The following is a 143818-nucleotide window of genomic DNA, read 5'->3' as shown; positions in this document are numbered from 1 at the left end:
TACAGTCAGATATTTTAAAGTTTGTAGAGGGGCAAGGCAAGACTCAAGAATGATTGAAGAATATATTTTTATGTAATCTTTGCAATAACAACAGCACCAAAAATACCCCTTTTTCATCAGTTGCTGCACAGACAGAAATATATATATATATATATATATATATATATATATATACACACATTTTACTAAGCTGGATGATGACTGACAGTCCTTAAACTAATCTGGTGAACATGGTAATTTTGATAAATGAGCCAAGGCACAAAATGAACTGTAGGTAAAAAAATTAATAAAAAACTGCACAAGTTATAAAAACCAGCAGGTGGTTACAGAGATGAATATACAAATATATATTGTTATAACCCTCCTATTTTGAAGCGCTCCATCAGAAGAAGACACCACCACTTTCTAATGAAAGGCATGTCCATCTGAAAGATGTGTGACATTGACAGATACTATATTAGCATATACTTGGCAAAACAAAAACAACAAACAACAACAAAAAAACACTGAGACTTTATCCCGCAGTCATTTCCACAGTTATGGCGTGGCAATCCCTAAAAGCAAAAAACAAAGGTAACACGTCAAAAGCCATTGCCATCTCGGTTACATTATGAAATTTACATGATATGCAGAATGGAATATAATAATATTTATTTGGAGAGGCTAAATATGCATTTATTAATCACTGCAATGTTATGCCCAGTCTTTTCAGTCTAGCTCCAAGGATTACAAAAAAACATTTGTGCAAGATTCATACAGAAAAATTATTTTAAAAAAATTAAAGGATTAATTTTCAACTTTTTAATCCTTCACAGCAAAAATATATCAGTACAGGCTATAAGAACGTAGCCAAAGTATAAATGGCTGAACTTGCCAAACATTATGCATCATAGACAGACTAATATTGTAGTGCAACCAGGCAGTCAGCGCAGTTATGCAAGAATATTTTATTCTTAACTATGGTAAAACAATGAGTATTCAGCAAGTCTTCCCTCTAATACAGTAGCTACAGGTAATCGTACACACCCTTAACAACATGCTTTTGTCATCTTTTTAAGTTTAATTAATGTGCTGGCAGCTGGCTAGATGCATTATAGTCAATAAAAATCAAAAAGGATTTAATAAATCTCAGCCACACCACGATCAAGAACATCCTAGTAGCCTAATTAATAAAACTAGCACACAAATTCTTAATTCGTGTGAATTAATTCTTAATTCATAGCAGCTCACTTACGTACATTTTGTTTCATGTAAAAGTTATAAAATAAAACTTGATTGAATATCAGTACTCACAGTCTGATCGGTGTCCATTGTCCATCTTAAATTAGTGTTTTGGTGATTCAATTCGGTAGGTGGTGCTGTCACAAAAAACTAGGGTCCTAGAACTGGGGTCTTAGAACTGGGGTCCTGAAACTGCAGCCTCCGGTTGTGCAGGAATACCCTTCTCGATCCCTGACAATTACATGAATAGACTGTGTACATTTTACTTAAGATATATAGTTCCAACTTAAACTTAATTTTACAATGTAATAATTACATGAATTAATGTAATAGATTTTACCATACCACAAAGTTATTTTTTTCAGTGTATCCTTTCAGTCTTTTTATACTTCTCAGAAATATACGTAAAATTACACAAGTATACTTGACTTATACTGACAGAAAAGTATATTTGACCTATAGTTGTACTCAATCTTTTAATCAAGATATACTTAAAAGTATAATGAAGTATGTTACGGCTTCTTTTCCTCTTTAGTCATTTCCGTGAGGGAAATTATCTTTGACGCTACAAACCAGTTTAAGCTTGACTTGTAATTTTTATTGTAACAGAATGTGAAATGTAAAGACAAAACCATGTAAACCCCATGTAAACAGTGTGGTAAAATGAAGGTAAAAAAAAAAAACTGTCTCCCCTTCCCTCTGCCATTGCCACATAACTTCCTGTTTAAAGGGTTACTTCAGCCATTAGCATATGGCCTTGTATCATTAGAAACCTTGGAGTATATTCAAATGATTGTGCTTTCCCCCCTCATATCCCCCTGAGACAAGAGATTTATGCATTTTATTTCTGGAAAAATTCCTCCTATGATGAAAATTGACGATGTTTGCATCATAGGAGGAATGTTTGGCCAAAGGCTAAAGACTACAGCCAGCAGAGGGAGCCATTTCCGCATGTTTTGAACCCGCGCATGGGGGATGGGAGATAACACTCAGAGCTCAAATGGCAGCTACAGGCACTCATTGAAACGGAGCTATGGTGAGAAATGTAACTTCTTTTCAAGCAATGTAAATGTCTTTTAACTTCTCAAATTAATTTCTATGAAAGTTAAGCTTGCAAAGGCATGAACTGAAACGCACCAGACTGAACTTGCGTTGTGAATGTATGCCGCGAGTGTAGTCGCGATTACCTCAGCTCTCATCACGAGACCTCATCTGCTCATTTATCTGACTCCTGCAGTCAGTGCTTAGTGCTGTGATACCCGCGCAGTGACTCACTCATTTTATTGAACAGACACGTTCAGTTTTTAATTGTAGTGTCTTCTCTAACTCAGTCACAGTAATCCAGTAGGTGGCTTTGGGAATGGCCTCACAGGGCAGCGAAGCATTCTGGGAATTGTAGTCTTTTATCCCCATTCTACAAAAATACATTTTCTGTCTTTTCTCAGTCTAAAAGGCACCAAATTCAAAAAATATTTTCACATTTCTACTACATTGATGACCCAGTTTAAATACAGATTCATCTTCTCAGCGCTGAAGTACCCCTTTAAGATGGCTACCTGCTGGAAATCCTTAAAAAAATGAACACAGTGGGAAAGTGATCCATGCTGCGTTCCAGTTCGTTTTTATCATGCCCTTAACTCGCAAACTTCCCTCCATCTCGTTCACTCGAATGTGCGTCATTGCTTACGTTGCATGAGTGCCCACTACTGGTGGAAACTTTGCAATGGACTGAACTGGAACGCCCTAAGCCCTTGATCACTTGGAATCCACTACGGAGTTGATTTATTATTTATTTGTATCCTTTACGAAATTGTTTAATGCAGCATTCTATATGTATATGGATTTGTTTGGGTTGTTTTAAATGTTTTTAAAAATATAGAGTTGTTTGTGGTGGGGTAAATTAAACGTGATATGTGGTGACGTCACAATCGTGTTGCATTGTGGTATATGAAGCTGCCTGAAGTGTACATATGAAGTAAACTCGCTCACTCGTTCAAAATCGAGGGAGCAAGGGTCTGTCCATATAAACTTCCCTTGTCCACTTCATGAAGTGGAACGCACTTCAAAATGGCGGCAGGGATACACCCGCACCTGAGACGGGACAACTCCAGTCACAAGACACTGCAGTGGTACCGATGATGAGACAGGTTCTTGCGGTGAGTATAAGATGGATAGTTCCACAACTGAGTGATCTACAACAGATATCATCAAAATGTAAATCTGTTATAGTGAACGTGACCCATTGAGGTGCTGATGAGATTTAACTCCAGATTTACCTGTTACGATCACCCTGCTGCCGCTGCCGCTGCCGCTAATAGTCATTGAGTTGAAATGGCCAAAGCAATAGTACAAACCTGAATCGTTCAGTGTTAGTTTTGTAATAGTAAGAACGCAAGTTTTATCATCATGAGGATTATGAGACTCAAACCTTGCCGTTGTGAGTTTACCAGTCCGTAGGTTTAGTTTTTGCCATGATGCAGTATTATAGCAGTAATGAACTTTCTGCTCAAATGTACATCTTAATTGTACAGTGCCACCCACTGAGACGTGTATGAGTTCTGGTGACTGATCTAGGAGGAATGAGCAATTCGCTGCAAACGAGAGAATAAAATAAGTTTACAACGAATATTTAACATGATGAAATATTAATGTTTTGAGAGAAATTTGATGACATACTTAACTTGCATAAAGACTTACTTTGTAAAGTTGAAATGCAAAAACATAAAATCCAACAGCACATCCAAGTAGTCATGTTAACGGTTTCAAGTCTATGACACACCTTTTAATGTCACTTAACAGTCACGATCTTATTGCCAAAAGATACCAGTACACAAGAGTTCAATGGGTGGTCCAGTGGGTGGACCTTCCAAGCACTTTGAAATCACTCTTGCAAAGCTTACACTGAAATGGTAGATATTTTTGTGATACAAATTACACTCATATAACTTATCAGAGGCTCTAAGTTAAGGTATCTTACTATGCAGGTAATAATGCTTTAAGCATAGAAGTATTGCACCGTGCTGCAGGCACACAGTATATTTTAAATTTATCATCTAATTTTTGGATTAGTTCGTTTCTCCTTGTAGCTATCAATGCAAGCTGAGAAGATGCTTTTGTAACTCTACTCTTTTTGACAGACTGCAGTTATTTTGGATGCTGTCACTTGTTTTTTTTATCTAACTACATGGTGTGAGATGAAAAGAGCAGCATGGTGTAAGAAGGGCCAATGCTTAACGCCCACATTTTTTTCTCACAAACGAACAAAATACTGTTTCTCCCCGATTGGGTTGGATAGCTACATATGTGGAATTTTCAAGTCTAGTAAATGTGATTTAAATGCGTGTTAAATGGGGTGGTTGCATGCGATTTCACCTTTTTAACTTTAGTTCGTGTGTAATGTTGCTGCTTGAGCATAAACAGTATCTGGAAAGTTACAGCGCTGAAAGTTCAATGCAAATGGAGATATAGTCTTTTAAAGTTTTGGCAGTTTATTGCCTACAAAAATGGCCAGTTTGGACTAAAACGAGCTTCTTCCTGGGTTGGTGACATCAACAACCCCTGCTAGTCACCGCAGATGAGACTTCTGCCCGTAATGGTAAGGGCCGTGGCATTTCCGGACAACCTGTGCTTAAAACTTCAGCCAATAAAAATACATGAAACTACATTTGGCGATCTAACCAATCTAAGACCATTGCGTTTTTTGGAGGGGTGGGCTTCACAGAAGCAGGAAGCAAATGAGCCGTTCAAAGGACAGTGGAGACAGCGGTGTGGAATAAAGGTAAAATATAAGAAAAATGCTGTGTTTTAAAAATAAGAATTATTAAGACAAGTTATACGGCGCCCCATAAATACAACCAAGCCTAGAAAAAAAAAACACAGAACCACCCCTTTAAAATAGTTACACAAATATGACAAAATCTTGCATGACTTTCTTTCTTTCATATCAGCCTGATCTCATGAAAAATGTGTATCTACAGCACAAATTGTATTTATCGTGCAATGTATATGCCAAAATGAGTTTTTACATGCATATGTTACGCAGTTTTCGCATATACGCACTTTATAACGTGTTATATGCACTTACCCCACACCACTAAACCTGCCCAATGGGTTGACAATGTGTATCATATGTACGTAAAAACTAATGTTGGCCTAAATTGCACGATAAATCCGTGCTATATACACATTTCATGAGAACGTGTTGCTCATAGACAATTTTTTAAATGTATATTCTTTACAATGTCTTCTTTTTTGTTCCACAGAAGAAAGATAGCTACAGGTTTGGAAAGGCATGAGATAGATAGTAAATCATGTCAGAATTTTCATTTTTGGTATCCAATTATTCCATATTTGGTATTATAAAACAAAGGAATCTGATGAGAATATTCAAACTTTTGCTCTAATTCAACTCTAAACTTATCATTAATTGTTTATTATATTCTAAAATATATTTTTAGAGTGCCCTAATACAGATTTGCATATGTATTTCATATCACCCTTAATGTGGTTACTTAGGTCATGTGGGGATGACAATGAGAAATATATCAACACAAAGTTATAAGGTCCAAAATAAAACAAGGCTTAAGTAATGCAAGTGGATTTGCTGCAAAAATGGACAATAAAAGCAGGTGTGCATTTTTGAGCTCCTCATCTAACATCCTGTTATGCAGCTTATGTCTAACCACAAGCATTTAAACCAGAGTAAGGTTAAAACAAGAGACCATACATTGTCTTGTACCTGCACTGTGGTTCCAAGTCCAAGAACATTTTACATTTATAATCATATTTTATTGGTCAAAAACCACAGAATATAGAAAAAGGAGTAGCAATTATATAGTGAGGACAAGACTTTATAAAGTTTTGAATCTACTATTTAAATCCAAAGCCACACGGCAACAATGGCCAATGGCTGGGCTTCCAAAGATAGCAACTTTCTCAGTCTCTCAAAATGATTTTATGTTACTGTTTAATGGAATATTTTGCTGCCTTATGCCCCATTCCAAATCCAACAAGTTATACTTTCATAGCATTGTACATTCATAACATTGTACATTTAATTTGAATATGCATAAATATTCAAATTAAAACAAGTCCACCAACCATTTTTACTGCTTGTTTTGAGACACAAGATGAGTTATTTCAACACTCAAAAATATTATTCAGTTTAATTAAAAAAGCTACAGTAACATGATTTGTTAAAATTCATTAATTCATTAAACTTAATTTTAATCGTGTTCAATCAACCTAATGTATTTGAAACTGATGTTTACCTATTAATTTCTGTTAGAATTACATGAATCATTTTTTGTTGACATGATGGGCAGTAGATCTGTACTAGCATGCTTTACAAGGGACTGCATTAGGTGAGTAAATTTAGGGATTAAAGCGTTATAATATGGGTTTCAGTAAAGTGAAATATGATGTTAATGTGTTGGTCAGTTATGTTGTACCTTTAGAGGAGTTTCTGTAATATTTTTGAAATATGGTTACCATTATGCTGAAGAGTGGCGCCTGTGTTTAAGCTGTGGGAAGATCTAAATAACCAATCTTTTCCTATTTTTTTCTTTTAGCATTGTGTAAATTGATGAATTCTAACAGCATATAATTGATTTTCCAATTAAATGTTTAATTTAAGTTTGACAAGCTTGAAAGATTATTTTATAAATGTATCAATTGCATTTAAACTGTATTTGATCAAATTGAGTTGGACCAACTGAATTATATTTAATTGCCCTGCCCTCAATTAAATTGAGTTTGTCCAATTAGTTATTTGTGTGTGTGTGTGTGTGTGTGTGTGTGTGTGTGTGTGTGTGTGTGTGTGTGTGTGTGTGTGTGTGTGTGTGTGTGTGTGTGTGTGTGTGTGTGTGTGTGTGTGTGTGTGTGTGTGTGTGTGTGTGTGTGTGTGTGTGAGCCTGTTTATGTGGTTTATGAGGACACAAATTTGTATAACTACATGTATTACACTGGTATTACACTATAAATGTGGTTTATGAGGACATATCAAATGTCCTCATAATTCAAATGGCCTTAAAAACATACTAAATGATGTTTTTTTTTTGAGAAAGTAAAAATGTTTCCTGTGATGGGTAGGTTTAGGGGCAGGGGCAGTGTAAGGGGATAGAAAATACGGTTTGTACTGTATGAAATCCATTATGCCTATGGAGAGTCCCTGTAAACCACATAGGTGTGTGTCCTTGTTTATATTACATTGTGGGGACCAAATGTCCCCATAAGGATATAAACCCTGAGATCACCTACGTTGATCTCTATCAGCCGGTCCCCAGAACTCCCCACTTTTCAAAAGGCTTATAAATCATATAGGATGAGTTTCTTTGAGAAAGTAAAAATGCAGAATGTTTCCTGTGATGGGTAGGTTTAAGGGCAGCGTAGGGGGGATAGAATGTACAGTTTGTACGGTATAAAAAACATTAAGTCTATGGAGAGTCCCCACAAAGATACACTCAAAAAAATGATTCAGGCCCTTAGATAAGACACATTTAAATTAGGTTTACTTTACTTAATTAAATTAAGTTGTGTCGAAATGTGTTCAATCAGCCTAATATATTTAAAACTGAAGTTTACTTAATTAATTTGCGTTAAAACTACATGAAATATGTGTTCTGACATAACTAACTGAGTAGTGGATCTGTAGTTCCCAGCTTTGCAAGGGACTGCGTTAGGAGAGAAAATGTATGGAATGAAGTGTTATTTTATGTGTTTTTCAGTAAAGGGAAAGATGTTATTAGTTTATGTTAATGTTCAGTTATGTTGGACATTGACGAGTTTCTGTAAAATTGTTATTTGTAAAAATTGCTCAATATAGTTTTGTGCAACCACTGACCACATCTTTTTAAAGTAAATTCAACAAGTAATTTTTTTAGTGTAGTGAACCACGTGTGTGTGAGTGTGTCTGTGTGTGTTTGTGTGTGTGTGTGTGTGTGTGTGTGTGTGTGTGTGTGTGTGTGTGTGTGTGTAATACAAGAAATTTGCAAGCTGCCACGGTCAACCATCAAATATGTTTATTGGTCATCAGACATAAATGTTTAACTCTGCAATGCCACAATTATCAAAATCAAATGATCTAGAGAGCCATGTAATACAAAAGAGCATTTTTAAAGAATCTGCAGACAGCATTTTTCTATTCCACAACATTAGTGACCACATCTGTCAAGCTCCGATAAAACTTTCACCAATATAACACACACCCTACAACAATGTGAGATTTATATCAAACTTCAGTAACCAAATATAAGATCTTCTTTTCTGTTTAATGTTATCACAAGCCTTGTTCATTCATATGGTATAATACATATTTAGAGCTAGCTTATTATTTAATCATTCATCTCACTAGAATGACGTCTGCTAATAAAAAAAAGTTGCCATCTTTTTGGAAACAAACAAAACCCAAAAACAAACAGTTCTGGTAAATGTTCTAAATAGCATACATTAAATTACTTTGTAATAGCAAAATCTATTTTTTTTTTTTTTTTCAGAAGACCGTAAAAATTGTAGTGATTTATTTCAGTCTTCACAATTTTCTGTACCTTGTACCATAGGTAAACTCTCTTCTCTCAATGTGCTCTGTTTACCTGTTAAAGGGTGAATAGACACATGTGTTGCAGTTTTTTTCTCACATACTTTTCAGCTATTATTGCATAATATAATAGGCTACATTATACATAGTTTTAGGTTGGAAAGGTCATGTTACCATATGAAATTTTGCGGTGGGCGTCTTTTCTTGTGAGCCTAAAAATGAAAAACATTTTACGGTTAGCCTCAGTTGCTTTGATTATTTGTATAGTACTCTTTTGAAGTTCATTAGGTACAAGTTGAAATACTGACCCTCTGGATTTTTTGTTCACCGACATATCTGAGAATTGTAATAGAGAAATTTTTATTATTCAAAAATAAAAAAAGCCACTTCTGGTAATCAGCTAGACAATTTCACCTTTGTGTTTAAACTCAAAATTGTTGATCAAGTGCTAAAATTTATATTTAAATCATTTTGGTTCCACTTTTGTGCACTTTTATACATATTCCCTCCAGAATTACCCATGATTTTTTTTAAGAAAAATGTTACTAATGCGGAATTTCAGAAGACTTATGACCTGCTTGTTTCAATAAGATTTTCATACGTGTTAACATTTTCTCCTCATTAGTGTCATGTTAATCAATACATATATAAAGATTATATGTTAGATTGTTTGTCAGATAACTGATAACTCACTCATTATTAACTTCCAATCAAACAAACCTGACTAAAGCACAGCCAGCAAAACAAAACTCATTTTAGAGGCAATCAGTTTTGGAAATTCAAACCTTACTCACCGATTAGGAAACATACTATACGTTTCTTAGTAAACTATTTACAACAATAGACTAGAATCAGAAGCACTAAATTCTTACCACGGTATAATCCCACAGACATAATGACGGTTAAAAGTATGGTAAGGAGCGCTGCCACGCAGCCGGCGTACAGCAGAAGCCTGGAGTAGATTGGTCTGGTTTCTGAAATATAGCGATGACAATAGTAATTAGTTATCAGTTAATTAATAACTAAAAGTGCAATGCTTTAACATTGTATTCCAAGTTTTTCTACTTTTAAAAATGTTTTCATCATCATTTTATATTAACATTTTTGTTTCCGTTTATTTAATTTGTCAAAAGTTTTTAATTTCTACTTGAGTTCTTGAATTTTTCAGAGTTGCAGTGATAAGTTCTTAATTAAATTATAATTTTGAATTTGGACGATACGCACCATATAGATTCAGAGTTTTGGACACATTCTTGGCATCATATTCAGCAATGCATTGGATCTCATCAGCTTTTGTCCACTCCTCTGCAGGAATGGAGAGATGAGCTCGTGTGAATTCTGTGGCTGAATCAGTGGCGTCTGTCCAGGCGGATTCGGTCCATCCAACATGTGCTTGCTCTCCAATCCTCCAGAACACCCGCACCTGAGACGGGACAACTCCAGTCACAAGACACTGCAGTGGTACCGATGATGAGACAGGTTCTTGCGGTGAGTATAAGATGGATAGTTCCACAACTGAGTGATCTACAACAGATATCATCAAAATGTAAATCTGTTATAGTGAACGTGACCCATTGAGGTGCTGATGAGATTTAACTCCAGATTTACCTGTTACGATCACCCTGCTCCCACTGCCGATAATAGCCATTGTGCTTAAATGGCCAAAGCAATAGTACAAACCTGAATCGTTCAGTGTTAGTTTTGTAATAGTAAGAACGCAAGTTTTATCATCATGAGGATTATGAGACTCAAACCTTGCCGTTGTGAGTTTACCAGTCCGTAGGTTCAGTTTTTGCCATGATGCAGTATTATAGCAGTACTGAACTTTCTGCTCAAATGTACATCTTAATTGTACAGTGCCACCCACTGAGACGTGTATGAGTTCTGGTGACTGATCTAGGAGGAACGAGCAATTCACTGCAAACAAGAGAATAATAATAAAAAAAATATTTAAAAAAACGGTAAGATATTATGACATGAATATCAGATTAAATAGTTACTCTTTAAAATGAATGAGGTGAAATACTTGAGAACGAATGTTCTTAACTAAAAAAAAAAAAGTCAGATAACTTACTGTGTGAAGCAAACATACAACAACATAACAGTATCCAACAATGCGTCGAGGTGCTCATGTCTGCAGTTACAAAGTTCTGAAAGAATGTTAGATGTACCACTTTTGACTAGCCTATGGCAATCTTACCATCAAATGCCACCCAGTTTGGCCTTCAAGGAGAAACAAAATAAGAAAGAAAGAATCCCTTACTAGTCTACAGTGGGAGGATCTTTATTGCCTGTGTCACTTGTGCAAAAGCTATACCTTGTAGATGGAAAGACATGTGTAAGGAAAACCTTGAAAACCTTGAAAATTGATTCCTAACCACATAATATTGATATAAACTTGCAATTGTGATTTACAAAGTAAGAATTGTGAGGTATCTCTGACTTAGAGAGCAATATTTGGCATGATCACTCTTTCATTTCCTTCGTAAAATTGAAAATGTCCTAAAGTCCTGGAAAAAGTGGGAACCTTACAGTTTTCACAGTGATCTGCAGTCCTCAAAGGTGCTAGTTAGTCAACTTCTTAGTTATAGAGAAGCATGTTGCCAACATAAAATAACATGCTACTTACATTTACTTTGGCGTTGGGGCCATGGGACCATATCTTGAACAGAGCTTCTCATTTTGAGGACTCCCCCAATTATTGCCTATTGGATGTTTGGCTCATCAGACACACCCAATTAAAGTCTAATGAGCTGATGAGTTAAATTAGGTGCGGCGGATGAGAGAGATGTACAAAATGTGCACTGGTGGGGAGTCCTCAGGACAAGTTTGAGAAGCACTGTCCTAGAATGACCGCGTAATGCAGTTCTCTTTCACTTCATTAACTTAGAATTAAACTTCCAGTCAATGCGTCTGTCCTCAGAGGCCTGTCGCTGTTTGTTACTGATGTTTTAAGTGCCAAGGCATGAGCTTTATAAACTCAAAAGTCAAAATGGAAATTGTGCATGTGAGAGACTGGATTTCTCAGGTTTATATATTTCAGATATCATCCATAAAGTCACTATATTGCATACTGGTGTGGCTTTCTCTGTGTTTCTCTGTCTACAGATTTTTATCCCGAAAGGTCAATGCAGACTGAGCAGGTGCTCTTTTTGTCGGTTACTGTCTGCTGTTACTCTGGATGCTGTTACTTGTTTTGATCTAACCACACGGGTTTGAGATGAAAAGAGCAGCATGGTGAGAGAAGAACGGCCGATGCTGAACGCCCACACCTTCACTTGCAAATTGAGTCTGAAACATTTCCCCATGCACCCTGCACTTCAAATATATCTCATATGTGCAATGTCATGTTAAATTTCCATTCTATAAATTATTTTATTATTACAAACTCATTTTTTTAATCATTTAATTATATTGCCTGTGTCCTGAGTATTAAGAGTTTGTGATGGGATTTTTTTTTTGTCAGTGAATAACTTTATAAGCGATACACTAAAATATACTGATTTTTACAAACCAGATTGTAATTTAAATCTGAAAATAAGTAAATCAGCAAATAAAAATTTAGTTCTGTGACTGTGTCTATATTCATGGTCAAAATTGTTCACATCATAATGCCAGCAATTTGGCTATTTATGATCTAAGGGAATATGCATTAAAAGAGTTATGTCTGCTCCATTTTATATGTGTAAATATTTTGTTTCACTGAAATGTGTTATATCAATGTTGTTGTAATGCCTTTGGGTTGAATGGACAGTATGTGAAAGTAAGCAGTTTCATGAGACCCTCGATCATCTCCAACATCCTGCTGTGTATCGCACATCATCTTTACTTTGGTCTAACCACATGTGCTCAGATGACAGCAAAAAGGCTAGCAAAAAGGCCCACGCAATGTCTTGTTGGCATGCAGTGTGGTTTTTAATTATAGCCTATACATACTGACAAAATCTTCTGTGCAGATTTTCTTTTCCTCTTTTTTTTGTGCAAAATATGTGTGAAAAAATGAGTGAAATATATGTGTACGGATTTTTTTAGATTTTATAGACAAAGTTCATATTGTTGACTCATTGCTTCCGATAGTGCAGGCAGTATGATCATATCCTTCTGAGAAACAGGAAAAAAAAAGTTGTGTGATTGTTTAGCAATAGCATGTAAGCAGATGGAAACTAGCATTAGCTAATTCTGGAACAAAACATCTTTTTGTAAGATTAATACATTTTGTACATTGTCTTTGACAATAAATAAATAAATAAATAAATAAATAAATACAAATTGACCCTTGTCAACATAAAAAAACTGATTATGCAAAAAAAAATTTTTTTTTTAAATCACCAATCAATTTTTAGGTTACAGTATTTTTTATGCCAATAGTCGTAAAAAATATGATTCTCAATGTTATGAAAGATATAACAGAATGATTTGATATATCATTTTGCTTTTTGCAATATGTGTGTAAAAAGTGGGTTTCCCCAGTATCTTTGTATCTAATTTGCAAATTGAAGGCACAATATGTAAGATTTTTGGATCATCATAGCAGCTGTGGAGCAAACACATATAGTAACTTTATAGTATAATTTTCAACACACTCAAATGTATCTAATATGATAAAACACAGCTGCATTTCCCCACATCCGCTTGACCGGAAGAAGTGGAAGCGGCAACTGTGGCATCATAAAAGTTGTGCTGCTGTCAAGCCGTGTGTCGGCTCGGCTCGGCTCGGCTCGGCTCGGCTCGACAGCAACCGCTCCAGCAGCCTCGTTCAGCTCCCACAGCACTCAGCCCCGCTCCGCTCCATAATACAGAAACGTTAATAATCTCATCCATGAACATGATTTCAGCACACATCCCGTCCCCATTCTTTTCCACCAGCTGTGAGGTGAAGACAAAATCTCCCATGAATCCGCGCTCAATCTCGGCATCATCAAGCTACGTCTTTGTTTTGAATAGGCGACCTCTAGCAGCAAAAACTACATAGTGTGCTGTTAGGGGATAACAGTTTATGACCCAAGACCAGTAGTGAAAAAAGAGTAATGAATTAAAAGAAAAATGTACTTAAGAATAGTTTGCAGTTTCAGCAGATGAAACCAGCTTCAAGTCTCAAGGAGTTCATAGGCCACACTCCCTCTTTCACCGCCTAATCGCCCTGCCTAATGTACATACAATTGTCCCAACAGTTATACTGTTTTCAAGGTCTATCCACGTCATTACTGCAAGTTGGATGATTCTGACTGGCTCAGAAAAAAATGCACATGGTAAATTTCCACACATTGTCAGTTAATCAGATGCACGTCACTTGTTTACGCTTTCAACCCGGAATTAGGCCCGTAGTGACCTTCCAGGTCTGGAACAGGCGCAAGCTTGCCCAGAACAACAAGTCCACCCATCTCGTAGGGTGCCCATTGTACACCACCTCAACACTGATCTGTAACACATAATATTGTGCACATATACAGATACACAGTTTCTCCAAGGTTGGAGCTGATTAAGCTCCAGTTCTAACCCAAAACATACTGATAACATGTGCTCTCTCTCAGTGAGAGTTACAGACAGTAGTACAGGCAATATCCATCTTGACTGTAGCATCCAATCAATATTGAGAAGGCCAGAACTGATGGTTAAGTGAATTTTATTGCCGTCCTTGTCATTAACCAACGTAAGAGCTGAGTAAAAGCAAATAAACCATGCATTACCATCACATTTCGAACGTTACACAGCTCATTACACTAGTTTCAATCCGATAGCATTACAAAGTTATACATTTTACGATAAAGATTTCAAATAGCTCAAATATATTTCTTTACAAACCTTGTTCTCCAATTGACTGAAGCTAAACCTTGTAGTTTTAACTGTTTTTAACCGTGAACCTTTCCGACTTTCCTTTCGTCTTTTCGGCGCTCGCCAGGTACATTTCCGTTCTCATACTTCCGGTTTTTTGGTTATCAAAATAAAAGCCTGATACCGTAACAATAAAACCATATAATGTAGCTATGATCAAAATAATGCTTAACTACTCTGAAGGCCTTTACACTCCCACCAAATTATTTGCTGTTACACATATAAAAACACAAATAATTTCTTCAAGTTAAAGTTACATAACCGGAATGCAGAAATAACCTAAGAAACATGTTACAACTGTAACGTCATCATTTCAATACACTTAAGCATTACAAATGTACCTTTCACCATCTTCTAGTAGCAGAACTAACTTATGTACTGGACGTTCTACTACAGACATTTTGTTCACCCGTTGACCTCTTTTGTTAAGATTTCTGTCTGCAAAGCCTATTTTGACCTTTCTGACAAGTCCATCTGTATCTTTTACAGTGTCCAAGATTCGTCCAAGCTTCCACTGTGATCGTGGTTGCATTTCATCCTTGTCCATTACTATGTCGCCTATTTGCATGTTTCTTTTAGGCTTGTGCCATTTTTGTCTGACCATTATGTTCTGCAAGTACTCCCTTTTCCATCTGCTCCAGAATTGTTCAAGCAAGTACTGTACATGACGCCATCGTTTTTGTGCATATAAGTCCTCCTTAACGAACTGTCCTGGGGGGGGCAGAGGAGTTGATGTTTTCATTGTGACGAGATGATTTGGAGTTAGCGGCTCCAAGCTGTTTGGATCGTTGAGACTGTCTGTTGTAAGGGGGCGGCTGTTTACGATAGCAGCCGCTTCATATAAGAAGGTTCTGAGTGAGGAGTCGGTTAGTCGACCTGGTGTGAGAGCCAGTGTTGCATTAAGAACGTTTCTCACAGTCCGTATCTGCCGTTCCCATACTCCACCTGCGTGGCTAGCATGAGGTGTGTTTAGGACAAAATCACATTGGTTATCTGCAAGGAAGGTTGTCAGTTTGCTGATGTCAATTTCGCTTTGTGTTGCACTCAGTTCGTTTTTGGCACCAACAAAGTTAGTACCCTGATCACATTTTATTTGTCTGACAGAGCCTCTTAGAGCGATGAAGCATCTGAGTCCATTTATAAAGGTGTCCGTTGATAGGTCTTCTAACATTTCAACATGAATTGCACGTGAATAAAAGCACGTGAAGAGGAGGCCATACCTTTTATATTCTTTCCCTGCTTGTTTGGTCAGGAACGGTCCAAAAACGTCCATACCACAGTATGTGAAAGGCGGAGAGCGTTCAATTCTTTCTGATGGTAAGTCTCTCATTTTATGTCCTTCCACAGGTCTCCTTTGTTTCCGGCAAAACACACACTGGCGAATGTAAGATGCAACCGTTTGACTTAACTTTGGAATCCAATAGCCCGTGGATCGTATCTCATTCATTGTGTAGCCCTTTCCCTGATGATTGACCCTCTCATGGCAATGAGCAATTATCAGTTTTGTGACGTGATGTTCTCTGGGAATGATTGTTGGATGTTTAAATGAGCTGGGAAGAGATGAGTGATGGAGCCTTCCTCCCACCTTAAGCACATTGTCCCTGTCAAGGAAAACATCCAAGTTGTACATTTTGTTGCTCTTTGGAAGTGGTTTGCCTTTGTTTAATGTCTCGATTTCGTTTTGATATGCTTGTCTTTGTAAGTCTTTGATAATCACAGTTTCTGTATTTTGTCTTTCAGTTACAGTTGTGAGTGTCTTTGATTTGTCTTTGAGCAGGTATCGTCTGAGACGTGCGACTGCGCTGACTGCACGGGACCAGGATGAGAACCTTGTGAGTCGGTCACTAAGGCTTGTATGTTCAACGGTTTCAGTGCTTAGTGTATGTACCTTTCTCACCTCTGGGTCTCCTACTGTAAGTACAATGGTCTCTTTTGTTTGAAGCTGTATTTTCTTTTCCCACAGGAAGTGAGGGCCTGTGAACCAATTAGATGAAAGCAGTTCATTTACAGATGTGCCCCTGGATGCTATATCTGCTGGGTTTTCGCTGGTAGGCACATAAAACCATTGTTGCAGTGAGGTACTGTTGCGGATTTTTTGCACTCTATTAGCGGCAAACGTGTGAAACCGCCTCGCGTCGTTGTTTATGTATCCTAGAGTGACTTTTGAGTCTGTCCAGAAGAACTCTTCAATATTGTCATAGAGCAGTTCCTCTCTTAGCGTGTTACTTACAGCGACTGATACTGTGGCTGCGGTAAGCTCTAACCTTGGGATCCTGGTGATCTTTGTTGGAGAGACGCGTGCTTTGCCCATGATGAAGGTACAGTGGACCTCTTCCTTTTTGTTTATGAGTCTGAAATAAGAACACTGTCCATATCCTGTGGCACTTGCATCAGAAAAGTGGTGTATTTCTCTTTTTACCACTTCTCCAAAATCTGCAGGAACATAACATCTGCTGATTTGCACATTTTTTAGATTGTGTAGATCTCCTTTCCATAACTCCCACGGTGGCTTAAGCTGCTCAGGTAGCGGGTCGTCCCAGTCTGTTCCTTGACGACACATTTCTTGGAGAATCCTCTTTCCCTTGAGTACATAGGGAGCAATGAAGCCAAGGGGGTCGTATATTGCTGCGACTGTGGACAAGATGCCGCGCCTGGTTGGTGGTTGGTCCTTTAGCGTGATGTTAAAAGTAAAGCAATCCTTCTCCACATTCCAATAAATGCCAAGTGCTCTTTCAGTCTGTGTCTCATTAAAAGTCAAGTCCTTTGTTCTTGTATCTGTTGCATGCTCTGAAGCTGGAATGCTTTTTAAAACTTCAGAGTTGTTGGACACGAATTTGTGTAACCTTAGTCCACCCTTTGCGCACAGTTCACGTGCTTCCTTTGCCAGTCGTATAGCATCCTTTACTGTCTCTGCGCTGGTGACTCCGTCGTCTACATAGAAGTCTCTTGCTACGAACTGTGAGCCAACTGGATATGCGGAACTGTTCTCTTTGGCTAAATGTTTGAGTCCATAGTTCGCACAACCGGGTGATGAAACAGCACCAAAGAGGTGTACTGTCATCCTGTACGCTTGTGGCTGGCTGTTCATATCTTCATCTTTCCACCATACGAAGCGTAAGTAGTTGCGATCATTTTCTTTGACTTCGAACTGGTGAAACATTTTTTCGATGTCGCACATGAGAGCTACTTGGTGCTGTCTGAAGCGCACAAGCACACCAGTTAAGTTGTTGATCATATCTGGACCGTTCAGTAAATGCTCATTAAGACAGGTGCCTTTGTGTTTTGCGGAGCAGTCGAAGACCACGCGCAACCGATCAGGTTTCTTTGGATGATAGATGCCGTGGTGCGGTATGTACCATGTCTCTCCGGGCGGTCCATCCTCGTCAGTCTTTTCAGCGTCACCCCTTTTGATGATGTCACTCATATATTTCATGTATTCCCTTTTGTATTTTTCATCTTTCAGAAATTTGCGCTTGAGCTGATTTAGCCTGGTTTCGGCGAGTTGTCTGTTATCCGGCATTTGTGGTCTTTCTTTAAATGGTAATGGCATTTCAAAATGTCCATTTTCAGTCTGTGTTATGCCATGCTCGAGTTTCTGAAGGAATACTAAGTCCTCTTGTGACACCGTCTTTTCATTCCCGTCAGTCTCTTTGAAATCTCTCTCCAAAACACGTATTGCATCTGCTGGAGTTGAGGGAGGGATTTCTTTAACAATGATTCGGTGACAGAGACTGCTCACTGAATAGGTTTCGTGGTATGGTGTCGAGTTGCCAACTATGCTCCATCCCAAATCAGTGTGAATGGCATATGGCTCATTTTCTTTGCCTAAGATTACTTGTTTGGGTGCGAGAGCTCTAGGACAAGTATAGCCTATGAGAAGACTTACTTCACAACCGAGGAGTGGAGGGACCTCGTCTACAATCGGCAGCAAGTGACTCCATTGTTTGGCTGTTTCACATGTAGGTATGTGTTCTCTGTTAGCAGGTATGTAATCCTTTGTGTATGCAGTGGGGAGCTTAATGACTGTGGCTGAATTATAACCCCTCACTAAGAGATCAGACACCTTTCCACTGCTTACAACTGCATTTTTACCCATCATAGTTGTTAGTTTCAACTTTACTGGACAAACATCTGCCTGCAGCTCATGTGTGACATCCTGATCAATGAATACAGTGTCGCTCTGTGTGTCTAATAAGGCATAGACCAGCTTTTCCTTGAGTGGATTAGTGGTAGTGGACAGCCATACTGGAACTATCATTGAGGTGCTGACTGACTGTTCAGATCTGGCAACGTTGAGTGACATGGCTGTTGCTGTTTCAGATGAGCTACCTTGAGCTGCATGGTTTGTGCTCACACGTGTTTCTCTTTGCAGACCATTCCTGTAGTTTTCATCATGAAGACATGTCGGGTGTCGCTTTGTGCAAGTTTCACAAGTGAGGCGCCGTTTGCAGTCCTTAGCACTGTGTCCTGGTTTTAGACAGCCATAACAAAGTCTATTGTCTTTCACATGCTTCTTTCTGTTTTCTAGAGACATTTTCAAGAGGTCAGGGCACTTGTGAAGTTGATGGGTGCCTTGGCACATTGTGCATGGAGAGCCATTGAGTATTTTTGTTATTGTCCTTTTATCACTTTGTTCCGTGGTGTTTGTGTTATATACACTTGCCTTATTCCTTTTGATTTCCTTTGTGTTCCTTCTGTCACTGTTTGTTTCAGTGCAGCGAAGTGCATGAATGGAGGTGACTGGATTGCAGGCGACTTCAGCTTCTAATGAGAGGAAGGAGGCAAAGGCAATAAAACTTGGAAACTCACCGCCCTCCATTAAAGTCTTTGTTACCTGTCTGTTCCATCTCGCGTTTATCCAGTCTGGTAGTTTGTGCAACAATTTTTGGTTTTCTTCACTGTCATTGAGTATTTGTAGACCCTTTACATGTGGCATTGCAAGCATGCATGCATTTATGAAATCTGCAAATGCCCTTAGTCCATCAGCATCTCTAGACTGCACTTTAGGCCAATTTGATAGCCTTTCTCTAAATGCCTTCTGAATCACGAAAGGCTGGCCGTACCTTTGGTTTAGTTTGTGCCAAGCGTCGTTATATGCTTCCTCATCATTTCTAAAGAAAGTGCCTTCAAGGCATTTTCGCGCTGGGCCTGTTACGTATCTTTTCAAATAGTACAATTTGTCTGCTGCTGAGATGCCCTTTTGTTCAATCAGTGATAAGAAAGTGGATTTCCATTCAATGAAGCTTATAGGGTCGCCACTAAACACTGTTGGTTCTGGCGTGGGAAGTCTGTTCAGTTTAATGCTGTCCTGCACTGCTTGAGCTAGTTGACTGACACTAGGGGGAGCTGTTTGCACAGGAATGAAAGAGAGCGCTGGTGTGGGTGTGAAATATGGGCTCACCTGTTCACTTTTAATTGACTTTACATCATCCACCTGTGATAACTCTCTGTTATATGCTTCAAACCTGGCTCGAGCCGCTTTCACTTCCCTCTGTGCTTTCAAGCGTTCCAACTCTGATGTTTGAGCTGCCATTTGTTTCTTGTGCTCCTCCTCTAGAGCTTTTATCCTTTCCGGTTGTCTTTGTTCCTCTAGTACGATCTCATATTCAGCTTCCTTTGCAGCTAGCTCTGCTGCTGCGTCGGCTCGTTTTGCTGTGAGCTGTGAAGCTGAGGACCGTTGGCTGCGATTTGAACCTGCGGTTGAGCCATATATGGACTGGGCATACTCATGCTCTAAGAGTCCACGTAAACGAGTTCTTTCGCGCTCTGCATCAAAATCCTCATCAACACCACTTAATCTTTCCAGAATTATCTTTACGATGTCATGAGTTACTGCATCGCATGCATCAATCTTTCTCCTTATGTCAGATGATGGTGCCATTTGGTTTCTTATTTCTGAATATGACTTCAATACATCATCTCTCCTTTTCTCTATTATGTCTGCGAGTTCTGACATCTCCTTGTCTGTGATATCTACCTTTAACCTTTCTCTGGTTTCGCGTGCCTGTATTTTCCATTGTTCATAAAGAGTTGTTAGTCTTTTTTCCCTTTTACTCATTTCTTCCCTTTGGAATGTTATCATCCTTTCTGTTGGTACTTTAACTCTTTCAGAACGTCTTGGCAAACTTGACATGCTTTGAGCTTTGTCTTGAAACTCTGTTAAGATTCGTTCCTTGCACCTGATTGAATCTATAATGTTTGATCTATCCTCAATTTCGTCTTTAAGTGAGTCTTTTAAATCTTGAATTTCTTGTTGTAAGTTTGTGATCTGTTCATTTATGTCAATTTGACTTACTAAAGCAGCCTGTGATTCTTCCATTTTGAGCACCTTTCGTTGAACTGTTTTATTTTCTGACCAACTTCTGCCCTCTGCTGGACTTTGCGGGAATTGCCGATGGATCCTTTAGCCCCGTTGTGCAGCATGTGGCGGTGGTCAAGCTCTTACTGTAGCATCCAATCAATATTGAGAAGGCCAGAACTGATGGTTAAGCGAATTTTATTGCCGTCCTTGTCATTAACCAACGTAAGAGCTGAGTAAAAGCAAATAAACCATGCATTACCATCACATTTCGAACGTTACACAGCTCATTACACTAGTTTCAATCCGATAGCATTACAAAGTTATACATTTTACGATAAACATTTCAAATAGCTCAAATATATTTCTTTACAAACCTTGTTCTCCAATTGACTGAAGCTAAACCTTGTAGTTTTAACTGTTTTTAACCGTGAACCTTTCCGACTTTCCTTTCGTCTTTTCGGCGCTCGCCAGGTACATTTCCGTTCTCATACTTCCGTTTTTTTGGTTATCAAAATAAAAGCCTGATACCGTAATAATAAAACCATATAATGTAGCTATGATCAAAATAATGCTTAACTACTCTGATGGCCTTTACATTGACTCTTTAGTATTTTATTAAAAGGAAATATATTACATAATAAATTAAATGAAAGACAAATCCATATTTCATATCTGGAAGCAGGGCTAAGTGAGCAAACACTGTTGCTCCTGGCATGTTAGGAGTGTGTGATACCTCCAAAATCTAAACCCACAACACCTTGTTGCTATCAAGTGTTTAGTGACACATCACACATCTCTTAGAAAACAAACTTTAACTTTAGAAACTTAAACTTTAGAAAACAAGAGACAATCAGTGGTTCTCTTAAGCAAAATCATAATTAGAAAGAATCATTATAATAATATAGGAAGATAAATATTGATTAATACACAGTGAGTGATGTCCTTATCTTTTGTTTGACATTAAACAGAGTAAAGGTTACTGCCCCTTTAAGACCTAATGCAGGATATGCGTAGTCTTTCTCATAAAGTTCCCTTAAATGGTTACTTCAGCGATTAGCATATGGCTTTGTATCAGTAGAAACCCTGGAGTATATTCAAATGATTGTTACAGGGCTACAGGATTGTTTAAGTGTGAGAATACTAGACTAGAATACGTTTTTGCCCCAATATATATATATATATATATATTGACTAACCCTCCGCCCAAAAGAACACGCAAAATAATTAATTATTTCATTAATGGTCGTGGTCTTGTTGCTCCCACGTGAGAGGCGGCCGGGCAAAGTGCGCTAAGCTGCTGTCCAATCACAACATGGGAAGCGCTGGCCCAATCAGACCTCGTTACCTGTTTCTGAAGGAGGGACTTCATAGAACATTACACGATATGGTATAGAGATCATAAGAAACGCGCAGGAGATCACTTCCGCCGTTTGTATCCCATCGAGATACACATGTTAGTCTGACAAGCCAGACCCACATCAAGATGTTTGGTCTGGAATCTCACCATAGACAGGGCTCAATCCGAGGGGCGGGTTAAACGGTTGTCTTTCAAACTCCCTCTGCACGCAATTGGATACCGCTACAACCAACCAGAGCAAGAAAGGTCAAGCAGAGCTCGTTGACAGATTAAACTTTCGCCGTATCCGGTCAGCAAAACTCAGAACACATCTTCCCTTCTTAAGAATGACTACAGTGCCGTTATTTGTTCTTTTCTCAGAGAAAAGCTTAAAGGTCCCGTTCTTCGCGTGTTTTCGAAGCTTTGATTATGTTTACAATGTGCAATATAACATGAGTTCATATTTCGCGTGTAAAAAAACAGTAATTTTCACACAATTGACTTATCTGTACAGCGCCGTTTTCTCTGTCCTAAAAACGGCCTGATGATTTCCTTGTTCTATGAAGTCCCTCCTTCAGAAACACGTAATGAGTTCTGATTGGGCCAGCGCTTCCCATGTTGTGATTGGTCAGCAGCTTAGCGCACTTTGCCCGGAAAGGTCCCGCCTCTTACCATAACGGGGAGATGCAAAGGCTGAATGCGCTCTTCTCCATTTGGGAGAGCAACAAGACCACGCCCCCTATTTTGCGTGTTCTTGTGGGCGGAGGGTTAGTCAACAAACGGTTCTAGTGACTTTCATGCAAGGAAGTGCAGAGGTGTAGTCCAAGGCTGCTATATAGGGTGCGTCTAGATTTCTAGGGTACTGGCTATAAATGCAAAAAAATATTATTATTATTACTAGGCCTATTATTATTATTATTATTATTATTATTATTATTATTATTATTATTATTAGGCTATACAAGATAAACAATCTTTTATGAATTCAGCAGTTCCACCCTGTCAGAAATTGTATTTAAAAAAAATATTAAATAAGCTACATAATTGAGAAATTGATGAATGACACTTTTTTCTAACTAAATTTCTATTCACTAAACAGACCTTAGCCTATATGGCCTACTTTTGTAGCATTTCTGATCAAATCTGGAATCTTTCTGGTTTTCAAATAATTTTTAAAGAATGTTTTTATATGTTTTAATGTTTTAATCGCTATTTTATATTTTAATGTTTTTATTTAATATGTTCTAATTATATGTCAGAACGTTTAGCTGTTCGATTATCCCGAAGATCTGAGAGAGAGAGCATCACACGACACTGAAGAGGAATTAAGTTAAAATGATGTGGCCTCAATAAAGTTTTACTCAAAGACATATATTTCAGGCATTAATCCACATATAAAATCACTACACATTTCTACACGTTTGCGTTACACAGCAAGAAACCATTGGCGCCCAAAAGCCAGTTTTGAGGTCGGCGCTAAGCCCCAAATCTTCTTTGCTCATATTACTAATCTTAGCCTACTACCGCGCTGCCCTGTCGTGCTCGTTCCTGACCTATATCGGTAAAAGCCTGAAAAGAAATTATGTGGTTATTGAACATAGGCTTCTGAATAAATTGCTCACCAAGTGTTGTTTAAGCAGAATAGCTATAGCTACCATTCGGTACAGAATTTCAGAGCTGTAAAAGTAATAACATGGTTCTCAAGTGAATAATGAGATCTGCATTTAGGCTGCTTAAATCCACATTGGATGCACATACGGGAGAGGTGCGGTGACAGGACAACTCTCACCTTTTCAGGTGAGTTTTAGTGTTGCTCGGAGATAACACATGTGTCTAATGTTTTAGTAGGCCTATAGATGACCGCGAACGCTATTGTCCCTTTGATAAGCAAAAGAAAAACTGAGGTCAAGTGAATTTCGAACCGCGAATTTGTTGCCTCGAAAAAGTCAGGTAAGTGCATGATTTTATGTTTATAGGTAAAATATAGGCCTTTTTATGCCTATTTACAATTATTCATGTTGACTCTGATTTTACATGAATCATTGCACATCAACTAACGTGTTTCCCTATTCTGAGTTGCCGTTGGTTCTATAGGCTATTGCATTTTAGGCTAAGCATGTTTTGACAGCATATTGCACAATGCCTTAGGCAAGTATCCACACACAGTAAAGCCTTTGTAAACTAGCTTGTCACGTATAGGCTTTACTGGTTTGGCTAATACGTGACATATTCCTGATCGGAATGTTCAGAATATGGTGAAACCATATTCATAGTTGACATATGTCATAGTTGAGCCTATATTAAAAATGAACAGGTGACTCCTCACAACTGACTGAAAACCCCTCCCTCATGTTAATATAGGCTACTATTATATAATTATATAAAATATAATTAGATTTTTTTATTATTAAGGAACTGTAAGGGTTATACCGCTTAATAGTGTGTGGAGTTAAAAATAAAACTAGGATTAAGATTAATTTGACTGCTAATTGTTAGCCATAAAATTACATGTAGGAAAAAACAATGGGATTTTCCCCCTTCTCCAATCAATTTTCAGGTTTTGGTATTTTTTTAACCAAACTTTGTTTAAAGATGATTCTCAACTATTTTATGAAAGATATAACATATGTCTTTCCCCTTACTATTCACTTGTTGTGTCTCACAAAATTCCTGATAAACCTGCTTTAAGTCTTGGTGTCCTCTATTGAGGACAGTTTGAAAATGAGTCCGATTTAAATGATAATTACAAAATATGACAAATGTTGTCTATTATTTCTCTCTGCACTGAAATATTTGATTGCTCCTGCATTGAAATATTTCTCTCTGCATTGGCTACCACTCGCTGCCCGGATCAAATTCAAAGCTCTGACTCTTGCTTATGGATCTTCCACAAGCTCAGCAGCCGCATACTTCGACTCACTCCTACGAGTCTACACCCCCACCAGAAGACTTCGCTCAGCTAGTGAGCGAAGGCTTGTGGTACCATCACAGAGAGGCATGAAATCCCTCTCCAGAACTTTTTCTTTCATTGTTCCTGGTTGGTGGAACGATCGTTGGTAGAACGATCTTCCGTCCTCCATACACACGACAGAATCACTCGCTTCATTCAAAAGACAGGTAAAAACTCCTCTCTTCCATGAGCACTTAATCTTACATTTAAAAAAAAAACTCTCTCTCCCCTCTATTTCTCTTTTCTTCTTCCCTTTTTCTGGTTTTTGCTAGTGTACAAATCTTGGTATTTGGGGCACTTTTTGTGTTTCTTTGCCTCTTCTTGACGGGTCCCTTCCTGTACTCCTGAGTTGTAAGTCGCTTTGGATAAAAGCGTCTGCTAAGTGCATAAATGTAAATGTAAAATATTTTTAAAAATCCATAAGAGCGCTTAATTTGATCATTCAATCATTTTTAAAGACCAAGAAGAAGTTGTCCAGGTGAAACCTCAAAACAAATTGTGTCTCTGAAAGCCCTAAATGTGCTCTTTACAGGACATAAAACTGTAATTTCAGAAATTCACTAAAATATTGTCCTCATACAAGGACAGTGGGACAGAAGATGTTAAAAATGGTAAAGGTTATTTATGGGCATCTCTGGTTTCATGAAGAACTTTTAACATCCATGGAACCTTTCTACATGCAAACGGTTATACAAAAGATTCTTTATTGGCATATGTGGCGCACATATGAAAACTTTCTATTGCACAAATCGCTCTTTATAGTGAAAAAGGTGCTTTAGATGATTAAAATGTTCTCCACACTAGGAAAAATAATGGTTCTTTTAAGCAGGTTCTTCGGGGAACCCAAAATGATTCGTCTTTGGAATCCTTTTGCAATGTTTGCATTTTCTCTCCAACCTTTATTTTTAAGAGTTTCTTTCATTTTTAAAATCTTTCTTGTATTAAGAAACCACAAAATGGTTCTTCTAGCTATGGCATTCATGCGAAAGCCTTTTGTAGCCTTGATTTGTAAACTTATGTGTTGTGTTGTTATCCCGTGTCTCAAGGCCAGGTGGCGCCGTTGTATAATGTAGCGGTGTAGTGTCGTTGACTTGTATCTACTTCCCCGTGGGCAAAACGGCGTTTACTTATCAACAGCGTGGACACAATAGATAGGGAGAGACGAGCATTTGCACGAGAACAATCTACTTTAGAAAAAATAAGGCGAATTCTGTCACCAAACACAGACTTCAGATGCTTCAGATTTTAGATTACTTCGGGTAGTAGCTAACGTCAGTTTGGTGGGTTGTTCGTAATTCAGAAACAGTCATAAACACGGACTGGAGACTAATATCAACACCGGAGAGCAGGCTAAAAGACCACGGAGAAGCACATTTTGATGTGAGTATTACAACAGTTGAATCGTTGCAGAGCCGTATAAGTGAAATAAATGCAATATTTGACTATTGAAGGAAAAGGACACGGGCAAATCCCAACACTGTGGGTGATATATTGATGGTATAGTGAGCCTGAATCCAAATCATTGCAAATGTTGTTTTGAGTTGTACATTGTAAACTTTTGAGTTAATTCAAAATAATTGACTTGTTGTGTTGGGTTAATGAAGTAGCCCATGTTTAGTAACAGTGTAACTTTGCAAAAAAAAAAAAAAAAGATATATCGCTAGAGACCTAGAAAAGAAACACGTGCTTTTCACCCTGTATGTCTGTGTTTTACCAGGATGTGTTTTTGCCTGGTTGTTTTGGTTGTTCTGTTGTAACTTTGAACATTTCTGTGATTGCAAAGACTTGTATGAAGTGCTTTCTTTAACCGTTGTTCAGGTCTTAACAGGAGCCTACATCAGATATGCAACAGCACATGATCATGTTTGTTTTGAAAGGCATTCTGAATTCACGTTTCGTTTTTAGAACCCTGTATCAGCTGTTTGCGAACCCTAACGTTACTTCTGAATATCAGGCCGTGTTTTCGTTGGACCTGCAGTGAAGTGCAGTAATGCACACTTGTATACTAATTCAGTTCAATGTACAGTTTTAAACTACAGTATCTAACCTGTGAATGTTGGATTACCAGTTGTTGAAAGACAGTTCTTATAATTTGGATACAGAAGTTTACAAACAATGTATTGTAATATATATTATTATTATTATTATTATTATTATTATTATTATTATTATGTGAATATACCTGTTAGTGATCTGTCATCATTTACTCAAGGTCAATTAGTTCCAAACCTATGTAAATTTATTTATTCTGCTGAAAACAAAAGAAGATATTTTGGAAAATGTCTGTAACAGTGAACTATCCCTTAAAGCCACAATATGTAAGATTTTTTTCGATTAAAATATCCACAAAATAAACACTAGAGCAATATTTTTGACTTGTGTACTTACATTATCCCAAATGTTTCCGAGACTGTTTATATCCAGAGAAATAAGCAATTTTAACCAGGACATGGACTGTGTCTGTGCGTTGCCTATCAATGACTTTACTCCCGGCCCGCATTACCCTCGATTTCCATTTTATTTTGTAGAAAACATGGAAACAGTAAAGATGCTTTACTATATTATGTGTTTTATTAGACAGGTGAGCAACTGTTTGGATACATTCATCTACAGAAAACTAATCATTGTTATAGAGCTCAACACAGTTAGTATTATTGTTTAAATCTCATTTTCTTGATTTATTGTGAGTACCATTCTTTACCGTGCATATCAATCTATCTTACTGCACAGTGTGCAAGAAGTGTATTATAGTAGCCACCGAGCGAATGCACAGAGTAGCATTATAACACAACTTTCAGCACACCTAAATGTATCTAATATGATAAAACTGAGCTGCATTACCCCACATACTCATGACAGGAAGACACGAAAGGCTGTCTTCCGGTGTCATCAAGCTACGCCTTTGAATAAACAACCTTTAGTGTCAAAAAATTACATATTGTGGCTTTAAGACATTGTACTGTGCAGATTGTGATGGCATTTCTTATTTTTCCTCTCTTAGTTAGTACAAACCTTACATCACAGCCTGCATGTCATATTATCACCAGCTGTTTTTCCATTTGCTGGAATAATAAAATGTGTCATTCTCACACTGTTCCTTAACATGACAACTACCATTATACTATAGTGCATTCGCACACTGGCTCACACACCTCATAACTCCACTGCTGCCTGGTAATCACATCAGCTGTAGTCATGGCAACTGCACATGGGAATGAAAGCTTTCACAGGGAGAACAATTTTTTTTCTCCTTTACTGATTCATCTCTTTTCCTCCATTGACCAAAATGTGTTACCTGCTGGCATGCAAATGCTTCCATCGTTTTTCCTGGTATCACTTAATGCTCTTCTGGAGGCGGATTTTTACGCTTCCTCTTCACGTAAGGCTTATGCCGTTTCCCCTCTTCATACTGGTTTGCCTTTTTTTGTGCAATATAATACGAACATTTAACCTTAAAGGGGGGGTGAAATGCTGTTTCATGCATACTGATCTTTTTACACTGTTAAGCGTTAAGGCAACAGTGGATGTAATTTGCTTTTCCGGATCAGCAACTGAGTTGCGCGAATGTTTATATCTGTTCGCTGCATTTCGGTGCCGACTGTTTCATAAACAAGGCCCAGCTCGACGCCGGATTTTCCGATCGCCTAATGCTGAAGGATGGAGCAGTCCCAACGATAAAGGTCCCAACGTTAGAACCGCAGGCGGTGAGTGAGACTGCTTCAAATGTCTGTGTTTTTGCCTATGCTCATCAAGTAGCCCAAACATGATCACGTATAGTTAGTTGATCAATGGAGCATGCGATGTGTAGTGCGTGTACATTTGTTTAGCTGGCCACTATATGTGTAACTTTATGTTTGTGTAACTTTATGTTTGTGTATTGTAAAAGCACTCCAAACAACAATACACAAAGAGTGGGGAAATATGTTGAACTAAATAAGCACGCTTCTTCATTCAAATGCGCTACCATTCCGTGTCTTTCTATGTAAACACTAACTTAACCTACCGTGCAAAACCAGTCCGCTTACTAACGTCTACACAAACCACGCGTAAACACACACACACGTGCACAACTGCACTTCCCACATGTACACCTTCAAAGACAAAAATACGACGATATAATTCAAGTATAAATATGTAAATAACACAAGCCGCTAAGCATATTATATAGTTAGTGTATAACTTGTACCACATAGAGACGTCCTGCTCTAGTCGTTTTTGCTGCTGCTCCTGTTCAACTGCAGCCTCTGGGTCTGATTCCGGATCATAGATGTATGGCTGTATCTGATTAAAAGCCATATTTTTATTTTGAATAAAGTTTTTTCCCGCTGTTAGGGATGACGCAGCTTTACGACGCACTCGACTCAACACAATAGCAGCAGCGCGCACACGTCATTATTTAGCTCCGCTCACACGATACGACCCCACCCGCTCTGCTTTTTTCGGAAAGACTCGGAACAGCGCATCTTTCTTATATAATTATAAAAAAAATAAAGACTTTTTCAGAGATATGCAGGATGCAATGCTACTCTATAGGTACTCAAGATTGACATGACACTGACTGAAACTGAGTGTTTCACCCCCCCCCCCCCCCCCCCTTTAAATTTGTGTAAAATTGTAAATTGTCCTAAAAGTGTCACAGTGCAAACAAAGTCTGAAAAATAGGCTTCGGTTTCTTTATGTAAAATACGTTTTCTGTTTGATTTTGGAGGGAAATGGGATCCCAACATTTTCTTGATAGGCTTCATGAGATGCCTCCTAGATAGACATTTGGTAGGTCTGGCTTTGATTTGTTGATTAAAAGCTAACATTATATATATATATATATATATATATATATATATATATATATATATATATATATATATATATATATATATAATATATATATAATATATAAAACAAGTCAGAATTGTGGGATATAAACACTTTTTGAGGGGTCTTTTATTCCGTGACTTCTACAGATTGCTTTGGCAGAACTGTAATTTTCTGCAACCAGGTATGTGCCCACAAAAAATGTCATTGCAAACACAAAATAGGTCTGTAGTTTTTCTGTTTTACAAAGTCACATCACCAACTTCTTGGCTGGCAGCATAATAAAGCATTTGTAGTCTTTGCTGAGCCATGTGAATGAGAACATTTGTATTGTACTAAACGTTTTGACAATGTTGTGATCTGTATGCAAAAAGCTATGGAATTTTTTTTCAGTTTTTAGTACGTTGTTGCCATTTAAATGTACATGCCCTTAATGTATATATTTTAGGTCAGAGACAGAGACGTTTTGATACTAATCCCTAGGTTAGATGAGTGTTAAACCCTATGCCACCATTTATCCCTTTAAGCTTCATAGAGTTGTGTAAAACAGACACAGAATTTGCCAGGCAGAGAGATCATTTTATTTTCACCCCATTAGTGACGACCCACCCTCCCTTTGGTTTTCTTTTTCTCTCTTGCCTTTTATCTGTCTACGTGCGGCTGAGATTTAAGAACTCAGAAAAAAACCTTTTTGCCCCATGGGGCCATCAGTCAACTTCAAAAGTCTGTGCTTCATCGTGTTTGACACTGGACTTTAGTGTCCACTCTTTGCTCTTCTTTAAAAGGTCAAATTCTCCCTAATCCGGGACCTGCTTTGATCATTACTGGTTTTTGCCCTCAGGTATTTACCTGGATAAATTTCCACTGGAAAACGTCTCTGATTGGATCTCACATTATTGCAAGGATTCCTAATGCAGTCAGGAATAAGTCTAATAAGTCTATATTGATGTTTTTAGCATTGTTTGCTATAGCTAGACTGTAACACTTTGCAAGAATGTTTCATTAGTTAACTACTTTAGTTAACATGAAAATACAGTTGGTCATTCTTAATAAATTAATAGCATTGACCAAGATTAACAAACGTAATACTCATTGTTTGTTCATGTTAGTTAATACATTAATGTTAACAAATGAGACCTGTAAATTGTTACCACTTTTTTGTATTTGATATCACAGAATGCTCATGATAAGCAAGTTTACATTTTGCTTGTATTTATGAAAAAGGCTGTTTGTTTCTTTGGAGCAGAATTAAATGTAACAGAAAAATATCACATTAGATAGCCAATTATGTTGATTCATAAATATCAGTAGGTTTCAAAACTTGTCTTTAAAGGTACTACTTATGGGAAGTTCTTTAAGTTATGGGTGAGAGGCTGTACACTCCACATCTCCTTTTTTGAAACAACACCTACTGATGGCAAATGATCTTACAGTAAACTAGAAGAGGAACTCTCAGTTAAATGAACAGTTATCTTGAGACTATTTTTGAATGTAGTTTTCAGTATGACTCACATGCACACGCTGTCAGAAAAAAGCTACATTGCTGGTACAAAACTGAAAAGGTACCATTTAGGGGTGAGTAAGATACAAAGATACAGGGTCCCCACGGAGTCTTAAAAAGTCTTAAAAGTCTTAAATTTCAAAATCAAAATATAAGGCCTTAAAAAGTCTTACATTCGCGGAAGCATTGCGTTCTAGGTCCTAAATAATGTTAAACAGGTCTTAATTTTCCTACTTCCATGTAACGCTACCTCATTGAAATGCTCTCGCCTCCCGCAGCACGTGTTTGTGTGTGTGTTTTTTTCCGTGGTGTTTGTAGTTCTTTCTTTCGCTAGACCAGCTATTGTTCGCTCTATTACAACTACAAATTAGACAAGCATGCCACTTATATTGCAGCCAATCAGCTTTCGTGTTATCGGCACGAGCCTCTTTCTGATCGTAGGCCTACTCCACAGACGCGTAAAACGGATTTTATTCTTCAGCTGAGTCTGACGGTTCTTGCAGTTCCGCGATCGTGAAGGCGAATCTTTCTCACCATCTTGCTTAATGACCAAATAAAAGTATAATATACCCGATTGCACTAAAATAGTTAATAACAGTGATGTAAACTCCGAACTCAGATGTCAGGCTGCGTGTGTTTGCTGCTTGTCAGCGCTCGCGCAAGTGTATTGAATGTGTTATTTCTAGGCTCATTAGCCTAACGTTACTCTTAAACGATCAAATATACACTTTCTGCATATGTCTATATCCTGATTTGAGTTTAAACGTTTGGGACGTGTCAGTAAGCACTGGATCTGCGCATTAGTAATTTCTCAAAGTGAAAGCAAACTAATTAAGCTAAGCTAGCGTCGACCCTGCCAAACTAAAACAATGCATGCACTGAGACAAATGCATTTGCCCACATATCTAAATGTCTAAAGAAGTTGAATAAGCCCTATTTCTAAAAACGGGTGGGTGTTCCTCTTTGTAGATATGCATCTTTATGTTGTATTTATTTGTCCTATTGTCATTTGTTTATAAGTATACATTGTATTACTGACCGATTACTTGATTACGTAATAACTTGAAAACTTTTTACTTATATTAAGCAATTATTGCTGAGGTTTACTTTTAAGATGTTGGTCATATTTCCCACCCCAAGCGATCGTGTTATTAAAGATAGATAGCACACCAATGAACCAGCCTTTTTTTTTTTGGTAATACCAAACAAGATTCATGCATTTTGTCAGTTTTATTGCCATGTGTGACTATTGTGCATCTAACATAATAATATGGTTAATGTTGCATCCTAATTATATATAAAAAAAAAAAAAATGTTTGCAAATCTATGGAAGTAACCACCACGATAAAAACTAATTTTGGTCAAATTTATATATTTATATGCTAATCCTGGTGGGATTGAGCTATGAATAATAAGTTTACTAATACTTTGTTCAAATTAAATAAATTAAATAATATAAGTTTAAGTAGCGTAATTGAGTGATTCTGCATTTCCTATGCATGTTTTTTTTATTGCGTGATATAGGTCTTAAATTTTATTCATAATGGTCTTAAAAAGGTCTTAAGTCTTAATTTTAACTTGGTGAAACCTGCAGATACCCTGAGATAACGTTTTTCACTTTTGCACCTTAGGGTACCGCCCCAGTGATAGCACTGTACCTTTTTTTTCTGAGAGTGCAGGGCCACTGCAGTTTCTTGTCATTTAGAATAGGCTATAGTATGATAGACATGTCTCCTGATTGTTTATGGCTAGGTATGTAAAAGCCTGGCAGGTTGTTATGTAAGGTTTGTTGTGTTTATATCTGGCTTGCTTGACTACCTACACTAGAGGTGTCGCCTTTCAGACAGTCCTGACACGAACATTTTGACACAGGTTGTGAATTATTAACAAGTAGCTGAGGGCATTTTCTCTCATTGGCAGCTGTCTTTAATTCTCTAATGAATATGCATTTTATATTAGGATGACTGTACCTTCTGAATCAATGTTTCAGTCATAAGCCCTATTCGGATGGGATTAGATTAACATGGGGACATGGGGGTAAAGTCATTTTGCCTCAGGACGTCTGTAATATTAATGGCCAATTCGCACGGGATAAGACATCTCAGTAAAACTAGCAGAAGTGGGAGGAGTAACTCGCTTTACGCACCTCTTTGACGTCATGTGCGTATGACGTTACCGTTATAATGTGAGTAAACAACACACAACCTGAGCGCCAGTCTGAACTCCGTCTCCAATATATATGTGTTTTAATAAACAGTTAGGTCCAGTCTAACGATTCTGATTGGATTATGTTGGTAATAGACACTTTCCTAGAGCTAAAATGTGTTGTGCCTCTAATAAGTGCTTGATCTTCTTTTTGCTTTAAATGATATGCGGAAAATACCGGACATTTTCCACAGATTTGTCCCACCACCTACAACGCAACCGAATGCTTCAAGCGCCTCCAAGGTCGCAAAATGCGCTTTTTAAAAACTTTTAAACAGGAAATGACGGAATTCTACCTTACATTTTTACAGCGGGTCTATTCGAACGGGATTAGTATTACCCGAGGTCATTTTTCCAGACCTTTTTACAGAAGGTAAAAGTCTCGGTAATCTTTACTGACGTTGTCCGTAATGATTACCGAGATGGCACATTCGGACGGGACTAAAATCACAGAGAACCTCTGGTAATAATTACTTTACCCCCACGTCTCCATGTTAAACTAATCCAGTCCGAATAGGGCTAAAGTCTTATAAATAGTACCTAGAAAATACACTCACCTCAAGGTTTATTAGTAACACCTGTTCAATTTTTCATTAATGCAATTATCTTATCAATCAATCACATGGCAGTTGCTTCAATGCATTTAGGGGTGTGGTCCTGGTCAAAACAAACTCCTGAACTCCAAACAGAATGTCAGAATGAGAAAGAAAGGTGATTTAAGCAATTTTGAGCTGGCATGGTTGTTGGTGCTAGATGGGCCGATCTGAGTATTTCACAATCTGCTTAGTTACTGGGATTTCCAAGCACAACAATTTCTAGAATCAATGCCACATAGAATTAAGGCAGTTCTGAAGGCGAACGGGGGTCAAACATAGTGTTTCTAATAATCCTTTAGGTGAGTGTATATGGCCCAGTGAGCCTTTATCGGGCAGCAGAATAAAGTGTCAAATCTATATCGATGCCCTCAAAGATAAATTATTGGCAAATTTAGGGGCTAAAGTTGGGGAGTAAAGAACTTGTTATATCATAATAGCTGACATTGAAAAATGAAAACTGCTTGTAAGGACATTCCAACCATTTTGTTACCAGAAAAAATGCCACACAACTGTCCCTAATTTGACTGTGGTGTGGATATTTTTGTATCAGTTTGATCCCGCCCTAGGCTCAACAAACAATCTCTGTGTTAAAGAAATGAAACCCCGTTTTGGCACTGGTCGTTCACACTTAGGGTTGGTTATCGTTTAGGTTTTTTATGATTCCGGTGCCAAACCGGTACTTTTAAAACAGTACCTGTGCCTGAACCGATACTTTAAAAAAAAAATGTTTTAAATAAAGAGCCACAAAACAACGGTGGAGGGATGACATTAAAGATTGGCTTTTTATTGATTTTTTTATTCTTTAAATTGAACAATTTATTAAAAGTTTAAAGAATACTTAAATATATACATATATAGATTCAAAACACAATTTACTTAAAATCACAGTAAAAGCTAAAGCCACCTAAACCAACTACAATAGGCCTAATTTAACACTGAATAACAGCACTTATACTAGTGATATTACAGCACTAATAACAGCAAAGTAGTCTGTAGTCTTGGTCTGCTACAAACCATCTTCAGTTCAGCATTATTATTATTTTGCAATATGACCATATTCTCTGGCTTAGAACGCATCGCCTTATTGTTTCCATGGCAACACGTCGTGCTTCTCACATCACATGACACAGCAGCCGCAAAAGCGCTGTATGACAGCTCAGAGCTCAGCTGTATCGTTTTATTATGGTTTTTTTTTTAATTCAAAATATTCACAGACTTGTTACCTATGTCATGAGCTATCTGATATTTTGATTTTCAAATATGTGTAAGTGAATGTGGTTTGTCATAATGATCATGTTAGTTGATCTATAATGCGTGATGGGCATCGCTATAGTTTGCGCCTCAGAGAATCAGATCTGTTGGATTTAACTTGCATCACGTAAATTCATCTTTGTCAATACATGGAAGTAAATGACCGGTGAACTCTGAGAAGAATAGAGTAAACTATTTAGTAACTTATATAATGCGTGTCCGATATTAATAAAACAGTCAAATTATAACTGTCAGAAAGGATTGTTATTGCCACTTCCATAGACATCAGCATGTTTTTGCTGCTTTTTATGTGCATTTAAATGTCTGAAACCTAAAATAAACATGATGTGTTGAAAACACTGAACAGTTGTGATATGTGACGAGTGCTTAGCACGTCTGTCTCTGTCTCTGTCTCAGCGCCAGCCAAAGCACGAAAGTACGTTTGATGGCAAAGAAATGAGGAACCAAAATCTGCGTTCTGATTCGGCCCGGTACGCAATATTTTTTTTCCCAAGATGGTAGGGGAAGGTACCACCATTTTCATCTATGATTGGCTAGAAGAAGGGCTCTCCTCTGATTGGTTATACATCTCACGTTCATGGCAGGTTGTCAGCTAGTCTGTTTTGATCGTCTTTACAACCGAAGTAAACAAAGTCAATCCAACATAGCCTACTAAGAAAAGTGCGTGTCGTTCACAATTTCATAGCCTGTTTAGATCGTGTTTAGATTAGTCTTAGCTGTTTGGGGTAATTTTGTGATGAACATGTGAACTTAGGTAGCCTAGAAATCTAGACGCACCATAGCAGCAACAAATCTAATCTGCCACGAGTGTTGTCTAGAATCTCAATGCACTTCTGAGCTGTAAACGCTAAACTCTGGTCGGGCCGATCACATCGTGTATAGAGTTGGTGGGTGGGGCTTAACATAATGATGGCCGAGCTGCGCTTGCGTGCTTCTAGTAAACACAGAAGCTGGCGAACGGCGGTCTTTCGAATCAGCTCTGGAAGACTTGTAGTTCAGCTTTTCTCTGAGAAAAGAACAAAGAACGGCACTGAAGTCATTCTTAAAAAGGGAAGATGTGTTCAGAGTTTTGCCGACCGGATACCGCAAAAGTTTAATCTGTCAACTAACTCTGCTTCACCTTCGTTGCTCTGGTTGGTTGTATCCCGCCCACTCGGATTGAGCCCTGTCAATGGTGAGTTTCCAGACCAAACATCTTGATGTGGGTCTGGCTTGTCAGGCTAGAACTTGGGAGTACAAATCTAAATCTTTTTACTATATGTATCCATCATTGTACCCTTTATTTATTTATATATCTTAAGTATCAGTTAATAATTTACCTTCATTTATCTTATTTATTATCATTTATCCTATTTGTTTTATTCAATGTATGTTTTCTTGAGTTTTTTTGCATATTTAAAACCTTAACCTTAAACCTTATTGTCTATTGTCTATGTCTTAGCCTGTTCCGGTGTAAGTGTGACTTATACATCATATTTCCTCTTTCTGTTTTGCGGTTTTATTCTTGCTAAAGAGGAATTCATGCACAGATGCTTAAGGCCTGCCTTGGTAGAGATAGGGATCACTTTTTAAAAGGTATCAACCACAATTGTTCATCAATTTGTCTTGCACTTTGACATTGTGCACATTGTTCACCGTTGCTGACATTCACACGATGAACTTTAAAAGTCCCAATAATGGTTAAAATAAATTATATTTTTAAGGCAGTCTAGCCTAGTGTAATATGTTTACACTGCATAGATTTCCCATCCTATGGTGCACTAGGGGCCCTAATATAACAATCTGCAGAGTTTTGCTCTGAAAGTTTTAGTCACATGTGAGTTTGATGTGACTTTAATCATGGATTAAATCAATCTTTTTTGAATTTTTGGGTGAACTATCCCTTTAAGCCAGGGTTAATTGACTAAAACTTGACTAAACAAAAACAAATATCAACAAATATTTTTACTTAATGATAAAAACTAAAAAGTACATTTGACACAGGACTAACACTAAAATAGCTGACAAAATTAACTAGTTATTTTTCCCATCGCATCAAAAATCAGGATACTTTCTAACTGGTAGTGATGGACTTTGTGCAAGTTATATGATGCCGGAACTGTTGTCATGACTTAATTTCCTGTGTCTCTAAAATAATACATGAGATGTGTAATTTCAAATCCTTAGCCAGCCAAACAACTGTCATTGAGATGAATGGGAATGCTAGCAGATAACACTGTCCAGGTAATTTAAACCTCTAGAGCCCTTACTGTAATATCACACTCATCAGGAGATTGTGACGCACTCATCTGACCTGTTCTTACACATGAATTGCCATATGTTTTGGTCTACCACTATGCTTAATCAGATGTGAATGCCTCTGTTGTAATATATAGCGTTTGCTGTCACATGATGGAAGTCAAGATATGACTCAAAATTCCATTGCTTTGTCAAACAGCTGAGTGTCATATGTGGTGGATCAACACTGGAGTGTCCAGCACTTCTTTTAGTTTCAAATCTCCACATCCAAATGGAAAAGTATTGCATTGAAAATCTGATAGTTTACACAGCGTCAGGGTTTCAATTTACTATTAACTTAAAGAGGTTATTTTGCCTTGGATTGGATGTCTTATAGAAGAAGATTTTACAAAATGTATTTTTAAAAGGTGCGTGCGACAGCTGTTTTGGGGAAAATATGCATGAAAACAGTGCATGTGTTCCACCTCTTACTGTCTCATTTATAGACCTTATGTAGCCCCATCCCTTTTTAGAGCCGTGGTCATTGTGTTTTGCCTTCTGGTTTATATTTCCACATAATGAAGGTAAGATTTATGAATCAACCGCTCATTACGCTTTTGCCATGCCGTCCTCTTCAAACATTATGTTAACTCTACAATAAGTAAATCCACTTCACCAGCTAATTTGTCTTTGACAGCTATGCTGTAGAAATATACAGAGCTAACAGAAGTTAAAAAACAAAATTCTGATGCTGCGCTCTAGTTTGATCTAAGTTTGATAAGGTCTACTGATGGCTGTTACCTGCGTGTCTGGCTTCTGCTGTAAAAAAATGTTTTTTGCTGCAGGGCCCATTTTGGCGGCCTCATTGGTGCACACGAAGGTGTGTGTAAATTAGAAGTGTTACCTCCGGATGCTGCTGCCTTCATCAAGCAAAGTTTACAGATTGCCTCAAGGTTTGCAGGTTCACTATTAGCTTTGTGAAATTGTAGTGTCTGTTCTCTAACTGAATGAAATGATTTTACTATTAAAAAAAAATCAAAACAACGGTGGAAGCAGTGCCGCAGTGGGCAAGTGATGTAGTCATTTTGCGGCTGAACACCGCATAACACTGGCAACTGACTATCGCAGCAAGGCTAGTGCTAAATAAATACATTTGAATTGCATTGAAAAGGATGCAATTGCATTGAAAATTGTAATATTATGCGTAGTATTTCTCTCACAGTGTATAAATTGATAAATCAAAATATGTATATGTAGTTATTTTTTATGCTTTAGGGGTGGGTCTCCTACAAGGCTATCTTCATGTTTGGGTGTAAAAAGTCCTCTCTTATAGGGCTGTCACACTGTTTTCTTATTATCTGGTTCTGTGGCATGAATCATGTTGGAAGTGACTAACTGAAACTGCTTATACTGGTACTTCATCATTATCCTTTTAAGGAACTAACAATTGGGTAATTCTTATATGGTTGTTCCAGTTAATGCCACTGGCCAAGTATAATAGGACTGAATTTCTTATAAATCTCTTCTAATCACTCTTTCCAGAGTTCTGGAGGACCGCACAACAAATATTCATGTTCTATACTATATCTGAATCGGTTGCGTGCAGTGGTGTTTTAAAATAATGAGGCAAAGGTTTTATTTATTTTTTTTAATTTATTTTTTATGTAAATTAATTAATTAAATTCTATTTTGTATTTACACTATGTAATTATTGTGCTGTTTATTAAAACTAGGCATACATTTCATCAAGTTAGTGTTTTTAGTGTTTTTTTTTAAACAGTTATTCCAGAATAACTAAAGGCAGTAACAATTTAAACAATATTGTATTTGTGAACTGTTGTTCAGCTGTTCTTTTTAATAGTCAACTCAACAATCATCAAGCTCAGTAAACACTGGTCACATGAAATATGTACCTTTAATTTCACAACGCTGATTGCTCAGGGGAAAAACAAGCCCATAGTCATGATGTTTTCAGGCTATTTCAAGTTTCAGTGGGATGTGTCATAAAGCGGTGATACCTGGTGGAGTTGTTTACTTACTTTTTAACGATTCGTGAACGTGCACAAAGCCGAGACGGGATTTGTCGCACAAACCAATCATAATTCAAACATAGTGATTATATCCAATCATAGCACGATGGAGGCATTGCCTCCTCAATCGTTCCCATTTACCCTACTAAACCCACCGCACACTTTGGAGGGTCTGTTAAGACTCAATGGGCTCAGGGGAGGGGATAACTCCCGCTGTAACTTTACTTGCTAGTGTCACTGTTGAACAATGTTACTTAAGAAAAACATGTAATTCATACACTTTTTAAGAGTCATATTTTGTAATGCTTGTGCTGTTTGTAATATTGATTATTTTCTCAGCCAATTTCTTTGAGGAGACTCTGCCTCCCTTGCTTCCTCTGCCTCTGATCTGATTAAATGCAAGTACAAACTCCTGAAATTATGAATTAGTAATTTGGGTTTGTATATTGATGACCTGCGTGTGTACAGGAAATAAGGTTGACCTATGTTATTTAGGTGAAACAATTATCCTTTAAAACTTGTTGCTTGTACAGGGTTAAGTATGTGTATATTGTAAACCAATTTACTGTTTAGTAGTAACCCTCAGACTCAACTAAGACAAGCATCACGACTGCTGTGACTCATACTCTATTATTTTACCTTGTGTTAAACTTTTTAAACACAACATTTGTGCTATTGTAACACAAATTAATAATATATCTTAGATTGTGCTGCTGGTTTTGGAGAGGTTTGTAATTTATTAATAATTTATGTATTTAAGTGACTTGCATGTTACATGTACAGACTTTTAATTTTTATCAGGCAGAGGATAAAATAGAAATTAATACGATGTACCAAAGCTTTATGAAAAAATCGAAATAAATTTAGAAACCATAACAGCCCAACAACAACATAACTATACATGCTAAAAAACAACAACAACAACAGCATTAAAGTTAACTTGGCAACCACATAGCAACATACCTGCATCATTTTAGTGAGTTTTTCTTGAGTAAACCATTGGTTTTCTTCAGAATTAAAAAAAATATAATAAAATTTTATACAATCCTGTTACCTTTGAGGTTAAATCAAGGTATTTTTTACGTAAATCTGAAAACTGCTTTTCATTTGTATCTTTATTATAGGATTTTTTTTTTGTAAGTGTTTGTTCTTATTTTAGTCTTTTTTTGTAAATTCAGAGTTTGAAATCAGTCTTGTGCTATGTGTAAGCTATTTTGCAACAAATGCATTGTGTAATCAAACATTTAGGTGAGAGAATTATAATTTTTCTAAGAATAATAATAAATAAATAAAAATGCAAAAAACCAAAAGAGCCACTTAAGGGGGGAATTCCCCCCATTTTCCAAAACGAAATTCAGGCCCTGAAATAACATTTGTAAATTCCTGACGATGGCATCCATATAAATAATGCTAAATGATTAATTAATTCTTCCAATAGACCCCGTGATCAGTATCGGTCATCTTTATCGGTCAATACTGCTTCCTGATTGATTGGTATTTGTGATCTGTCACAAAAAGTCTTACTGGAGTTTTTTTCTGGAGTGTTTTGTAAATCCTGGTTGTCCAAGACACTAGTCACCATGTGTCTGTTTTTGGGTCACAGGGATATTCCCATCATACAATCACCAGACATGATTCAATGTGATTTATCTTTAAAAAAAAGTTTTCCATTTCTTGCTCCACACTCAGTGATGAGAGAAACCCCACTCCATGTTTGCGTCATAGAAAAACTTGTGCCTAGTTAAACCACAGTATAGTGTAATGTTTTATTTTTATTTTTGAATATTGTGGCCATCAAACCAACACTTCTTAGTGAGAAGCATATTACTCTGTTATCCACTCCACACTGCTGATAGGTGCGCGCACACACACGTTCTCCGGATGGTGGTTCACCAAATTATGAATGTAAAAAAGTTAATCACCCTCCCTTAATCACAGATAAAGATATCGTGCTGACGTATGTCAGCCTTTGACTGTTTCTTAAACTTATGCTAAATTCTGAAAGAGGAAGAGGTGGCTTCAGAGGAAGTGATGCTTAAAGAACTCGGTGTCTGATTTTTAACAAGTTCTTTTTTCTGAGCAGATGAGATGACGGCAGACTCTTTTGGCTGTTTGAAGTGGTGTCCTTGTGGGCTACTCAGTGCTGAAAGGACAAGCGCAGAACCCGACAGCGACAGATAGACCAACCTTTGGATTGAGCTCTTCTGTTGTGCTCCGTGGCCATCTGGTTTTCCAACAGGATGGTGCATTCAGCATTACTTTGTGCCTGTCTGTCTCTTCTGACTGTCCTCAGCTGTCATTCTCATGTCCTCCCCCGTCTCTCTTTTCCCATGGGTAAGTCTTATTTTTAAACTTTTCAAGATTTATAAACTGAATTTAGAGCAACAAGTTGTTTCAGCTTATAAGCAGAGTTCTTAGGGTAAATAGAAAAGCAGAAGGTGACTAAAGTTAAATTACATAATAGAGCACAGCAAGATTAAACTCTGTGCCACTTGAGTTAAACACTTAAACATACACTTGGAATATTGCACTATACTGTTGATATCATCAAATTGAATCTGTAAATATATTGTATAATAGTGTGAATATGAATGTCCCTCAAATCCATGTTTTTTTACTATTTTAGTATCTATTAGTGTTTTGATTAATTAATTTAAATTTTATTTTAAGGTTTATTATTGCCTTTTTATAGCCTTGTTTGTTTTTTATATTACTATTTAGCTTTATTTTATTTCACTTTTAGTAATTTTAGTATTTAAACTAAAATAAGAAAATTTCCCTTGGCAATAAGGATGCAATGATTATAGATTTTGTGGGTACGATTAAAGTCTGAGAAATAATCACGGTTTCACGATTATGCATTCATTCATTTCACAACAATGTATAAAATCACATGAACCCTTTCGATTTTAAAGTGTTTTTTTTTTGCCGCCTTTTAAACCAGAAATAACACTAACCAAATAACACAGCACAAATTAATAATAAAGACAAAGTCCATCTCTCTCTTTGGAATTAAAGAAAGATGACCTCTGCTCTGTAAACATCCATGTCAATGTGAGGGGAATAAACTACTGTCACCCATACATATTCATTTTAATTGTATTTTTAATAATTTATCTAATTTTACACGTGACCTGGGAAAGTCATGTCTATTTTTTTTGTTTTGGCTGTTTGTATCAGTGATAAAGTCACACATGCTTCTCTGCTTTGGCTGGCACTGAGCCAGAGACGACGTATTCAGAGCTTTTCATATAACACTATTCCACCACATAATGTTTATTTGAGGTTTCAGAGGTTGAAATAGATATTTAAATGAATTACTAGCCTATATTAAAAAGACATGTATAGTTTGTTAAATTTAAATTCTATACACTGATATTCATGAAAGCTGCAATAATAATGCTTTCAATGTGCATGAAACAAAGTTTGTTCTGCTCCCATGTTCACTGGCCACTTCAATGTATTCGGGGAAAATTGATGAATTTACGTGATGTAAACAGATCCTCTGAATTCCAAACTCATTGCACATTATATATATACACTCATATAATAATAATAATAAAGTTGTTTAAATGACAAAACGTGTTCACCTACACATATATGACAATCGAAATACACTACCATTTAAAAGTTTGGACACACTTTTCCATTCTCTTTGATGGGAAAGTGTGTCCAAACTTTTGACTGGTAGTGTATATCATAATTTGTGATATAGTTAACAAGTTTGTAAATATTTTGACTAAAAAGGAAAAACTATTGTGACTGCATGACCTGTGGCCATGAAAAAAATAATGCGTTCTAAAATAACTGTCGCTTTAAAAAAAAAAACTGTAGACTGCCAACTTCAGCCATTTCTTTGGTGGAAATAAATCGCAGCTGTTAGGTACCTCTTCCATAGTTAATCCAGTGTGTACAAGGGTTGGCTCCATATCTCTGAAAAGCACAGCACTTTAAGCTGGTGCATCACTAGTGTAAATTTGTTTTAGTTTTGTGCAAGTTGCAACAGTTCCGTTCAGTGCAAAAGAAACACTTGTTGTAGCAGAGCCTTTACAGTTAATTTACCGTGATGTTGTTAAGCGCGGTTAATTGAGAAATCAGTTAATAGCTGCATCCCTACTTGGCAACTTACTGAAATAAAATTTTGTTTGTTTTTCATGTAATTTTTTTATTTCAGATTTATTTCAAAAACTAAATTATATTTAGTTTTAGTAGTTAACAAAAACACTGCTTCAAATTGATTCATTTTTTTAAAAAATGGGCTTACTAAAAATAAACACTAATTTAACCCTTTGACACGTATGATCACACTAGTGTGATTTAAGTTCAGTGCATCATACAAACTTGTTTTATTCATTTATATCAGATACACATTGTGTAGGTATTATATAACTATAAAATGTATTGCATTATTTTCTCACTATACCGGCCACTTACTTTCATGAGAAGTGGAGGAAATTACATAATCCGACAGATATGATTCTCTGAATTGGGGTGCTACCATGGCGGCTCCTATCGTGCATTATAGGTCAGATATCATGATCATTATAAAGATTTAAAATTGTTGTGTGTGATTCGTAATATAAATATTTTCAAAACATGAAGCACTAAAAGAATTGGGAGTGCTATCATTTCTTAATACTCTCCAGTTGAATTATGATCATGATGGTCGGTGTTGCTGTTCATTAATAGTAATTAAGGGTGATCTTGTTTAAAATAAAAAAACAAGAAAAAAGAAATGGCCTGCACAGTAGCTGAATGACCTCGGTGCATTTGGTTGAGCTGTGCACTGCTGTGACTGGTACATGTACTTATTAAAAGACTTTGATTGGATGATGTTTAGCTGTGATTATGCCAAAGACCTGTAAGAATATGGCTTAATTTTTAAATTTTCATGTATATGCAATATGCAATTTATTTGCTTTGTTATATTTAAATATTTTTAGTAATATAATAATATTTTCACCCCGCTTACATCATTTTTTAAAAATGACCCATATCCGATATTTACATTTACACAATAAACTGGCAAAACAGCCCAAGACGTTCTGACCCGGGAAAGGAAGTAAAATGGCGTGATATGCGATGGATAGGGATGAAATGGTTATTCACTGTTTTGCTTTTCACACTTTCTTTAAAGGTCAGCAAAACATTGCTCTCGTAAGGCAGAGGAAAAAGAGGAGAGCACTTGTTGCATGTGATCGCAGTTCTTGTCCACCGTAGTTGATGTCATTTGCCTCTGTCCCTTTTTCAGTGATGTAAGACTCACATTTACTGGGGAATATCCGATTTGACCGCTTACATGGCAGACGCAATTTCACCTATCCCAGTCATCTGGAATAGAATCCCATCTATCCCTGAATCCCATCAGACGATATCGGAATTCATGTGTTTGTTGTTTTTTTTTCCTGCTATGCATACACATTTCTTATCCGATCTCTGCCACATGAGAGGGAAAAATCGGAACTGGGTCACTTGAACCATGCAGTGTAAATGGGGCCTCAGTCTGTACAAAATGTTTGTCTACTTTAAATCATTTGTGTATGTTTAAATGCTAGCAGTGCTAGAAATTGTAGGGGAAAGTCATTTTTACTAACAAGAAAAGATAACAAGCAGGAAGCATAAGAGCGATCATTACAACAAATATCTTTCCATGTAGATAATGTTTATTTCCCTGATTAGAAAGCATTGGATGTAAGAGGAATGAAAGATCCTGTCTGGATTCTCTTAAGAGGAAGCATCTGCAAACCTCCTATAATGGCTTATTGAGAGGTTTCTGAAACTTCTAAATTAGGTTTCATTTCTCCTATGACCTTTCCCAAACTTAAACTTCTCTCAGGTTCTTAAAATCTAGGGACTTGTACCCAACTGTTTTGCTATATAAAGCTGTCATTGATATGACACTTTTGAATAATATTGTTTTGTCTGTATTTCCACACATTACTGTTTTACATTTTAAACTTCAAATTCGTCATTGGCTTTTGTAGCCTGACAAGCCAAACCCACATCAAGATGTTTGGTCGGCAAACTCAAGATTGACAGGGCTCAATCCGAGGGGCGGGATAAACGCTTGTCTTTCAAACTCCCTCTAAACGCAATAGGATAGTGCTACAACCAACCAGAGCAACAAAGAAGGTGAAGCGGAGCTAGTTAATTAAACATTTCCCTTATCTGGTTGGCAAAACTCAGAACACATCTTCCTTTAAGAATAATTTCAGTGCTGTGCTTTTCTCAAAGAAAAGCTTAACTCCAAGCCAAAGCCGATTCGAAAGACATCGTTCGCCATGTTCGCCAGCTTCCTTGTTTTCAAGTAGCATGCGGAACCATCACAACTCTGCATTATGTTTAACCTCTTAACCCTCGCCCTGTGCTAAGAAATAAATAAAAAAATGACATACCCCAAATAAAAATGTCTGCAGCTCTTAAACCCTATGGTCTATATCCATAAATGTGGTCTTATTTTCAACTAGACACTTTAAATTATGTTACCCAAAAGTCATAATAACTCAAATAGTATAGGGACAGATTAAAACAAGGGGAAATATGCATGTAAGTGACTCACGTTTTTATTTTTTTTATTATTCCCTTATGGAAAAAAATATTAGATTTTAATTTTTATGCCCTGAAAATAACCTAAATATAAAACTGAATGTCTGATCATGCTTTGATTAAAATTTGAGGACAATTCTCTCAAAAATGTAGCTTCTGTAAGCTTTTATGTCAAAAAAGACTGGGCGTCCTTTCAATAAAGTCCAATTATATTAGAACATTTGTGTAATAGTAAAGAGTAGTTTTTATTCAAATAAATCTGCAATAAACTGCTAATTATAATGCATTTGCAGTCCCTGATAACTAAAACAACTATTTACAGAATTTACAAGTGTAAAAAAAACTCATTTAGTTGATAAAAACAGTCTCTAATTTAGTCTGCGCGTTGTGTGTAAGTATGTGTGCTTACACTGGCAGGCGCTGGATACGATGAATGAATACTGTGGAGACGACGCTAAGTAACAGCTAAGTAAGCATGAGGTATTCACCAATGCTTCTTACGACATCTCTTACAGAAACTACGCAAAATATTGTCTTTTGATTCGTTACTACATCCATCAATCAAATCTATGCTGGCTATGCATTGGCTAGGCATTGACTGGCTTATCCAACAAAGGGCCGGCGAGTTTGACTGACAGATGTATCACCCAGTGACACGCTCCCTTTCTATTTATGTGTCCTAGTCAGCTTTTGATTGAAGGAGAGAGACCTGGGAGGGTTTAATTTGACCGGAACAGTCCACAGTACAGGGGAGATTGTCAAAATAAGGCTTACAATCGCTATTTCATTGAAAATGGACATGATTGATTACTCTTAACACAAAACGCTTATGCAAACAACGGAGGATTTTTAGTTTTTTCCCCTTATTTTTTCGTTGTTTTGGATTAAAAGTGGGATGCATTTTGAAGAGTGGACTCTTACACAGACATGTATGCTGTTGTTTCGTGGATTCGTCCGATCTGATCTGAACGTCAGGAGATGAGAGATGAGTACCGCGTTCATTATGCTAATGTTTAAATAGCCACTGCTTTAGCATTTAATTTAACCCTTTCCTCTCTGGTGTATTTATTGCAAAAACGAGTTCAGAACATGAATCTTGAGTGTTTTAGCTTTCAAATGATGCATAGTTTGAGATAGTTGATTGAACAGTTTGTATAAAACAAAAGTAATTATAAGTAGAGACACGCCCACTTGCGTCAGACGCCCCGCCCACGATCCGGTGCGGATTAAGAAGTTAATCATTATGTTTAAGCCCACCCACCAACTCTATACACAATGTGATTTACCTGTCCAGAGTTTGTTTTTTCCAGTTCGCAAGCCAACTGTAGGCTATGGTTACAAAGCCAACTAGGATTTGTAGGCTATGGTTTTTGTGCAACATGCAACGTTGTCACAGTATCAGCTCAAAGATTTAGGCAAACAAAAACAACAACTGCAAAAACATGACTGATAAAAGAATATACCATTCAAATGTTTGGAGTCCGTATTCTCACTAGGGCTGAACGATATGGACATTTTTATATCGCGATTTTCATGCCAGATCGATACAATACGATATGACTACGCGTTCGGTAAAAACCAAGCATTTCTCAGAAAAATTAAAAGATTTAAGCCTACATTTTCAAAAATTTGCGTCAGAAAATGTATTGTTTTTAAGCCTTTCGCACGTACGATCACCCAGGTGTAATCAGTCTAGACTGGTCCCTGCGTATGATCAAGTGCATCACGATCAGACAGGCGCGCTCAGAGCTGTCATATACCACAACTTTTTAGTGTTTTCAACCATATACTGTTTATTTTAGGTTTCAAACATATAAAGTCACATAAGGACTAAAAAAAAAACTACATTTAGAGTTTGTAAAATACACACTTATGTCTATGGAAGAGGTATTAATAATCCTTTCCATTATAATTCGACATGTTTAATTCATATCAGATACATATATTGAATAAGTAGTTCATATAGGATTTAAAATGGAAATATTTTGTAACAGTATGTATTTACTGTCACTTTTGATCAATTAAATGCATCATTGCTGAATTACTACTTTTGAAAAATATTTGAATGTAAACTAAAACAATTTAAAATAAAATGCGATAGAATAAAATACACTCATCTCAAGGATTATTAGGAACATTGTTCAATTTCTTATTAATGCAATTATCTTATCAATCAATCACATGGCAGTTGCTTCAATGCATTTAGGGGTGTGGTTCTGGTCAAGACAATCTCCTGAACTCCAAAGTGAATGTCAGAATCTGCTTAGTTACTGTGATTTTCATGCACAACCATTTCTAGGGTTTACAAAGAATGTTGTGAAAAGGGAAAAACATCCAGTATGCAGCAGTTCTGTGGGCGAAAATGCCTTGTTGATGCTAGAGGTCAGAGGAGAATGGGCCGACTGATTCAAGCTGATAGAAGAGCAACTTTGACTGAAATAACCACTCGTTACAACCGAGGTATGCAGCAAAGCATTTGTGAAGCCACAACACGCACAACCTTGAGGTGGATGGGCTACAACAGCAGAAGACCCCACCGGGTACCACTCATCTCCATTACAAATAGGGAAAAGAGGCTATAACTGGCACAAGCTCACCAATATTGGACAGTTAAAGACTGGAAAAATGTTGCCTGGTCTTATGAGTGTCGATTTCTGTTGAGACATTCAGATGGTAGAGTCAGAATTTGGATGAGAACATGGATCTATCATGCCTTGTTATCACTGTGCAGGCTGGTGGTGGTGGTGGTGGTGTAATGGCGTGGGGGATGTTTTCTTGGCACACTTTTGGCCCCTTAGTGCCAATTGGGCATCGTTTAAATGCCACAGCCTACCTGAGCATTGTTTCTGACCATGTCCATCCCTTTATGACCACCATGTACCCATCCTCTGATGGCTACTTCCAGCAGGATAATGCACCATGTCACAGAGCTTGAATCATTTCAAATTGGTTTCTTGAACATGACAATGAGCTTACTGTACTAAAATGGCTCCCACAGTCACCAGATCTAAACCCAATAGAGCATCTTTGGGATGTGGTGGAACGTGAGCTTCGTGCCCTCGATGTGCATCCCACAAATCTCCATCAACTGCAAGATGCTATCCTATCAATATGGGCCAACATTTCTAAAGAACGCTTGCACCTTGTTGAATCAATGCCATGGTAAATGAAGGCAGTTCTAAAGGCGAAAGGGGGTCAAACACAGTATTAGTATGGTGTTCCTAATAATCCTTTAGTTGAGTGTATATTGATTTTGTATTGTTGTTGTGGTTGTTTTTGCTTACTTGGTACAAATAAATGTCTTTGTTAAAAAAATAAGAAGAATCAATTTGGGTCACAGACAAGGAAGTTAAAATGTCTACTGTTGAGAAAAAAAGAAAGCAAGCAGATAAATCTGCTGATGTTGTTGCAAGTGGTTATTTTGTTTCTTTTTTTTTATGAATAAGACCCTTGTTCTCTGAACCACAGTTATTTGATAAGAGGAGGCCAGTCCACGAGTTGGCAAAGCAGGGCAGAATCATGCTGACCTGGAAAATAGTCACATAAATCAGTTAAAAAGAAGCCTCTTCTTGTTTAAGAGACTGTACTAAAGAGGCTTAGATATGCAGATGCTTCACTTTTGTTGATTCAGGATCAGTCAAATGACTTGTGAATGATTGCTCATCCCCCTTGTAAATGACTAGACGTGAGTTGTGAAGATTACAGGGTGTAATTCAGACCCTGAGTCCCTGCTTCCCAGCAGTACCAATTACAGCTGATGCCAGAATGAGTCGGGTCACACTTATTCAGGTGTTTGAGTCTGATTTGATGATGACATCTGCAAACTTATAATTGCTTCTCATTGTTGTGGGTTGGGTAATATGACACTTGCGGCAGAAACATAAGAACAAGAGAAGACTTGATAAAATAATTAACATGTTGCATCAAGAAATGTTTCTTTGTTTTTTATTTTTGGAAGCAAAACAAAGGTACACTTTTGTTTGTTGTTGTTGAAAATTGACAAAATGTAAGTAATGAGTCAATACATAATCCTTCACCCTTCTTCCAAAATGTGTTTTTGTCTTACCGTTTTACTATGGTAAGCTAAGTGTTTATATTTTAGACCTGTCGGGATGTTTTTTTTTTGTGTACATACACCACCCGCCTGTGTTTGTCTTGTCTTATCTGTAAATGGAGATAAGTTGCTCTCGCTACTTTGACGCATGTATGGTTAAAGTCCTTTTAAGGTAATTTCACTCTGCGGCCATCTTTGAAATGCTTTGATGGAACACACCAAATCTCGAACCTCTGGGGAATCACTAATTTTCAAAAAAAGAGGGTCTGCTGTAGGGGTGTGCCATATCATACCGTCTACAATAATACCGGTATACATTTTTACATGATAAAAAAAGTGGCATATCGCGATATCAATGTTATAGCGACACAATGACGTATGGCGCATTTACTTTCCATAGCGCACATGACAACACCTGTCTGAGAGTACACGAAGAGCAGCATGTAAGCCTCCTGCCGATTTAGTAGGCTACCTAAAAAGCGAGCTACTTGGTTACAAGAGGTCAGCCCTCTTGACAACTGACATAACATTGACAACTTAAAGCTGTTATTCATGTTTGCAGTGCAATATTTGACTGAAAGGGTAACTAACATTGACCGTTATTTTCATCAGGCTTGTTAGATCCAGCATTCTTCCTCCTTTGAATCAGACACAGAGATAAAGTAGTTTATAAACTAAAGTAATATGTTTATTTGAATGAATGGATTATAGTAGCCTATTTATTTCAAGTAATTAGAGAGAGATAGAGGCAGATTCGTACATGCGTGTGCATGACTGTGTCTGTTCAGCATCTTTTTTTAACGATGAAAATGTGTGTTTATTACTTAAAAATAGGGATGTAACCCCATCATTGCAGAGAAATATAATGTAGAGATCCAGTAGCTTAGCTATTTTCTTGGTTAAAGTCGCGCGGCGGCGTTGATAACAAGTTTCTCTGCTCCTGAATCTGCAGCGCTATCACCGGGCTCTTTATGCGAGTGACGCATGCGTGCATGTGCGATTCATAATGAAAACAACGCATTAATATAGAACGATGATTCATCTGACTTGGAACTATCAGTGCATTCAACGATTTTATTGCACACCTTCCAGCCAATCAAAATTGAATATTCAGACAGACCATGGCATAAATTGCTTTAGTTATTGTAAACCAAAATGTTATGTTATAGTTTTACTTAAAATTTCCAGTGAAAACACTAATAACTTGTACCAAGGCTACTTCCTTATAATAATAGATTTACACTTTGAAATAAATATTCTTTCATCAATGACAGTAGCAAAATGGAAAAAGGATTGACAATGCCCTTCATTTTGTTTGCACTAATAAATGATAAATGCCTTCCAGCTGCAATCACCAACAGAACTTTGTTCCTTTTTTTTCTATATAGTCATAAATATATTAATGGGTAAAGCCACCGTGACTTTGTGAGCTAGTCAGCTTGAGGTCCTTTCATCTAAACTCGTTATGTCTCTTAAAGTTGTCATGAACTGATTTTTTATTTTTTTTATACTGTTGTCTGAGGTCAAGTAATGATGTTTGTGTGGTTTTTACATGCAAAAACATCATAACTAATAAGTAACAGGCTATTTTCTACACTGGTTTTGAGGCTCTCTCTAAAACGCTGGGTTTGTCCCTGACAAACGCATATTCAATAGGTTCAGTCGGTTACAACAAGCACAAACCAACAGACACAGACACAGACAGAAGTTATACACTAATTTGACAACCAGACAAAGTGTTTGTTGCCATTGTTCGGCGCTGTCTGCAGTGTGAATTGGCCTCAAAAATATCTTAACTTTACAGTCTTGAATAATCGTGCAATCGTGCAGTTTTTTGTTGTTTTTCTGTGTCTGGGGAAAATGTACTGTTACAATACATAAATTGTTCCACATGCTTCTATGTTAAACTGTCAAAAAAGGAGGTTTTAAACTTTTTGGTCTTTACAAATTACTGGAGTGCTTCTTTAGTTCCTGTACTGAGAGTATGTACCCTGGGGTTGCATAATTTCACAGCCGCGTGCTGACTGTCAGCTCCACATTCTTTACAGGCCTCACAGACAAGAGAGCAGCTCACACAAGGAATTATAGGACTTTAGTTCAGTGAAATGGTAATGAGGCCAAAACCACATTAAGTGCTGCTAATAAGCCAAGATTATGGAAATTCCTCTTTCTTCACCCTTTTTGCTAAACAAAATTTTCAAAAAGGTTATATGGCTGTTTTATGACCTTGTTTGATTGTTCTTTGCTTTTTTAGCAGATTTGCAGACATTTTCTGCATTTCCTTAATTTTGGTGAAAAACATTCTGTAGCTTTAAACATTAATTATATAATTTTGTTATCAAATGAACAAAAATATTTGACACCCATGGGCAGGCCGTGTGAATACTGTGGAAGTCTGCAGAAATTTCTATGAAGATCTGCTGGTGCACTTTGGGCTGTTTATTCCCGAGAAAAGCTATGATTACATAGAAGTTGTCATGTGAATGATATATAGTGGAAAAGGGTGCAGAAAGAGGAGGAGGAAGTAGTGCTGACGTTCTTCTCGCTCAGAGGGCTGCTGGGAGAAGACAGCTGGTATGCTGCGGCTCAGCTTTAGGATTAGCCTCCCCACAGAGCCGAATGTTTTCTTCCCAGGGTCATGACAGCTAACAGAGAAGTTGTTCACGTGTTCTCAGCAGAATAAGAACTGCAGTTAAGGCAAAAATCTGTTGATGTTAAGGTGACTTAGAAGTTAAGCTTTCTTTGTCTTAGCGCTTCCTCTATGACCTCACTATCCTTGCTGTCGGCGCTTTTCCAAACACACAGTGAAGGCCCAGATGTTTCTGCAAGCATTGGCAGGAGTTTTTCAGATCTGAAATGGTTGCGTAACACCACCTCACCCCTCTTTCTAGAGCCCTGCACGGGCCTCAAATCTAGGCCCTAGCCCCGCACCTGGCCCGAGACGCTGAGGCCCTAGTCCGGCTCGTGTCCGACAGCTTATCAAAATTCTCGGCCCGAGTCCGACTGGAGCCCATGTTTTTTTTTACATTGTTGCAGCCATTAAAATAGTTTTTAGTTTTGTTTTTAATGTCAAAGTAGTTATATCTTGTTTAGTTTCTTTATTAAGTTAATTTAGAAAAATGTGTAGAGCATTTTTTTGTTTGTTAAATTAGTTTTATTTTTTTTAAGTGACGACCTAGCGAACCGCGGCCGCCAGTGAGTTAACCGCATGTTTAATCAATTTAGCCTCTCAAATCAACTCTTGACTTGTCCTGCACGGGTCCATTTTTGGAGACCCGCCCCCGCCCGTACCCGCAAGGTTTAGAACCAGATGCGACCCGTGACCCATGAAAATATCAAAATTAAATCCGCACCCGCCCAGACCCGTTAATATTTGGCCCATTTCCCGACCCGTGCCCGCGATAAATCACACACGCTAAAACATTTAAATTAAAATGCTTTATTTTTTATCCTGCACCTCTCTCAACATCACAACAGCGTCATGAATGGGCTAATGAAACAGGCAAAAGTGCCTTTAAAGACTCTTTGTCAACAATTTCATATAGCTACTCCACTCACCAACTTCACTTTTACTTCATCCATTGCTACTCCTGCAACGTTCGCTCCATCTGCGCTACGAGAGGCATCAACAAAAGTTTCAATGTCGCAGTGGTGGTGACGTGATGGGTCAAATGGCATATCGTTGTTGCGTGTATGTGTAAAGGTAATTTGGACATAGAAATTGTAATAGCCTACAATATGTTCGATGGGGGAAGAAGGAGGCGGGAACCGGCGAACATTTAAAAGACTTTAACCAAACAAAACTAAAGTAACGTGAGCAGCCCCTCATGGACATCTGCCAAACGCACACACATAATAAAACGTAAACACAACTCAACGTCAAATCCAGGTCTGGTGATCGCTCGTCCTTATGTGCCTCCAAGCTCCCTCAGAGGAGTTCACTTTGCCACAGAAATATTGCACATATTTTTCATCCGCGCCACTACCCGCCTGCACAGAGTTAATTATCCGCCCGTATCCCCGCCCGTGAATTTTATAAATGTCACAATCCACCCGTTTTAGCCACTTTTATGCGGATACCCGCGGGTACCCGACCCGTTGCAGGACTCTGATATAATCCATAGATATAACACCAAGGATCACAATGTTAGTTAATTTAGCCTACTATTACCACCACAGTAGAAGGTATTTTTGACGAGCTGAGACAGGCTGATATTGCTTGTGGCTCTCGCAAACGAAATGAGCTAAACAATCTAAACAAATAAAAAGTAAAAAAAGAACATGCAGGTTGTCTTATACTATACACCTAAACAAAATTAATATAAATCTGATCTTCAATTCCCACGGTATATGCTCATTTAACGGAGTTCACATCAACGAAAGCAAAAGATTCAAGATGCATTTAATTCAGCAGCTCATTTCAAATTCAAAGACCGCAATACGAGAAAAAGCGACCTAAGCACTGGTGCGATCATTTAGTCTCATTCATTTGTATTGAAGATCATTGTGTGAGCATCTAAGACTTATTTTAAGTTTAATTTACGCCCATTTGCGTTGGCTTGCTTTACTCATTTGCGGCGATGCGTGTTGAAGTAGCACCATCATATCTATCTGACTACAACATATAGCCCATAACACGCTCTCAAACGTTTATTTTTTTAACTGTTTGCCAGTAATAAAATTTATACATGTGGTTTAAACAACCAGATACATTTACATTTGTCCGGTTTCGTCTGAAATGCTTTCATACCACCTTCTGAATTGGTTTGTTTAGTGATCGGAATTAAATAGGCTACGTCTCGAAAGAATCTCGGAAGGCGCTTAGGCCTACTCCTAGACATTTCGTAATCAGATAGCTACCTGGTCTGAGAAAACGGATGAAGGAACCAGTTGTAAAAAGGCCATAACTCTAGCAGCTGCTGCGTGGACTCTGAACACTGTGCGAGCCATCTTGACAGTCGCATAAGCTATAATGGTCTCATGTTGTTTCCACAAGCACAGAACATCTTATTGTTCCTTTCAATTAATAAAATCAATATAAAACAAAGGAGAAGACTAAAAAACAGCCCGAAGCTCAGCCCACGTTTTAGGTATGATGTGAAAATTGGGTGAAAAGGCAGGGCTTTACCTCTTTCCCTTCTTTCTGTAAAGAAGAATGTGAATGAAAGGAGTTTTGGATCCACACAGTTTTAAAAAATGTTCTTAAAATTTTTTGCCCTTAATGAGTGCCGACCTTTGTTCAACTAAGAAGGGTACACTAACTTTTCCGTCCTCTAGAGGGTGCCTATTCAAAACAAAGGCATAGTTTTATGACGCCAGGTTTTTTTACGCAGAGTTTTGGGACGTGGTCTTCACCTCAAGAGCAGCATGTTCATGGATGTGGTTATTAACGTTACTGTAGTATGAAGCAGAGCAGGGCATTGAGGGAGCTGAGCAAGGCCGCTGAAGCAATTGTTGCGCAACACACGGCTCACGAACAGCAGGGCTTTTATTTTGACGGCACACAGTCGCCGCCGCCATTTCCACTTTTCCGGTCATGAGTATGAGGTAACAGCTCTGTTTATCATATTAGATTAATTTAGGTGTGTTTAAAATTATGACGTTACTCTGTGCGTTTGTTTAGCGGCTGCTGTGACACTTGTTGCATATGGGTAACGCAGATATGAAGCAATTGACAGGCGACTCCCTCAGACTTTCCGGTTCCTTGGTTAAAATAGCAATTTTCTCACAAGTAAGAACTCAACTGGACAAAATATATAACACTGGCCTGGTGGTTACTGGATATTTTACTGCAAAAATACTACATAGTGCACCTTTAAGTAGTTTAAGAATTATTTAAATGAGCCAATTCCATTTATAAAAGTATGTAGAGTATAAGGAACATACTTTAATTATTTTAATAACTTTCAGGTAAAAGTTAATACATTTATTGCATTATAAAATATAAGTTCTGAAGTTATATTTTTAAAAAATATTGTGGAAAGTGGGGAAATATTTCAAGATCAGTGTTTTTTTTTTTTTTTTTTTCATTGTTATCTTATATATAAATGGGTAGGAATAAAATAAGTAGTCTAAAGTAGTTTCTGTTTTTCAAGTATGTGGTTTAATGTTCTCAGTTCAGGTATTGCCATGTTCAAATCTGACCTGAGCATGTTTCCTGTAAGAGCGGACATAGCTCCGGATGTAAACAGAGAAAGAGTCAGTATCATTTTTTCATGTGGCTGTTTTTGTAGATGCAGACAAATTTTACCCATAGATATGCTCTCAGAATAGGATTGGCTTATGATGCATCATTTTTAGACATGGTATTCATTGTATACTTTTCTATATCATCCACTTTTCTTGTGAATTACATAACACATCTGTTTATTTTGAGGCCTGTATATTCACAATCCATTGTGTTTTTGTTTGCTCTTCGACAACATAACAGTTTCTCTTGATTTAAATATTAACAGTTTCATGTGATGTGAAATGAAAGCAAACTGAGAGCTAGCGTTGCTGTTTTGCATTAAAAGCTAGTTAAACAAGAAATATTTAAAAAAAACTTAGCTGTGCAGTTTTAAATTTAGCAATAAGCCTTATATGGATACTGTACGTCAGGTAAAATATGGTACACTACCATTCTGTGTAGTGTTTTTAAAAAAAAATTAAGTGGTGATGAATTGAGAAATCAACTTTCCCTTGAGCTTTCGATATATAAAAGGTTGTGGTAATATAAGAATATCCTGTCAGTTTCAGAGTTGAAAACTTCCTTGTTAGTCAAAGGAAAACTTTTATTGACACCAGGCCCAGAAAACGATGGTGTGCTCCATCCTTACGTCATCGTGCAACGAAACACCGCCTCTGCAGAATACTAAGCACGTGTTACTAAGTAGCCCCGCCCACCGACTCATTGGATCACGCTAGCAAGCAGCAATAAACACATCGAAGAAGATGGCAAGATATTGTGGAAAAACACAGTCGCTGCATAAGCTTCCTTCAGATCATAATATTAAGGATGTGTGATACTTCATTTATTTTTAATGAAGTTCCAGCTCACGTGGGGAAGACAATTTACGTGTGTTCGCTTCTTTTCACTGCGGAATCGTTTGTAAACAAGTCTCAGGTTCTGGATTTGCAAACACAATGTTGTGCCTACTATATTGGATCCAACAGGAATGGTGCAACAAACTTATGTGAATAAAACATATTTTTTATATGTAATAGTTAGTCCCGGGTGTGTTTTCCAGACTGGCTACCAAAACGTAAGCCGACGGCAGGCAGATGAATCTAAAATAGTTAAATAATATTCCTTTCTTGATCTGGGTGTGCATAAGAGTGTGTGTGTGTCCCTAAGTTCGTGCTTATATCGACCAATCGGGTGGGCCGTGTAATACAGAACTAATATTCAAATCAATCGTGGATGGGGAACTAATATTCAAATCAATCTTGGATGAGAGATAAATCATTGTGTTTGTTTGATAAAGACGCTTACGAGCCCTGTGATCGAGAGAATCATTCCAGTTGTCGCTTTCAAAACAATCGCTCCTTAAATAGGAAAATCTTATCCAATCCAAGCAGTGAGCATTTACTTCTAAGGCACGCCCATCAAACCCAGCGTTCAGGAGAGAGCCTCAAGACCAGTGTAGAAAATAGCCTATTACTTATTAGTTATAATGTGTTTGAATGTAAAAACCACACGAACATCATACATTTGTTGACCTCTGACAAAAGTAAAAAAATAAAAAAGCCAGTTCATGACACCTTTAAAGAAATGAAAACTTTTCAGCAAGGATGCCTTAAAATTGACCAACTTACATTCATAAAGTTACTCATTTAAAAAAAAAACTGCTGTTCTTTAGACATTTCTGAAAGAATCCTTAATAAATATATTAGGCAGCACAGCTTTTTTCAACAATGATGATAATAATAATAATAAATGTTGTTAAGCACCAAATCAGCATATTAGAATGATTTCTAAAAAGTAATATGCCACTGAGGACAGGATTATTGACAGTAGTGCCATCACAGGAATACATTACATTTCACAATGCTAGTTTTACTGTATTTTTAATCAAATAAAGGCTGCCTTGGTGAGCATAAGAAACATTAGAAACTCTTACTAACCCTAAACTTTTGAACGGTAATGTACATACGATATTTCTATACAAACTGTTCAATCTCTAACGCAACTTAACATGCTCAAACCATGCACACCATTATTGCTTGCATGTATGCTTGTTTTTGCAAGTAGATCATGGCAGATATCAGCCAGGCACGCATTGTGTTGTGTTTTTTCAGGCATCCAAAATAAAGCACTCAATAATTCAAACAGCCTTCATTTTTGGTCCTTGTTCTTGTTCTGACGAAAGTGTGGATTGTGGTTTATATATCATCTTTATAATACACTGTTTGTATGCGTATTTGAGAGATCGCTGGTCTTACATTCACAGAAGTCAAAACCTGCAGATACATCTTCTCACCAGTCTAGACTGAACCTAATTGAGCTGAGATGTAGCTAGTGTGGTTTTCTGGGGGAAGATCACAGTACAGAAACCAGTTATTGGCTACTATAGAAAACGACACCAACCACATTCAAATTTACTCGCATTCAAATTTACACATACATCAGCCTTGAGGTGAACCATCCACCTGGTGACGAAACCACTGCAACAGTGCAAGTCTAATAAAAGTCGAGCTAAAGTGTGGCAGGCGTTTATGACTGTCTCTATTGCATTAAAAAAAGCACAGGAAGTTGCTGTTGTCTTCACATGCTTCAAAAATTAGCTTCTTGCAAATGATGGCATCTTTCCTCTGGGTAGATAGACGTCATGCTTCTGTGATTCCTTAACTTGTTAAATTTCGAGAGAGTCTTTTTATTGAATCTTTTTTTTATAATTATTATTAAATAACATTCTATTTTTTGCAGTGTCAGATTATTTTCATCACATGCACATAGCCCACCCTAACTGGCAGTAATGGAATTAATATCACAATCTTAAAATCTCTAGTGTAATGGTCCTTTAAAAATACTTTTTCTTTATGCTAATTGCTAAATATAAAAATATAAAAATATATCTTTTGTGGTTTTGTGAAATACAACCCTTTACCCATCAATTGAAATAAAAATTGTGTTAATTATTGGGAATTCTACATTAAGACTGGGATAATTTGGGATTATTTTTCCATTTATGTTTCTGCTTTGTAATTACTGTTTTTCTTTTCTGCTGTGTCACAGGTGGACCAGGTCGTTCCCTCACTGTCTTCACAAACCCTGATGTTTATAACACCACCACACTGTTGCTTAGCAACGATGAGGGCACGTTATTCGTCGGAGCACGTGATGCCATTCTCTCGATTAATGTCAGTCAGACTGACACTATGACCATGAACCAGAAGGTCAGTGTGAGTTTGATTTAGTACATGACTAGCAGAAGGATATAACATCTATATTAAAACATATGTTATAAATGGATCATCCCTGGATGCTGATAAACAAATAGCATTCGATCTCCCTTATATTTCAAGATAATTGAACATCTCCCATAGCAGATTATTGTTTATGTTGCATGGCAACCTTTTTTGTTAGTTCAGGGGATTCAGTGATTTAATGAAAATATGTATCCTTTAATATTTTAGTTTTATATAATATTTTATACATTTTAAAATGACAATAGGGCACTTTAGCTGTGACAATTCAAAGAAGGACCTATCGTGTCTTATTGCTTGAATACAATAAGCTGATAACAAAATAAATATTAGATTTTTTTCTTAACAAAAATAAATTATTTATTAAATAAGTTATGTCAAGTTATGTTATGTAACATTTATATGCAAGCAATTATGTTTAAGCTAATTATTCATCAATTTAGTTGAATTTATTTAATTTAAACTATTTCTGGAAGTAAAAAATTATATCTTGTATGTTGAATAGTCTAAGAATGTATGTATATAACTGTATATTATGTACTGTTTATATACTGTGTGTATGTATGTGTGTTTGTGTATATATATCAGTGGCGTGCGGTTCATATAAGCTGCGCATATTCTGCATACCCAAGCCATTCATGGACTCGCTGATTAGTATTAACACCATAAATTACTTTAAATTCCCTTGTTTGAGGTGTACCATAAAGCTTACTTGATATTATAAATGTTAGTAATACGCATGTAACTCACTGTCATTTATTTATTTGTCAAACAAAGTAAGTTTTTCAGGTTAGTTATGTCTACATAACAGGTATATGTAGACTACTTTCAATAAATGGTCAAATATATTAGAAACGTTTAGCTGTGTTGCTATGTGTCATGAGAGTAAGCAACTGAGCAGCTAATACTTAGTATACTTTTTATAAACTCATCCAACGTTCAGGTGCTTTTTTTGACATACCACGTCACCCAGCATACCGAGTAAAAAAGTCACCTCTTGCCACTGAGATTATATTATATTATATAATTTAAGCTTTCTTTGAGCTGTGGTATATGCATGTGATGAATCTGACCTGCTTTTACACTCAAATTTCAGCTAGACTGGTCTCCCTCAGAAAAAGACCTCGAGGACTGTTCCATGAAAGGCAAAATGAAGGTATGGGAAAGCAACCACTTTAGGTGCTAAACAGTCCAACCTTTTTGACTCTCATGTTAAACTGAGCAAATATCTGTCTTCATAAGCTGGCCTTTAACCGAACTCCCCCATTCACCCTCAGATGGATTGTCATAACTTTGTGAGGGTTTTACAAGTGCTGAACTCCACCCATATGTACGCCTGTGGAACGTTTGCCTTCAGCCCCCGCTGCATCTACATCGTAAGTCAGGCCACATCCATCTTTTCATAGTTCATTTTGTCCTGTTTGTTCTACAGTTATGTATGAAACAAATATTTTATAATTATTGCATGATTATTTGTTTATTAGCCCTAGTAAACCATTATTTCTTTCAGACATATCGGCGGTCATCTGTTTTGTGTAAATAAAATAATCATACATTTCATTAATCATTTATTTTACCATTGTAACTTCACAACTATTTTGAATGTTCTGTGCGAGTGCAACAAGGGCCAAAATGCAACAGTCGTATGTGCGTGTGAAAAGGTGGCTTTACTCTCTGAAAGCCCATGATTATGTAGTATCCCTTTATATGAGTCACATCAATGTCTGTACACTGACCTCTATTGCGTTAAGCGTCAGTTTACAGCCTTAGCCTCAGCATCAGTCACATGATTTATTAGGATATTGCATAACCCTGCTGTGTATGATAAATATTCCTTGCTTTGTAGTTACATGTTGTATTAGTTTGCAATGTTTGAGGCTTTTATCGTAGTATACACCTTTAAGTTGGAAACTTGCGTGACTGTCCTTCACACACCGTTGAGCATTCTTCAATCCTGTCATGCGAACACAGCTTCCTCACTCTGTGCTTTCATGAGTGTGAAAGGAAGAAGATCTGTGTGTGCGTGTGTATCAGGGGAGATATGCATGCCAAATATCAAGCCTGAATGAAAACACCAGTCTGTGAATGATTTGATTCACTGTTTTCATTATAATTTTTTTTAAATCATTGAGGCAAAAAAGTGGTGTTCAAATTTCCCTAATCTAATTTCCTTTATCAGTGTATTAATACTCAAAAGCTTTGTGCTCACCTCCACAGAATTCGAAGACATTCACCATGGCTACAGGCCCTAGCGGTAAGCCTGAAGAAGGCAGAGGTCGTTGCCCTTACGACCCGTATCAGAAGAACAGTGCCATAACTGTGGGTAAGTATCCCTCCATTGCCATGAGCATAATGAGCTGGCATAGGTTATCTGGCTTGTTTCACACAGCATACCTAAGTGGAGTGCATTTATTTTAGCGTCCATAACAGCATTCATGCTGTGCGAACAAGCAGCATGGTTTTGTGTAGCAGAAACACAGCTGGAAGTTGAATTTTGGTGCTGAGCCTGTGAAAACACTTCACTGTAAACACATTACAATCATGACAACTCTCGTGATAGTTTTAGCATATTAATGCAGTGTTAATGCATTTGGCCTTGACAGATTAGATCTTCTACACTGCTGCTGTGGAACCAGTATTAAAGGGATAGTTCACCCAAAAATGAAAATGATCTCATGATTTACTAACCCTCAAGTCATCCTAGGTGTATGGCATTCTTCTTTTCAGACAAATACAGTCTTGAGTTATATTCTCCTGTAACTCCTCGCTCTTCCAAGCATTATAATGGCATTGACTTGATGGTTCATTTTTTAAATCAATAAAAGTACATCTATCCATCATATAACTTCTCCACATGGCTCCAGGGGGTTAATAAAGGCCTTCTTAAATGAAGTGGCACAACTGTGTAAGAAAAATATCCATATTTAAAACTTTATAGACTAAAATAACTAGCTTCCGCTGACTTATGGTGAAAGAGTTGACCCTTGAACCCTTGACGCATGCATATTGACGAACGCAGAAGCGAAGAGGACAGAGCAAAAAACACCGGTCATGTATTAGAAGTCTAAATCTTTTTTTTTTTTTAAAGAGAAACAGCAGAGGATTTCGATGTAAGAGAAGAGAGGCTTGTGTTTGTTACTTCAGACCTATCCACGAGATGCATCAAAGCTTGCGATACTCCATACAAGAATAACAGGGTACTCTTTTAGAGCAAGCTGTCTAATTTTCATTTTTGGGTGAACTATCCCTTTAACTTGCTTTTGTGAATAGATACACAGACAGGCATAGATACACAGATTTATGTATGTCTATTCATGTATGTCGATTATATTCTATCGTCTTATGCTCATCCACCACTGTTCTGTCAGAAGTGAGAAATCATCTAGTCTATATCATCACAAATACATTCTGCTAACTTGGCTCAGGTTTGAAAGAAATATCAAGCTGAGTTTCATCTGCATAACAGTGGTAATCAAGATGCTGTTTCTGCTCTTCAAAAGTAAATTATCTTTTTAAACACTTTCAAAGAATGGGGATGTGAAGAGTCAGTGGTTAAAATGGCCACAGCGATACAACAGCTGTATAACCTTTTGACAATCGCTTCTCAAATCTTTGTGAGATCTAAATGGGGTTTACAGAACACTTTTCCATTAAAGATGGGACAGTACCCACTTTATTTGGATTAACTTGCTCCTCTAAATCACAACCTGTATTGTGATTGGATGGTGAGTAATTAAAATTGCGAGATCGCATAATGTTCGTCAAACTGAGTAGCTGAGAAATGCCTTGATCAAGTCGTCCTTGCTTTTAAGGTTCGGGTTAAATAACTAGTTCTTCTAATGTTTCATCATCGGACTCCCGCTCTGATTGATATGGTATAATCGATGCCATCGTAACTGTCTTTACAGTGTGTGCAATTGCTGAGCTTAAGGAAGCCTCTGGAGCTGAAATTCAGTTATGGTAATGGACCTTCTACGCACTGTATGCAGTTAGATCGGTCACAACAGACTGGGCTATCTGTCCAATCAGAGCAGAGTAGGTTCGCGGAAAGAAGAAATTTAAAGAGACTAAATCTTCAGACAAGTCGTTTGAGAATCATTGGGTTTGGGTTCATTACATATTAATTATTGAATTTAGGTGCAAATGTGGTCATTCTCCTAAATTATATTACTTGATGAACAAAATTAATAAATAAAGCAACCCAGAAATTACTCTATTTTTCAAATAGAGCATCAGCTCTGTTATGTTGCAAAAACACTGTCAGTAGGAAAGACCAACGCAACTCCTGGTAATGTAATTATAGCTGATGCTTCGCCTGCATGCTACTTATGTGTGTGGTTGAGAAATTGGCCTTCCCATAATGAAGAATAGATTGAACAAGGGATAGACCGGCTGATTTCTCTCAGTGAACGGACACTGTTAATCCTCTTGCTCTTAAATCCTAGTCCTGATCTACTTACCTTTGGGTGGCCGACATGTGACTTCAGACATGATGCTGCAGAATGTTCACTTCACATTTACCTCATCATCAATCGGACTGGCCTACAGCCTGTTAAAAGCCATGCATGAACCCCACTCAGTTGTTTGTTGTGTGCCAATATACTGTTAAAAATAAAGGTTCTTTACTGACAGCTATAGTTCCTTGAAGAACTTTTAACTTCCATTACACAAAAGGTTCTTTATAGTAGAAAAAGAGCCTTCTGATGTTCAAAACGTTCTTCGTAATCGTACAAAAAAAAGTTATTTTAAGAGCTATTTACTGAAAGGTTCTTTGTGAAAGCCAAAATGGTAGTTTTTCTATGGCGTCACTGTGAAAACCTCATCTTTAGAACCTTTAACTTTATGGAAATTGAAGTGTATTATATTTGTGATGTCTGTCTCAACTTTTCTATTTTATCTCAGGCTTTTCTATTGGTAAATATGAGCCCGAAGCTGCCACAACAGTTTTTAAAAGCATGTATATTTAAATATTAAAATTTTGGATGTTAGGCAGAATATCCAAGCTGTTTTCCACTCAAGGAATATGGAAAACACCCATATCCAAAAAGCATCATAAAAGGAGTCCTGATGATTTTCCAAAACCACAAATAAGATCTTGTATTTTAAGCTAATAAATTTAGCTTGGTGGTAATGACTGAAATTATAAAAGCTTAGGTGCGATAAAGTAGTTTAAATGTATTATATATGGTTTGGTCTAATATAATATTTCTTTATGCTTCAGATGGAGAACTGTACACAGGAACTGTGGCAGACTACAGGGGAACTCGACCAGTCATTTCACGCCACTTGAGCGAGGGGAGCCATGTTGATCTGAAACTGGATGATACGCTCGGCTGGTTAGAAGGTAACTTTGTTTTTAATGCTGCCACAAAAGCAGAGAGGGAGAAATTTTACTGATTCTGATTTTGCTGAAACCAGAGTATTTTCTTCACTTTATAACTACACTGCTCTCTTTTTCACTTCATAATTCCAGATCCTATTTTCATCAGCTCCACGTATGCTCCTAGTGAGGAGAAGGTTTATTTCTTCTTTAGTGAGACTGGAAAAGAGTATGATTTCATTGAAAAGCTTACAGTGTCTCGCGTTGCCCAAGTTTGCACAGTAAGTTTTACTTGTTGATGTATTTCTTGTGTATGCGAGTATGTTTAAACATAGCGTTTTAGCTAGCATGTTTACAGATTCCACAAACTCTTATGAAAGATTAGTTCGATTTGAGATGGTTTTTATTAAAAATGTCATTCTCAGTAGGTAATCTGTCTATTAATCTCTCTTTAGAGCGATGTGGGTGGGCAGCGTACTCTTCAGAAACGCTGGACCACCTTTGCCAAGGCTCAGCTACTATGTCAAGTTGAACAAGAGCTGCCATACAACGTCCTACAGGACATTGTCAGCCTTCCACCACCGGAGGGCGCGTCTGAGGACGAAACACTCTTCTATGGGATTTTCAGTGCTCAGTGGTGAGGAAACTTACTTTATTAATCTTAGTTTATTTAGTTTTTTTCCCATATTTTGAAGTACTGAGGATTTATTTTATAATTTGCTGTTTTTCTTAAACTTACCTCCATTTTTTTGTTGTTGTTTTAGGCGAGTAAACTTGGGTCGCTCAGCCGTGTGTGCGTTCAGCCTCAAAGACATTAAAAGAGTGTTTTCAGGGCGCTACAAGGTTCTGAATCGGGACACTTTGAAATGGAGCACACGGGTACAGGAGCAAATGGCAAACCCTGGAGAGGTCAGTGTCATAAACATGCCCTGAAAGTCCCATTTTATTTCATTTTATAATGTTAATGTTGGGGTCAGTAATAAACTCACGCTTTTATTTGAACAAAAGTTAGAATAACAACATTTATAATATTACAAAAGATTTCTATCTTAAAAAAAATGTTGTTCTTTTGAATGTTAAATTCATCAAAGAACCTTGAAAAAAAATGTATCACACCTGTTTTCAACATTTAAGAAATATTTCTCGAGCACCAAATTATTATGCATATTAGATCGATTTTTTCAAAAACATTACGAATCTTACGGAACCCAAACTTTATTTTATTTTACTAACCAAATTCTCTTCTTCTGTTTTCTTATGCCCTTAAATCAAACCCTTGAAATTTATCTCTGCAGTGTGGCCTTCATAATGCATCGGACAACACTCTGCGCTTTGTTAAGGACAACTTCCTGGCTGATAAAAGTGTTCCACCGGCCAATTTGGGCCTGACAATGGTGTCACCTGATAAGAGCTACAGCAACATCGCAGCTCAGAGAGTGCGTGGAGCAGGCGGCAAAGATTACACTGTGCTTTATCTGCTCACGGGTAAATATTGGTCAATATCAGTGTCACCATCAAAGATCACAATTAGCTGTTTTTCTTTGTCACTAGTTTTATTGATTGCTTAAATTATTCGATTCCTCTTTATATAAGCTGGCCTTAACTACTATGTACTTACATTAAAAAATAAGTACAATGTACTTGTTTTGTTCATATTGTATTGCAAAACACATTTTCTGATATTGAGGTTAGATACCCCAGGTAAGGTTAGGGACAGGTGTTAGATGTAATTAAAAATTACATGCAGGTATTATTTTTTTTTTTTTAAATGAAAGTACAATGGAAAAACATGTATGTACACAATAAGTGTATTGTATCAAATTATTAATTCAAATGTTAGCACATAGTAGTTCAGGCCCCCTAGTATAAAGTGGGTCCAAAGATTCTTAGTATCATAATGCATTAAAATTCAAACAGGATTACGATAAATAAAAGCTGTAATAAAAGCTGTAATTGCTCCTTTAATTAGAGTTCTAAAATAAAAATAAAATAAAACTTATAGTAAAATTACAATGAAAACTGAAAAAATAAAAGTAAAAGCTAATTAAAAAATATTAATAAATTATATAATATATAAATAATACAACAATAATGTTGTTTTGGAGATGACATTTCATGTTGGAAAAATAGATTCCTAAACACCATAACAATTAGATTCATTATCGATTAAATGAACTAATGACAGTTGTAATAATTCCTATACTCTTAACATACAATGCATTGGTTTACTTGTCATATAATACTGTAGAACAACACATTTTAACAGACATCAAAGAAAAATATGAAATTGTTTTCTTTTTTCTTTAACTTTATTACTGTTTCTTATAATTGCTTTCCCCTTTCAAATCTTAATATCACTTTAAATGTGTTCCCTGTAGAGTTGGGCTACCTGCACAAAGCTGTAATCTTGGAGAACGGCGTTCACATCGTTGAGGAGATCCAAGTGTTTCATCAACCTCAGCTGGTCAAAAACATCCTGCTTTCAGTCTCTAAGGTACCCATACGGTCATTTACTAGCTTTACTCGGAGAACAGCTATCTACTAGTGTTTATATTTAATCTATGTAATACTCTGACACAATAAAAGTGACTGCATGCACAATATCATACTCTTTGAGCCATTAAACCAGATTCCTTAGTTATAACCCCTGTTGTGCTACTGTTCACTTTTGAATTAAATATCAGGTGACTGGTGTCCCAACTGTAAGACACACATGGTGGGTTAAACCACTCCCATCAGACTGGTCAGCCAATTAGAGCCCAGCCTTTTTTCTATATTTAATTCTGAGAATTGTTTATATAATAAATGCAAACCATGTAAAAGTGTTCAAATGTATTGTCACTGACCCAAAAGTCTGACTCTATATGTACTGACCTCAACAGTCACATTTCTTCTGTAATTGGGTTAGATGGAGGTGTGTGACAGTTTTTCTAGTGTAGTGTGTACTTGCATAGATGTTTTTTCAAAAGCTAAAGGAATTTCCCCTGAGTAGCTTCATTCTAATAACCTTAGATTGGAATAAATATAGAAGGTAGACAACAGCTCGGTTTAGACGTGGCTTTTCTGAAAGCAGTATGCTATATACCCTTTCTGACTTTATTTTAAAATCTATGTCATAATATAATATTAGTTATTACAGTTATTCATTTTATTTGACGTTCAATCTTATTGTTTTAAAGGAATAGTTACCTTGTTAAAAGGGTACATTAAGTATCCAGGGTTACTTGACACTAAATAGCATATTTTTAAAAGGTGTAGTTTAAATTTAAAATCTACTAATGTATTTAAAGGTGCCATAGAATGCATTAAAACAATATTTTATTTAAATTGTTCTCTTATAATATCGACATAGAAGTGGCTTTGTGGCTTTGGTAAGGGAAAAAATACTCCAGATACAGGTTTACATGTCCATTTACAACCCTAGGATTTGTCCCTAGAATGAAATGCTCTGTTTTTGCCTTATTTGGAAGGGTCATGAATAGTAATGTTGAGCTCTGCTTTAAATAGCTTGTTTCAGTAGCGCACACAAATGCAGCAAACTGCACAAGCGGCTTCTGAGTCTTGACAGAACACAGACCGACTGAATGACACTTTAAGCAAAAAATCTCAAATGGAGATTGATAAAATGCAGCTTGTGTTTTCAGATCATCCACACGCACAAGAGCGAGCACATTCTAACACACCGGGTAGAATATGTGTTCTTTTAACAGAAAAGCTCTGATTGGCGGATTTGAATTACGGAAGTCTGGCAACCGCAAGAATGAACGCTCAAACACTCTTCTAAACACTCTTTAAATTTCTCTGAATTCATTTGGTGCTGTATCCTGTTATAGATAAACATCAAACATGCCTGTTGACAGTTCTGTTCTGTGGGAAGGCTAAGAAAAGTGCTCACATCCCCTGCACAGCCTGGAACATAACATTTATTTCCATGATCTGCCTTTTTCACTTCACAATATCTGCAGAACTTCTGCTGATTCGGTGCAGGTCCACGTTAATACTGCCTGGCCTTGAACATGGGCTTGTTATATGCAAATTTGGGGAGGTGTAAATATTAATGATCCAGACTGTTGCATCACAGTCGATGTTATGCTGGGATTCGCCTGTTTTTCAGTGGCCTTTTTCGATCATAAGATTTACATATGAAGAAGGAAACAATGGTGTTTGAGGCTCATGGTATGTTTGTTCCATGTACAGTGGCCTGTTGCACAAAGCTGCTTTCAGTTGTTACCCAGGTAAGTTCGAGCAAACCAGATTAGTTTGAGCAAACTCTGGTTTTTCGGGCTCAAGAAGGTGGATTGGTTTTTATCAGTGTTCATCACCATGGTAATTTACACTACAAGGCTAACCTGCTCTGGAGCAGGTTTTATTCTGGGTTAGAAATCGCAAACCCAAACTGGATCAATCAGCTGCAAGTAAAGATGCATAAAGCCTGTGTATCTCCTTCCAAATTAAAGCAGTTTATAATGAAAAAACTTTAGAAACAAAATTGTACATCTTTTGGTGCTTATTGTTTATTATATTTATATTATTTGAATTATTATAATCACTTTGAATTCATAATATGTTCATATAAATATTATATTAATTGACAACTAGCCAAATAGTAATATAAATATAATACATGCATTTGTATTTTTTCAAACAGCATGGATTAATTAGAGCTCTTTGTGAACCTATAATTATTAGGCATATTTATGTGATTCACATCATGCATTGATAAAGTAAGATATTTTCATCTGCCTTTTCAAACTAAAGTGTTTATTCCTGCCTTGTAAACACATTGCATTTCATAATAATTTTCCAAACGATCTCTCAATCTTCAGAAGTGAATCAAACGGACACTGTGATTGGCTGTTTGTCGCATGTGTCACTTTTATGTGAATGCTCTTGAGATTTGATCGCAAAATCTGGATTAAACCTGAGTTGACAGAGAAAGTTTATACAGAGCTTTGAGAAACAGTTGAACTTGATCTAAACCAGGTTGGATTTATGTGGATTTGTCAACTCTAAACCTACTCTGAAACTCTAGAAACCTCTAGAGTTTGTTCAGCTAGCTTCATGCAACTGGCCTCTGAACTCTTATTATTCAAATATGCCATGGTAAATACAGTTTTCCATTCTAGGGCACCTTTAAAATTGATTTCTGAAGGAAATAAAAAGGAAATTCATTCATTTTCATTCTTTTAGAGTAATTTAATTTGATTATGGCACTGTACTGAACAGGATGTATTGTATTGTACAGTGCAAAGAGTCTGAAAAATGAATTGTTTGTTTCTCCCCCAGGGTGCAGTTCTGATAGGCTCTTCAGAAGGAGTGGTGTCAGTACCTGTGTCCAACTGTTCTTACTACTGGAACTGTGCTGAGTGTATTCTAGCCAGGGACCCCTTTTGTGGCTGGAACCCTGTGATGAAAGTCTGCACAGACATAACTAGTCAAGACCATCTGTAAGTATCATCACAGCCAAGTGTATTCAAACCTAACAAATACTACGTAAATGAATATGGGGTTGGTTTAATGTGCTTGTATTCCAGATTTCAGCATTCACATTGATTAGGTTAAATATAGACCCCTGTCTTTTGTTTTTAATCTCTCCTTTCACTATTTTTCACAGTGTCCAGGATGTAGATGAGGGTAATGTCTCAAAGCAGTGTAAAAGTGTGACCCCCAGGTCACGCTCTGGCCAAACCCAAACCCCTTCAAGTGAGTACTGTTAATGTGTACAGTTAAATCTCTATAATGTTTAGCTATCAGTGTATAAATGCTGGTTTCTGTTCCCTAATTCTTTACTTTTTAATTGTGAATCATTCATTTAATCTTAGTTTAATTCATTGCAGTTGCAAATGTGGTACTCAATAGAAGTCCCTGAAATATTCTTGTCCCATTAGTGTGTTCAGTATCTATCTATGGCATTTTCCACAAAATTCCTGTATTCAATAATTAACAATAAAATCATACAGTTGGCACTGTCTGATTAAATATTTATTTTAGGGGGCGCGGGAACAAACCAAAAAAAGCAACATTTATCCGTCACAAATTTTACACACAACCAGGGCTTGACAGGGCTTTTTTGCTCACCAGCCACTGTGTGACTAGTAGTTTTCCAAAGTTACTAGCCTTTCCATTGGTCATTGAGTCATTTTACTTGATTTAGAAGATTTAAAACCCTTTCAAACTTTCAAATGCAAAGTGACCACCCAAATCAAGAATACATTGTATATCAGCTCAGCTGACGTGCAGTTGGGCAATGGGTGGGCAATATGACCAAAGGCTAATATGAGAAATTTAATATGACAAGTATTTTTTGTTAGGCTATAAAAAAGAACAAAGAAGCAAAATAGCAAATTACAAAAACAATAATGCATTTTTTCATATACAGTAGGTTTATTTAATATGTATACATTTATTTGTCATCTGTAGTTGTTTGATTAAAATTAATGACAGACGGGTATTTAGGTATCTGTTGTGTGTCATTCAGCACAATTCTGCCTATCCCACCTTTACTAACTGCAGATTTATTGATAAAGAACGGTAATTGAATTGTAATTCTGTTATAAGGCGGTCTTGGCATTTAATTTGGCTGTCGGCCAAAGTGGCTAATGGGAGTGGCTAAAAAAATTAACATTTTATAAACTTGTGGCATCCAGGAAGTAACATCATTTGGCATGACTAAAAGACAAGTTAATAATTTTATTCCATGCCCTTAACTTTCACACATTGTATTATTTCCATGGGACTGTTAATAATAAATGTGTAAGCTTATTTAATATAACACATTTTTAAATACTTTAGTTTTAAATTAAAACATTTTTGTAATACTTATTTCTAGAAAATAATCACACAAATTATGGTTTTAAACTGTTTAGTCATGTCCCACATGTAGCGAACAGGGTTACAAAAATGTAAAACAAATCAGAATATATCACATAAATAATTATTTTTATATTTAATTTGACCTCTTTACATTAAACATTTTCTGAAGGCTCAGCACCTTTTCAATCCCTGAAAGTGCCATACAGGAAACTGGTTTAACTGCATGCGTGTGTTGCTATCATGTTGTCATGTGTATGCTGAACCTTGACCCCTGACCTCCTCAGCTGTGTGTCCTCCAGGTGTAGTGGTGTCTGTGTCTCTAAATGAGGTAGTGCACCTGCAGTGCCCGGAAGCGTCACACCTCGCCAAACGCCACTGGGAGCGTCTTAACAGCCAGCTCTCGCCCAAAATCTACATTCAGCCAGACAATGGCAGTCTCAGCTTTGTGGCGACCCCGTCCACCCTGGGCCATTACCTGTGTCAGGCTGTAGAAAACGGCTACACCCAAACCCTGGCCTTCTACCACGTTAAACAGAAGAGCAACCCCACCATCCTACCAGCTACCCCGAACCGCCCACAGACCCCCCCGACTGTCGAAACAGGAAATAAAACCCCCATTTCTACTCCCAGGTGGATGACACCCAAGCAGACGGAGCCGAGGCCTAAACCAGAAGATGTGGACCCTACTGTCACGCACAATGATTCTCTGGCGATCCCGACGCAGAAAAGTAGAAACTTCACTCACTTGTCGAACAAGGAAAACTCGCGAATGACTGAGCCTGGAGGAAACCTCCAGCAAGTGAACAAACCCACCTACTTCCAGGAGCTAGTGGTGGTGTCCGTTCTGTTAGCTCTGTGCATCAGTGCCTTGCTAACCATTGCGTTTAACAGGTTCAGGCATCTTTGTCACAGCAGGACAGTCGCACATACTCCCCCTTCGCGCAAGGGAAGTGCGACGCCCCAGGAGAGAGAGTCTCTCAGAGGGCATTCTCCATGTTTGGAAAAGAGGAACGTACAAGCTCCTAACGGACAGTCCCACAATGGTCAGGCACATAACGGCAAATCTTCCATCACACTGAGCAACAGTATGCTGAACGGCTCAAACGGTCACCTTCCCAACATACCCATCTGAGGGCGGGACACTGTGATGGTACTCTCTCACTGTAAACCTCTTTTCTGAGCCAAACTGGGCTTCTGCTGTAATCAAGCCCTTTCGCTGAACCACTTGTGCAGGATAACTTGCTGGAAAACTGGTCAAATTGCACATTGGACCTTTTACAAACCTTTTGAAGCTGTAAGACGCGAATATCTTTTGGTACTGGTGTACTTTTTTTCAGTTTGTTAATATTTAAGATGTAATTTATGTGACAACTGCTTGTTTCAATCTAAAGCGTCTCCGATTTTATGCCTCTCTTAAATCACTTCCAGGCAAATATGTGAAATAATAGATGGACAGTTTAAGATTTTCATTGACCTTTTTAATTGATATTAGAAAAAGTTAATTCAGCTCAGATAAAAAAAAAAAAAAAATCTTATATTGCAATTTTTAATTGACCGTAATTTCCTAAGAGAGGCAGCTCTATTAAACTGATCATCTCTAGCTTTTAACTTCATAAACATCTTTTTGAAATGTCATATTTTCCATTCGCATAAGACATTCGGTTTCAAGCACTCCACCTTGTTCAGAGTCGCTATATATCGCACATCTTTTTTAGTCTTTGCCTTTGTTTCTTATTCTTGTCTCATTTTCTAATTTTAAATGTCAAGACGAGGTACGTTTTCTTTTTTCTTTCATAGTCTTAATAAAGGGACACCCAAAAAAAATTCATCATTTACTCTCCCTCTTGTCCTTCCGACTGACTGACTGACTTCTGTGGAACACAAAAGATGATACTTTGAAAAATGTTGAGAACCAAACAGTTTCTCTTCCCAAAATCCCATTGACTCAGGAACCGAAACCGTTTGGTTACCAACATTCCTCAAAATATAAGAACAAAGAAAGTCACAAAGGTTTGAAACAACATGAGGGTGCGTAAATGCTGACAGAATTTTCATTTTTTGGATGGACTATACCTTTAACTTTGCACCAATCCTAATATGAAGCTTTCAAAGCTGCTTTTCAAGCTGTTTGTTTTTAAGTATTTTGTATAAAGCATAAAAATTAATGCTGAGTCATGTGCAAGTACGGGTAGATGTATGTCTATCATTTATATTTTAACATAAGAATGATTCTCAAGTGTTATTTTCTGTATGTTGGACCTGTTATAGAACTATGTTGCCCATTTACCTCATTCATTATCGACCACTTTACTAATACCCCAATGGCACAGCACAATGCACCAACACTGGAACTACAAACAATTTGTTACCAAAACCGAATTCTTCACAAAAAATTATGATTTTTTAAAAATGGTAGTTGCTGTGTTTTGCCTTTTGCACATCAGTATATTGGGCCTGATTGCTCTACTTCTAGATGGGAGTGTCCTAAACCAATCTTTTTTTTGTTTTCTTTCCCAGCCTGTGATTTGTCACTGAACGGTACGGATTTTAAGTCTTCATTGTGGGGAAATCACTTGTAAATTGTGATATTGCCAAATCTGTGCTTTACAATCAGATAATAGAAAACATGTTCTTTCTAGTGGGTCAAAAAAAAATATTTCATTTTTTGTTTGTCTTAAGCTGGATAATTCAAACTCAAGTCCAATCGAAGCCCCGATATGTGAAGTCTGTCACAGGACGATGCATTCCCCTGCATGCCACTGTTTTTGAAAGATTCTGTTTATTTTTTTATAGCCTTAAAAGCAGGCTGTTTTTGAAAATAAAAGATATTGATTTAAAGTCTTTACAACTCGTTTCCTTAAAAAAGTGCTCTTATTGCCACTAGGTGGCATCAAAAGACAAAGTAAAAATCTATAGACCATAAAAGAACTTTCATAGTCAATAGTAACAATTACAAAGGCCATTTAAAGTGCTCTTCAACTGGTGATGTTTCAGGGCACCTTCCATATTTGCAATGTAAATCCACAGTAACTAATGGTTTTATAATCAACATTATGCCACAAATGCTGTCTACTGAGATCAACTGGTAAGGAGCACAGAATATTCTTTTTAGCGGTTAAGTTCCGTTCTGAGCATTATAGGCCTATAAAATAACTGGACTTATTCAAACTAATAAAATTACAGAAAAATATAGTTTTTTTTTTTTTTTAAATACTGCCTTTTGAATAGGTTGAATAGCTGAATAGGTCTTTTGAATAGGCCTATATCAATTTAACAGTAGTTCTCGCGAGCGTTTGTTTGATTTGTTATCCCTTTAAAAGAAAGGACAACTATAAAAAATGTGGGAGTGTGGGTTAAAATAACTAAATTAAATAAATGAAACATTAAAAAAAAAATAACAATCTAGTACAGTAGCTACACCACATATTGTTCTAGAAAAACAATGTAACAAACCCCTTTTCTATTGTGTCGCGTGTAGAGGCGAGTGAGTTTTACGGAAGTTGCCATAGCGCCGCATCACTTTTCAGTCAGCCTCCATACCAATTCAGAGCATCAGCCACCTCCTCACTGCGGTACTGCACGTAAGCTGCATCATTTTCACACACCCATAGAATTAACTAGTTCTTTCCCTTCAACCCCGTCGCGGATGGAATAACTGAATGCTGCACTTTCGCCTTTAAAGACAAAACCAGCCACAAAGGAACGCGTTTTGCTTGAGCTGCAGAGGTAAGTGACATCACACATGTAGCCTATTTGAACGAGTCTCGATTTGGGACGGGACGGATTGTCTACATGCGCGCGGCCCCACCTATGGCAGCGCTGAAGGTTACACGCGTTTAGGATTTGGAAACCAGAATATAGCACGGGGGTGAGTCACAGGGAGTCTGTCGCTCGCTTTAGCGTTATTCATAGCGCAGATACTATGCTCGTTATAAAGTTGCATGTTCTGTCATAGTGCGGGGCACTGCGGTTGTGAGGAGAGTGATGAAGCTGCACGTTTTGCCCTACGTCTATTTTTGGTTGCTGCTCTGGCCTCCGAGGCCAAGAAACCACTTAAAAAATAATATAGCATGAATCGAAAATGTGTAAGGTTATATCTGATGATCAAGACTACATTCAAAACACTTTTGCACTGTAGAAATGCGTAAATATGTGCACCGGAATGTTTTAAAAATGTCCAGAAGAGGAATGCAGATTGCAGAAGTGTTCTTCTAGTGGTGATGACATCTGTATTAGTCTTCTTTATGGAACACAATTCCAAAGCGATATCATAACAACTATGTGGATTTACTAAAGTTTAATTTTAGGATGTGCAGGATATTCTTTTTTATATTTTGACAATATTTTTTAAAACATCATTAATAATGTAAAATACTATATTAATGTAATTATAATAGAATTACTTATTTCATCTGAAAGGTAAAACTGATTTCTATACACAGGCTTATGAATATTGACATATTTAATTCCCCATATTTTAACTGGAGATATGTCATAATAGCAGCACTATGAATGCAAATTATTTAACTTCACTAACCTATAGGTTTTAATATAAATAAATAAAAAGGTCTGAAATGCACATCTACCGAATTAATTAACCCATTAATTAAAATAATAAAAAAATATATATTTTTACTTTAAAACCAAGTATGGGTACACTGTAAAAAAATCCGGTCTCCAATTGAAAATTTTCTAGTGACAGATCACATCTAAATTTTTCAGTTGGCCAAATTGAAATTCTGTGAATGAAATAGCTTCAATTCACAGAATTTCAATTTGGCCAACTGAAAAATGTAGATGTGATCTGTCACTAGAAAATTTTCAATTGGAGACATTTTTTTTTTTTTTTTTTTTTACACAGTGTAGGTTGATTCACTTTCCATGTTAGGTGTTACAACTACAATATACTGTAATGGCAAAATAATTGACTCCATCGCTTCACTGAATAAGAGACAAACATTAGCAAATTATAATTATAAAGGTTTATTTCTTGCAAGAAAGATCCACGTCAACACAGTCATCAGTGCCTGCATCGAGTGTGAACAGAAGACATAACAGAAGTCACAATCTCTTATACCAAACTTTGTCAAAACAATCCCTCTCAGTAGTTTTCAACACATGGTAAGAGTGTTAAACACAGCACAGAAGTGTCCTGCATGGCAGACACACATATTAGCTCCTGTATGAATAAAAACACACTCTAAATAATCAATATTCTTCATCAGTGATTATAATTTACATAACGCATGCAACTATTTTGTTGTACCATCTGACATAAAAACAGTCAGAAAATAGAATTTAAACACTCCTAAATGTTATTTAACTACTGAAACTTGTTCATGACTCCAACAAATGCATTACCAGTGATGACAGTAACGCGTTACTCTAATCTGACTTTTTTCCAGTAATGAATAATCTAACGCGTTACCATTTCCAAACCAGTAATCAGATTATAGTAATTTATCCAAGTCACTGTGAGTTACTGTTTTAGTAATTGTCCTTGGTAAATAATTTTAAAAAATGTTTTTGCTTTATTCTCGTGTTTCGGGGAGAGCATTTTTTCAGGAAATATTTTTTTAATTTCAACTTAAAATGTCAGGAGATACATTGTTGACGTTACTGTTCAAAATGCAAAAACTGTTGTCATTTCTATGCTGAGGCGGCAGGGGTGTTGTCGGCAACTGCTGAATGGAACTAATAAAGTAACTTGTAATCTTACTTAGTTTCTTTTAAAATCAAGTAATCTGTAAATAACTAAGTTACTTTTTAAAGAAGTAATCAGTAATCAGATTACTTTTTCAAAGTAACTGTGGCAACACTGTGCATTACATCCGTTTTGAAAAGATAAAAACTAAAACTTTCATTAATTGTTATTTGTCAATGACCCATAAATAGATCATCTTATCAAAACCTCTCAAATAAAAATCATCTTGTCTTGTGTTGCATTTCAAATGGTGTCCCTACAAACTGTCAAGAACTAGTAGTCAACCCTATTGAAGCTTATTTTGACCCAGTCATGTCAAAGGGTTTTCATAATGGAACGATAGCAAAGTATATGCAAAGTAAACTGTAACAGTGAAAAGGGTGTACATATTGCTATAAATTAAAGCCATTGCTACTTTACAAGTCTGTAACTACATTTTGAGGTTGTGGGTAAGTGTGTGGGTTGTGGGTTGTGGTGTTTTAAGATTATTTCATTGAGAAAGCACTTTAAACTCTAAAACACTGGTCTAATATGATTATTGTGTTCCTCTTTTGGGCATGAGAAAAGAAGGAAAATATGGTTTCTTGAAAGCAATATCCCTTCAGGAACAAATGGCACCATGAGCATGACCTGTTTATGGGTAAATGCTCAGTCATGCAGTTTTAGCCAGCTCACGCTCACCCCTTTTCATTCTGTCCTGTGCTGCCTCTATCTGTCTTTGTTCTCATCTCTCTCTATTTCCCTATAGGTTCTTTCTTCATAACCAGCTATATTAAGAGATCTCAAATTGTATTTCTTGATCTTAGCATAGCCACGCCTCAAACTGACTGACATGGGCATTGAGAGTCAGGGCCCCACCCGCCCTGCAGGAAATCTGATGCCAAAGCAGGTCAAGGCATTTCAGAATGTGGAGCCGAAGGCACTCGGGGTGAGTGTCACATTCAACACTACAACAAATATGATATTGAATGCAGGAAAAAGTGCACAGTAGTATTTTTATTTAACAGTTATTTTTATAGAGCCATTTTGTTGCACATTTTATAATATATTACTAAAACAGAATAGCTTTGTTATATAGTGATTATAGTTTATCATAAAAAATTATCGAGTGGAAAAAAATATACCCCATAACTGTATCTTGGACATCAAATAAAAGTATTAAGAACAGTTTTCTGTTATAAAAGCATTCTTGGAAACATACAGAGTAGATCTTGTTCTGTTGTTTCAGTCCATTCAGATCATTATTGCTGTCTTGTGCTTGTGTCTGAGCTTCACCATTCTTCAGCTCTATGAAGAGGTTCACTTCTCTCCTGATGTCATCGTTGTGGCAGTGATTGTTGTTCAGGTAAGCTGAATGTACTTATGTTCATTAAAAAAAAACAGGGTGTTTAATCTTTTATGAATAAAACTGTGACTATGGATGCTGCAAACAATACTTATTTATTCTGTTGTTATCAGTTGCTTGTGTCTGGATCCATTTTAATCCACGCTGGAAGGTTCCCCTCCCTCTTTTGGGTGAGTAGAAGTTAAAAGGATTACATTACCAATGAAACGTCCTACCTATTTACCTACCCACCCTAAATCTGCACCATACGAGACACGTTTGATCAAATTGTTCTCTCAATATAATTTTTTTAGGATTTTCTTAAGTTGTTTTGTTTTTTTGTTTTGATAGTTATTTGTGTTTTGTTTTGTTTTGCTTTGCTTTGCTTTGCTTTGCTTTGCTTTGTTTTCTGTTTTGTTTTGTTTTGCTTTGTTTTGTGTTTTGTTTTGCTTTGTTTTGTGTTTTGCTTTGTTTTTGTTTTGCTTAGTTTTGTGTTTTTTGTTTTGTGTTTTGTTTTGCTTGGTTTTGTGCTTTGCTTTGCTTTGTTTTGTGTTTTGTTTTGTTCTGTTTTGTTTTGTTTTGTTTTAAAGGTTTGTAGAAAATAAATTAAAATTGGACCTGTTTAGGACAGTGTTGCCAACTCTGTGATTTTCCTGCTAAATTTAACTACTTTTAAACTGCTGCCACGGGTTGAAGCAACTTCAGGAACTAAGTTTTTACCCAAAGGAATGTGATTTTTACTATGGGAACCCTGGCAACCCTTGTTTAGGATTTTCAAACAAAAACAAGAAGTTGTTTTGGTGTTTTGTTTTTCATTTTGGAGCAGATAGTTTGGCAGCCATCAATTACATATCCATCCTATATATGAACTTCTTCAAAGCTGTCAAGCTAATATACAAAGTTAATTTAGATCTGATTATTTATTCTTGCATCGTGTAAAGGTGAAAGCCACACTGGTTGCTCACCTGGTCAGTGCAGCGTTTTCCACTGCTGTTCTTGGACTGCTGTCCCGTCACCTGCCTTACCGTCAGGACACCTACCACTGTGAGCACTGCAGGAGACTGGAGATCTTTGCTGTGGTGAGCTCACAGATCTGCTACTCTGTTGCTATACTCTATTAAACAGCTTGAATTTTAGAAAGATGGGTTTGTGTATTTTGCACATAGTTATAAACCTGCATATATAGATACAGTATATTGATGATGAATGCATTTGTGTGTTTGTGGGTGCAGTGGGATGGATGAAACAATATAAAGTGGGTATGATGTGATGAACTGGCCACATCAACTTTCTTGTTACAGTTTTTTCTTTAAGAAATTTCCTTGATGCCTTTTCAAAGGACTGTACCGAAGTGCAAAACAAAGCATCTTCAAGCTTTCAATAAAAAGCATAATGATGTGTCTGTCTGTGGGTCAAATGGGTGAAGATTTTTTAAGAATGTGCAGTGCATTAGAGTTAAATAACTCTTTGTCTTTTTTAACATAGTGGAATAAGAAGGGGAACCTGGAGTTTTAGTATCATTTTTGTTGGCTTAAACCATAATTTAAAATTATATGTGATTAAATCATGTTTTTTTAAATTTTATTTTATTTTTACCAGCGCTTGATGAACTAAGGATTGTTTTGTTGGAGTGAATATAAAGTTTTGTTAATGAAATATAAAGTTAGAAAAAGACAATTTGGGGTAGTAACTTGATGTGGGTTTATACAACATACTTTATTAAATTGCTTTAAATTGGAAAGCAATTTAAGCAGTTTGCTTGGAAATTTATTTTTTTAGATAGAATTTTAAGAGATTTGTCCATTTTTTGAGTTGAGAGAGATAGCCTATATGAGTTGTTCACATATGCTATAACAAAATATGTTAGCATCGCTCCTGTTCAGTTGTTTTAGCTCTGTAATGTATATTTTGTCTTATATATTTATAACAGAATAAAGTAATGGATATTGATCCTTTGCACTTGGTACAAACTTTTACTGATGCTGGAGAAATGAGTAAAAACAGTGCCCTTTCAAGGTGTTTGGACTACAAAACTAAGCTGAAATGAAATACACAAAAATTGATCATAATGGCCATGAAATGCAAAAAGGTGGGAATTTAGGATATGGAATATTTGTGTGTGCGTGTTATTTTTTTGGGCTGGGGGTTGGTGGGACGTTAGACTGTAAGTATTAGGCTTTGAGGCTGCTCATATTAGCATTTTTTAAGTCCAGCAATGTCCAGCCACCTTAACAAGAACACCAAACTCTGACACCAAACAAAAACTCAAAAGGTACCTGCAAAGGAGTGTATCGTTTTTCAGAAGAAACAACTTTAAATAATATAGCTGACGACTTTTGGGATTTGTCCCAATCTCAGAAGTCCAAAACCTTTCTGAGGGCACTGTAATTTGTCAAGGAAGCCAAAAAACTGTAACAGTTTTTTTTAAATTGACTAATTGGGTGTGCTTGCAGCTACATTTGTATATGAATAACAGCTTTATAGCCATGTTTGTAGCCAGGTCTTTGGCAAAATTCAACAAGATTTTGTCTTTTGTGTCTGCTTTTCCAAAGCAACAAAATTGTTTCAAGAAGTGCGCTTCTACTGTCGAGAGAAATTGTAAAGTAAGTAATTCTTACCTTTATGTTTTCCTTTGTGTACTTATACATATTAAACATATAGCCCTATAATTCAGGTAAATTGGGCCACTAATGAAACGGCCTCTCAAACAGTGGTCCAAAATGCCTGAATTCACCCTTTAAGGATCTGTTTATTTTTCAATGTCTTTATTAAATAATCAGTAGCTTTGTGTATATTTCTGTTTGCACTTTGTAGGAGAGTGAATGCATGCCGAGGCGGGGTAGGGGTCATTTTGAAGATTGTGTTGTCAGTTTTGCACTTTGGGCCAGTTGTCTGAAAATGCTTCAGATTGAAAAATACCTTAAATTATTTGCAGATGCACTATGAAAAATGATCACTTGATAATCGTATGTTCCTTTTAAAATAGTACAACGAAACCTGCCTTACTGGTGTGCTTGTGTGCATGTTTGTAAAAGAGTGGATCTCTTTGGCAATCTACAAACATGTAGACAAGCATGTCAGTTTTGATAGCTGTTAACTATTTTGCCTTTTTAGGTAAATTGGCAGATGTCATAATCGCTGTGTTGTATTTCTGTCTCTTTTGGATGCTGTCAGCTCTTGATTGATGGCTTCTTGGCCACCTTGGTTCTCTTTCTTGTGGTGGAGTTGGCAATCTGCATTGTAACCATTTTGTTTGGACTCAGTGCTCTGGCTAAAGGTGGTGTGAAGGTCAGTTAAACATATGCACAATAGGTTAGTTCACACAAAAATGAGACTTCTTTTGTTATTTATTCACCCTTGTGTTGTTCCAAATCCCCTTTCTTTGGAATACAAATAAGGAAAACGGAGAGATTTCTATCTTTCCATTGAAAGTCTAGTCACCCAAAACTCTAAAGCTTTAAAGCTCTAAAGAGATTAGTCAAAAGAAATCCATACGAAACAAGCTTCTCTGAAGTGTTCTGAAGAGATATGATCATTTTATTTGATGAACAGATTTAAGTTAGACATTTATCAGATAATACTTGATCACTCGAATTTGTTAAACAGAAGCTCAAATGTGAAGAACCAATGAAATTCACTCTTCCATGGCACGCCATCATGACTGCAGCTTCCGCAAGGACCAATGAGGTTTGTTCCTCGCATCATACAAATTTACATTTACATTTATGCATTTAGCAGACGCTTTTATCCAAAGCGACTTACAACTCAGGAGTACAGGATCTGTCAAGAAGAGGCAAAGAAACGCAAAAAGTGCCCTGAATACCAAGATTTGTATACTACTCAGAGTAGCAAAAAACAGAAAAAGGAAGGAAAAAATAAAAAGTAGTAGAGGAAGAGTTTAGAGGTTGTTGTTTTTTAATGATAAGATTAAGTGCTCATGGAAGAGATGGGTTTTTACCTGTCTTTTGAATGAAGCTAGTGATTCTGTCGTGCGTATGGAGGACGGAAGATCGTTCTACCAACCAGGAACAATGAATGAAAAAGTTCTGGAAAGGGATTTCATGCCTCTCTGTGATGGTACCACAAGCCTCCACTCGTTAGCTGACGGAAGGCTTCTGGTGGGGGAGTAGACTCGTAGGAGTGAGTTCAAGTATGCGGGTGCGGAGCTTGTGGTGTATCCTTAAAGGGAGCCCCTGGTGTTGAGACTTGTATGGCTTAATATAACATAAATGATGTCTCTTACTGAATTATGTAGTAGAAAACCCATGAAAGATCTACGTTATTTAAAAAATCGATTTTATATTTGGACCATGGTCGGCGCCATTTTGTTTGCGTTCTAGGTTGATGACGTAGAATGGTTGAACTCCTCAATCAGCTGGCGTTACCCGTAGCTATTTTTACCACAACGCAACTCGAAAATTGTTTCAGAGTTAAACAAAACCAATGAATTGCTTTGTAATTGTACTTAAAACACACTCAAACATACATGTGCACACAAACTCACCTACAAAAGTCACAAAACAGATCGGCGGCCGGGCACACACACCTGACAGACTGCGCTGTCTCAATCGAGATGTTGGGCTGCTCAGTCTCCACGACAGGGGCTGATTCTGAAATCGACCCCCTATACCCTGAAATAGGGCATTGAAGGGACAGCCATTTGTAGTGTTGTCCGACATCATAGTGGACATGTTCAGTGCAGTCATTTAGTCTCACGTTGCACCGCAATAACGAGCGTACAGTTGATTTACACACAACAGCTGTCCGACTTCACGCACCCAAACATACATGTGCACACAAACTCTCTCTCTCACACAGACTCACACACACCCCAACAGATCGGCGCGAACACACACACACACACACACACACACACACACACACACACACACACACGCGCACTGCGTGCGCGCATACATAACCCTCAATCACTATTCCCTGTGTTGATATCATAGATAGACTGTTGATATGCAGTAGATTAACTGTAATGCCTAATGTATCCAGCAGAGGGAAACATCTAGGTAGGATGATGGGATAAGGTAACGTGAGGAAGAGAGGCAGGATGTTTTGGTGATGATGCATGAGATTGGTTTGTGCATTAAAGTTTGAGCACAAGCTCAGTGAATTAACCTCAATCTTTAAACTTTCACTTTTAAGACACAAATAACATTCGCTACTTTTGTTCACTAATACAACTTGAAGGAGTGAATGAAGACGATCGAGTGCGTGAAGTCGGACAGCTGTTGTGTGTAAATCGGCTGTACACTCGTTATTGCGGTGCAACGTGAGACTGAATGACTGCACTTGAACATGTCCCTATGGTGTTGGACAACACTACAAATGGCCGTCCCTTCAAATAATGCCCTATTTCAGGGTATAGGGGGTCGATTTCGGATTCAGCCCCTGTCGTGGAGACTGAGCAGCCCAACATCTCGATTGAGACAGCGTCTGTCAGGTGTGTGTGCCCGCCCGCCGATCTGTTTGTGACTTGTGTAGGTTTGTGTGCACATGTATGTTTGAGTGTGTTTTAAGTACAATTACAAAGCAATTCATAGGTTTTGTTTAACTCTGAAACAATTTTCGAGTTGCGTTGTGGTAAAAAATAGCTACGGGTAACGCCAGCTGATTGAGGAGTTCAACCATTCTACGTCATCAACCTAGAACTCAAACAAAATGGCGCCGTCCAAATATAAAATCGATTTTTTTAAATAACGTAGATCTTTCATGGGTTTTCTACTACATAATTCAGTAAGAGACATCATTTATGTTATATTAAGCCATACAAGTCTCAACACCAGGGGATCCCTTTAAGCAAGAGTCAGAGCTTTGAATTTGATCCGGGCAGCGAGTGGTAGCCAATGCAGAGAGATGAAAAGAGGTGTGACATGAGCCCTTTTGGGCTCATTGAAGCCCAAATACAATTGAGCTTCCATTTACCATAGACTTTAATTTCTTAATTTGTGTTTTAAAGATGAATGTAAGTCTTATTGGTTTGGAACAACATGAGAGTGAGTAATTGACAGAGGTTTCATTTTTTTTGTGTGTGTGAGAACTACTCATTTAATGAGAATACTATGGTACATTTGGTAGACTTCTGGTATAAATGTGATTTGCGATCTGTTCTTCATAATTGTCCGAGCAAATTTTTTCCATGATGAACTAATATAATACATTGAATTCTGTTTTCCACAGCTCCCTGGTTTTAGACAGCGTGCAGCTCCATCTCAGCCTGAGGCAGTCACCCCTAGCCAACCTCAGGTACACCTAGTTACACTATCTTCATTGGGTTTGAAACAGTCATAATGGGAAACAGTTTGCCAAACTTTCCTATTTGTAAAGGCCCACTCACACCAATGACAATTACTATAATGAAATCTCTAAAGTTTTAATAATTGTTCTAATTCTTTGAGAATAGGTATTTCCACACAACTATAAGTATAAAGACACAGAAGAACAATATCATTGGAAACTTTTTTAAGCAAATCAGTATCCACACGACCACATGATCTGCAGCTGGTGCAGGTGGAAACAATGATCAGCCAAGCAGCGGCTCCGCCCCAACACAGACACACATACATACACACACACACAATTGTGAGACAACAAATTCATGAACCGTGACAGTACCCCTCCCCCTAGGAGCGTCTCCTGACGCTCCCAGGAGAACCTACCTGTTGATTGTAATCATCGATAAGGGAGTGGTCTAGGATTTCCCTAGCAGGAACCCAACAACACTCTCTCCAGATCTTGATTGGCTTGCTCAGTTTGACCATTGCTCTGGGGGTGATAACCCGAAGACCGACTAACTGTCGCCCCTAGTAAGTTACAAAACTCAGAGACCATGTCTATCGGGAGGCCATGTAACCGAAAGACGTGATCTACAACAGCCACCGCTGTCTCCTTGGCTGAGGGTCATTTGGGCAAGGGAATAAAATGCGCTGCCTTCAAAAACCGGTCGACTACGATCAAAATGACCGTCATGCCATTAGAGGGCGGTGACAAAATCTAGCGCTATGTGAGACCAGGGTCTCGAAGGAATCGGCAGCGGCTGAAGTAGCCCATCAGGAGGTCGGTTAGACGTCTTACCAACGGCACAAATTGAGCAAGCCAAGACAAAACTGCGGATGTCGCGAGCCATAAATGGCCACCAGAATCGTTGCTTTTTTAACTGCAAGTGCGGTTTACTCCTGGATGGCAAGCGACGTTGGAACAGTGACCCCATTGAATGACTTCGGACCGTAACTTCTCCGGTACAAATAATCGACTAGGTGGGCAACCGGGCGGAGACGTTACCTCTTCTAAGGCCAATTTGACCTTCGATTCGACCTCCCATGTGAGTGCAGAGATAACTATCCTCTCTGGAAAAATGCACTCTGGGGTAACCGGGCATTTGGAGGGATCAAAAATGCGAGATAAAGAATCGTGTTTGATGTTCTTATACCCGGGGCAGTACGAGAGAGAAAAGTCAAAACATCCGAAAAAAATAACCACCAAGCCTGCCTGGAGTCTTTTGGCAGATCTAATATATTTGAGGTTCTTGTGATCGGTCCAAACTATAAAAGGTACCCCCGACCCTTCTATCCAATGTTGGCACTCTGACAATGCTAGCTTGATGGCCAACTATTCTCTGTTACTAATGTCATAGTTACGTTCGGCAGAGCGTTGGGATAGATCTGCACCTACCACCACCTCTGATGCGTCAACCTCTACCACAAACTGATGTGAAGGGTCAGGGGCCACAAGGATGGAAGCCGAAACAAAGTGACTTTTCAGATTGGTAAATACAGCCTCTGCTGTATTAGACTACCTGAACGTAGTTCTGGGAGAGGTCAAGGCGGTCAGAGGTTGTGCATGAAAAGCGCACTTCTCCGCCTTGACAAAAAGCCCATTCTCTAGCAATATGTTCCTGGAGAGACGAAGAAAAAATCAATATGTCATCCAGGTAAACATATATGGACTGATCAACCATGTCTCTCAACACGTCATTGACGAGTGCTTGGAAAACCGCTGGGGAGTTGGATAGCCCGAATGGCATCACCAAATATTCAAAATGGCCCCTGGGGGTGTTAAAAGCAGTTTTCCATTCATCACCCTTCTTGATGCGAACCAAATGATAAGCGTAACACAAGTCCAACTTTGTAAAGTTAGATGCTCCCTGCAACCTCTCGAAAGCTGAAGACATCAACGGCAAAGGATAAGTATTCTTAACCGTGATGTTGTTCAGCCCTCGGTAGTCAATGCAAGGTCGCAGAGTGCCATCCTTCTTACCCACAAAAAAAGAACCCCGCCCCTGCTGGAGAAGAGGGCGGATGAAGGGCGGATGAATTCGGAGGCTAGAGAATTCTCAATGGCCTCCCTCTCTGGGACAGAAAGAGAGTAAAGCTTGCCTCTAGGCGGAGACTTAACTGGAAGTAAATCTATAGCACAGTCATAGGGACGATGCGGAGAAAGAGAAGCAGCCCGGGACTTACTGAACACTTCCTTCAGGTCGAGGTACTCTGAGGGCACGTTAGACAAGTCACGAGTTGCTGCCTCACTCTGAAAGTGAGGTACAAGATACAAGACAGAACTCATAACATTTAGTGCTCCAAGATGGCACAGAATTGTGTCCCCAGTCAACCCTGGGGCAATGCTGGATCAGCCAGGGATGACCGAGGACCACGGGAGCCAGTGGTGAGTCCAGGAGAAGAAATGAGATCTGTTCTGTGTGATTTCCCGTTGTGATGAGTGTCAGAGGGTCTGTGGTGAGCGTGATGGATGGGAGTTCTTGACCATTGAGTGCGCTGACAGATATGGTGTTCTTGAGGTGAGTGATGGGTAAACCCAGGTTACGTGCCAAACATAGATCCATAAAATTACCTTCAGTGCCAGAGTCCAGAAGGGCTTGACAGGTGTGAGTCCGGGCTGCCCATAGCAGTCTTACCGCAAGGAGAGTAGAGGATGAGGTCTTCTCCACGGACATCCCACCCAACAGTAGCCTTCCTCTTACCTCCGGGCGTGGTCTTTTAAAGGACAGTTATTAAGGAAATGTCCGGCTCCACCACAGTACATACAAAGACCACGGGATCTCCGTCTCTCTCTCTCCTCCCGGGAAAGCTGAGCACGACCCACCTGCATGGGCTCGGGATCGTAGACGGGGCTGACAGCGTCCCAACTGCTGGCCTGAGGGCATTCGATACTCCCAGACTGAAAACCCATCCTAGGTTGCTGTTCTGAAGACGATGACGAAGAACACTCAGGACACAGGCAATGGCAGGAGAGACACAGGAACAGGCGGGACACAGGGAATATCCAAACAACGCTCTGACAAAGACAGGTAGAATGCAGTGAGTCTAAATAGGGTGAGATGATGATCTGCAACTGGTGCACTGATCAGCTGCGGCAGGGCTCTTCCCCAACACAGACACACATACATACACACACACACACACACACACAAGTGTGAGACAACGAATTCATGAACCGTGACGAGTTTGGCATGGTAATGGATATGACGATGTTAATGTATATGCTACTATTGCTGCTATTGCTGCTGCTGTTGATTATTGCAAGTAAAGAAACTTTTTACTGCCAATACATAGACGCATTTCTGTGAGCATGTAAGACATGCTGCTGCTGCACAAATATCATAATTACCCATGGCAGATCTATACAGGTGGAGCTGGGGAAGGTGAAGGGTTTCAGATGTGCAAACTGCTACAGGAAACCATGACCAACTGTTTAAATGTTAAGCAGCAAGCTCATTGGCTACAGATGCAAAAGGAACCAATCAGCCTGTACCATGTAGTTAACAGTGTGATTATCAGCAGGTTGCGTTAAAGACCCATCAGCCTGCGCCATCTAGAGTTTCATGACAGAACTTGGTATAATTGTCTTTATAGTCATCGTTCTTGGTGTGAAGAGGCACCAAGACTCTTTTAACTCTTTTAACACTTTTCTATAGTTCTAGAACCTATCAACCAATCAAACTTCTGTTTCTTTCCATTCCAAACCCTATAGGTGGAGGTGTTGGTCTCAGAGGTGGAGCCAATGCCAGAACCCATCCTTGAACCTCTAACAGAGCCAATAGAAGAAATCCCAAGCCCTCCCACTGAACCTCAAGTGGCCCCCATTGACTCTTTAACAGACGTTTGACACTTCATGCTCATCTGATCTATATGTATATTGTAAGTAGAGGGGCTTTGTTGATCAGTGAGGTTTTAGCAAAACGTTTTTTATATTTTAGTCCTGTATGAATTCATCATTATGTTCAACCAAAAATCTTCATTTTTTTCCTCCCTTTCTGTTCCAAACCTTTAATACTTTCTTCTGAAGAAAGTGGGTGGGCACCAGGGGTCATCAAGTTCCAAATAGGACAAAAAATAAAAGCAAAAACAAAAGTTATCCATACAACTTGTACACTATATTCAAAGTTTTTAAAAGTCATATAATAGTTTTGAGTGAGTAACAATCATTTATATAATTAAAAATCTTACTTGACTGTTGTCACCCTTCACGTTCATTGTTTGTAGAAGTGATACATTTTGTTATTATGTTGTCCTTTTGTGTTCTACAGAATTATTATATAGAAGTTCTGGGTTTCAAAAGACATGATGGTGAATGTTCATTATGGGGTGAACTATCGCTTTAATGTTTCATTAGGATATCTAATGCAACTATAAAAAGCTGCAGAGATCCTCTGTGTCTGTCAGCCGAGGCACTTACAGTGTGTTCAAAGCGGCACTGATATTCCTCATATATCCAGGGTCCTAAACCTACATTAAAGGTGCTGTGTGTAATGTTTTTGACTAAAGCATAAAAATACAATTTTTCCATACATTTTGGAAGCATGCTAAGTTTATCCCACCCAGAGCCAATTTAACTAATAGTATTTTGATACCCCAGGTTACCAGTTGGAGGAAAACACAGCATATCGCAGCCATGGAAGGCAGGGGAAAAAAATGGGTCAGAAATGACAGATTGATTAGATCTGACCTAAAAAGCTGGCATCCATCTAAAAAGCTCTGTGACCAGAGGTATATGAAAACGTGAGCTTATCAACTTAGACTCATTGATTTCCATTGTCAGTTGCATTCCTTCATGCTGTGTTTCCTCAGTCTGGCAACCCATGTGAGCTTTGACAACTCTCTCAATGTAACCTCTAGCTGTCAGTATTACATACTGTACCTATAAACATCTGTAGTTAATTTAGCCCAGACCACTAATTTTACTACTTGTTATATATTTTTGTTTACTTCCTTCCTTTAAAAAAAGAAAAGAAAAAAAATCAAAAGATATGAGTTTGAAAATGTCCCATATAGTGATCGACTGTTCATCATTTAAAAGGTGACTTGCATCAAAGTCATCATCATAATGTTTGCATAGCCAACTGATTTGTGATTGATCTTCTCTCTTTCATCTGTTTGTATATTGAATGGTGATTGGTGCATACTTGCATTCTTCCTTAACTCAGAGCATTTACACTGCACAGTGTATTATTATTCTTTCAATAGCAAAGCAGCTCTAATGTAGCATTTCATTTATCAATATATTTTTAGGTTTCAGACATTTGGTTGTGTGTGAATTCAGTTTTAAGTAAAAATGGAGTAAGATCATTGTGATTTCCAGTCCTTGAAACGTGCAATTAGAGAATGTAGATCTTTCTAGTTATCTCTATAAAATGACTTGTACAAATTTTTAGGCCCAGTTTCACTGACAGGGCTTAGATTAAGCCAGGATTAGGCTTTAGTTCAGTTAGGACATTTAAAGGTTCAGTATTTATGAGGATCTGTTGACAGAAATTCAATATAATATACATAACTGTTTTCATTGTAGTTTAAAGACCTTACGTAATGAACCGTTATGTTTTTATTCAACACGGTCGCACTTCCAACTCGTCACATATTGACACTTGGTCACATTTTAACACAACAGGGTAATTTTAACACTTTAGTGTAATTTTTCGACAGCTTTATTCATTTCAATGGGAAACCTTTGGTCTCATACACAGACGCGTCGGGCATATCATCATAATGAAATTATATATTGGGTTATGATTTTGCCATTATGACATGAAGTATATATTTTTTTTACATTTATTTTTATTTACGCTAGTTAGACATATTTTAACATGAAACCCAACCCCATCCCATCCCTACACCTATAGTCACTCTCTGCTCTTTCCAACAAGAAAATTTGTGTCCTGTGTTGGCCACCGTACCTTCTCTATGTGCTCCTAAAGGGATGGTGAGCGGTGGGTGATGCAATTCACAACCTTACCACTAGATGCCGCTGCAAATTCACACACTGCACCTTTAAATAACATTTATAAACATGCATTTTAGTCTGGGACAATAGGCTTAAGCCTTGTCTGTGAAACCGGGGGTTTATCTAATAATCAACAACTGATGGAAAGTCATTGAAATTCAATGTTTAAATGATGTGGGAATAATATTTACTGCCTTTCAAACGCTGTTACTTTCTACAGGTAAAATATAGAGCAAATCCCCCCCAGTTTCACAAGATAAATTACAAGATCCCCCCAAGTAAGACAATGAACAATAGTATTAATATTAATGCAGAAAGATTACAGCATATACGTGATATAAATGTTACAACAGTAAAAAAAAATGGCTGGGATAATTGTATCTAAACAAAGCAAGCATGCACAGCTGGATCCGCTTATTGCAAAACATCATCAGTTAGTTTGTTAACAGGATGAACATTTTAGATATCGACTGTAAATCAGCTTTAAATCATCTTCAGCTGTCAAAAACTATATTGCAGATAACATTGTGTTAATTGAGATATGGCATCTTACCACTGATTTGCAATAATAAATACATGGAGATAAGTTATCAACAAACAAAAAATGCTCTATGTTATTAATATGTAAAATATTCTCACAGTTAATTGGCCTCTTCAGTGTTAGTAGTAAATCTGATGGAATTTACTATCTATCTTGAACTGCTCACAAGAGAATGAAAAACAGTTACAATATCTTAACAGAATAATATACACCCAAACTGGGGTTGATCTTTTACACCCGCGTTTAAAAGAAAATAAGTGTTTTTGTGATTCTCCACAGGTAATATCGAACAGTGGGATGAGTTCTCTGTAAATATGATGTATATTTCCTAATGTAAAATCATTGGTGCTACACTAGTAAATCTCGAAAATCCATTTCAGTGCAGGATGGGGTTGTGTGTTTGAGAGCATGTTTTCATCTTGAACAGATGGAGAGACTTAGATTATGGTTTTATGTGTTTTATCTTTGGCCCTTTCCCAGCTAACAAAATATGTTCTAGAAACGTTCTGCTAACGTTCCCATTAAGTTATGAAACGTTAAAAGATATTTCTGAATGTTCTCATTCATAATTCTAGTTCTTTTTTTTCTTTTTTCTTTTAGTTATGTTAGCGTTAAAGAAAATTATATTATGCTAATATTATATAGGCTATTTTGTTTTGTAATTATGTATTTAGCAATAAAATCTGAACCATCTGAAAAAAGTAGTGAGTAATAAATGTATAAATTATTTTTTTTATTTTTTTGTGCACATTTTTTTCTGATGTTATTATAACTTTGATTCTAGTAATGTTACTGGAAGAATGTTTGAGAGAACGTTAGCCAAAGTTCTGAGAACAGTCCCTGTTAGCTGGGTTGTTTGATTGCCATTATTGTTTCACAAGGCATAATAGTTAAGCTCGTAGTTATCGTTGTATGTTACTCTTCCCAGAAACACAGAACTTTTATTTTATTATCTCGCTAGAATCGGAATTCATCACACTGTACAAAAATGTGTTGGTTTTTGTTGGTTTAAAAAACTTAAAAAAGTAAGTAACCTGGTTGCCTTAAAATTTTGAGTTTATTGAAATAAAAAATTTGAGTTGATACAATGAAGGAAATTTGATTAATAAATAGAAACTGAGAAACTAATTTGATAAATCATGAAAATAGCTAGCCTGACGTGGTCATACTCAATTTAGTCAGAATATGAGTCTGAAACTGCTCCATTGGGCTGTGATTATGAGGCGTGTTTCAACCGAACTAGGAAAGACATCAATTGGACAGACCTACAACCAATCAGAGGAACGAAGGGATGCATAACGTTACTTGTCAAATGTCAACAGAGCTCAACTGCACTGTGATGCCAAGTCCGCGTTTTTTCTGCGGGTTCTTTTCTATGTCTGCGGGTGAAGCGACTATTATGTGATATATAGACCCTGGAGTGCGAATTTTAGCAGCAATCTTGCCAAAATAACACACCTTTTACCCCCCCAAACGCCATTTTTTCACCGGAGAACCCCCCTAGTAGTTGCCGCGTTTTGTTGTAAAAACTTGGCAACCCTGTCTGCACGCGCGCTGAAATCAGGCTGGAATACACGATCTTTGCCAGTGTTGTAAAATAATTTAATAATACACAGAGTACTTACCCAACATGATCATCATTTCTGAGAGAAATTGTGATGGTGAATGCATATACAAACAAGCTCTCCATTTAGGATTTAAACAAATATAATCCAAGCCCCTTTGATGACGTGCATGATTACGTTACTGTTGATCATCTGTCCATCATCGTCTAAAGCCTGCCCTGATGATTTCATTGGTCCGAACAGTTTCTGTTCGGGGATAATTACTCCTCTATGGAGCAAGGCCAGACCGAACTGCCCGACCTAAAAATTTTGTGGGCGGGGCTAAGTTCGGCTGGCATCCAGGCTAGAAAATAGCACTATTTGGCATGTTTCAATGCGGCATCAGAAATAAGACACAATTTTATCCAATATGCTTACAAAATATTTTAATAATATTTTAATAAAGGTTGTCGAATCTCAAAAAATATTCATTGTATTAAATCAAAATTTTAATTTCAATGAACTCAAAATTTTAAGGCAACCAGGTAACTTTTTTTCTAAATAATTTTTTACAGTGCATATGAAATGAGTCATAATCCAAGTAACTGTTTATTACAGATCTAACAAACCAAAGTATTTTGTTTATCAACTGTATACTATTTTAATTTACTTTCTTACCTCTTTTGTACGACATCTGTGTATTTTCACATATTGTTTAATTGTTATCTTAAGCATGCTGCTATCACTTCAGTTTCCACTAGATGGGGATCAAAGACATTGGTGTGACATTGTAATTACACATTCTCATAGTGTTTGAAGTGCATTGAAGTGTATGTTAGGTGCTGAATGGTCTTATTAAACTATTTTTTGCACCATCAAGGTGAGATTGTTTCTTATTTCCTATTTTATATTTTCAATGGTTAAAAGAACCTTATAGCAGTAAGTTGATGTTTGTCATGGTAGGTCAAGGGTAAAGTTCACACATGATGTGATGTAAATTATTACATTACATTCAATTACATTACCTTATATTACAAGTGCATAGTTTAAATATAATATTGTTTGTATGCTATCTTTGTTCTTGATTAGTCAAATATAGATTGGTTTCATCAGTTTTGATCAATACTTTTATTGCTAGTGTGAATCTTTTTTATGTTAAATGTTTGCTTCTGAGTTGTTCTAAATTATGAATAGTTTTTAAAAAGGAAAATATCAATTTTCCTCTGTATCTGACTATCTACTTTTGATCCACTATTTTCTATAGCCTTTCAATTTTATCACTCAATCATCTATCATGGGGCATGAAACATGGTTTTTAAACAATCCTGTCAATTACTTCTACTAATAATATACAAGTTGTTAATATATAATATTTATAATATGTTTTTTTAACCATTTATTTGTATGAGCTGCAAATAAGTATTTGAACACCTGTCTGTCAGATAGAATTCTGACCCTCAAATTCCTGTTAGTCTGCCTTTAAAATGTCCACCTCCACTCCATTTATTATCCTGAATTAGATGCACCTGTTTGAGGTCGTTAGCTGCATAGACACTTGTCCACCCCATACCATCAGTAAGAATCCAACTACTAACATGGCCAAGACCAAAGAGCTGTCCATAGACTCTAGAGACAAAATTGTACGCTTCCACAAGGCTGGAAAGGGCTATGGGGAAATTGCCAAGTAGCTTGGTGAAAAAAGGTCCACTGTTGGAGCAATCATTAGAAAATGGAAGAAGCTAAACATGACTGTCAATCTCACCTCGTGTGGTCTCAATGATCCTAAAAAAAGTGAAAAATCAGTCCAGAATTACACGGGAGGAGCGGGTCAATAACCTGAAAAGAGCTGGGATGCCAATCATGAGTTTGGAGGAACAACCTCATTCCCTCAGTTAGAGCACTGAAGATGGGTCGAGGCTGGGTCTTCCAACGTGACAATGACCTGAAGCACACAGCCAGGATAACCAAGGAGTGGCTCTGTAAGAAGCATATCAAGGTTCAGGCGTGGCCTAGCCAGTCTCCAGACCTAAACCCAATAGAGAAGCTTTGGAGGGAACTCAAACTCTGTGTTTCTCAGCGACATGCCAGAAAACCTGACTGATCTAGAAAAGATCTGTGTGGAGGAGTGGGCCAAAATCCCTCCTGCAGTGTGCGCAAAACTAACTGGTGAAAAACTACAGGAAACATTTGACCTCAGTAATTGCAAACAAGGCTACGGTACCAAATATTAACATTGATTTTCTCAGGTGTTCAAATATATATATATATATATATATATATATATATATATATATATATATATATATATATATATATATATATATATATATATATATATATATATATATATATATATTCAAATATATTGAGAATTAGCAATTAGCTATAATCTCTATATGCTGTGCATCAGTTGCAGTGTTGGACTGCATTGTTCCTGTTAAATAAATAAATAAATAAATAAATAAATAAATAAATAAATAAATAAATAAATAAATACAATATGCAGCTTTTTAATAAATGTCACAATAGTCTTAATTGAATTTATAGCATTGTCTCAGAAACCTTGTCTGTAAATATAGTATTGTAATTATAAGATTTTTTTTAAAATAGCAATTTAGTATAACGTAAAATGCTAAACATTTGTAGTGATTTTAATAATACATCGAACTTTATCTTACAGTTTTAATGATGTTAAATCATTTAATGTTTCTTTCTTGCTTCAAGCAGGAGTTGTGAAGAATTGTTTAAAACCTGAAGCAATGCACCTTTCAGCATATTGTGACATCTTTTTTTTATTCAAATACTTTCAAGTAAGATGAATTTTCTGTATCATCATGTTTTTAGCTTGAAGAAGATAATATAACACTGGTAAGAGTTGTTGGTATGTTTTAAGTGCTGGTTGTAGTCATTAAAAAAAACATTGTAGAATAATTGAATTTATTGTAGCTAATTTAAATATTTAATATTCTATTATAGTTCATGGTTGCTAATTCATCTCCATGCTATTCATCAGACACATGCTTAGTTTACAGTTTTCTCAAAAATGTGCGTGCACACAATAAAGATAAAGAAAGGTTATTTAGAAACTTGCAAAAAAGCCAAATACCCTTTAGCTAAAGTAATGGTTCCTCATTTGTGTTGGTTTAATAGCCACATGGATTGTGTAGGCTTACTGTGAGTCTATGTTCGTGACTTACAGACAGATCCTTGTATTAAAAACATACGTGAGCAACCTGGAGCACCTTTCAAAAGCGCAGGAGATTCATCTGTCTGCCTTTGTGAAAAAAAGAGATTTCTCACACTTTATCGAATTGAAATAATATACAGTGCTCTCTCTTTAAATGGTCTTAATTAATATTATAATATAAATTATCTAGGCCTATATATTTTCTAAATATACTTGAAGTACACTACAAGGGCGCACTCAATAAGCATGAGAAATACTGTGATAACAGTTTCTTTATAAAAAAAACTTCATAAATGTAGCTGTTTAACGGTAATCTTTTTTGATTAATAATCCATAAATAATGACTTTACACTTTTTGATTACCTTGTGACGCAAAACTGTAACTAAAGATAGAATTAGGTGCAGCACATCGGACTTCCAGTCTTGGAATAAAACACAAAACTGGTTGACAAGTTTTGTAGCCCCACTTTATATTAGGTGGCCTTAAGTACTTTGTACTTACATCAAAAAATAAGTACAATGTAATTACTGTGTTCAAATTGTATTGCAAAACACCTTTGCTGATATTGAGGTGGGATACGGGTAGAGTTAGGGACAGATGGGGTGTAAGGGAAGTGACAACTGTGTAATTACAAATGTACAGAAATTAATTACAGACGTAATTACATGCAGGTATTTTTTTAAATGTCAGTACAATGTAAAAACATGTATAATAAGTGCATTGTATCAAATGATTCATTAAAATGTTAGTACATAGTAGTTAAGGCCACCTAATATAAAGTGGGTCCAGTTTTGTTGCTATAAAAAAATGATATAAAAAATCTGACATTCTGTTGAGAGTTGAGGGTTTTTGTCAGCTGATAACCAGGTTTAAACAATCTTGTGCTCTACAAATTAAAATCTTTCTTTATTTAGCCCCAAAACGAATGCTTAAAATATCAGAATATCAAGCAGAATATCAAGCAAACAAACTCTAGAATAGAGCTATGATGCCATCTATATTAAAGGTTAACCGTAAAATTTACCCATGCGTGGCTGGTTACATAACAGCCTTGAACAGATTTTCACTAAAATATCCGATAACACGTTTAAACTACTTTTCCGTTATTAATGAATAACTACTCAGGAACAAATGAGTAATGCGGTATTAACACTCTAGTAGTAACTACAATAAACTCTGATTAACAAATCAGTAATAGTGCCCAGTTGAGGTAGTTCACTATTAGCTAATCAATATTTTTTTCACAACTTCCAGAGGAATACTAATAATACTGATTCATAATAAATGTGAATAATGCATTATATATAATTCATTCTAAAGGAAGGTCGTAGTAACCAACTATTAATGACTGAGTATTGCCAAATCCATCAGAAGGAGTTGCTAATTATCTGGATCAGTATTCTAAAGTGAAAAACATGATAAATCTCTAGTAATGACTGAAGTTATTGGCTTTAAAGGTTTTTGTAAAGTTTTGGATAGTTATGCCTGAAGTGTTGCTACATCCTTCTAAAGTTAAATACTAATTATGTGAATAAGTATTATTAATATAGTCATTGATTATTCAAGTGTTACCAATTCCAACAGAAGCCAATACTATCCAAAAACTTACAAAAACCTCAAAATCTAACAATGACTCAGGTCATTACTAGAGATTTATCATGTTTTTCACTTTATAATACAATTAATTATTTAATTGAATACACTTTAGAAAACACTTTAGAATACAATGAATAGTGTGTTACTATGACCATCACTTTGGAATTAATTGTACAGTATTTTATGCATTATTCATGAGCACTATTCATTATTGTGAGCACGATTACGTACTCATTTGTTAATCAGAGTTTCTTGTAAAAATAGTTACTAGAGTAATTAATACTGCATAACTCATTTGTCTCATAGTCATTGACTTTTACTAAAATTGTGTTATTTACAATCCCCTCTTGATATAAACATGTTTAGATAAGACCTGATTAAAAGAAAAAGAGGCACATATATCTGTTAAAACTATTTTCGTCGCATTGTAACATTATTGTACAGCCACTGTAGTGAGATGGACTTTGTATCGATGTTTTCGTGCCTTTTATGGGTCTTGTGAGTGGGAATGTACTGAATGCCAATGGAGGCCTATCTGAAGCCTTTCTCCGCAGCTTTCAACAAAAGCCCACATTGGACCCACTTTATATTAGGTGGCCTTAACTACTATGTACTAACATTGTAATTAATCATTTGATACAATGCACTTATTGTGTACATACAAGTTTTTACATTGTACTTACATTTAAAAAAAAATACCTGCATATAATTACGTCTGTAATTAATTTCTGTAGTTACATTTGTAATTCCGGTACACATAACCATATCCTTAAACTTACCCATCCCACCACACCTGTCCCTAACCCGTATCCCACCTCAATATCAGCAAAGGTGCTTTGCAATACAATTTGAACACAGTGAGTACATTGTACCCATGTTTTTGATGTAAGTACAGTACTTTAGGCCACCTAATATAAAGTGGGGCCAACACATTTGTGTTCCGAAGATGAACGAAGGTCTTACGGGTGTCCAACTACATGAGGGTGAGTAATTAATGAAATCATTTTCATTTTTGGGTGAACTAACCCTTTAAGTACATTTTGAATTTCACAGTGCAATCATGGCAAAAGAACAAAACAACTTTTTATATGAAAAACAAATATAACAAATCATGTACTGTATGCAGTATTTATTCATAATTAAATAAATTGTTTTGCTGATAATTTGCATTAGTTTTTCCCACAAAAAACCAAAAACCTGGAGATACATTAAAGCAAATCACTCTTCTTCTGTTAGAGATCAAAAGAGACCGGGGCAAGTTGTCACAGATGGAAATAATGTGTATTACATGATTTATTTGATAAAATTTCATAATTGCAATTCCTGTAGGCAAAACCAATGGTTTTAACTTGAGTCACCTTTTACATCATTGCTGTTTTATATATTATTTTGTTTTAGGCTATACCTTTGAGTACATTTCATTGGCATGCTATATACTATAGCATGGTTTCAATCATTTAGATTTCAAGGACCCCAAATATGATTCTGCTAGGCACCCCTAAAGTGTAAAATGCATCTTTTAGACCCAATTTGAACAATCATAAATAGGTCAAAGATTGTATTTGGGAAAATATACAGTTTATACTAAGTTGCATTATTTTTCCCCTACACATTAGTACTGTATATTACTATATTTATTTATTTATTTACTTTTAAATCTTATTTTTAATATAATTTTTATTTATTTTAATCTTATTTTTTAATTTTTGCATTTATACTTACATTTTTACAGTTTGAAAACCCCTGTCCTACAGCACATTTTAAATACATGTGTTACATTAAATTAACTGCATCTTTTTGGGGTGGGGGGGTGGGGGGGGGATTGTTAAATGTTCAAGGCTTTCTCAAGGAGTGAGAAATATCTAGTGAAGTAACAAGTGTGACAACTGACCCTGGTACATTATACAAGAGATGCAAAAGTTCACAGACCCAAATCCCCAAATCTGTGGGACAATAAATAAAACTTCCATCTAAGTTGAGTATAATACTTATATTAAACACGGTAATGATGACAAGTCCACAATTTTAGAATCTTTTTGAAGAATCCAGCATCTTCTACGAGAGAAGCCACATTATCGTCCTGAACCTTCACAGCATCAGTTACTTCATGGCTCTGAAACAAAGACCACATTATTGTTTATTACGACAGTGTATGTAGACTTGCAACAGATATTGACATGTGATGCCACATTTCCTGAAATATCTCTCGGAAAGGTGTCCGTGTTTAGCTAAATACCAACGTCAGTTGATGTTTTCAACCTGTTTCAACATGCTTTTTACATTATACCATTTTCAGTGTTTAATGTTAATAATATTACAAAGGTCAGAGAGCACATGTAGGCTATGTATTAAGTTATGTATTGTAAACTATGTGAAATATAGCAATGCAAATGACGTGTGAAGAATGAGTTTTAATAGCTTAAGCCACTCCCTGGCCTTTGTATTATTTTAGTGTATCCTAGAAGGTAAATGCACCAGGGTATATAAGAAAGATAATTTCCTTCATTTCATCTATTGATCAAGAGAAAAGCAGATTCAAATATATTACACATATTGTTAAAAATCAGTATATGACTGATTGATCAGTATATGACTTTGTTAGTTATTAAAAAGGTTGTTCATTGTTTGTTCATGTTAGATCGCAGTCCATTAACTAATGTTAACAAATACAACATTCGATTTTAATAATGTATTAGTAAATGTCCAAATTAAATAAGATTAATAATAGTACTGTTCATTCTTAGTTCATGTTAACTAAAGTAGTCAGCCAATGAAACTTTATTTTAAAGTGTTTCCCTTACTTTGAATTAAAGTTAAATAATCAAATAATTACTTCACTTCACTCATCAGTTTAAAGAAATCAGCATGGAGCTTAACCCAGCGATCGCTATGAATCATTGCCATTCATTATTTGACCGTGGTAACATATTAGTCGTATGTAAAAGAACTGCGTACATTGAGTTTAATCCTAATTCAATGCTAGCTTTATGAAATATGTTTACTAGCATTAGAGCCCATCTTTCTGTTCCCATATTATGCAAGCATTGTGGTCACAATAGTAAACAGTTGGTTGAATGGAGGGCTTCACCTCATGTTAACAAGCCCATTTTATGTATTTAATCGGCATTGTGTTGCTAGTGTCTCTTTGTTCATAATAAATAGATCTGCTCTCCAAGCAAATACGCCTCCACCTGTTAGTCACTCCAAACCTCTCCCCTGGTGCTTGAGAACCCCTTGAGAGCATATTAACTTACTTTTTATTTTTTAATAATAATAATAATAATAATAATGGTGTTGCATTGTTTCTCATTTTTTTCATGCTGGCATTATATTCCTATATATTATAATTTAATATATATCTTACAATTATTTGTTTATAACGTATGGATGTCTATAATGTTGAAGTTTTATTGATATACCTCTCTTATAGTGGTGTTGTGGTTATCATCTCTGAGGGTTCATTGCGTACATCCCAGCTTGGCCGCCATCTGGTCCTCCCTGTTGAAGAAACAATACAACATTTATGTGAGATCATGAACCCTATTTTAACGTTTTGAGCGCATGGTCTGAAGGCGCAGGAGAACTTAGGGTGTGTCTGAATCCACTTTTGCTAGTTTAACAACGGGCAAAAAACGGTCTGTGCACGGTCCAAAAAGGTTGTGCCTAGTCTCTTAATGAGTCATGGATGTGTTTTGGGCGCAACATGCAATAAACTAATCAGTCTCATCTCCCATTCCCTTTAAAAGCCAGTTGCCCTTGCACCATGGAGGATTCGCTATTTACATGCCAGGATTTGCGAAAGACGGAGCGCTTCTCCAGATCTTCTCTTATCCTTTTATTTTTTATATTTAAAAATGTTGGTGGGCTGCTGCACACACTGTGTGTGTAATATAAGCAGTGTGTAGGCACGTTGTGCACATAGGCGCATATTACTAATGCACCCTTTAAATAACAAAAAAACAATACTGCACTATTGACTTTAGATTAGGTTTTTGTTGGTTAATGGCGCAGTCGTTTTGGGTGGCCTCAAAATAGCAACACGCCAACAATGCACCTGAAAGACCCTTGTTTTCAGACGGACGTTTTTAGCCCATCTGTTCGCCTATGGTTGGAATGTCCTGGACATCTTGTTCAGATACATGGAATCATGGATTCTAGCAAATACCAACAAATAAAAAACCAAAGCTTAATGGATTCTGCTAGAAATCTAGCTAAAAGGCTGTGTTTGGATCTTCCCTTCAGGACAACAGTTCAAAACAAAAATTTAAATGAACAAAAAATGTTAGACTGGGTAAACCCAGCACGATCTGCCGGTGATTTGATTTCACCCCGCAACTCAGTCTGGTAACCTGTACATCAATTTCTACTGCTTCTGTTACACTTTTGCGGGAACCAATCACAGACTGGCTTATCCACCTGGCGCGCTATTGGTGGGTTTAACACGATGACAGATAGAGAAACGATGGGTCATTGCCTGTTGATCAAAACTCTTTTGGTCTGATTGGTTGAAGGCCTATCCAATTGCATACAGAGTCATTCAAATTATGCTTGTTGATGACGCCTCTTGTGCAGTAGAAAATACAGAGCAGACTCCTCAGACTAATGCTCAATTGTAAATTGAGCTTGGTCTGGTGATAGCCAGACAACAAAAATGTGTCAATGAGCACAAAATGAAGCTTCTTCCATGACCGCCCCAGTTCCCTGACCTGAACGAAAATGAGTGGGTTGAACTGAAGGGAAGAAGCACCAACATGGATCTGGGAAGTCTGTATGGAGGAATGTTCTCTGATCTTTTGTCAGGTTTTCTCCAAACTCATCAGGAATTAAAGGAGAAGACTCTATCTTGGCAAAAAGAGGTTGCAAAAAGTATTTAATAAAAGGGTGTCATTAATTATGGCCAATGTATTTTGAAGAAAAGCATTTATTTCATAATGTAATTTACAGCCTACTTTCAGTTCTTTCACTTCAATGTACATTTTTTTTTTGAATGATAGATCTAAATGAGAAATGACACAGATTCATTTTTACAGCAATCTTTGATCATATGTACCATTGGTGCCAATAATTTTGACCACATCTGTATGTATTAAGCACAATTATTATGATAATCGAATTGCTCAATACGGGGTGTGACCAAATTTCTCAATAGATTTTTTTAACTTATATTTCAGCCATAAGAAATGCCATGTTGTAGAGATGTTCTTACCAAGACTGGGTAGGTTGGGCTTTTCTCAGGTGTGTGTGGCATATATGTGGGATTGGCCAGATGTTCTTTGAAAGATGTCCTCTGATAAGGTGCATGTTCTATTATGGTGGTTGTTTCTTCCTTTTTGTCTTTTCTCCGACAGCACCAACAGCAGATCTGGGGATAAGGAAATAAGATATCACACTATAGCATTGTAACATTGTACACGAGGATCTTCTTTCCTGTTATTATTCTTCTGAAAAAGAAGTTGAAGTGCAAGCACAAGAAGTGTACAGAAATAATACACTTACGTCTAAGCAAATGTAATATTTTGGACACATAATTGCTTTTTATTTACAGTTAAATGAAAATGTATTTCTAGTTTCACTTAAGTCTTAAGTACATCTTTATATGAAAATTCATAATTGTTAAAATTATCTTTAAATATGGTTAAACTGTACTGCTGAATGTACTGAAAACATATAGGGTAATTTAATTTAAAACTTGTTTTTCATGTATTTAAATATATATAATTTATATGATATACAATATATTAACATATACAATATGTTATATTTATATAATATTTAAAAACATTTAATTTTACAGTAAAAACATTACATTACAAAGTGCACTCTTTAAAAGCATAATTAAATGTGTTACGTGTATTATAAAAGTGTTTTATAACAATATACTGTTTTTAAATTTGAAATACACTACAAGTGCACATTGAATAATATTGAATACTAATACTAAGCGCACTTCATTTTCAAAAATTGTTCTTTGTGAAACATGTGATTTTATAAACCGAAGTGTAAATGTTAAGTTTTTACCAGTAGAATGAGGATGAGGAGAAGCAGTATGATGAAGCATGCTAACACTAGCAATGCAATGGCCCAACCAGGAAGCCAATGACCACTACTTCCTGCAAAGGGAGTTGCTGATCCCCCAGGAGTTGTGGATGATGGAAAAAGCCAGGCAGGTGTGACTGTTTCTGCATTAAATTCAGTTTTTTTACTTTTTAGAATGCATTTAATTTTTTTAATGAATTAATCATGAGCATGTTATTGTTCACAGCTTATGTGCTATCTAAAGAAACATTATTAATACATAAAATGCCTATTTATTTCATCAATTGTAGCTATATCCTATAATTTTATGAAACCTTTCATCGTTTCCTGAATGCACTAAGTTAAGTCTTCAAAATGCAGTTATAACAGAATGAAATTTAATTGTGGTTGCATACGAAATTGCATACTTCCCTATTGTTTATGTTAATTCAATCTGAACATTGCCTTATGAATACATACCAGCAGTGTACTGTCTGTTGAGGGCAAGATCATTTGGTTGAGTATTATTATCAATGGCCCTCAGGAACAAATATTTGACCACAACATTGTTGATAAAAATGGTCTGAAACTGAATGGTACAATTTGCTATCATAGGCCCATTCCTGTAATCAAATGAGAAACAACATTTAGTAAATGTATTGTAATATAATGCAGAAACATCACCTTTGAGTAAAATATGTACACTTAAGCATATATATATATATATTACATATATATATATATATATATATATATATATATGAGTGTGTGTGTGTGTGTGTCTGTGTGTGTGTGTGTGTGTGTGTGTGTCTGTGTGTGTCTGTGTGTGTGTGTGTGTGTGTGTGTGTGTGTGTGTGTGTGTGTGTGCGTGTGTGTGCGTGTGTGTGCGTGTGTGTGCGTGTGTGTGCGTGTGTGTGCGTGTGTGCGTTTATACTCTTTTTAAAAGATAGTATACTTATGTTTTCATTTAATTTTCAGACACATTAAATAAAATGTATATTATATTATATATTATTATTTGAAATACGGTACATTTAGTACATTTCAAATATATTAACTTTAAATGTAATATTAAACAACACAGTTCAAATTATAATCAAACATGGATGTGTTTTAGTTTTAGTCAACATATCAAAACAAGTGTACTTTAATGCATGACAAAGGATTACTTAATGATTTAAAATCTACTTTAAAATTCAACTTTTAGTTTGACATTATTACAAAGGCAACTCATGAAAGTGTACTCTCTTTAAGTACACTGTCCTTTTCCTTCATTATTCTGCAAGTACAGTTTAAGCGCACTTGTTTTTCACAAGAGCATGCCCTTATATTCTCATCAGTTCATCTGAAAAATGTCTTTAGAAAAAGAATCAAATGAGGTTTACCTGAACTGTATGTTTGTTACCCCTCTGTAGGTCTCTCTTGTGTCACAGTTAGAGCAATTAAAGGCCGCGTCCAACTGTGAAGGTCATAAAAGATCATGGTTGCAGAACTCTTAGGGTCAACAGCAATTTTCATGCAGCTACTTCAAATGTGTTTGCTTTTATTTGTAAAATGGTACTGACATCTGTACTTATAAATCACAGGAAACACTTACAACTCCAGAAACCTCGGCATACAACTTCTTGTACTGCTGTGAGGTTTTATTAAGGAGGGAGTCATTGAAGACGCGGTTGGTGATCTCCATGCAGAGGGAAAACGAGTAAAGGGGTGAAGAGTAGACGTTTGGGGCTGACTGGAGCTCCTCGATAATCTTTAAAATGCTCAAGGGCTGAGCACCTACAAAAACAATAGGCGTATTCATTGCCATGTTAGTAACCATCTAGTCACCATCTAATTATAATGACAGACAGACAGACAGACAGACAGACAGACAGACAGACAGACAGACAGACAGACAGACAGACAGACAGACAGACAGACAGATAGATAGATAGATAGATAGATAGATAGATAGATAGATAGATAGATAGATAGATAGATAGATAGATAGATAGATAGATAGATAGATAGATAGATAGATAGATAGATAGATAGATAGATAGATAGATAGATAGATAGATAGATAGATAGATAGATAGATAGTGATATGCTACCTATTAGATTATGAATATTTAGGGAACAGACGCATATATATATTTCAAAAATATATAATTTATTTAATTCATTCCTTTTTCTATGTCTAACTTATGAGGTTGGTTGTTTTATGTTTTGTGGCTGTGTATTTTTTCCAAAATAGTCATAATCTCCACACTGTAAAATAATAATAATAATAATAATAATAATAATAATAATAATAATAATAATAATAATAATAATAATAATAATAATAATAATAATGGCTCCAAATGAAAATGTTCTAGTGATAGATCACATCAAAAATTTTCAGTTGGCCGATTTGAAATTCTGTGAACTGATGCAATTTAATTCACAGAAATTCAATTTGGCAAAGTGAAAAATATCTGTCACTTGAACATTTTCAATTGGAGACCTGCATTTTCTTTTACAGTGCATGAAAAATGTGTTTTATTAACTATTCAAGACTACTGACAATAGTTGCAAATTGTTATATATTATTTTTAATGTATCAAAAATGTAATGAGATCAAGTATTTTCCAAATGTAATAGTCTTTTTAAATTATTTTAGCTCTTTGTTCTTACTGGCATATTTGTTTCTTGAATTATGTTCTTGATTCATTGACTTGACAAAGTACAACCTGTGTTTGTCACACACAAATTTTATCATAATACAAGCAATAAAGCATATTCTTCCTCTCCTAAAAAAAAAAAAGCTGCTGTAAAGATTTGTTAAACTAATATGGACTTCGACAAGCTGAATGTGGGAGTCAATGAATGAAATAAAGAGAAAGTGAGTGACCATAACAGTTTGTTCACATGAACAAACTTGGTTTTCAAAACTGTTTTTTGTTGGTTTAACTTAAAAAAGTAAGTAACCTGGTTGCCTTAAAATTTGAGTTTTTGAAATTAAAAATTTGAGTTGATACAATGAAGGAAATTTGTTTAATAAATAGAAACTCAAAATATTATTGTATCTGAACCACATAAAAAATGTAATAAATCATGAAAATAGCACTATTTGGCATGTTTCACTGCGTCATCAGAAATAAAACACAATTACCCAATATGCTTACAAAATCTTTTAATATTATTTTAATAAAGGTTGTCGAATCTCAAAAAAAAATTCATTGTATTAACTTAAAATGTTAATATAAATGAACTCAAAATTATTTTAAAGATATTTCATTAGCCTACATGTAAAAGTTTTTACGCACCTGTTGCAGAAAACAGCAGGAAGAACAATGCTGCCCCAGTGTAATGTAACTCAAGGTGCCTCATCCTGAAGAAACTGGAACTGGATTCAAATTCACTGAATGTTGAAGTATTCCTCTAAAAATGTCTTGTGTAGAGTGGCACTGATGGTAAATGAAGTATAATCTTTTATTTGCACCGCTTTTATCCAGAGACAGACTGCCAATCACACATGATACACAGTACACGTCAATCAATCATGGATGGAGGCGTGGCTTTATGGGACCTAAAGTTAGTAACAGATTATGAATCATCTCAATTCTTTTGTTTTGCTCCATCCGCTTTTTCATTGTTCTTCACTGAGATCCATGGACCTCCGTCAAAGCCATTTTGTTTGACCTGCACGCAATACACTGCTTGCGTCAAATCGGTATAACTTGGCTGTGTTTAACCAGAGGTTAATGCGTCTGACAATGGTCTGCTGCACCCTAAGGAGAGGGATACATGTGCACTGCACAGGATGTGTTGTCATGGAAACATATTGTAAACAATGGACACTGGTTCATGGGACAAAATCATATTTCTGGCATGTTAAATATATTGTGGAGAGGCATGAATTAGATTTTTACTAATATGTGAGAATAATAAAAATAAAATAAAAAGCCAAAAAATATTATTATATTATCTAATTATATTAATATAAATAAATACAATATAGGCCTATATTTATTTTATATTTTCATGTATTATTAGTTTTTTTCTTATTTTACTGGCCTATAGTTTGAAGTAAAAAAAGCTACAGAACAAAAATGTAGTTAATGTTCAAACCAGAAACTGTTATTAAAAACTGAATTAAAAAACAACATGAATCTTGCACTTACTTGCTTTCATTTTGAAAACACAGTTAAAACTTTTAGTTGTAATCATCTGCCAATATTAGTCGCCTTTTATCTTGTATTGACGGTGTGTGTTTAATAGAATTTATTGAACTATTTACAGACACAAACTGTAGGCTATGGTTTGAGGATAGAACATTAAATGCTTATTTAATTGTCTTTATCGGGTGCTTCGTTGGAAAAACAAATGTAAAGTTCAAGACCATACTTACATTCCATAACAAGTTTCCACCCTAATATTTGACTTAAGCAATAGGCAAAATAAATGTCTCACATAGGCTACAGCTATGACAATGACATTTGCTTTTGCCAGATACCTCTGTCAGTTTCAGTGATGTGAAATCGTGTAAGTGGATACAGCCATTGGTGCCACCTGCTGGAATAAATATAATATCGAACCGATTCCAAAGTGACACATGCCTAGTTCTCCTCCAGGGGGCGCTAAGACACATTTCTTAAAACCTTCCAATATTTTATCATAGCATTACTCATAAAGAATAAAACCAAATCTTCAAACTATTCTTAGGGTAAAGTCGAACAATCGCCTCAAATCTATTTCACCCTTAGGCCTACTCAAAATCAAACTTGATTAAAAAAAATTGATCTTCCAGAATCAGATCATCCATTCAATAGACAGTTCATTACACACACAAAAAGAAAATGGAGAACACAGCATCCAGAGTTGAAGTTAGCTATAGTTTTGCAAAAAACAGAGTGCATGAGATTTGCAAATGGATCACTGCCTGAACTTGATTAAGGTTTGGCAGGAAAATATTTGACAAATTGGTTTACGCTATTTGGGAATTTTCTCAAAGAATGGAGTTTAGTGTTTTCGCAATTCTGAAAATATATGCATGTCTGATGTGTGTGAAATATTTGCACCGCAGAACTGAAAAAAGGGGACATTCTACCAGTAGGCCTACATTTTCACTTATAAAAAATCTTGGGGGGAAAAGATCTTATTCTTAAATCTGAACATTGAGTCATATGAGGACTTGTTATGAGAAACACATATCATGCCATTTCAGCATGTTTTTATGATTAAATAAAATACGTATTAATACACATTGCACCTCTAAAATATCAGGCCCTGTCACAGACAAATTTGTGTGTTAGAATGGTTTCCTGATGATATATACACCCTTAAAAATAAAGGCGCCAGGAAAAACCAAAAAAAAATAGGGTTTCACACAGTGATGTCGAAGAACCATTTTTGGTTTTGTGAAAAGTTCTTTAAAGAAAGATTTTTTTTCTAACCATTTTATAGTCTAAAGAACCTTTTACACCCTGGCAAAAAAAAAAAACATTTAAGAACCTTTATTTTTTAAGAGTGTATATATAGCATTTTCTTATAGGTCAAATGTCCCTGATTGTATCTAACATGGTTTTGTAATTCCTGTAAGAAATATAAGCAACTTTTTGGTCTACTGTAGTACACAAACTTGTTGATCGAGGTTTTTTTTTTTTTCATAACGTTTTTAACATAAAACTATGAAAGCACCTGCTCCATTTTGGCTGAGGACAAAGACAAGATTTGTAATTTGAAAAAGTTTTTTAATAAAGAAAAAAACCTAATAAATCACATATTCCTTTACAAAACAAATCACAGAAACCAACCATGCAGTCAGTTTTAGACAAGTTTGTAATGGTTGCAATACTTTTTATGCACTGTAAACAATTCCAGAACAGATCATGTAAGTTTCTGGAATGACACATAAATAATATGGCGACTTTTCAAATTCTCGCAAATCAGAGAAAAACGAGGAAAAGCTTTAAAATATATATTTATATAACTCCGCCTCCAACAACTCGCAACCTACTCAACGTGATTTCTCACGACGACACCTATTTCAGAAATATCTGTCAGGAAGTGATATTTTATAAGTGTAATACAATACACCATTAGGATAAGATTTGTTGTAACCACTTCTTAATAACAGCTGTAATAGCGATGTAATCAACTGTAATGCATGCTGTCAGTAGGAACTTTTTACCCGAGGAGTCTTTCTGGTTGGATTGTAAACTGAGACGGACCACACGTGTACATGTGCCGGATGTAAACACAACTACCCACGTGTTCAACTAGGCTCCTGATGACTGTGCCTTGCACACATGGCTGTACATTCAGCAGGCAGCTGTTGATCTGTGCACATATTTACGGAAGATTCAACCTGAAACACATTTTAAGGTAAGCTGTTCTGGGGCTAATCTATTGTTGCTTAAAATACATCATCCTTGTGCATCTATCTTGCAGATTTTATCATGGGAATGAATGTTATTTATTGCTATTGGCTAGTTGTATACTCATGCACATGTGTCGACCATACAGGCACAGTAATGGCAGGCAGGGGCAGAGGTCGTGGAAGAAGCCAGTTTACCTTCAGTGTGGACGCACTGGGTTTTGGAAGGGGCGATCTTCTACCCACATCTACACATACACCCTCTCCTCTTTTTCCTGTAAGTGTTTAATTGTATTTTCAGTGTCTTTACATTGTAATATACTCTGTAATATACAATATCCTGTCATTTTTATACACATACACCCTCTCCTCTTTTTCCTGTAAGTGTTTAATTGTATTTTCAGTGTCTTTACATTGTAATATACTCTGTAATATACAATATCCTGTCATTTTTACAGAAAAAAACCTGGCAGCTGTGGTTTTAAAACATTTTTACAGAACAACCTGTTAGTTTTACATTTTAAAACTGTAATTTTATATAAAGGAAACATTTTAAACAGGTAAATCTTACAGCACTTTTCGGCTGAACAAGCTGTTCATGAATTAAGTTTTGTACCTTTAAAACATACAGACAATTGCGATAATGACACAGGTGCTAAAGAGAGAACACATGATGAATCAAAGTTTGTCACAGGTAGTAGCTTTTCCGTAAGCTAAGGTAAATATTAATATAAAGAGGACTCTGCACCATACAGTGTTATGATGCACACATGTACAAAACACCATCATAGTAAGTAACACACAAGACACTAAAATAATGCAATAAAAACTTATTTCACAATTTAAGATGTAACATAAAACCGATGTACATAACTGACTACAAACTAAGAAAAGAAATTGTGAAGTGTCAAAATTTTGGTAATGTGAAATCTTTATAAGTCTTTTTTACCAAAAATTGTATTTTACTGTAAAATCTTGTGAAATGTAAGGTTCGATCTATTGCAGTTTTTTGTACAGAGTAAGGGAACTTACTTTTAACCAAGCATCAGGTTTTTACAGTAGCATGAATAACAAACTTTTTTTTTTACTGTCTTTAAAAAAACAATAAAGATTATTATTACACTTATATAAATGCTATAAACGTCTAACTGCTTATTTGTGAGAAATGATTAATCGGAGAAAAAGGTCTTGGTTGAGTTTAATAGTTTTTTCTTTTTTTTCAGCCTATGCAATTTAGACCAGTGCCTCTGCCTACAGGAGAAGAGGTGGACTATATGCTGGCTTTAAAGCAGGAGCTAAGATCCTCCAGCAAGAATCTGCCATTCCACATAAGAGAAGCCAGAACAAAGACAGGTAAAATGGGCAAGAGTGGACAATTCTGAGCACAAAGGATGAAGATCCAATGTGACTTACGCCCTGTTTACACCTGGTATTAAGATGCGTATATGACGATCAGATCACAAGTGGATGACACAAAATACAGGTGTACACGGGGTCTAAAAGTGTCCACTGTCAACCACTTCTAGATGTAGTCAAAGACCGGATTGCTTTAGTAGTGTAAACACTCATGTGGTCGAACAGTACAAAAGACCAAATATTATCCAACTACTGACCTAATGCGTAAACATCATGGGAAGTGCAATAGCCAGACAGAATTTAAAGGTGCAGTGTGTAGTATTTATGAGAATCTATTGACAGAAATGCAATATAATATACATAACTTTGTTTTCAGAGGTGTATAAAGACCTTACAAAATGAGCCGTTATGTTTTTAACATAAAAAACATTTCTATCTCCATACATCGCGGGTCCCCTTACAGTGAAGTCGCCATTTTGCGCTGTCATGTTTCTCCAGTAGCCCTAAAACAAACCTCTTTACAGAGCACTAGCTACTCTCTGCTGTCTCATAGCTTCGAAAGGGTGGGGTGAGCGGTGGGCATTTAGAATTCGCAATCTCATTGCTAGATGCCGCTAAAATATACACAGTGCACTTTTAAGCTCTGTCAGCTGAAGACCCATGTTTGGTTTGAAGATGAAAAATATACCAAGAACAATGTTCTCGCACCATCAATGATCTCTAGCGCACACTCACTGTGTTCGTTGTGGGGTTGCGTCTATCAAAGCAGAAACAAAAGCTGCTGCTCTGTATGTTTTTTCCTTCGTCTCTGTCGCATGTTCACATGTAGGGGGATTTAAAGGGTTAGTTCACCCAAAAATGAAATTTATGTCCTTAATGACTCACCCTAATGTCGTTCCACATCCGTAAGACCACCATTCATCTTCGGAACACAGTTTAAGATATTTTAGATTTAGTCTGACAGCGTAAGTGTAGGCACACTATACTGTCCATGTCCAGAAAGGGAATAAAAACATCATCAAAGAAGTCCATATGTGGCATCCGTTAGTTAGAATCTCTTGAAGCATCGAAAATACATTTTGGTCCAAAAATAACAAAAACTACAACTTTATATGGTTTAAATGGTCAATGAATCAGCAGATTGATTCATGATTTGGATCGCATGTCATACTGCCAAACTGCAGAAATCACATAACATTAGCGATCTGAATCATGAATCAATACGCTGATTCATAGCCGTTTTAATCTTTATTTGAGGTTTGAAAACAAACGCGGAAGAGAAGACAAAGCTAAATAAAGTTTTAGTTTTTGCTGACGAAATTATGTAGTCATTAATTACATAAATTTCATTTTTGGGTGAACTAACCCTTTAAGGGTGATTGGGACGCTTTTTCCAAGTTATCTCAATGGCAAAATATGTCCCAATTTGTCCTGAATTCACCCTAAATTAATTGAGCTTATTTTGTCCATTAGATCGAAAGATCTGAAATAGCCCATACATTTACCCACCCATAGACCCTCCCCTCATAGAAATCAGAACAGTGGTTGAAATTGGATAAAAGAGATGGTGTCAACTGGTATGTCTGCTTTTGATCCGATCGACCAGTATGCATCTTAATACCAGGTGTAAAAACAGGGCCTTAGAAAAATAGGTCATGCAATCTCTGGATTTACATTTGAACTGTGGGCAGTCTCTAAAATATTCAAAGCTAACGGCCCATCAGGCATGGATGGTCTATGAAAGACCAGGTTCGAACGGCTCTTTATTGTCTTCTCTTTTTTTTAGATGTGGCACGTTACTCTGATAAATACCAAAATGGTGAGCCGAAGAACAACACAATCGAATGGAGTCCAGGTGAGACACAATAGATGATTAAGCAGGAGAAATCCATCAGTCGAACATAGAAACCTGAAATCTGGGATTTGAATCCTCCACTGCATTCAAGTTTCATGAAGCCTTTTGTCTCTTTGCGTTTTACATGTATAAGTGTTTGAAGCTATGAATTCCAAGGACTGGTATCATCCAAAAGGACACTACACCATTGATCAAAAGTGACAGCAAAGGCATTTAAAATGTTACAAAAGATTTCCATGTTGTTTTTAAACTTTCTATACATAAAATAAGCTTGAAAAACACGTATCGCTGTTACCACAAACATAGAAAGCAGTATGATTTTTTTTCAACATTGATAATTATAAGAAATGTTTATTGAGTAGCAAATCATAATATTAGAATGATTTCTGAAGGATCATGTGACTGAATACTAGAGTAATGATGCTGAAAATTCTTACCGAACACAGAATTTTGAATGGTAGTGTAACAACTGGAAGTTCTCTATTAAATTCAATCGCTACTAAATGATTTAAAATTTTAGTTTTAATGTAATTATTTTAAATTATTGTATTTATTCAGTAACCATGGATGGAAATTAATTCGGCAAAACATGTAAGAAACTCCATGTACCACTGTAGAGCAGTTTTAATGAGAAATCTTCTTTATTTATTATGCTACAACTGACTTATTACATTTTATATTAAAGAAAATGTAAAAGTCAGGTCTCTTTAAAAAAATATTTGATGTCATTCCAGACTGGAGCCGACTGCCAAAAGAACTTTGTATTAAAGTACGGAAGCCCCGAAAAACACGTGAGAAAATCTATTATTATTATTATTACCGTGTGTAGGTTCACGTTCTAATGTACTAAATGCTACCCAATACATGTTCAAATATGAGTAAACCATGTTTCTTTTTAATGTCTTTGTTCCGTAGTCATAGCTGCTAAGTCCCAACGAAAACCAAAAGTAGCTGCAGGCAAAGAAGAGGTTCTCCAGAAGCTAGAGGTATGAGTTCACTGAAACTATAATGTTTTATATTGGTTTAGCTGTGCATAATGTTTTAAACATGCATGGACATTCAAATAAATCGAAAGAACAGACTGATGTTGAGCTAACTGAAAGACTTCAAATAGAAACGCAAAATATGCAGAAACTTAAAATATGCTATTGACAAATTGTATTAAACACAGACAAATTAGCCAAGTGCTTTCTCTTAATTAGCACATTAATAATGTTCATTTCATGGAATGACATTTAGACACTTGAGAAAAAAGAACAAGAGCAGCATTCTGAGGAAGAGGAGGAAGAGGAGAAGAAAAAGAAACAGAATAATGAAGAGGAAGAACCAGATGTGGAAGAAGATTATGATGAAGAGGAGCTTGAAGATGTAAGAATTTTTGACGAAAATAGATCTTGCAATATTTGTGATGCTGTCATTTACCTTTCTTTCTTTCTTTCTTTCTTTCTTTCTTTCCTTCTTTCTTTCTTTCTTTCTTTCTTTCTTTCTTTCTTTCTTTCTTTCTTTCTTTTAAAAGAAATAGTTTGTAGAATCAATGTTCATTATCATTGCATCAAAATTAGCCCATATTTATTTTCGGTATATGAAAAGAGGGGCTTGAGTTTGGTGTCCAGCCTTATTTGTTTGAGTCGCGAGAGGCATCAAAGCTTGTGCTACTCCTACATTCTGTCATATATCGCGTCAGTCGTTACTCTTTTTGGCTTAAGCCGACTTGTGTAGGCCATCTGCCGGAAGCAAATTATTGTAGTCTATAAAGTTTTAAATATGGATATTTTTCTTACAAAAACCCATCGCTTTGCTTCAGAAGGCCTTTATTAATACCCTGGAGTCATATAAATGACTTTTATAATGGATGGATACACTTTTTTGGACTTCAAAATCAGGACCACCATTCACTACCATTATAAAGCTTGGAAGAGCAATGGTATTTTTATTATGAAGGAAGATACACCTAGGATGAGTAAATCATGGGATTATTTTCATTTGTAGGTGTACTAACCCTTTAACCATTATCTTCATTTGTGGTTCATATAGCAACGAAAGTCATTTGGTGAAGGGTGGCAGAATTGTCTTTTTCTGCAAACTATCTTTTTAAATAACCTAGAAAGGATCCCATTAAACCATTTTTAACAGCAGAATATGTGTACTGTGTTTCAGGAGACAGACTACATCATGTCTTACTTTGACAACGGAGAGGAGTTTGGAGCAGATAGTGACGACAATATGGACGAAGCTGTCTACTAATGTATATAAGTTCTTATCTGGGGATGCATAATTCTATGAGTGACACCGAAAGTATGTATTTTAAGAAGAAGTGTCTTAATTCAAACGTGTTCTGTTTCAACCTGACACATGCTGAATCAGGTCAAGACAAGTGACTGAATTTGATTTCATGAATATTGTTATTAGGATCAGAGATTCAGTGCTGCTACTGAGACGCTGTTCTGTGGTTTGTAAGCTGCTTCACGCAAACGGCGTGATCAACACAGACACTGCTGCTATTCTAACAGTGTGCTGGAATTTTACTGAAAGACTATTTAATTGTGCTTTTAATTTAATTATTGTCATTTGAAAGCTCTGCTTAAAAAGGGAACACACAGAAGCCATTATTCCTTTTTGTCATAGAAGAGGACACTACAGACCATATTTAATGCATCTCATGTTTACTGTACACCTGATAATGCCTTGAATTGCAAATTACAACTGTATGAGAGAAATGTCATCCGTGTTTTGTTTTTGTCTGAGTGTGTGAAAAAAATCTTCTGGACTACTTTTTTATGTTTTTTTTTCTGGAGTTTGACATGCCCATTCTTTATTCAGTTCCGTTACTTGTATAGGGACATGAGAGACTAAGAGTTGACATTCAGTCATCAGAAAAGTGTCTTCTTTTAAGTTTCACAAATGAAAGAAAGTGATATGCGTTTGTATGACTTGATTGTGAGTAAATGTTGACATTTTAATTTGAGCTTTTTTTTTTTTAAAGGGTTACTTCAGTGATTATGGCTTTGTATCAGTAGAAACCCTGGAGTATATTCAAATGATCGATCATTTCACATTTCTACTACATTAGTGACCCAGTTTAAATACAGATTCATCTTCCCGACGCTGAAGTACCCCTTTAAGAGTAGAGTAACGTCATATGTCAAACATTTGGCTAATGTGTCTGCAGCCGGCAGATGGCGATATTTCCCTTCAGTGTATACATATTATTAGCTGAGCATTTGCAATAAGTCACCTGATAAAGCTTTAACATCCTCGTGTCATCAAGCAATATCAGCACTTTCAAAAAAGAAAGGACATTTCAACCACGACTCAGTTTATTACATTTTTTTACAGTGTTTTATTTTAGAAAAAATGTGTCTGGAGGCTATTGTATGCCCTATCTTTCTGCAGTTTGGAAATTTTGTTTTGGTGTGTTGAGCACTAGACATGCATTGTTTTACTGCAACATGACAAATTTACGTTTCTTGCACAGCAACATTTTGCATTCCTAACAGTTGAGCAAACAAAACTTAATGAAAAATATAAGTGTCTGTATATATATATGAAATAAGTGAAATGTGTAAAAAGCAACTTCATCATTACAAATGTGTAGTTACAAATATATTTAAATCAATGACATAAGAGTTTAAATAGAAATGACATTAAAGTGTAATGTAAATGTTTGTCAGAACATATATATTTTAAAGACGAGCCGAATTACATACGCAGATGTGGGCCTACATATAAGTCCAACATAAGTGGGTCAAATTACTAAGTGATCACATGCAGATAACAACAAAATTGCAATTAAAAAATAAGCTCTGTTTACACTTATGTATATTCTTTTCACACTTACGTATGTTATTTAGGTAGGCAACTCTTTTAAAGTATGCGGAAGTATCGTTTCACAAGGAGCTACACGACCTGCACTAGATCTACACTACTTGCATGCAGAATTTTCCGTCAGTCCCTGAGAAAAACATGTTTTTCAACGTATGCCACAGGGCCGTGAAGGACAAGGATGTGAAATGTCAACAAAAAGATGCAGACTCACCTGACTTAGCCCCCTATCTGTGTGTTGACATATAGCACAACTGAGACTAGAAGCTAGAGAAACATAAAAATACCTGGTTTACTTATGGAATGTATTTGGACCAGCATGTGACTTTGTTGAATAATCATGGGATGTTATACAGCAACCAAATGCCTTCAGTCTTGGCGGTAATACATGTACATTTAACATAAACTAGTACAGGATTCGCGTTTTATTAGCATTTTTGGTTACACTTTTACGGTGTTTTACAGTGTAAGTATGCATTTAAGTACTGTTTAATAATCACTATGAATAAGGTGGATTGGGGTTTGGTTTAGGGTTAATTTCAGGAATTATTCATAATTGATAGCTAGTTAGGCCTCTAGGCCTACTACAAAATATATATTGTTAGAAACTATTTATTAAACCTTTTAGAAAACAAGTTTTTTTTTTTTCAGGAGGTTTTCTGACCATGTTAATAGTTTAGACTGAGACCTTCACATAGCCTATCAAATATGATAGGCTACAGAAGACTTGCATTTGCAGCTGCATGGAAAATTCGTGTGTCTGTGAACTTACATCTATGAGCAGCCAGCACCATATATTTCGCACGCATTCGCCCTGTCAGCAAGCTTAATGTGGAGGATCCCAAAAATATGTCTCGGTACGCCATGCATGGCAGTGCACAAACATATTTCATAAGCACACGTACTGCACGTGGCTTTTGCAAGCAAGAATTGTATAATGTCTCTATTTGTAAGGCTAATAGTCAGGTTTACTCTTTGTGGGCCTTTTGGTTACATAAATAGGTGATAGCATACTGCATGTTGACAACATGTGCGAACGTGTAGGCTAGGCTACGTGCATGTGTGACTTCCTTGTCCTTCTGCCGTACTCAGCGTGCCTTTGTGGTAAGAAGAACACAGTGTACAGCCACAAACCTTATGCATCCAAGCAATATTTGCTTTGTCCTACTGACTTACAGATGGAGACAACTGACCTGGTTTTTACTTTCACTTTTGGTAGGCCTACATTTTTATTTTATTTTTATGTAAGAAATTACAAGCATGCAAATAAAAATAAACTATTGTAATATATTTTCCAGAAACAAGCTGGGTGCTAATGCTAAGATCTAGCCTGCTTACCCTCCCAGTTCTATTTACGGCCACATAGTGTCAGCGTTACTCATTTCAGCATGACAAATTGCCACCAAAACTTAGATCAAGTTTCCAGGGTGGTACTGTAACATTATGTAACTGCGGTTGTTGTCATTACAGGTAGCCTATAATTGAATGATTTGTGTTGGTGAGACTCTGTTCTCCTTTGCATTTACATTTCACTTGCTTCTCAACAATTGATGTAAATTGCCGTGCATTGATAAAAAATCTACTTAAAATCAAACAATTTATTAATATTATTACAATGAAAGCACAATATGTTATTGTTAGACATTTTAAATATACCTTATTTCACCTTATGAAAAGAAGTGCACGTATTTAATATGCTCATGTAGTACGTAGCGGGACACAAAATAGCGTAGGAAGACTACAAACGGGGTTAGCTTTGACACATCTTTTGTGTGTGTGTGTGTGTGTGTGTGTGTGTGTGTGTGTGTGTGTGTGTGTGTGTGTGTGTGTGTAATTAACAGTTTAGATAGTTATTTAATGCTGATATAAGCAGAAGTCTGGGTTTAAATCCCAGTTGTGCATGTGGGGCGTTAAGTTGTGCCCTTATTAGAATTATTATAGTCAAGATAAAAACACTGTATAAACCACAATTGCACAAGACATGTGGGGAATTAATATGGGGCAAAATAAATACTCTGAACCCCCAAGTAATTTTTACACAAACTGAGGAAGTCAAAAAATGTAAGGCCTACTTTGTTTCCCTGCTCTCCCCCAAGACAACATCATAGTGTCAGTCCACATCTGGGACTGATACACATCTGTATAATTACATGTATACCAGTTGTGGGCCGGATATGGGCCGACACTAGGTTGCTGTCTTGGCTTCAAATCAAAGTATATATTTTTAAACTGTACTTGCAGATAATACAATATTAATAAAATAGAAGGCTTATATAAAAGGCCACTTAAAGGAAGTACACTTTCATGACTGTTTCTTAATACACTTAAATTGAAATGTGCACTTTGTAATAATGTCAAATAAGTTTTACTTTAAAGAAAATGTTTATATATATATATATATATATATATATATATATATATATATATATATATATATATATATATAATTATTATTATTTTTTATTTTCTATATTTTATTTTTTTATTTTTTACTTTAAAGAAGTACACTTATTTGAATATGTTCAAGTTTCAATACAAGCAGTACAATTTTAATTTCAAAGACAATAAGTAATTATGAAGTTACATATAAAGATATACCCTACTTTAGTAGATAGAATAATGAAATTACAGCTAACACTTTATTTTAGAGTTTCCTTGTTACATACATAACTGTAATAATTAAATTATGCATACATGCAACTTTTCCCAAACCAATCCCTAATCCTAACCCTCTAAACATATTATGTACATGTAGTTAATTAACATTAATAATGTATAAATAATTAGTATTACTTTTTAATTACAGTATGACTCAGTATACTCAAAATATATAATTACACTGTAAAAAGGACACCCTAAAATAAGGTGTAACCAAAGATGCACTTATGTTCTACTTAAGTAAGTAAGTGAAAAAGCACCATAACATTTAGATTTGAAATAGATTTAAAGCATAATACATTTTCATTTAAGTAACATGCAATAAAATTTCTGAAAACATTATGTTCAGTTATTTCAGTAATTAGTAGTAAAAACTATAAATAGTATTACACCTTCTTTGCACAAGAGAAGAAAAGGCTGAACAGGAGTAGCGAATGGTTTCCAAATGTTTCCCAAATGTCAAATGTAGAGTTTTTCCCTTTATATTGCAAAATGTTGTTTGCTGTAAACCAAAGTAGCCTTCATCAAGTTATGTGTGCTTGTAGGTCCCCTCCCCCCCTCTCTCTCGGTTCATTCTACTCCTAGGGGATGTGAGAAGAAAAAATGTGTTGCTTGGATGTCTGCTTTGACACTTTTTGTCATCACCTGACATTCTTGCCCCAAGGTCGTGTTTGGTGAACTTCGCCGTATTACATGCACAAGTCAGGTTCCGGGCAAGATGCCAAAATTAGCTCAAGAAGAGCTGATTTAGACCATCATGCTGTGCTGCATCAATCCAGTTAGGGAAATCAAGAGAGAGGATTCTGCTGTGGCAAGAAGGAGAAAGGCCTTGGAAACAGCCCCTCTGATGTGTCAGACAACACAGATGTGTGAATGTCTGAACAGGTTTGTGCTGAAATTTACCTAAATACACTTTAAGGCAAGTGACAAGATCAAAACCTTATTTGTCGCTACATTTGGCATGAGTTTTACCCTGCAAGACTACAGTGTAAAAAAAATTCAGGCCCCAATTGAAAATTTTCAAGTTACTGATCACATCTAAATTTTTTAGTTGGCCAAATTGAATTTCTGTGAAATAAATTGCATCAATTCAAAGAAATTCAATTTGGCCAACTGAAAAATTTTCAATTGGGGCCTGAATTTGTTTTTTACAGTGAAGAGAAGCATATACCCAAGTACACAAATGCAGATTTCATTTAGGTAGTAATGATAGATATGTTATTATACACTAGTTTAAATTTGAATGTAGATCATATAACTGTCACTTGATGGTGGATCTGGTGAAGAAGCTGTAAGCGATCAATTTGAAGATGTTCAAAATTATAGTTTTGAGAATTTGAGATTGCAAATATGATCCAGATATAACGTACTGGGAAATGAGCTCTGATGAGGACAGTGATGATGGTATAAAACAATCTGCTCAGAATGAACCATTCCAAGTTCAAAAGGTCACATAATATGCTAAAGACCTGAATATGTAATAATGAATGTTGAAACATTCATGCATTTAAGGGTTAAGGAGTGCTTGCTTTAAAATATTTGCAGTTTCATTATTCTGTTGTCTTTCAAATATGGTATACTAAATGATAAAATATACTCTACACGAAAATATACTCTGTAATTAAACTTATTAAAAAAACAAATTCTAACTTTAATGTTTATTGACTTTTTAACACTCCAGAGTTCTGATTTGGCAAAGATCTTTCAGTAATGAAATCCTCCCTTCTGCTAACTCGGACACTGACCACATGTTAGTCATGTGCTGGGTCATTTCATTACCCAAGTAATTGCTTGAATTTACTCTCCCTTTACCTGAAGTAAACCTGCACGCCACAAACTCCCCAAACCACCAAAGATTTATATTTATATTATACAGCTATCTCGTATCTACATTTATTTGCTGATTTTCAGAAACACCCTCTAACTCCTGAATCCCACGGGAGAACTGACTCAGCGCCACCCTTTTCCTGCTTCCGCATATTCAGGGCCATCTCAGCTCCAGATCATCGACCTCTCTATTGTGCTCTCAGGGAATGTGAAGTACTGCAGTGAGCTTCCTCTGTTTGCTTAGTTAACAGTTCTTACTTCCTCCTCACTCGTGATCTGCTATTAATTCCATTCAATGACACAATGTTCTTGTTAGTGAAATAAACTGTCCAGTTAATACAACTGCAGTTGAGCAATAAACAGTCACAGTGTGAGCAAAGCTTTCCATGTATTGTTTCTTTCATTACTTGTTTGCATCTTTAAAGGGATAGTTCACCCAAAAATATCATAATTTACTCACCCTCATGTTGTTCCAAACCTTTATGAGTTTCTTTCTTCTGCTGAACACAAAAGAAGATATTTTGAATAATGTTTGTAACCAAGCAGCCATTCACTAGTGTGTGTGTGTGTGTGGGGGGGGGGGGGGGGGGTGTAGTGAATGGTTGTTCTATCTGCTTTCAGATATTACATTCTAAATATCTTCTTTTGTGTTATGCAGAAGAAAGAAACTCATACAGGTTTGGAACAACATGAGGGTAAGTAAATGATGAGAGAATTTTCATTTTTGGGTAAACTATCTCTTTAACATGTTATTTTGTACTAAACTGAAGTCGTGACGCATAGTTACAAAAACTACAGATAACGATAGATAGTATATATTTGGTAGATCTGAACAAATCACTCAATCGTAATATTAAACATAAGTTGAGTGCATAAATTGTCATTCACCATTTGTACAAAGAACATGACTTAAAAATCTGAGATACTTCAGATTTTGAAGTGATGTAGCATGCTTTTTAAAAGATAATATACTTTAAAATATACTTAAAGTGCAAACACTTAATTGCATTACAATTACATTTAAATTACATTTAAGTTTCACTAAACTTAAGCTGACCTGAAGTACATATTAATATGCATATTGTTAATATTAGTTATAATAATTACTTCTGTTGGCTTCAAAACATTTACGGAATATACTGTCAAGCATTTATGTTAAACTAAATATACTTTCTTTTAAGTTATATATGTATTATATATGTACAATGTATTTATATCTGTAATTACACATTTGTAATGAAGAAGGTGGAATTTGGGTTTGAGTTTGAAATGTGGTCTTTATCTCACAGCCGGTGGAAAAGAATCGAGATAGGATTCATATTAATATGCATATTGTTAATATTAGTAATAATAATTACTTCTATTGTCTTTAAAACATTTACGGAATATACTGTCAAGTATTTATGTTGAACTAAATATACTTTCTATTAAATTATATATGTATTATATGTATAATGTATTTATTATATTTGTAATTACACATTTGTAATGAAGAAGTTGTAATGAAGTTTGGTTTGAGTTTGAAATGTGGAAAATAGGACTCGGGCAGAAATCATGTTCATGGATGCGGTTATTAACGTTACTGTAGTATGAAGCAGAGCAGGACCGAGTGTTGAGGGAGCTGAGCAAGGCCGCTGGAGTGATTGTTACGCAAATACACGGCTTGTGAGGAGCGGGACTTTTAATATGACAGGACACAGTCGCCGGCACCATTTCCGCTGTTCCGGTCATGAGTATGAGGTAATGCAGCTCTAATGCAGCTCAGTGTTTTGAAAATGATGTTATGACGTTACTCTGTGCGTTCGTTCAGCGGCTGCTGTGACACGTGTTACACACTGCTAAGAGTAAAGGGTTTCTGCCAAATAAAACCAAGGGTAAAGCCAGAAGACTCCCTCAGATGTCCCGGGAAAATAGCAATTTTCTCACAATATACAAATAGATGGAAACATTCGGGATATTGTAAGAACTCAACTGAACAAAATATAACACTGGCCGGGTTTTTGGATATTTTACTGCAGAAATCCTATACATAGTACACCTTTTAAATATAATATCAAATAACACTTACACATAATCAATCAACAAATCAAAATAAGTACTTCTTTAAAACCACTTTAGCTCTGCAGCAAATTTCAAATAATTATGGCGTATGCAAATTTAGACCCAAATGTGTAGTTACAGCCCAACAAAAGATGGTTTACTGTACAATGCAGGCTACTTAAAAGTACAACTTTTAATTTGACATTATCATAAAGTGCACTTGTACTGAAGGGAGGTCTTTTCTGCACCTTATTGGGCTTGAATGATCAAATACACACATTTTGTGTTTTTAAGCTCTTGGTTGTTCCAGGGAAACAATATTTAAAATAGTCTGCTAAAGGACTACCTATTTACAGTATAAGGATATATTGTTCATATTAATTCATAATGTGAGAGAAAGAGAGCATAAAGTGAACACACAAAAAGTAAAGCTATAAAATGACTGGCTATAATAGAGCAGTTTAGTATAGTGTTATATGTTGCAGAATGTTGCAGTTGACCTGCTTATATTTGCTTTGGTGTTTATTGTAGTGAACCCTGTATTCTGCATGGGATGAACGCACTTCCATCCGCCTACTAGTAGAAAATCCCATGTTCCAAAAGCACGCCAATAATATTAGTTACAGGAAACCACGTGAAAACAGGGAAGTTTGGTTATTGTTTGTGTTGAGCTCTCTGATTAGGATGTTAAAGGGGAGTCAGCAAATTTTAGACTAAACACAGCAGGAGACAAGGGCATTATGCTGCACATTATCTCTGGCTTTCTTACTGATGTCTTTGTCCTTCCAGAATCTTAATAAAAGCCGCACTTCTGAAATGTTGGCATAATGTAGAGGCTGACTTCAGGAGAAAATTAAGCACTGCCCGTAATATCAGGGCCAAACATAACCAAATCATTGCTTTTGGTCAAACAAAAGCATGTTGAGTACATTGAGTTCCTCATTGTATCACTCTCAGCTTAATTCCTACTGACACTATAGGGCTTTGATATATCATGACACACGTCTTCATGCCAAGGCTTGTCAGCAGCTCATCAGTCGTGATGTCTGCCCTAAATGTAGCCACATGTATTGGCAGGTGTTGCCGTTCATATCGGCTTGGACTGAGCAGATTCTGATTCAGCAGCTGAGGTGACTGTGTGACCTGTGAGCTGACTTCACTGATTTGTGCATGTGTAGAAGATTTTTATTATATTCTTTAGAAAATTGAATGAATATGAATTGAATGTCAGTGTTGCTGAACTGATGTAATTGCTAACATTAAAAAATGTTTAATGTAAGTAATGAAATGTTTAATACAAATAAAGTAGCCTGAACAAAGCTGTTTTAGTTATTATGAGTCAGTTTATTATTTGTGTGATTTAGAATACTAAACTAAGGTGTTTTGTTGATCTTATTTGTTCAGAATGTGCCCAAATATTGTCACAATTTTATGTTGAACAATGTTTTGCAAGTTCCCAGCATGCATTCCAGCTTGAATTTTGTACAACAGCAACTCAGCCACGAAGTGGGAGGCCATGTAAAAATCACAGAGTGGGGTCAGCGCATGTTGAGGCGCACAGTGCACAGAAGTCGACAACTTTCTGCACAGTCAATACAGACCTCCAAACTTTGTGTGGCCTTCAGATTAGCTCAAGAACAGTGCGTAGAGAGTTTCATGGAATGGGTTTCAGTCGCCATCAGTGCAATGTAAAGCGTGGGACGCAGTGTAAAGCACAGCACCACTGGACTCTAGAGCAGTTGAGATGTGTTCTCTGGAATGACGAATCATGATGTCGATGAATCTGTGTCTGGCAATCCAAAGGACGAGTCTGGGTTTGGCGTGTGGCATGCAAACTCCTAAACCCAGGAAAGCCTTCCCAGAAGAGTTGAATAGCTGCAAAGGTTGGGCCAACGTCATATTAAACCCTATGGATTAAGAATAGGATTTCATTTTTTCATTTCAAGTTCATGCAATATAGTATCACAATAGGAAAGAAAAAAAACTATTGCAACTTCTTTTTAATGCTGACTTCAGTGGGGTCAATGAATTAATGCACACAACAAGAGCCAAATCCTGTAACCCAGCCCAGCCTTTCTGGTTACAGTCATGTGCTACTAATAAAGGGACATGCTCTTAAACAGAGTGACCCAGAAACTGCAGAGTTCAATGATAATATCACACTCTTGCTGTCTCAACAATGCTCACTTAAAGCACTTAACCTTCGGCAAGGATTCCCCCGCACCATCTGCTGAACCCCTGTGACAAATGATCGATGAAGTCCCTGGATTTGAAACACCCTAATGACCTTTCAAGGGATACACTGAAAAATACACTCTTTGTACTGTATAAGATTAGGTTGCTATCACAAGTATGGACACACTTGATTGATTTACATAACATTCATAACATTTTTATTTGCAACTCTTGAAACATTTCTTATTATAATCAATGTTGGAAACGGATGTGCTGCTTAATATGCCATGATCATTTGTTTCAGGATTCTTTATTGAATAGAAAGTTCTAAAGAACAGTATTAAAGAACAGTATCTAAAGAACTTTCGTACCTTTTGAAACGTTTGCTGTCATTTTTCGATCAGTCTAATTCATTCACTGAAATTTAAACAAAAATATAAATATTTATTTATAAAAAATAAAAAACTTACACACAACTTATGAACAGTAATGTACGTTTTAATGCTTTTCATTGTTTGTTTAATGTAATGTAATGTAATTTAGTTTAAATGTGTATGCCCTTTTACAAAGGCTTGATTTTATTTTCGGGGTGTACTATTATGTTCAACATTATGTTTCACATATTATTACAGCACCTCTCCCCTCAGGTAAAGGTTTCATTTCAAACCAGTTCAAATCTAAATCAGACTTAAGAATAACAAACAACAAGCTCATGCAGAACAGGTTTCATGCACAGACTTTGCAAGCACAGATTTAATTTATGATGACATTTAGGAGTGGTATGCGTTTTTTTTTCTTTTGTAGTTTTATTATAGCCTACATTTTAGATCAAATTTTATACAGCATTTAATGACATTGATTATGATTATGATTATGATTATGATTATGATACTTCACTTGTTTCATTCAAAGGCATTATTTCAATTCTACAAACTCCCTGCAGTTCTGCAATAAACTGGGATTCACAAACCCTCATTTGGGAATTCCTTGTTATATTCCAGAGTGGACTGCACTTTCAATCCTCATTTAAAAGTCTGTTACTGTTCCTAAAACTGCGCTTTCTATAATGTAATATTAAAAGTGTGTGAACAGTGTGAAGTTACAATTCTGTTTCTGTGCATGATATCTTAGTGTCTATGCAATAGGCCTACAGCGCAAGTCAAGGTTAGCTGAAAAGATATTTCCTCTTTCTCAAAGTGTTGTTGCTCCGCTCACTGTAAACAGAACATTCCGATCTCATCCAGAGGCATGGGAGGAGTGTGTCTGCTGCTTTTGCTTTACAGGCCAATAGAAACACTCCAATGATACAGACCATCAGAAACATGTCTGTGTGCATTTCTGCAGCTCCTGCTGAGCCCTGGGGTTGTTTTGATCATATCGGCACAGTGTGTGAATGGATGAGAAACAACATGATGCAATGATGTGAGCTTGTGCAGCAGTCAAGTGTAAATTTGTTTACAAAACTTTGTCTCTGAGGATAGTTATTTATTTATATGTAACAAGTATGCTAATATTATTTGTGTTGAACATGTCTTGTATTGAAAAATAAACACTAAATGTGCTGATCTGGAAAAGTTCCATTTCCCTATCTTAATCAGTTTACCAGCCTTTTTTCGGTTCTCTTTGCCTGAATTTGTTGAGACAGCTATTTAAATTTAACAACATGTAATGTGACCCTCAGTTCCCCTTTTCAAACATTCACCAACTCCTTAGGGTTGCTGTGCTGAACAGATTTTGACAGTTTTTATTTTATTTTATTTTTTTTACACATTTTAAAGCATATTACTCCATTACTGCAGTTGAGTTTAAAAAAAAACAGCATTTATTTAAAATAGCAATCTTTTTAACAACATTGTTTAAATTTACGGTAGAAAACAGGCAGGTGTGGTGGCCAGAAATGTACAGTAAAATACTTAGTAGTATCATTTTAAGTTTTACAGATTTAACTTTAATTTACAGTAAAGCATTTTTTATTTCATTTACTAATAAAATGTTATAGGGTTAGTTCACCCAAGGTTAGTTCAGTTTTAATTAGCCCATGATTTATTCACCCTCAAGTCATCCTACGGATGTTTATGACATTTGTGTATATAAAATTTGAGCTATATTAAAAAAGTCTTCAAGTTTTATAATGGCAGTGACTGTGAAGTTTTTGAAGTCCATAAAAGTGCATCAATCCATCATAACTGTTCCACACAGCTCTGGGGTTAATAAAGAGCGTCTGAAGCGAATTGATGCATTAGTGGTAGAAAAATATCTATATTTAAAACTTTATGAAGTAAATGATCTAGTTTCCCACCGATCGCCTTCCATATTCAACTTCCATAAAAAGTGTAGCACCTCTAGAAGTTCAAATCGCTTACACTTCGTCTGACGACATTGCAACCAGTTACCAGTTACCAGTTCATCAGACGTGGCATAAGCATTTTTAACATTTTGCACTTTTTTAAATAACTCAAAGATTGTATTTGTCTGAAAAAAGAACATCATATGATGACTTTAGGGTGAATAAATCGGGGGGTCATTTTTGGATGAACTAACCCTTTAATTTACCAACTCATTTCTGCTTTGTACCTTTGTAACACACTGACAACCACCAAACAGTGTTGATGAGAGTCACGTGATGAATCAAAGATCATCACAAGCAGCTTTTCCACAAGCTGAGGTTAACACTAATATATACGGTGCGCAGTGTCATACAAACACTAAACACCATCATCGTTACACACACAAGACATAAAAAATGCAGAACACATTGATTTAACAACATTAGATGTAATATAAAACCCATAACTGATTAGAAAAAAAAGAAAAGAAAAAAAAACCTGAAGAAACCATTATTTCAACAAAAATGCATAAAATGTCACGCAAGGAAATTCTGGGCTATAAATAAAGGCTGGTTCTTTTTTCCTCTTCCAAAAACTTTAAATTCAATGGTATTTTACTCTAAAATCATACATTACATGTATGGTTAGATATATTACAGTTATAAACTGTATATAGTATGGAAACTTTCTGTTGATTAACTGTTTTTCACCATATACAATTTTACAGTATTTTACTGATAAAATCTCAAGCATTTTTAACAGTCAATGTAAAAGTCTGTACTGTTACTTCTGATAAATTTAATGCACCAATACTGAATAGAAGTATTAATTTATAGTATTCAAACTCTACGACCCCATATTACAAGGCCATTGTGTTTTTGCCAAGTACGGCATGTTCCTGAATCAACATATTCTGGAAACCTGGAAGAACATTCCATCAAACAAAACACTTTAACACATATTTAGTCCTAACAGCTCAAGCTAACCCTACCCATAACTTATCCCTAATATCAGAGAGAAATGATAGGTGAATAACACTGATGTAGAAGCAACACAAAATCACGTTCATCCATACGACACATATTAGCCTGGCCTTTTCTAGCTCTTATAGGGAGTATTTTACTAACTGTGGCTCTCTCCATGTGTATGCCGTGTCTTCATAAGCTCAGGACAGTGCCACGATCCTTAAAAGGCTGACACCCGTATTTTACACATACAGGGAAGAGTCAGACACATCAGCCAACTGGGGATGCTGGCATGCATTCACAGCGTGATCACAGCATGCTCAAGACATCCAGCCTATAAGGTGGAGCGTGATCAGAGTCAACCACCAATCAGAAGTCAGAGACATTTCAGCTACAGTTGAGACTGAGTGTACACAAAAGTAGGGGAAGTACTGTTCTCAGTCTCAAGCCAGGGTAGGATGACGTGGGTGGAGGAAAAAAAAACTGCCACTAGGCCGAAGGCAGGAAGTATGAGTGCGAGGAAATGGAACATTTAGTGGAATTAGTGGAGGTATCCAAATGGGTTAGAAGTATAACCTTATAAACAGAGTTCGAATTTTGCCTGCTTTGTACTTTTTTGGAATTGTTTGTCTTCTAAAATCATGGATGTTATATATTACAGTTCTTGTATCAAAATAAAAATAATTTAATATGTAATACAATAGATGTTATTTTATATATATATATATATATATATATATATATATATATATATATATATATATATATATATATATATATATATATATTATTGTATTATATGTTTTTTATTTTATAATGTATGATGTAAAGTCAGTTATCCTCAATTTCAGACAGGTGTAGTTTTTCTACGTTTTCTAGCCACTCAAATTGATGATATTTATCTAATGCAGTGACAGTTTAACATCTTGCCAATGTTGAAATACTTTAAAATTGGCCACTTTGAAAGTATCTATTGCAGGAATGTGTTTAAATTTCACATGAACTAGGGCAGTTGTAATCCAGAGTCAGTTTCAGTCAGTTTCAGCTAAAGCTTGCATAAGCACAACAAAATGCTGCTATCATTTTCTCACACATAATGATGTTGGAAAAGAACAAACATTTGGGATTCCTTTTTGAAAATAAGAGTCATATTAGAATCATATTCATATTGACCTTCTAACTGTTCTAATACTAAATTTGCTAGAACAGACAGTTGTAGCAAGCAGAAAACCAAAAAAGAAAGAAGACAAAAATGATGGGAGAGGAAATCATGCATCAGGTGAATGTCAGCTTGCAGAACACTCGGCTTAGCCAATGAAAACATGCATGATAACTTTTGTTAGCCAATCAAAGGAAGGCTCAGTATTCTGGGCAGCCAGCCAAGAAAGTTGCCGTCATGGCTTTACTATGTGGGAATTTTGAACCTGAACACATACAACATTATATCATCTCTGAAAAGTACTCATAATTCCCACTGAAGTTTAGTCATCATTTGAGACAGGCTGTGAAACTAAAACTGTGGTTAAAATAGTTTTGCATCAACAGCTCATACATTAACCCGGATTCTGCTTTTGAGCTCAGAGAGTTGCACTAATATACACATTATACCCTTTTCCTCAAAATAATTTTAGGCATTGCAAACAGGGATTTTTTTTAATAGTTTTTTAGTTTCTGTAATACTGCCAAGTAAGCCCAGAGTTCAAGCATACCGGAGCCATTTTGAATTGAGAAGCTGGAAAGCCATATTTGGTCTTTGTATGCTATACCGAAATTATCACAGATCATTTTAACAAGGATTTTTCATTGTATCGTTTGGACTACACAATGCTCCTAATGCTTATGTTACGACAATAGCTATACTCAAATTCTCCCTAATTGTCCTCAAATGCCTGTGAATGTTTGGACTGGATTGAACTTAATTATATGCTAAAGCTTTAATCACATTTAAAAACATTTTAGTGTATAATAGGTCTGTCCTGAGCTAAAGCTAAGAGATAAGATGACAGAATCTAAACACTATATGTGGTCAAAATATGACACTGTATATAGAATATGATAATTACACAGATTGACATTTAACACATTAACGGTAACATTCATAGTTTTTCTTTGAATGTTCAATTTTCAGCTTGGTAAATGGGAGTGTAGTACATCATCAGAAATTTAACACGCTTGTGTAATAAAGTTTTTATTTTATCTGAGGAATTCAGAACTAAAAAAGCTACTCATATCCATCTTTGAAGTAGTTTTTTACATGACTAATGACTTATTTCCCCTTGATTGGCTGGAAGGCACAATATCCTCACCAGTAAGTTTGCACAGCTGGTTACTTGTACTGTATATTTAGTTCCAGCCCATAGTTCACACTTACTGGCAATGAATTATTAACACAGTGGTTAGGTTTAGTCTGAATCTTAGGTAAGAGAACCTAGGTGTGACATTACATTATGACGCAGTGCACAGTGAAACTACATCGGCTACGGGAAGCAGATAGCTTTAAATATAATTTACTGGTTGGATATATATATATATATATATATATATATATATATATATATATATATATATATATATATATATATATATATATATATATATATATATATATATATATATATATATATATATATATATAATTAGTCTGAGAGGCGTTCTTCAGAGTTTAGTTATATTGCTAAATGAAAGGCATATATTTGTCAATGTTGTAAAGTAAAATACCAAAACCAAACTAGCTGTCTTTAGCTTTAGCTAGAAGTCTATAGCTAAATTGATGTATTACCTTTATAGTAATTGTTTAACACTGTAAGTCATGGTAACTCTTATAAAAACATGTGTGGGCAGAATTTATCAGAGAAAAAACTTCCCAAACTCACGTCAGATTTACATTTTATGTTTTTGTCACATCATTCTTTTTTCCCAAATTCTTTTGTCCAAAACATTTTACATAGCATTTTAAGGCTTGCATTTGATGTGTATTTCTGTGTTCCTGGAGACTCCATGAAAGTCAGTTTACCGGTGTCATGCTCTACCAGTTGAGCTGCAGAAACAGGTTACTGAACTTGATATGTTTCACCTTCAGTGATCCCGAAAAAACAAGCAGCAGTAATACTAATCATGCAAGTTACTTCCAATCAAGTGTAGTCAATCAGTTTTTTACATGACAGAATAAAGAAAAGAAAATAACACAGGCCAAATGATAAAATTAATATTTACAATTTAATTTCACTGAAAATATAAAACTGAAAAAGCAGCAGTAGTTTACTCAAAAAAAATGAAAATTCTGCCATCATTTCTTCAAACCTTCTGTCATTCTAAACCCATATACTTTTTTCCCTATACAGTGGAATACATAAGGTGAAATAAACTGTGTAGGTCATTACTTTCCAAGCAATACTGGAGCTTTATGACACAAAATCACCATAACAGGCATAACATAAGACAATTAACCACCCAAAAGGGAATGATTTTGCATGTGGTGGCCATAGACAATTGTTCTCTCCATATCCTTATTCGTATTCTTATTCCTTATTAGGGTCCTTATCACTGTCTGTAGCATGAGGCAGTACCTGCAACCCAAATCAGGTTGCACAGGCATTCCATTTCCTCCAAGATGGCAAATCCATATGTACCGTTGCAAGAAGGTTTTGGTGTGTCTTTAAGCACAGTTTTCAAAAGCATGGAGGAGATACCGGGAGAAAGGCTGCTACACAATGATAGCTAGGGACATAGAAGGGCCGCAACCCAGCAGCAGGACCGTATTTGCTTCTTTGTGCAAGGAGGAGCAGGAGGAGCACTGCCAGAGTCCAACAAAATGACCTCCAGCAGCATATTGGTGTGCATGTTTCTGACCAAACTGTCAGAAACAGACTTCATTAGGGTTTCATGAGGGCCCAACATCCTCTAGTCTTGTAGGTGCCCATAGCTCAGCACTTTGCAGCTCGATTGGCATTTGTCAGAGAACACCAGAATTTAAGATTGCCATTGGTCACCACATTCTATTCATGAATGAGAGTATGTTTGCACTAAGTATAGATGTGAAACATTCTGGAGATGGCGTGGGGAATCATGCGTGCAACATCATCCAGCATGACCCATTTGGTGGTGGGTCAGTAATGGTCTAGGTAGGAATATCCTTGCAGGATCGCACAGACCTACACGTGCTATCGCCAACAATTCCGTATAGGTACCAGGATGTAAACATAATTTGGTTCTTACCAAATAAAGATTTTACGATGGAATATTTAATTAATTGAGAGCCAATGCGTGATTTAAGTGTTCCCTTCATTCTTTTGAACAGTGTAGTTTTATATTTTGTGCACTGGCATTCAGTAAAAAATAAAAACAATTTTTTTCATTAAAGGGGTACTTCAGCGCTGGGAAGATGAATCTGTATTTAAACTGGGTCATCAATGCAGTAGAAATGTGAAATTATTTTTGAATTTGGTGTCTTCTAGACTGAGAAAAGACAGAAAATGTATTTTTGTCCTATGGGGATGAAAGACTACAATTCCCAGAATGCTTCGCTGCCCTATGAGGCCATTCCCAACGCCAACAACTTCATTACTGTGACTGAGTTAGAGACACTACAATTAAAAACTGAACGTGTCTTTTCAATATAATGAGTGAGTCACCGCGCGAGTCTCACAGCACTGAGCACTAACTGAGAGCTGAGGTAATCGCGACTACACTCGCGGCATACATTCACAACGCGAGTTCAGTCTGGCGCGTTTCAATTCATGCCTTTGCAAGCTTAACTTTCATAGAAATGAATTTGAGAAGTTAAAAGACTTACATTGCTCACCATAGCTCCGTTTAAATTATCCTGTCTGCAAGCTGAGCTCTCACTGCAAGCTGAGTGTAATCTCCCATCCCCCAATGCCGGATTCAAAACATGCGGAAATGGCTCCCTCTGCTGGCTGTAGTCTTTAGCCTCTGGGCAAACATTCCTCCTATGATGCAAAAATCGTCATTTTTCATCATAGGAGGAATTTTTCCAGAAATAAAATGCATAAATCTCTCGTCTCAGGGAGATATGAGAGGGGAAAGCACAATAATTTGAATATTCTCCAGGGTTTCTACTGATACAAAGCCATATGCTAATCGCTGAAGTAACCCTTTAAAGTAATAAACGGCAATGGAAAATTGGTATGGCAAAATCTAAATACATTGCTTGGCCGACAAACAAATAAAAATAATGCTAATAAAATAAGGCTTCAAATTAATGATTCGATTATTAAAGATCCACTTTCCATAGCCACCAATCTTAACAGTTTCTTTATAAATTCTGTGCAAGAGATTATGCAGCATTTTGCTCCATCTACCCGTATACTACTCGTTATATCAAAGATAGCAGAGAAGTGGGTCAGGCTGTTGACAGCCCACTTGGAAAATGTTCAACCTTCATTACATCGACTACAATTCGGTTTTCGGACCCATCACTCCACAGATAGTGCCCTGTGTGTGTTAACAGAAAATATAAAAGGTTTACTTGACAAGAGTCCTTATGTCGGGGCTGTCTTCTTAGATTTAAAGAATGCCTTTGACTCTGTAAACCATCAGATTTTAATATCTAGGTTGACTCAGTTTAACATCTCTGATCAAGCACTTTTATGGTTTAAACCTTTTCTGTCCCACAGGAAACCTTACGTGGTAGTAGATGGTGTCAAATCTCCTTGTTTAGATTCTGGAGTTGGTGTCCCACAGGGGTCTATCCTTGGGCCGGTTCTGTTTTCTCTTTTTATTAATAACCTACCAAATTCATGTCCAAACGTCTTCTCGCAGATGTACGCGGATGACAAGTTGCACACATTAGTGAGTATGTTGTATGCTATTTTAACTTTTGTATTTTGTCATGTGCATATTACATTTACATTTACATTTATGCATTTAGCAGACGCTTTTATCCAAAGCGACTTACAACTCAGGAGAACAGGAAGCGATCCGTCAAGAAGAGGCAACGAAACACAAAAAGTGCCCTAAATACTAAGATTTGTACACTGCTCAGAGTAGCAAAGACCAGAAAAGGAAAGAAGAAAGGAGAAATAGAGGGGAATTTTTTTTTTTTTTTTTTTTTTTTTTTTTTAATGTAAGATTAAGTGCTCATGGAAGAGATGAGTTTTTACCTGTCTTTTGAACGAAGTGAGTGATTCTGTTGTGCGTATGGAGGACGGAAGATCGTTCCACCAACCCGGAACAATGAAAGAAAAAGTTCGAGAGAGGGATTTCATGCCTCTCTGTGATGGTACCACAAGCCTTCGCTCATTAGCTGAGCGAAGGCTTCTGGTGGGTGTGTAGACGCGAAGGAGTGAGTCGAAGTGAATGGAGGTGTTTGTGATGCTGAATAAATTTTTGAGTCTTATGTGAATATTGTTTATAGGACATTTGATAACTTTTGTTTTTGTGACCTGTGTGACCTTAGCCCGTGGACCTACAGATTGAAATTAGCCCTTGACTACAATCCAGCATGTTTACATGGATGTATTCCATGTTTGTTCATTAACATGCACTGTCCCAATCAAATAAATAAATAAATAAAATGAAGGAAGTAATGTCACAATATAAAATTAAGCTTTATTTTTAAAATACACTTTTTGAAATGTGATGTTTGTGTGATGGTCAACATTGCTGTATTGCTGTGTATACAAACTATAAAGGGAAAATGGTGTGTAATTTATGCTTGTGGGAGAATGTCAGATGACCTCTTACTCCTTTACCTCGGGGGACCAGCTAAGGAATTTCGCCTTAACAGTACACAATCAAAAATAATCAAAGAGTTTGTCATCTGACCAATCTGAAGGATTTATGAAATATCGTTAACTAGTAGGGCCTCTTTTGTATTATCAACACAAGGAAGACACAAGTTTAATAAAATACATTTTAATATAACAAATAACGAGTGCATCAACGCAACTACACTGTAAAAAATTATTTAGAAAAAAATTACCTGGTTGCCTTAAAATTTTGAGTTCATTGAAACTGAAATTTTGAGTTAATACAATGAACATTTTTTGAGATTTGACAACCTTTATTAAAAGATTATTAAAAGATTTTGTAAGCATATTGGGTAATTGTGTGTGTTTTATTTCTGATGACGCAGTGAAACAAATAGTGCCAAATAGTGCTATTTTCATGATTTATCAAATTTTTTATGTGGTTCAGATACAAAAATATTTTGAGTTTCTATTTATTAAACAAATTTCCTTCATTGTATCAACTCAAATTTTTAATTTCAATAAACTCAAAATTTTAAGGCAACCAGGTTACTTACTTTTTTTAAGTCAAACCAATAAAAAACAACCAAAATGTTTTACAGTGTACTAAATGAATATGCATATTAAAGAAATAAAGTACATAAGATGCATAAAATACAAGTGATTAAGTTGGGTGTGGCTACGACAGTTAAAAAAGATACAATAATGTGAAGACCCTTATCAAACAACTGAATGAAAGATTGTTTGTTATTAACTAGCACAAGTTATTTTATCTCTAATGTAAATTAAAACGTCATACAGTGATAGTATACAGAACAATTCCAAGGTCTCTGGAAAGAAGTTTTGGTGTGATATTTACATTCCATGTGGTCGAGTGAGCAGTCTGATGACGGTGATTTCTTCCACTGGTTGTTCTGGGTAACAATGCAGGGGGGGAAAGGAGCCGGAATCCATTTCAACAACCTTGAATACAAAGCTATGTGGGATGCTGATCTCATGAAGCATAGGGTCCTAAAATCTGGAACACAAGGTCCATAACACATTGGAACACGCAGACGAAGGTATACCTTGAAGTGAAGATTTTCTCTTCTGAGCTTAACCCTTTTGCAAATGTCTCTATATGTCTTCTGCCTCTGGGCCAGAAACAAAGAATTTGGTCAATTCGCTTTTTTCCCTCAGACTCAGGATGTGCTGTAATTACTGTCTCTGGGCGAAGAATCTGAACGAAGTGTTTGTTAATGTCACTTTCCTCACAGATTGGATGCTCAGAATGTGGTCATATCTGTTGCTGTCTCACAAGCTGTCGACTCAGAGCATGGGACCTGTTTCTATCTCACCTTTGCAGGCTGGAGATTCAGGACAGCATATCTGTTAGTGTCTCTCCAGAAGGGAGACTCAGAACATGAATCTGTTGTGCTCATTTGCATAATCTAAAGCACACAGGGTTACAGTTTTTTTTTTTTTACAGTGTTACAGTGTAACAGTGTTTTTTTTAAGTTTTACAATTGCGTTTCTCACTTTCCAAACCATAATCAGAGTACCTTTGGCAATATTAAACCAATAGAGTCCAAACAAGATGGAAAAAGATTGAACTGTCATGCATGCATTCATTTGTACACACTCAAAAAAAATTATTTGTTGATTTTACTTTAAAAATATGCGTTAAATGGTTGTACACAACTATATTGAGCAATTTTTACAAATAACAATTTAGTTATATGAACAAAATAAATTCAAGTAAAGTTGACAAATTGACTTTGAGTAAATACAAACCATTTGAATTTGTCACTGTTACATAATATTTATATGTGCAGTTTACTTAATATTGTTATGTTACATTTATAAAAGTTTATTATGTAAATGAACACATTTATCAATTTCATTTACCTTTAAAACAAGCATATTTTTAGAAATAAAATGCAAAAAATAACTCATTGGTCAAACTCAAATTTAATTGAGAGCAGGAATTCCATCCAATGAATTTGTGTAAGTGCTAGCCTAAACACAAGCACCACTCTTCTGCATAATGGTAACCAGAACATTGCAAAAACTCTTTTTGCATTGAAATTAATTAAAAATTACTGGAATAAAATCTACTAAATGTGGTTGTTAAGGATTTAGCTATTCTTTTTGAATAATTTCAACTAGAATGAAAATTTAATTAATCCAACATGATACAAATGAGCTGTTTTAAATATTGAAGCATTTCCTGTGAAAAAGCATGCTTAATGCAGCTCACAGCACGAGGCACACATGCACTGGAGTTCCTCACTGCAGACTGATTTCTGACAAAGGTAAGGACTATTATTTAATTTATATTTGAAAAACCTGTTGTAAATGGTCCAAGTTGTCTATTGAACTTCATTTTAAATATATAGGGCCTATAGGACCTCAAAGGTGTAATGTGGTTGCTGTCTATGTGTGGATCAGATTTATTTTTCAAAAAATGGACTTGGGATGACGTGGGTTAGTACATGTAATTTTATTTTTGTGTGAACCAACCCTTTAATCTGGTTTTCTTCAGTAAATTTAAAAGGAAAAAGCATTGTTTTTAACATATTTTATTTATCTAAAATGCACTGTTGATTTTTGGTTGATTTTGATTGATTAGCTTGTCCAGGGTGTTGCTATTGGCACTGTTTAGAGCATGTTTGGTAAATGTCACGGCCCTTAGAGGATATATCATTAATTAATTTCTTTCTTTTAGAATGAACATTGTCCTGTTGATATGACGAGAGGTGGTCATCCGCTGCATGACAGAATTCCTGGGACATGCAGGAGATCTCATCAAAGAATTCAACGTATGCAAACTTAATTTCAATATACCAAATGTGTGAATTTAAATAAATTATTGTTGGTTACTTAACCATAATATTGTTGACTGGACTTAACTTGTTTGATCAGAATTGTAAGATACAGTTTCTTAGGTTTTGAGTCTCACTGCTGTTTATGGTTGCAGGACAATGAAGAGCAGACAGGAATTGAGCAGCTTGTGATGGCAGTAATTGTAACCAGGACAGGAGCTTCAAGTGACAGTCCAAATAACACTGGAATTGTTATCGAAGGCGTGGAAGTTCTCACAGGCCTTGAAGGTGTTCAAAAAGAATTTGCACTTTTTGCACTCATCATGTGTGAATTTAGATGCCTTTAGTTGTAATTGGAAAAAAATGCTGTTCTGATGGTAAAGAATAGTCAATGTTCACACTGAGAATACAACGTTTGTGACTTGTTGGCAATAAAATGAGTTTGTAACTCATCTTTGATGTCTATGTCTGTTATTCATACCTGCAATCAGATTTAATTAAATTATTCTAATTAATCTACTCATTAAAAATAATAATACCAACTTATTTTGTGTTAAATCAAAACAATTCCATTAAGTAGTATTCATTAGCTTAGTTGGGTTTTTTGTCTGAGGAAAGCAATATTTTTGTTTAAATTTTAATTAATTATTTTGTGTGATGTTTGCAGTTACTCATTTTGAATGTTGATTTTAATATGCTCATTTGATTAATTCTAACTCAATTTTTAAGTGTTGTTGAATTTAATTAATAACATTGCTTGTAATCTGTTGCCACAATTTTATTGAGTAGATAGGGTATTATTTTTTACAGTGTGTCCAACATAACTGAACATTAAACCTTAACATAAACTTAACAACATCTTTCCATTTACTGAAAAACATAAAATAACACTTTAATCCCTAAATTTACTCTCCTAACGCAGGCCCTTGCAAAGCATATAACTACAGATCCACTACCCAGTTAGTTATGTCAGCACAAATATTTAATGTAGTTTTAACACAAATAAATTGAGTAAACTTCAGTTTTAAATATATAAGGTTGATTGAAGACAATTAAATTAAGTTGAGACTAAATTAGATATGTTTAAGTAAAGTGAACAGAATTTAAATGTGTCATATCTATGAAGGGCCTGAAAGCATTAACAGCTAAATGTTTGTAAAATATTACACTACAAATAGATGTCACTGAGAATACTCATTTCTCTGAAGTATGAAGTGGATGTGTATAGTTTACATCAGTTTTAAGGTTTCCAACATAGTTGTGAATGGGCTGGATGCATCATTCTGGCCTCCCTTTGTTTGAGCCATTGCCTAAAGGGTTTTTATGGCAGTTGGCTTAAACCTTAGATCCTCTCTGGACAATTATCGTCAAAGATGACTGCAATTAGTATACAGTTTGGATAGGTGGTATGATTCTGTTCTGGGCAAGAACTCCCAGCCTAGCATAAGAGCAGGGACAGAACCAACATAAACATATTGCAGATATCATTAATGTCAATTGTAATGTACAACATAATTGACAATTAGTCTGATTCAAAGGTTGAATCAGAATACCAAATCCTGACTGGGCAAGAGGAGCTAGAGATGGAGGAAGGTAATTAGCTCCTGATAATAAGCTAACTGCTGATAATACTGAAGGAGCTTATATTCTATAACATGTCGTTTTCCTACACATGAATCAGCTGAGAGTCAGCTGATGCAAGCTTGACTGACGTGGACCCCCAGAACTAACTCTATGCTTGATGATTAGTCTCATGATGGGTGCAGGGCAGAAACTGCCTGTTCTGTCCTTCCCACGCTTTTTGACGTGTCTATAGGATCCTTATTTGATTATGCTGGACCACAAAGTCCATTCAAAATCTAGCAAACTTGTTTCCACTGTTGCAGTAAGAGAGGCCCTGCCTTAAAACTGAGCCCTGGAAAGTGCTGTTGGTAGTTGGTAGAACATTCTTTGCTCCTCAAATGATATGCATCACATGCTTGAGGCTCCAATACAAATATATGCTATCATGAGGAGCTACAAACAAGCAAAGGAAAAAGAACAGCTGATGTATCATTAACGAACAGGAATATGAGATGAGTTTCCATTACAGTTGGACAATGGAGAATAACCTTTGTTCCACATGGCTTGATGCCAAGCCTGCATAATGTGACATCAAGACAGACCTTGCACTTAACTGTCCCTACCGCTCACCACCTGCTTCTACAACTGAAAATAATTTTTATGTCTTATGTTTTCTTAGTTTTTTTTTATAGCAAAATAGACCCCTCATAGTCCTTTTTAAAGGCTGAATGTGATCACATCCCCTCACCTCAGCACACTCAGTTTGCTCAAAAAAAGAGATCAAGAGAGGATGGACATGGTCAGAAACAATGCTCAGGTAGGCAGTGGCATTTTAACTATCAATTGGCACTAAAGGGCCTAAAGTGTGCCAAGAAAACATCCCCCACACCATTACACCACCACCACCTGCCTGCACAGTGGTAACAAGGCATGATAGATCCATGTTCTCATTCTGTTTACGCCAAATTCTGACTCTACCATCTAAATGTCTCAACAGAAATCGCAACATTTTTCCAGTCTTCAACTGTCCAATTTTGGTGAGCTCGTGCAAATTGTAGCCTCTTTTTCCTATTTGTAGTGGAGATGAGTGTTGTCTTCGGCTGTTGTAGCCCATCCACCTCAAGGTTGTGCGTTTTGTGGCTTAACAAATTCTTTGCTGCATACCTCGGTTGTAACGAGTGGTTATTTCAGTCAAAGTTGCTCTTCTATGCAGCTTTAATCAGTCGGTCCATTGTCCTTTGACCTTTAGCATCAACAAGGCATTTTTGCCCACAGGACTGCAGCATACTGGATGTTTTTCCCTTTTCACACCATTCTTTGTAAACCCTAGATCTGGTCGTGCGTGAAAATCCCAGTAACTGAGCAGATTGTGAAATACTCAGAGCAGCCCGTCTGGTACCAACAACCATGCAAGATCAAAATTGCTTAAATCACCTTTCTTTCCCATTCTGACATTCAGTTTAGAGTTCAGGAGATTATCTTGACCAGCAACTGCCATGTGATTGGTTGATTAGATAATTGCATTAATGAGAAATAAAAACAGGTGTTCCTAATAATCTCTTAGAACCTAAGAGTAAAATTATGAACTTGTGAATGAGCATAATATTAGCACTATTAGCATGATAAAAATCTTTTCTTTTCTTTTTTAAACAAATAAAGACAAGTGTGCAATCAGTTTACTAAATATGTCTATCAAGATCAACATATACACTCAATATACAGTCTAGCACTTACCGTTCTGAGAATGACTGACATGGCTTAGAGGCTAACAATGGAAACAATCTAAATAAACATTGCCGTGGTGTATCATCAAGACGTCTGAGCTGTCACTCATGACAGCTGACAGAATTCATGAGTCTCTGTTGCACAATTTGTTTTTGAGCTCTCTAATGGAACGTTACATGCATAGGTATGACGTTCAGTGCTAAAAAGTCGGAGCATCTGATGGTAAACATGTGGCAGTACATGCATTAGTTATTAATATCTAAATTAAAGGAGATAATTTGTGTGAAACTGTTGAAGGGGTTGTGTATTTATAAGAGAAGTGAGTTGCTGTTACAGTACTGTTAAGGAATTGACATGATTTTCCCACTCATCTGGCAGATTAAAGATTGGCTTAGAACCAGTGAGAATTAGGGGAAAGGTGAACGGAAGAGAAAAGTTTTTGAGGCTGTCACATGATGTGACTTCCTGTTTTTAGAAGCAGCTGGAAGCCATGTATACAGCAAGCTCGGGTTTCTTATGATGGATTGATTGGTGTAACACTCTTACAAATAAAGGGTCTTTATGGCATTGATGGTTCCATGAAGAATCTTTAATATTCATGGAACATTCAATTGTACAAAAGGTTCTATAGTGGAAAAGGACATGGGTACTTTAAATTATTATTTCCTTCACACTGTTCACTGAAATGGCTCTTCTGTCACTATTGGAAAGGAGAGTATTTAAGAGTGTGTAGACAGGAGAATTTGAAGATGTAATCACATATCGATGACGATGATGAAAACTTTAAAAACAAAAACTTACACTTAATTCAATGGCATCATCTTATGGGTGCTTTCCAAGCCATTTCAGTTATGTTTTTAAATGCTACATGCTTGGGTATGCAATTAATAATCAATCAATTAAACCCCTCCCTTTGTCCGTCATTAAAAGTCCAATAACGAAAACATATTCTCAAAAAGTTGCATGATTTGAGGTATCACTCATGCCTGTAGCAGAACTGATAAGACTCTCTGAGGCAAGGAGTGTGTGTGAGTGCGTGCGCGTGTGTGCTTACGTGTGTGTGTGTGTGTGTGTGCGTGCGTGCGTGTTTCAAAGAAGGGTGGAACTCATTTTCCATGCTCAGTTTGGCTTAATGACTCCATGAATAGCATTTCCATGATGGGAAATGGATGAGCAACAGTGAGAGAAAGAATGGAGAGAGAATGTGTGTGTACAAAACATTTAAGCTGATTAGTTTACATAACAAAGATATTCTCCTATATCTCCAGCACATTTGACAGTCATAAAGTTAAAGTTAAAATCCTCTCCAGTTTGGCCACTGTCTGCCACTTAGTGCTGCATTTCCCAGAGTTGAAAATGATACAAGAGAAATGGTCCCTATGTGGATACATATTTACCCATGTCCCCCATATTTAACCATGCATGTGCTAACCAATCAAGATCAAGCTAACAATACTGGCTGGCCAAAGAACAGAAAGAAAAGGGGTGTAGTCAAATATTCTGAAATATATTTGATACTAAAATCTGATTCATGAATGG

At 36.4% G+C, this 143818-nt stretch overlaps 5 protein-coding genes and 1 long non-coding RNA gene across 11 annotated transcripts; 3 read left to right on the top strand and 3 right to left on the bottom strand.

Annotated features, from left to right (window-relative positions):
• Positions 1-8237: 8237 nt before the first annotated feature.
• LOC137047797 (uncharacterized) lies at positions 8238-12459 on the bottom strand. Its single transcript, XM_067425676.1, has 8 exons — positions 11385-12459; positions 10830-10978; positions 10364-10672; positions 9980-10279; positions 9628-9729; positions 9064-9091; positions 8930-8967; positions 8238-8810 (listed from the first exon to the last, which is right to left on the bottom strand). Exons 2-8 carry the CDS (start codon positions 10885-10887, stop codon positions 8743-8745), a joined length of 903 nt encoding a protein of 300 aa, XP_067281777.1. The 5' UTR covers positions 10888-10978; positions 11385-12459; the 3' UTR covers positions 8238-8742.
• Positions 12460-23882: 11423 nt separating this feature from the next.
• On the top strand, positions 23883-74781 carry sema4ab (sema domain, immunoglobulin domain (Ig), transmembrane domain (TM) and short cytoplasmic domain, (semaphorin) 4Ab). Of its 5 annotated transcripts, none has more exons than XM_067425728.1 (15): positions 23883-24021; positions 41891-42141; positions 59625-59785; positions 60912-60971; positions 61093-61191; positions 62033-62138; positions 65037-65159; positions 65289-65416; positions 65591-65772; positions 65900-66044; positions 66431-66620; positions 67514-67629; positions 70422-70582; positions 70750-70838; positions 72233-74781. In XM_067425728.1, the coding sequence occupies exons 2-15, from the start codon at positions 42048-42050 to the stop codon at positions 73078-73080; spliced, it is 2502 nt and encodes an 833-aa protein (XP_067281829.1). In that variant the 5' UTR covers positions 23883-24021; positions 41891-42047; the 3' UTR covers positions 73081-74781. The 5 variants fall into 5 exon arrangements, with proteins under 5 accessions (XP_067281829.1, XP_067281828.1, XP_067281831.1 ...); XM_067425727.1 differs by lacking the exon at positions 23883-24021 and adding an exon at positions 24073-24174; XM_067425730.1 differs by lacking the exon at positions 23883-24021 and adding an exon at positions 26270-26554 and having other exon boundaries at positions 72248-74781.
• Positions 74782-75486: 705 nt separating this feature from the next.
• Positions 75487-94186, top strand: si:dkey-81h8.1 (uncharacterized protein LOC100034657 homolog). 2 transcript variants are annotated; one of them, XM_067425960.1, is made up of 9 exons: positions 75487-75674; positions 78459-78580; positions 78881-78997; positions 79111-79167; positions 79918-80055; positions 81529-81579; positions 82151-82264; positions 85169-85234; positions 88976-94186. In XM_067425960.1, exons 2-9 carry the CDS (start codon positions 78485-78487, stop codon positions 89108-89110), a joined length of 774 nt encoding a protein of 257 aa, XP_067282061.1. In that variant the 5' UTR covers positions 75487-75674; positions 78459-78484; the 3' UTR covers positions 89111-94186. The 2 variants fall into 2 exon arrangements, with proteins under 2 accessions (XP_067282061.1, XP_067282062.1); XM_067425961.1 differs by lacking the exon at positions 81529-81579.
• A 5729-nt stretch (positions 94187-99915) lies between these two features.
• si:dkeyp-92c9.4 (mucin-1) lies at positions 99916-107773 on the bottom strand. The gene is made up of 8 exons (XM_067426670.1): positions 107400-107773; positions 105704-105885; positions 105492-105565; positions 104587-104729; positions 104110-104270; positions 103298-103453; positions 101511-101589; positions 99916-100204 (listed from the first exon to the last, which is right to left on the bottom strand). Exons 1-7 carry the CDS (start codon positions 107461-107463, stop codon positions 101536-101538), a joined length of 834 nt encoding a protein of 277 aa, XP_067282771.1. The 5' UTR covers positions 107464-107773; the 3' UTR covers positions 99916-100204; positions 101511-101535.
• Positions 107774-110302: 2529 nt separating this feature from the next.
• Positions 110303-116385, top strand: polr3gla (RNA polymerase III subunit GL a). Its single transcript, XM_067425478.1, has 8 exons — positions 110303-110460; positions 110602-110729; positions 111676-111805; positions 113595-113663; positions 114398-114454; positions 114579-114649; positions 114903-115031; positions 115821-116385. The coding sequence occupies exons 2-8, from the start codon at positions 110610-110612 to the stop codon at positions 115905-115907; spliced, it is 663 nt and encodes a 220-aa protein (XP_067281579.1). The 5' UTR covers positions 110303-110460; positions 110602-110609; the 3' UTR covers positions 115908-116385.
• An 8151-nt stretch (positions 116386-124536) lies between these two features.
• On the bottom strand, positions 124537-129743 carry LOC137048370 (uncharacterized). Its single transcript, XR_010899393.1, has 3 exons — positions 129640-129743; positions 126557-126602; positions 124537-125917 (listed from the first exon to the last, which is right to left on the bottom strand). It is a non-coding gene; the product is annotated as an uncharacterized lncRNA (long non-coding RNA).
• Positions 129744-143818: the final 14075 nt, after the last annotated feature.

The sequence above is a fragment of the Pseudorasbora parva genome, chromosome 19 (genome assembly GCF_024679245.1).
Source record: "Pseudorasbora parva isolate DD20220531a chromosome 19, ASM2467924v1, whole genome shotgun sequence".
In the NCBI taxonomy this organism is placed as follows: domain Eukaryota; kingdom Metazoa; phylum Chordata; class Actinopteri; order Cypriniformes; family Gobionidae; genus Pseudorasbora; species Pseudorasbora parva.
The sequence above is the reverse complement of the archived record's forward strand: the minus strand, read 5'-3'. Positions and strand labels throughout refer to the sequence as shown.

Coding starts and splice junctions, on each gene's coding strand:
- LOC137047797 (XM_067425676.1), bottom strand. CDS start 10,887: ATGAGCACCTCGACGCATTGTTGGATACTGTTATGTTGTTGTATGTTT. Junction 9,730..9,979: donor CAAAACTCTGAATCTATATG/GTGCGTATCGTC, acceptor GCTATATTTCAG/AAACCAGACCAATCTACTCC. Junction 8,968..9,063: donor GTGAACAAAAAATCCAGAGG/GTCAGTATTTCA, acceptor TTTCATTTTTAG/GCTCACAAGAAAAGACGCCC.
- sema4ab (XM_067425728.1), top strand. CDS start 42,048: ATGGTGCATTCAGCATTACTTTGTGCCTGTCTGTCTCTTCTGACTGTC. Junction 61,192..62,032: donor GCCCCCGCTGCATCTACATC/GTAAGTCAGGCC, acceptor TCACCTCCACAG/AATTCGAAGACATTCACCAT. Junction 70,839..72,232: donor CCAAACCCAAACCCCTTCAA/GTGAGTACTGTT, acceptor TGACCTCCTCAG/CTGTGTGTCCTCCAGGTGTA.
- si:dkey-81h8.1 (XM_067425960.1), top strand. CDS start 78,485: ATGGGCATTGAGAGTCAGGGCCCCACCCGCCCTGCAGGAAATCTGATG. Junction 78,998..79,110: donor TGGCAGTGATTGTTGTTCAG/GTAAGCTGAATG, acceptor TGTTGTTATCAG/TTGCTTGTGTCTGGATCCAT. Junction 79,168..79,917: donor GGTTCCCCTCCCTCTTTTGG/GTGAGTAGAAGT, acceptor CATCGTGTAAAG/GTGAAAGCCACACTGGTTGC.
- si:dkeyp-92c9.4 (XM_067426670.1), bottom strand. CDS start 107,463: ATGAGGCACCTTGAGTTACATTACACTGGGGCAGCATTGTTCTTCCTG. Junction 105,566..105,703: donor ATGCCGAGGTTTCTGGAGTT/GTAAGTGTTTCC, acceptor TGACCTTCACAG/TTGGACGCGGCCTTTAATTG. Junction 103,454..104,109: donor TCCTCATCCTCATTCTACTG/GTAAAAACTTAA, acceptor CCTTATCCCCAG/ATCTGCTGTTGGTGCTGTCG.
- polr3gla (XM_067425478.1), top strand. CDS start 110,610: ATGGCAGGCAGGGGCAGAGGTCGTGGAAGAAGCCAGTTTACCTTCAGT. Junction 110,730..111,675: donor CACCCTCTCCTCTTTTTCCT/GTAAGTGTTTAA, acceptor CTTTTTTTTCAG/CCTATGCAATTTAGACCAGT. Junction 111,806..113,594: donor AGAAGCCAGAACAAAGACAG/GTAAAATGGGCA, acceptor TCTTTTTTTTAG/ATGTGGCACGTTACTCTGAT.